Source organism: Pristis pectinata, chromosome 13 (genome assembly GCF_009764475.1).
Source record: "Pristis pectinata isolate sPriPec2 chromosome 13, sPriPec2.1.pri, whole genome shotgun sequence".
Classification (NCBI taxonomy): domain Eukaryota; kingdom Metazoa; phylum Chordata; class Chondrichthyes; order Rhinopristiformes; family Pristidae; genus Pristis; species Pristis pectinata.
This window is the reverse complement of record NC_067417.1, coordinates 21694024-21815919: the sequence shown is the minus strand read 5'-3', so window position 1 is coordinate 21815919 and position 121896 is coordinate 21694024. Positions and strand designations below refer to the sequence as shown.

The 121896-nt window shown below is 40.1% G+C and overlaps 3 protein-coding genes and 1 long non-coding RNA gene across 4 annotated transcripts; 2 read left to right on the top strand and 2 right to left on the bottom strand.

Annotated features, from left to right (window-relative positions):
• The first annotated feature begins 307 nt into the window (after positions 1-307).
• LOC127577387 (beta-1 adrenergic receptor-like) lies at positions 308-3099 on the top strand. The gene is made up of 2 exons (XM_052028559.1): positions 308-702; positions 1414-3099. Exon 2 carries the CDS (start codon positions 1481-1483, stop codon positions 2639-2641), a length of 1161 nt encoding a protein of 386 aa, XP_051884519.1. The 5' UTR covers positions 308-702; positions 1414-1480; the 3' UTR covers positions 2642-3099.
• Positions 3100-21005: 17906 nt separating this feature from the next.
• On the bottom strand, positions 21006-38344 carry dhodh (dihydroorotate dehydrogenase). Its single transcript, XM_052028756.1, has 9 exons — positions 38137-38344; positions 33491-33703; positions 31026-31225; positions 30313-30395; positions 28806-28993; positions 28446-28559; positions 27885-28038; positions 26591-26750; positions 21006-25062 (listed from the first exon to the last, which is right to left on the bottom strand). The coding sequence occupies exons 1-9, from the start codon at positions 38155-38157 to the stop codon at positions 24930-24932; spliced, it is 1266 nt and encodes a 421-aa protein (XP_051884716.1). The 5' UTR covers positions 38158-38344; the 3' UTR covers positions 21006-24929.
• On the top strand, positions 38254-99222 carry LOC127577468 (polycystic kidney disease protein 1-like 2). The gene is made up of 33 exons (XM_052028693.1): positions 38254-38358; positions 43098-43335; positions 45350-45511; positions 52781-52812; positions 53409-53613; positions 53816-53847; positions 54766-54897; positions 55536-55712; positions 57780-57907; positions 59953-60079; positions 60238-60369; positions 61108-61324; positions 63603-63781; positions 64719-64949; positions 66241-66342; positions 69433-69611; positions 71543-71689; positions 72779-72978; positions 74430-74635; positions 75787-75961; positions 77423-77571; positions 87129-87437; positions 87972-88056; positions 89951-90085; positions 90251-90436; positions 90621-90942; positions 91061-91194; positions 93476-93600; positions 93857-94017; positions 94259-94469; positions 96926-97027; positions 97736-97867; positions 99109-99222. Exons 2-33 carry the CDS (start codon positions 43152-43154, stop codon positions 99220-99222), a joined length of 5112 nt encoding a protein of 1703 aa, XP_051884653.1. The 5' UTR covers positions 38254-38358; positions 43098-43151.
• A 3570-nt stretch (positions 99223-102792) lies between these two features.
• Positions 102793-108959, bottom strand: LOC127577385 (uncharacterized). The gene is made up of 4 exons (XR_007957365.1): positions 108860-108959; positions 106620-106803; positions 106168-106220; positions 102793-104940 (listed from the first exon to the last, which is right to left on the bottom strand). It is a non-coding gene; the product is annotated as an uncharacterized LOC127577385 (long non-coding RNA).
• Positions 108960-121896: the final 12937 nt, after the last annotated feature.

Here is a 121896-nt window from a genome sequence, read left to right as displayed (position 1 = left end):
ATTAGGCTCTGCATAGAAGCAATGGTTTTGTCTTGGGGATCTACTGAAACTCAGTAAAATGTTTCAGGTTCCACGGGTTTCATTTAGTGTCACAGTAAATGCAATTGCAAATACTGAACTTCCTTAATCTTTGGCACCTCACACTTACTCAGTCTTGTTCGATATTTATTTTGTGCAGCTTCTAAAACATTATGGACTTTTTGAAACTGATGTTGTCTGCAAAAGCTGCTCGTGCCTGGAATTTGATTGGTTTAAGCGCATTTACTTCTCCGCCGTTGTGTCCATGAGTACTTCGAGAAGTTGCAGCGTTCATTGGAGGCAACCTAAGCAACGCAGAGAATGCTGCGGATTCACATCCTGGCCGCACCGCCTCATGCCTTATCAGATGTTCTATCATTGTTTCAACGAAGGTCCGTGGAAGCCTGCCTCAGATGGTAGTTTTCGGTGTCCTCTTGAAGCACAGGTATCCTCCTATCCCGTGGTCGGGACATCTGTGGAATGGGCAAAAGACTGCGCCCAATGATGCTGACTTGCGTCAGGAGGAATTTCACTGCTGCGAGCGCAAGGTTTGCTCGAAGAGCAGGATCGGTCATCATTTGAAGCCACCATCGAGTAGCGCCGACACAAAGGGTAGTGACGGTGTTACAACCGCACCAGGCTGTCGGCAACAAACGGACCTTCCATCGCACTAACTGGACAAGGGTAAGTGGGCTGTTATCCACAACATTAACCAGGCTTCGCAACAAATTCAATCTCCTTTTTGATTTGGCGACGGCAGAAAAATTCCACAATCTTAAAGAAAATGAAACCAAAATCTAGTTAAGGGAGGCTAATGGATATTGTTAGCAACGTTTTAGAATTACTGAACATTAAAGTGCGGGAGGAGACCATTCAGGCCATTGTTCTTTTATTGGCTCGTTCACAGAGTTAATCAATTACTTCCTTTCCCCCGCTCTCCCCCAAAACTCAGAATATTCTCCCTTTCCCGTAAATATCACCAAATTAAAAGTTTTGCTTGTATTACGGTAACAGGCTTCATCACTCCGTGCGTGTGCTGAGCGGGAATCATAAAACTGCAGCATTAGAACTTGTTTTTGTTTATTCATCGACTCGCTTTGTGTTATCTGGCAGCTACTCGCCGATGACAGTGTGAACTGTACACCCAATGTGTATGCATTAGGATATGGTTGCTCAACCATTGACCGTGTGAAACATGTTTACCTTTTGAGATGCTCAACACTAATAGCAAATGTATATTTTATTATTTTAATGCTCTCAATATCCCGACTCCAGAGCTGAAATATTACTATGTTGCGTGCATAATGTGTGTTTGTTTAGTCAACTTTAAAGTAATGAGAACCGTTGGCCGCTGCTGTTTTGCTCGTTAACCTGAACTCTCCCATTCTGTTGTAGGTGACTGTGTCTCAGCTCTGGGTCATTCGGCGGATGGGGTCACCCACCAGATTTCGCCGAGACCTCCATGAAAACCAATGCAATGTCGGACGACCTCAGTAACCTGAGCACGGAGGGGGCCTGGTGCCCCGGCCAGAGATGGTCTGCCCCAGAGACGAACGGTACCGGGCCCGGGCCCGTCTGCAGCTGGTGTTGCTGCGGTCCGCTCAACAGGATCCTGGTGATCGCCTTTATGACCATCCTGGCTTGTGCGGTGGTGGTGGGCAACACCATCACAGTGACCGTGTTCCTGGGGACAAGGCAGTTCCGGACCCCACAGGGGTACCTGAAAGTCTCGTTAGCCCTGGCTGACCTGATGGTCGGGGCACTGGTAGTCCCCTTCTCCGCCTACACCGAGATCGTCTGGATGCTGAGCGGGGGAGGGCCGCCCGCCTGGGCCCGGGGCTATTCGGCCAGGGGAGGCGGCGCGTCCTGGCAGCCCTGTCACCTGGTCGGGCTGGTGTTCGCCGGCTGCACCCTCGTGTCCATCAGTACCATCTTCCTGCTGACGGTGGAGCGGAGCGTGGCCATCCTGAGACCGCTGCACAAGGACACGGTGGTGACCCGCAGGAGGACCCTGGCTACCATCTGCTGCTCGTGGCTGGCGGCCTTCCTGCTGGCCACCGCGCCCCTGCTCTCCAGCGACCACTTCACCCTGGAGTACAACGAATGCAGCCGCATGTGTAACTACGCGTTCGTGCCCGAGGCTCCGAAGCGCTCCAGCTGGAGCATCCTGCTGCTCTTCCCCGCCTTCGACTTCACCCTCCTGGGCGGCACCATGGTGGTCAACGCGCTCTCCTTCAGCACCATCCGCCGCTGCTCCAAGCAGCGCAAGTTCTTGGTCGAAACCGACAGCTTCCCCGGCCCCCTGCGCCCGTCCTTCTCAGACATCAAAGCAGCAAAAACCATCGCCGTCCTGACCTTCGCCTTCACCGCGTCCTTCAGCCCCATCGCCGCCTTTGTCGTGGGCAATGTCAGCGGCTACCGCTGGTGCACCTTCTCCTTCTTTGCTTTCTGGATCCTGGCCTCCAACAGCTGCTGTAATTTTGTCATCTACAGTGTCAGAGACCAAAGGTTCCGCAAAGGGGTGCACCAGTTGTTCCGCAAAAACCTGCGGGCATTGCAGGACAAAAACTTGAACGTTCAGGGCTTTCGTTTCCCGGCAGAACTACAACGCTTTCCCGACTGATGACAGACCGCCCTTTTGATCCACTCAGTTCGAAAGTCACCCAACTTTTTTCAAATGCTCCCTTTTACATAATACGTTCTTGGGAACATCATGTTGAAGTTATAGTTCAAAGGCACGAAGACCAGCTACAGGAGTCAGCGCTCGCCTTTGAGTTAGCTGGTTGGTTGTTCACCTTCGCTCCAGAGACGGGGAATACGAGCAGTTAGGGTTCAACCAGCGCATTACTGATTGAGTGCTGCACTATCCGCAACGTCAAACTGAGATGTGAAGGATCATATGGCACTTAACAGGCACTGAAAAATTATCCCTGGTATCCTAACCAAAAAACTCCAGCGAACATGGCAAAAACAAAACAATGCGTTCTTATCATATTGGTGTTTGTGGGAGGTCACTGTGCCCAAACTGGCTGCTGCAACACCGATTAGACTTCAGAGGCACTTCATTGGTTTTATAGAGCTTTTAATGCCCTCCATTATTTTGATTCAATTAGGCAGAGGATATTTTATCTCCTTTTCATGTCCATATTGTGCCTCCCCACATCTTCCATTCACATTTTCAAGCTTGTTTTTAGCTCCTTTCAGTTTTGTTTTTAAATTAAACCTTTGGTTTGAAGGGATGTTTACCTACCTCCATTGAATACAACTGTTTTACTTCATGTTCATCATGCCGACTTTTTCACGTGGAGTAATAATGGAAATTAGTTAAATGCTATTATAAAGTGGTATTATAAAATGCTATTATAATTGCTATTAATTAGTCAGTTAAATGCTATTATAAAGAGGAACTGGTGAAGGATAATGGACCATTAAACATCTTCTTACTGTACTACCTATCATTTGTACACATTTTCCACTGCATCAGAGATGCCCAATGCTATCTTTAAAAACCAGGTTTTATTTATCAAAACTGCTAGCAGTGTTGATTTTCAAAATCAATTTGTATAACATAATTCAAGGAAAGTTGAATGCCACTGCACAAAAGATGTTGCTGTAGTCTGTGCTGGCAGGAGGTTAATTAAAGCAAATGTTCTTTCTAAGCTAGTTATAAACACTTAATTCTGTTAATCAACATAATATTTTAAAAAAAGAGAAGTAAGTTGCACCCACTTACCTTATCTTAGTTACAAGAACGCAGTCAGCCCATAAGGAGCTGGAATGTCCCCCAGGGAAGTATGGCTAAGAGTTCTATTCTCCTTCTTCTTATTTCTATGTTGCCTTGCAACTTATTCTCTCTTACACATGCCCATCAATTCCCCTTTGATTCTTTTTGCCATTAACTGACACCTAGGAGTATTTTTCAGTAGCAAATTAACCTACCAGCACGTCTTTGGGTAGCGTGAGGAAGCCAGAGCACCTGGAGTAAACCCATGACAGAACGTGCAAAGTCTGCACTTACAGCACTAGAGGTCAGGATGGAATCCTCCTGTTAGTGTGGGAAGGGCATTGCAGGAAAAATGATCTGATAATACCCTCATCATAATACTGATAATGATTGAACCAGTTGCATTTTATTACCAACAATCCCATGGAATGTTTAAAAAGCATGATTTCTAAATGTCTTAATGACTTGCACTTTGTAGAGAAATGTCAATGGTTTCTTGCTCAATTGACAGCAAACTTCAGCATTTGTACATGAACATGGAAGTCCCAGTCTTGTTACCAGCTGTTTACATTATTTTCCAGGGATATACTCAGACATACGCTCTGGAATCCAGTGGCAGGGTGCAAAGTTGTGGCAGTTCCTCAACATTTACTGTGAGGAATCTGCCCAGGCAACCTGGCACAAGAACAGCATCTCCATTCATCTGAACAGGAACAGCTACAAGGGACAACATTACATTTTAGTTGTATTTTTTAAATTATTTTGATTTATGTATGTTTTAAGAGTATTTAAGTACATTTATTAATTTCGAAATTGAACGGTTAAGTGGGTAAAACAAACAACAGAAACAGCAACTTATACTCACGTAGCATCTTTAATGTAGCAAATCACCCCAAGACACTGCCAGGCAAAATTGCTAACCTAAAGTTAGTATAGCACAGGGGTGATAGTTGAGGAGCACTTGGTATGAAGAGTTTTGGAGGATTTCAGATTTATGCAGAATAGAATGAGGGAGGCTGGCCAGTGGTGCATTTTAGTTTTCAAGTCCAGGAATACCATAAGCATGTATAAGGGTTTCAGTAGCTGATGAGCTGATGCAACAGTGTAGTTGGGTGATGCTGCTGAGATGGAAGCAGGCATTCTCAGAAATGATGCGAATATTTTATCAAACCTTCATCTCAGAGTCAAAAATGACATCATGGTTGTGAACAGGCTGCTTTAACAGTTGCTCGAAGAGTTGCTGTTAACCCTCATTAGGATTCAGAAATTCTACATACTTAAAGTAGTTTCATTTTGCTTGATTAACATTCTGACAGTCTTGGCAAATTAAGTGTAATTTAAGCTTTTATTTTATTAATGAGGCATTTTAGTGAGATCTATTTTGTAACATTTCATTATAAAAAATGTATGCACTTTATTTGTTCCTGCTTTCTGAATAAAGGAATGTGGAAAATATTTTACAGCATGGGAAAAAAAATTGTTAATGTTACGTCTTTGTTGGATTAATTTATTTTAAATGCTTTAATGTTGCTTAGGTGTAAATGGTAGAAAATGTTGAATACATAGTATAGCTAAATAACATGACCCCCATCACATCCAGGCACACATGACCACCAGCCTCAACATCAATGATTGAAAGGAGGTCCGAGGCCCATTTGGTCTGCACCTCTCAACTGGTATGTATACACATGCAAACTTGGGTCATTTCCAGTGTGTACCAATCTGGTTACAGTAATACTCCAATAATCCACCAACCGACTTTTCAGAAATCCTGATGGTTTGGTATCTGGGTCATCTAGTGCTGCGCTCCCTTTGACATACCAAAGCTTTGGTTCCCACCTTCCCTTCAAAACACCAGGGCCCCAGTTCCTGCGTTCCCTTTAGCTCTCCGAGACTACATTTCCAGTGGTTCCCACTCACCGGAGCCCTGGTTTCCCACGTTTTCTTTAAACTCAGCAGGGCTCTGGTTACTGCACTCTCTTTGAACTCATTGGGGCACCAGTTTCAATGCTCCCTTGAAACTCTGTTTTCTGTGCTCTCTTGAAACTCACCTGGCTCTGTTTCCCATGTTCACCAGAAACTTTCTGGGGCCCCTGTTCCCGCACTTCCTTTAAACTTACCTTGTTCACTGGACAACTTATTATTCTACCATGTAACATCCAAAGAAAAGTAAACTAAAAGTGTTTCGGAGTATCAATATGAATAACATCCAAAAGTCAGGAAAATCTGCTGGTCTGGCACTACCAGAGTCCTAGTATTACAGATTAATGGAGTTTTACTATATTTTTTAAAGATTCCTAGATTATTCCTTTATGATAGTACCATCTATAATCTTATTTAGATGTGTTGCCAGTAATAGCAGCCTTATCGTTTGCCTGCTATTGCCATGAATATTGCTACTGAAAGCATGGAGACATGTCAGCAGCCTTGGAAGCAACAGCAACAACTAGCTGCACAGAGCAGAAAAATCATTTTCCCAAGAGATCAGTTGTAAATTGTGAATTCCAAGCTATTGTCAGTGAAGTTCTTTCAGGAGAGGGAAACAATCTGGCTCAAAAGATTGACTCAAAACATTAAATTTGCTTTTCACTCCACCAATAGTGCCTGACCTGCTGACTACTACCAATATTTTCTGTGATTTTTTTTTCAGATTTTTAGCACTGCATATTTTTGACTTTTGAAGTTGTTTTTGTGCTGTATAATCACAGTCAGATTGATTCTGTTGTGCTGAGAGTCAAAGCTATTATCAAACTGCTTGCACCTGAACAATGCAGGACACAATAACGTGAACCCTCCAGCATTTTAATGACATAGCTAAGTCAAATCTGGATACCCAGCACAAGTGACTGCCAAATGCAAGCAACTGTAAGATTATGCCCAGTGTTAGATTTCTTACTTCAAAGTTCCAAATTTAATCTAACTCAAGGGATTTGTTTGTGACTGCAACAGGCTACTATTGGAACAGTATCTTTGTTATAAGTACAACAGAGGTATGAAGTAATTTACATCCAGTACAAAGAAGTCATGCTTAACAAAGACAACAGTCTCAGTTTTCTCCTTGAAACCTTGCAGGCTCATCTTCCAAGTGGCTGCACTGCAGCCTCTTTTCCTCTTGCTGTGTCTATTTGTCCCTCCTGATTGTACCTTCTCTCTTCCTCTCCCTCCCTCTCCCTCCCTCTCCCTCCCTCTCACTCTCTCTGTACTTTCATACTCTTTTCTCTTTGAGTGTACATGATAACTAACAGTCTCCTGAGCTATTTTATCTCTTTGCTCAACTGTACACTTTTGTTTTATTTGTTATCAACCTTGTTCCTTCCTTCTCAAGCTGTAAAACTGCAGAAAATGCTGGATATCTGAATTGAAAACAGAAAATGCTGGAAGTACTCAGGAAGTCAAACAGCATTGACCTGAAATGTTGATTCCATTTCCCCATCACTAAAGTTACCATAGAACCATAGTACAATACAGCACAATACAGGCCCTTTGGCCCACCATGTTGTGCCGACCTTTAAACCATGCCTAAGACTATCTAACCCCTGCCTCCCACATATCCCCCTATTTTAAATTCCTCCATATGCTTATCTAACAATCTGTTGAACTTGACCAATGTATCTGCCTCCACCACTACCCCGGGCAGCGCATTCCATGCACCGACCACTCTCTGGGTGAAAAACCTCCCGCTGATATCTCCCTTGAACTTCCCACCCTTTAAAGCCATGCTCCCTTGTATTGAGCATTGGTGCCCTGGGAAAGAGGTGCTGGCTGTCTATCTATTCCTCTTAATATTTTGTATACCTCTATCATGTCTCCCCTCATCCTCCTCCTCTCCAAAGAGTAAAGCCCGAGCTCCTGTAGTCTCTCCTCATAATCCATACTCTTCAAACCAGGCAGCATCCTGGTAAATCTCCTCTGCACCCTTTCCAACACTTCCACATCCTTGCTATAATGAGGTGACCAGAACTGGACACAGTACTCTAAGTGTGGTCTAACCAGAGTTTTGTAGAGCTGCATCATTACCTCGCGGCTCTTAAACGCGATCCCGCGACTTATGAAAGCCAACATCCCATAAGCTTTCTTAACTACCCTATCCACCTGCGAGGCAACTTTCAGTCCATGATTCTCTAAATGCTCATAGATCCTATCTCTTAGAATCCTTTCCAACGGCTTGCCCAACAACTTGAACTGCTTTTACTCAAAACTCAGTCCCATACTTATAATGACTATTCATCTGTAGCCTTTTGCTTTTCAGATAATATCTAGGAAATATTTGTGTTTACTTTTTGGAAATAATCTTTTATTCATGTCAGGTACAGGAGTGTGGTGGTTATGTCATTGGACTAATAATCCAGAGACCAGATATGAGTTCAAACGCCAGCCTAGCTCTCTGTGGATTTGAATTATTAAAAAAAAACACATCAACTAAACTTGGAATAAGCAGCTGGTGAATTGTGGAATATAAACACTGGCATTTCAGTGTTGTATACTCATGTAACTTGAAGCTCTGGCAACCAATAGTGGACCAGACACTGTGGAAAAATGCCTGTCCTTTTTCATTTAGTTCTAGTGGGATATTTTATGACTCAGAAGATGGAACCTTGGTTTACATATCAATTGAAGGATGACATCCTTGACATCAGCTTAACAGCATTAGATGGGAGAGTCAACCTACAAAGTGTGATTAAGTCCTAGGATGTACCTCCAGCAGCCTACTAACATAGTGGAGGAAGTACTTGCAAATGAGATGCATTGCTCAACTGTGCTGATAACAAACACTGCTTTCTCCATTGCATTACTGCCTCCATAACCACACTGCCCTTGCCACTCTGCCCATTCTGACCAAGAAGGTTGTCAGCTCAAGTTCCACTTTAATACTTAAGCAAATAGTGTGGTAAACCTATATTGCAGTAATCTGAAACAAGGTCCTATCAGCATGTGGTTGTTACAATGCTTACTGTCATACGTATAAGAGTGGGGTTGTCTCTGCTGCTCAGGCCAATTTCTCCTTCAACCATACAGATTAGAAAGGTAGGAAGTATAAATCCTATGTTGGCACAGACCAAACTCAGTTGTGGTATTATTCATTTTGGGAGGGAGAAGTAATATTCAGCCAGTTCCCATTTTAATTACTGTTCAGGGATTCCTGTTAGAAATGCACACATGGGTCTGTTAGATAAGCATAGGATCTGAGCTGATTAAAGAGTAGTCAAATGCAAAACTTACAAAGGAAGGCTGATAGACCTGTTGCTAAAGAAGGGGGTTATAGTCTCAAGATCACATGGTTCCCCAATAAATTAGGAAATAAACACAAGTCTTGAACAATGTTCAAACAATGCAAAATAGTATATGTTACATTTCTGTGCGAAACAGGGTCAAAGTTAGCAAAGTGCAGCTTATCTTAGTCATGCAAGGTTTATCCTTAAATTAGAAAACTTGAGCAACATTTAAGTGCAACACCAAGAGGTGCTCTCTGGCTGTTCAGGTGAATGTAAAAGATTCTGTAACAGTACCTGAAAGTATTGTTCTGGCCAGCATTCTTTTTTCAAGCATTATCTGTCAAAAGATATTAGCACATCCATTTCTGTTCATGGATTTTGTTGTTTGCAAATTTTCTGCCTTATTTAGCACCAAAGTGGAGCGTGAAAGGCTTAGTTGGTGTCCTTCTTTGTGGTGAAATTTTAATGACAACTGTGATTCATCTCAAAAACTGGAGGATTGTGATTGTCCTTATGTGTGCTGGGAGCATAACAAGTAGAAGTTCTTGTATTTTGTGAAAGAATATCAAATACTTGGATTTTTTTTGTAATAAAACTATTAGTACAAGCACTAATCAGCTTACTCAGTCTATATCAGATTTTAAAAAGATAATTAAAGAGCAAATTGGCTGACTTTCAACTGACCTTGAAGGATTATTTGTGGTTATCAATTTGTTTTACAAAAACAATGGTTAGAGCCCAGCTCGAGGTTAATTGTGGTCAAAGGAACAAGAACAGGAAAATCACTGACTCAATCCATTCCATAGATGGCTTAAGGTTAAGAGCTCAGCAAGTACAAGAGATGGACAGAGTCAATTATTTGTGGCTGTCAGCTCAATCTAATCTGCTTGTAAGGGGATTGTCTCAGAGCTTCCGAAGCAAAGCAGTGAGCTAATGAATGCCAAAGGTCTGGAAAATAGCCCAATCACGTATAAATCACAGAGCAAAACTCCCAGGTAAGCCGTAATATCTCCCAGATTCCATGGAGCTGAGATGAAAATTCATTCATAGACATCTCAAGAGAACTGAAACATAACTCAATTAATTTATTGTTATTTATGTGCACAATTTGTAGAAAAGATCAAAGAGAACTGAATGTGGAATAACACGTTCTGAAATGTAATAACTTGTGTCAAATTAGTTTTTGGTTGGATCCTAGTACACAGAAGCAATGAGCGGTGGAAATCTGAAATAAAAACAGACAGCTGGAAATACAAAGCTGGTCAGGCACCATTATGGAGAGAGAAATAAAATTTCAGGTTGGTGGCCTTTCATTAGAACAGAAAAAAAGTGAGAAATGTATTAGGTTTTAATCAAACACAGAGGCAGTGAGAGGGAGAAAGTTCATTATAGAGAGAAAATGAGAGATTGAATACCAAACAACATAGAGGGGGTCCGTGAAGGATCACAGGGGAAAATAAAGGGCTGAGTCCAGAGATGATCCCTGCTCCTGTTCTTCCAAGTAATACAGCTAATACTTACAGAACTTACATGAAAATGTTCAACTCATTTTTGAGTCCAGAAGGTGTAAAGTGCCAATTCCAGTGTGGCAACCAGAAGAAAGCTCTCCAGTGACTAAAGTTATGTATGGTAGAATGAAACCTGGTGGTAGTTATTGTGGTAGAGGCTGTGGTAGTGGTTCAAACATGTCACACTGAAAATATTTTTGTTGCAATTTCATAGGGCAGTGTCCCTGGCCCAACTTTTGCCAGATGCCTCATCAATGGCATTCCCTGAAGTCAAAGGTAAGACTGAGTATACATCATCTAATTTGAAGTTGCAAGTTACATTTCTACCACACAAGTGGACTGTAATAGATATCTCCAAGAAGAAATTGTGTAATCAGCTCTCCCTGACTTTAGTTGCATCACCAGTGCCTCACCATCAATACCCTGAAGGTTACCATTGACCAGAAACTCAAGTGGATGAGCCACATAAATGCAATTACTTCTGTAGTAGATTTTAAAAAAATGGGAATTGGAAGGACAAGACTCAGTCTATGGCTCCTCATGATCTTTTCATCATCTACTAGTCACAAGTCAAGGGTGCAAGGAGATATTCTCTTCCTACTTGAAATCTGGCAATATCCAGGAGAAGATAGGTAGCAAGACAAAGAACAGTTAAAATATCTATTCCTTTTACCATGTCTATACTGTGGCTTTAGTGTGTCCTGTCTACAACAATCACCAACCCACTGCCTACACCAGCCAGAGTGGCCATGTGAGAACACAGCTGCTTCCAAGTTATGCTGCAAGTCACACATTCTAACTTGGGCCTTTGTCACCATTATTGCTACTTCAAAGTCCTGAAACATTTAACATTAACCTGATTTCAGTGGTTCTAGGAGAAGCCTACCATCACCTCATGAAGGAATTGGAATTGGTTTATTATTGTCACTTGTACCAAGGTACAGTGAAAAACTTGTCTTGCAGACCATTCATACAGGTCAATTCATTGCACAGTGCTTTGAGGTAGTACAAGGAAAAATAATAGATTGCAGAGTAAAGTGTCACACTACAGAGGAAGTGCAGTGCAGGTAGACAATATGGTGCAAGGTCATAACAAGATAGATTGTGAGGTCAAGAGTCTATCTTATTGTACTAAGGAACCATTCAATAGTCTTATAACAGTGGGATAGAAGCTGTCCTTGAGCCTGGTGGTACATGCTTTCAGGTTTTTGTATCTTCTGCCCGATGGGAGAGGGGAAAAGAGAGAATGTCCTGGGTGGGTGGGGTCTTTGATTAAGTTGGCTGCTTTACCGAGGCAGCAAGAAATGTAGACGGAGTCCATGGAGGGGAGGCTGGTTTCCATGATGTGCTGGGCTGTGTCCACAAATCTCTGCAGTTTCTTATGGTCCCGGGCAGAGCAGTTGCCATACCAAGCCATGGTCTATCCAGATAGCATGCTTTCTATAGTGCATTGATAGAAGCTGGTGAGTGTCAAAGGGGACATGCCAAATTTCTTTAGCCTCCTGAAGATGTAGAGGTGCTGGTGAGCTTTCTTGGCCATGGCCTCTACGTGGTTGAACGAGGACAGGCTACTGGTGATGTTCCCTCCTAGGAACTTGAAGCTCTCAACCCTCTCGACCTCAGCATCATTGATGTGGACAGGTGCATGTGTACTGCACTGCCCCCTCCCTTCCTGAAGTCAATAACCAGCTCTTTTGTTTTGCTGACATTGAGGGAAAGGTTGTTGTCATGACACTATGTCACTAAACTTCTTCCTGTACTCTGACTCATCATTATTTGAGATACAGCCCATTACAGTGGTATAATCTGCAAACTTGGAGATGGAGTTAGAGCAGAATTTGGCCTTGCAGGCATGAGTGTATAGGGAGCAGAGTTAGGGGCTGAGGATGCAGCCTTGTGGGGCACCAGTGTTGAGAATAATTGTACCGGAGGTGTTGCTGCCTATCCTTATTGATTGTGGTGTGTTGGTCAGGAAGTCAAGGATCCAGTTACAGAGGGAGGTGTTGAGTCCCAGGTCTCAGAGTTTGGTGATGAGTTTGCTTGGAATGATAGTATTGAGGGAGAGCTGTAGTCAATAAACAATAGTTTAACATAGGTGTCTTTACTGTCCAGATGCTCCAGAGATGAGATTAGGGCCAGGGAGATGGCATCCACTGTAGACCTGTTTCGGCGGTAGGCGAATTGCAGTGAGTTGAGGTTTTCTGGGAGGCTGGAGTTAATGTGTGCCATGACCAGCCTCTCAAAGCACTGCATGATGGTGGATGTCAGAGCCACCGGGCAGTAATCATTAAGGCAGGAGACTTGTTTTTCTTAGGTACCGGGATGATAGTGGTCTTCTTAAAGCAGTCCATTAGGAAAAGATGATAAATGCTGAACTACTCAGCAAAATGGACAGCATCTAAGGAGAAAGAAACAGGGTTGACATATCAGGTCAATGACCTTTTATCATAACACTAAATGCTGGCCTTGATAGAAATGTCCATATTCTGCAAATGAATTTTTAAGTCTTTCTTTTCAGTTTCCTCATTAGTTGCTCCTAAGCTGTAATTAGATCATCCTTTGTGCACTTTCTCCTCATCTTTTCCTCATGGTGTTCAAATTCATTGCCCTGCCTCCTCTGCTACATTGTTCTTCCCTGAGGTTTAAATGTTATCCACCCCCTACCTTTCTCAGCTTTGCCTTCCTCCAAAAATCTCAGCTGTTAAAGATCAACCTAATGGACTTCTTAGTCTTTTGAGCCTGTACAGTGTCCTTCACTTCCGTTCTTCAGAAGGAACAATACTAAGAATAATCAGATAAGGATTTTCATTTAAAACACAATATTGATGTCCAACATAAAATTATGTTATACATGTTACACTCATGTTATAAATCTACTGTATTTAGGCACGTTTATTGTACCAACTGAGCTTGTTTACAGAACCACTTAGTTTCTGTTTATTCATTCAGCATTGTACATCCATGACTTTTTTAAGAAGGTAAATATTCTACTTAGTGACTGGACTCCTTCATCATAAAGAATTGATTGGGATGGTGGGTAAAACAGTGCTGATCTCTGCTTTCATTATGGGAAAGTCTGAAGACATTTTAAAACCAGTTAAGCAGCTTCAAACTGCACATGATAACAGTAAATGAATTGTAGAATTCATTGTAAACTGTCTTAAGGCAAAATACTTATCATATTTACAGCTGGTTCTCACATTTATATAGTACCATGGAGTCATACAGTGCAGAAACTAGCTCTTTGGCCCACTTTGTCTTTTGCAGCCTTCAAGTACTTAACAATACAAATTCCCTTTCCCAGCACTTGGCCTGGAACCTTCTATGTCATGATGTTTTAAGGGTTCATCTAAATACCTCTTCAATGTTGTGAGGGTAACCCATCATTTAGTTGAAAAAAAATTCTTCAAATCCCCTCTCAATTTCCTATCTTATACCTTAAACCTATGCCCCCTGGTTGTATACATCTCTGTTAAAGGGAAAAGTTTGTCACCATTGACCCTATCTAGTCCCTTCACAGTTTTGTATACCTCAATCAGGTCTTCCCTGAGCATCCTCCATTCCAAGGAAAACAAACCCAGGTTATTCTGTACTCATGACTATAAAACTCCATCTGAGGTGAATCCCCTCTGAACTTTCTCCAGAGCAATCACATCCTTCAGTGTGATACAAAAGAAAGATGCAGGCTAAATTTAATAATCCCTGAAAATGGTTGTGGGGATTCCCTCACACCCTCCTCTACCCCCCCCCCCCCCCCCCCCCCTCCAGTCCCTGGAACAGTTCAAACACACACTCAGAAGTCAATGTAAGCAAATAGCCATGTATGTAGGTCATTTCAAGAGTCAAGCTGCACTGACCTGGATACAGCGTCACAAAGTGTTCAACCTCACACGTGGTCAAGGTCAGCAAATGTGCTATCAAATGACAGATTGCAGCTACTGTGGTACTTGCCTTGGACACTTCTTGAGCTGCCACAGTCCCGTTATTCACCCATTGCCAATCTCTATCAATCCGAGGCTGACACACACGCAACATTCATATGCCCCACTGCACCCTGACTCACTTAATATTACTGCAAGCCAAACACCCACGTATCACAACTTGCAGAAAATGCCAACTATTCCACGGTGATAGCCACATCACCCAAGACGTTGCACAACATTGATGGATTTGCTTTAGCAGGATGTTAGGGCACAACTGGAGGCAGCAAACAGTAACTGGAGGGGGACAGACCAGCATGCTCGTGGAGGTCCCCATCAGGACAGATATTGCTGAGGTTGTGGCCAGTAAAGATTGTGCTCACACCTAATATTCTTCCTTATGTCCTGTCTTCATCGCTACCCATTATTTTCATAATGCAGATGGTGTAAGCATATGCCTCTTCCCTTTCCCATCCCCGCCCTGCACCAGAACCTCACCAGGGCGGTGTTCAAGGAGAGTCTGCTCAACTGGAACGCGTGCTCAGCTGAACCTCACAAGAGGACTCAACTGAACACTATCATCATCTGCAGTTTCGATTCCTCCTTCACCCACCCCCATCCTCCCCCATGTTACACATCATATTGATATGGAAATAGATCACTGTTTAGTCATCATTGCTGGAACTCCCTACCCAACAAAATTATGGTAGAAGCTTCACCACCAGGACTGCAGTGGTTCAAGAAGGTGGCTAACTACTGCCTTCTTACAGACAATTCTTTGAACAGAATTTGAAAGTGGTGGTCATCTCCATTTGCATGTTTGTGGATCCAGTCCATAATGCAGCTGATGTCTCTGTGTCCACTGCAGTACTGTAACAGACATGCATGTATCTGAGTGTTCTAATGAAAGCTTGGAATCTTATCATCCAAGGCCAGCTTGCTGCTATGCAAGGCAACATTGGAACTAGCCTGGTGGAGGTTTACAGTGTATGAGGGGCTTGCAAAATTCCAGAGTGTTTCAGCATTCTGTCCTCCATTAGAGTGCTATCTATTGTCAGGTCTGAGTCTCAGGGAGGGGGCATTGCTCCACACTGTACAGCCACTATTCTATCTCAGGGTAAGTTCATTCAAACTCCCAACACTGCCATTCCGCAGTAACTTTGCTCCTGCCTATCAACCAGTTGATCCAAACTGCTGCCGCTCAAGTTGAGACTCTTCTGTTAAAAACGTGAACTTCTAGACACAGAGATGCTAAATTCTGTTGTCTTCTCCACTTAAAGTGAATTGTCTTGCACCAGCACATTGAGTCACCGAGGTATCACCACATTGGAGAACAGGGACTAACAAAGGAACATGGAAGAAAAACACACAGAAAATGCTCGAGTGATCATTTGACTTTTGCATCAATGTATCATGATTTCTTTGGAATTTCATTTTGGAATGTTTATTTTGTGGTGAATTTTAGTTTTGCATTGTGGCCAAACAGATACTGTGATGTGCAGTGATAGAAAGGGGGTAGGTGCTGGGTTTCTGGTGTTAAATTGAATGCGTTCTTCCTGAAAAGTACTGCCTAAGTTTCCTTCTTCCTTCCACCCCTCTTCCTCCTTTTTCTTTTGGTAGCTTATCCCGTTCTACATGCCCTCTGTCCATTTCCCAGTCTTGCTGTACTCCAAGAGGAACACCTACTAATGTGTCCATCATTCTGGGAGCAACTGACTTGTGCAGAAGCCTTGGTGCCAGAATAAAATTCATCAGCAGCTGCAATTTCATTGCCTGTGGAATTTTGCAACTTAAAACAAATGAAGAAATCAGCAAATGTGGAGAATCTTACAAACAGCAGGGAGAAATCAATCAGCAACCAACCTGTAAGTGACTGTTGATCCCTTCAACTAGCACATGTACGGGGTCATTTTACTGTGCAAGATGAAGAAAGGCCATTAGCAGTGCACACTGCCTAGCATCACTGGGAGCCCGATTCTGATAGATATTCACTGTGTTTGACCTGGTATCCTAACTTGTAGTACCCCTGGGTTAATTGACCTCCAAATGAGCACGTATGCTGTGTGTATTTTGGAGTTCCAAGCAAAGTCATATCTGCCATAAAAGCTGCTGCACCAAAAACTTCGTGCACTACTGTTATTACATGAGTGAATTGAATCCTGCTGCAAATGCTAGCCTGATCCCAACTCACACAGATGTCAACAGAAGAATAGTAAAATTCTTGACAGCAGACGATATTGGTGAGGGAAAATGCAGAGAATGTTTTATACAACCATTAAAACAGTTACTGCCCATTTATAGTCAAACAGTAACATGAAAGATGCATTCAATGACCTCCACCAGATCAAACAGATAGCTGACTCGTTGATCTTCCCAAAGCCAACTAGTGTTAAGCCAAAACTAACATGGTATTTTCTCAGTCCTATATTTTCACTGACTTTCAGTTATTGATTTTGTTGTGCATTTCTTAAAAAGGGTTTTGTCCATTGTCCTTTATGAGTCCACATTAAAACAAGTTGGACCTGTCATTTTCGTATTGCAAGTGCCTGACATATTATCAATCAAATATGCTGTAGATAACCTTATTGTTTGTTGAACATTTTAAATATCTCTAACCTACACTCCAATCACCGCCAATCTGGTGCTTGATAGAGGTGTTTAAGATGATAAGAGGCATAGATCAAGTGGACAGTCAGAGACTTTTTCCCAGGGTGAAAATGGCTAACATGAGGGGACATAATTTTAAGGTGATTGGAAGGTATAGGGGATGATGTCAGAGATAAATTTTTTTACACAGAGAGTGGTGGGTGCATGGAACACACTGCCAGCAGAGGTGGTGGAGGCAGATACATAAGGGACATATAAGAGACTCTTAGATAGGCACATGAATGATAGAAAAATGGAGGGCTATGTGGAAGGGAAGGGTTAGATAGATCTTAGTGCAGGATAAAATGTCAGCACAATATCGTGAGCCGAAGGGCTTGTACTGTGCTGTTATGTTCTACGTTCAATCCCCATCACAAAACCATCTGAGAAACTCTGTTATAAATAGCTCCTGTTAAGCGTCCCACTGTCATCAGTTTACAATTCCTATTTAGCAACTTCAAGCTCAGGTAACTAGAGTCACAGTGTTGTACAGCACAGAAACAGACCCTTTAGCCCAACCAGATGTTGTTGCACTTGTGTTTTATTGGCATTGCATTAATCTGTGCAAGTGGAGTGAATTGCATCACTTTCCTGATGTGGAACAGTTTTGGGGAGTCAGGAAGTGAATTACTTGCTACTGAATGTCTAACCTCCAATCTGCAGAATTTTATATAGCTGGTCCAGTTAATTTTCTGGACAGCAGTGCCCTTTACAATGTTAACAGGGGGTAATTTAACAATAACAACACTATTGGTAGAGGGATACAATTGGACTCTCTTGCTGCAGTGGTCATTACCTGGCAATTACAAAAGCACAAGTGTCATTGTTGCATATCAGCTCTGGTGTGAATGTAGTCCAGATATTCTTGCATAAGGACACACACTGTTTCATCATCCAAGTAGTTATGAATGGAGTTGAACAGCATGCATTTGTCAGTAAACATGCTCACTTTTAACCTTATGGAAGCTTATTGATGAAACAGCTGAAGGTGATTTGGCCTTCTCAACTTAACTAGCACATCTGCTGACATGATTGGCTTCTGACCATTACAATTACCTAAGTTTCGTACAAAGTCATAATCAGTTCTGCAGTGAAACCTAAATGAGCATCAATTGTAAGTGCCTCTTGATAGCATTGTCAGTGAGCCTATCCATCACTTGGTCAGATTGATGGTACCACTTTTTGTAGATGGATTCTTGTGTGATTTTTCCAATCTGTTGGTTAAATTCCAGTGTTGTAGCAGTACTGGAACAAATTGACTAAATGCGGTGTTAGGTCTGAGCACAAGAGTTCAGCACTACCAATGCTTGGTGTCCTCCATATCCTTTACTGTATCCAGTAAGCTCAGCTGTTACTCAATATCACATGGAATGAATTGATTTGGCTGAAAATTGCCTAAGATGGAATACAGATTTAACACTTCTGGCTGAGGATGTTGCAAGTGTTTATCATTGGTCTTTGCACTGGCACACTGCCAAACTCAGGGATGGGTTACTTCCTGTCAGCTGTTTAATCACCCACCATCATTCACGACAAGGGGCAGTTACATAAAGATGCTGAGCTTTATTCACATGCATAAAAAGTACAAATGCTAACATTTATTAACAGCCTAGTTTCTGTTCAGAATTCTAGAAAACAAACTTATACTGGTTTCTTTACTTCAGAAGCAGGGAATTATGACTGGTGCTTTCAAGGGTTTGACAGCATAACTTACTTGAAACCATTTTACAGTCCTCATCAGATATGGAGACTTGGTAACAGTCTGGACTTTTGATCTATGCAGCTTTTCATCAGTGATTTTAAAATACTCATTGCTTTACAAATTTAACTGAATTTTAGTTATAAAAACAATTCAATTTTAACATTGGATGCCTTCTCAGGATTAATCTGATGTGTTTAACTGCTTTGAGAGACCACTTTGGAAATGTCAATTTGCAATGTTGCCAGGAGCGTTACTGTTTCAAGATTATCATGTGATCCAAATGCTTGATTTGCCGAGACTCCAAGAGGAGGGATGCTTGCACGCAGATGTACAGCCTAAAAGACAAGTGAATTTCATGCTTCTCAGTGATAGTTTTGGAAACCTTTGTGGATCAAGATGACCGTAGCAAATCAGCATAAGTGTTGATGCTACAAACCTAAATAATATCCTTGTTCTGATTAGTGGCATGTAATATGTGTTCCACACAAATGTCAGGCAACTTTCCTTCGATATCCATTGGCATTCCTAATATCATCTCATCAAATCCCCTGTGATTGCTGTTTCAACTGTTATTGATTGGCAGAAATTTAACTGGAACAGCCCATAAATATTATGGGATTTAAAGAGAAGATCAGGTACTGGGTGTTCTGGAGTGAGGAACTTGTCTTTTGATGCATCTGAGAATTTCCATCATCTACAAGGCATTTTAGAATTGTGGTAGACTATTCCCCACCAGTCTAGTGGAATGCAACTACAAGAAGACTCTAGGAATTTGACTTTATTTGGGATGAAGCAAGCTGCTTATTTGGTACCCCGTCCACAACCCTAAACATGCACAGCCTTCACCACCAATGAACTATGGCTGCAATTTACCACAATTTAAACTGATTACTTTCTTTTATACCACTATTTTCTTCTTTAAATCTCTTATGAATACAGCCAAGACAGTTGTGCTAAACTCTAACAAGCTTTAAATTCACCCACCAACTCCTTCCGACCTCTTTACAGCTTCCCATGCATATATGGAATGCCACAGAGTTAGAAGTGTCCCTTTGTCAATGGAGGGAAATCTCCACCTTCCCAGCTGGACAAATAGATCTCTCAGCTCTCCTCTGAAGGCACCAGGATGCTTCCAGGAAGTATCACTTCTGGTAGATTTAAAGCCCGTCAGAAAGAAAAGAATCACCAAATTATATCAGTCTTTCCACAAAGGTCAGATCATGCCTTTCCCCAGTTCAACAATAAACCTCACATCCTCCGGAATACTCATGGTGTTGTGTTCAGAATCCTTCAATAATTCAGACTATAGATTATGCCAGATCCCTGGACCTTTCCCTCTACTCTGCAACAATCACTTGACTTACTTCCATCTTCTGAACTATGTTCACCTCCAAGACTAAACTCCATGCATATTGTGGATTCTAGAGCTGATGCTATACTAGTCAACTTCTTCCTCAGTATGAAGACCTTGGTAAACTGAGATGTCCTACAGCTCTTCTGCCTTGAAAATTTTGGCTACTTGGAGCCTTTAAACCTACAAACTCCCGCACACTGATTATCCTCTCATATCAAGACTCTGCTGCTCCTGTGACAAAACTCAAGAAACCTTGAACTAGTTTCCAATATTTTCCTCAGCCTCATCCAATCCTATCTTTTAGGATCATTCTCCTCGCTCTGGATTATTGATAGTTCCCTTCAGTCCATCAGCTCTCACTCTCTGGAACTTTCTCCCCATTAATTTGCTCTTCTCTGCCCTCTAAACCCTGCAGACTATGGGAAAGAAATCTTTTATATTTGCAAACATGAAACACAAGTGAGAAATCTGCCGTGGGTTGTGCACACCTCCAGACATTTGATGAATTGCAGTGGTGAGTATGCTTGGCGCCCAATGCTACTTCTCATGTTTAGTGCTGCTGACTTAAGATGAATTTCTCTTAGTCCTTCCCTCATTACTTCATTCTGATCACAATCTGACTCTCTCACCTGTAAAACAAGACAATTCTTTTTTTTTGGGGTGGGGGGTGGGGTAAGCCACATAAACACAAGGCACCCAGAAAACAATTGTCCTTCAACCTACCTTACCTAAATTACACTTGAATAATTCTTCCATTCATGTTGTCAATATAACATATGCAGCATAATAAAAAGTAATGGAAATATATAAATTTAAAATCAAGGTAGATTTAATATAATCATTCTTGCATTATACGGATAAGGAAATCTTAATGTTCAGCAATGGAATATTCAAAGTTTTTGACACTTGGGAATTTTCGATTCAACCAGAGTACATGATATTGCAAAACACAGCTCCTGTTACACCATTTGTCAACTGTAACCTCAGTAAAGCTCTGTCTCTATGTCTGGTGATATTTTTAACTAACCTTTGCTATTGGGCATGGCTTCAGCATTAGCTGAATTTGAACATGGGTTCCAAAGGTACAGTAAGTTCTTTTATCTCCTGAGATACCCAACACCCAAAAGAAAAGGAAGGGATATTTCAGCATTTAAAAAGAATTTTATTCTGAATGCAATTTGCTTTTCAATTGCTCAATAGAAGAAAGTCAAGCTCTAGTGAGAGGGAAGCAGAAAAAATAAATCCTCCCCTTCCCCTTCTATCCCAACAATTTTTGTTACCTCTGCTCAATCTCCCAGTCTTGATGCACACTGAGGGGTGAGGGCACGCAGACCTAGTTTGTGCAGTAATCTGGTAGAATTGTAGTAATAGCCTGAAGAAACCAACCAGCAGCTAACCTGCATGTGCATGATAATTACTTTGACAGCACAGCTGGGATGCTTCTCTCACTGATGAACACATTCAACCACTTGAAGCTAATGGAGAACTTTCACTGGAGTATGGCCTCCAAATAGGCATTGCTGACACAGTCCTGCACCTGTGCAGAACTCATCAATTTTTTTATCTTCACTACTAACTTCCACCCTGCCCTCAAATTCACTTGGACCATTTCTGAGGACTCGATCCCCTTTCTGATCTCTCTGGCTCCATCTCTGGAGACAATCTATCCAGTGAAAAAATGCCTCCATTTTACTGGGTTATACACAATGAAATTATGATCTGCCTGCAAGAACAATGAATTATGGAATGAGAGGCCTTCGGGTTAAAAGACATAATAACTGCTGGAGGAACTCAGCAATATCAAGCAGCATGTGTCGGAGAAGGGGAGGAGGAGGAATTGTCGAGGTTTTGGGTCGAGATCCTGTATCAGGACTGAGTTTGGAGAGGGAAGATAGCCAGCACAAAATAGAGGGGGAGGGTTTGAGACAGGGACTGGTAGGTGACAGGTGGACTGAGGAGGGATGAAGGATGGGCAGATGAAGCCAGAGTGGGAGGGCTAGAGTTGGGAGACAGAGGCAGGTGGGTGATAGGTGGAAGCAGACAAGGAAAAGGGCAAATAGAGCCAGGTGGGGGGACGGAAGGGTGGAGGTGGAAACAGCCACTGGGGGGTGATGAGCAGGAACACAAAGGGCTACTAGTGCTGGAACCTAATAAGCAAGGAAGGTGATAGTGGAAACCACATGAGAGATGAGGACAGATGGAACTAGATGGGGAAGGGATCTGGTGGTTGAAATGCTTTCGGGTTAATCCCTGCCAGTGTATTGGTTAACAGGAAAGGCAAGACCATCTAAACAGAATAGGCAATGAAATATTGGACTCAAAAACCCTCATGATGCAATCTTCGCATAACCCCTGAAATGCATCTGCTGTAATTCTGTAACAATAACTCCACCAGATTTGCAGGAGTAGGAAGGTGTTGAATATTTATCAGGCAAATGACTACAGGTACTACTGCCATCACACTTTCAGCTGGACGAGCAGGCACGTGCTATGTGGTAAGAGGGCATCTTTGGACGTTGAGAAGGCCATTCAGGTACCCTATCACCAGTAATACTATCCCCCAAAACATGCAGCTTTTTACAGACCCTTCAAACCACCACATCCATGCTGTCAACCTCTCTCAACTTCACCAATCTCTGAAGTTATTCTCATAGTCATCGAGTTATACAGTCTTTTGGCCCAACTCGTCCATGCCAGCCAAGGCATTTTCCTGAGCTAGTCCCAGTTACCTGCATGAGGCCCATATCCCTCCAAAAACTTTCCTATCCATGTACCTGTCCAAATGTCTTTTAACATTGTAATTGCATCTACCTCTACCACTTCTTCTGGCAGCTCATTCCATATACTCACCGCTCTCAGTGTGAAAAGTTTGCCTTTCAGGTCCACTTTAAATCTTTCCCTTCTCACCTTAAACCTATGCCCTCTGGTTTAAGCCTCCCCTACCCTGGGAAAAAGACTGTGACCATCCATCTTATCTATGCCCCTCATGATTTTATAAAGCTTTACAAGGTCACCCCTCAGCCTCCTTCACTCCAGGGAAGTGAAGTCCCAGCCTATCCAGTCTCTCCTTATACGTCAAGCCCTTCAGTCCTGGCAACGTCTTTGTGAATCTTTTCTGCACCCTCCATCTCAATCACATCCTTCTGCACATGCTACTCCAGCTGAGGACTCAACATCTTATACAGTTGTAATGTGACGTCCCAACTCTTGTACTCATTGCCGTGTCTGAAGGCAAGTATACCACTTGCCATCTTCTTCACCTTGTCTATCTGTGTCATCTCTTTCAGGCAAATATGTACTTGTACCACTAGATCTCTCTGTTCTACAACACCCCCCAGGGGCTGTCGTTCACTGTGTTTGCCCTGCCCTGATTTAACTACCCAAACTGGAACACTTTGCACTTGGCCCACTTCCCCAGTTGATTTAGATCCCATTGTAACCTTAGACAACCTTATTTATTATCCACCACACCACCAATTTTGGTATCATCCACAAACTTACCAATTATCCCACCTATATTCTTATTAAATCATTAATATACATGACAAGTAATAGTGGACCCAACATTGATCCCTGTGGTACATCACTGGTCACATGCCTCCCACTGAAGAAAAACACTTCACCACCCTCTGACTCCTTCACTAAGCCAATTTTTATCCAATTGGCTAGCTCATCCTGGATCCTATGTGATCTAACCTTCCAGACCAGCCTATCATGCAGGACCATGTCAAAAACCTCGATAAAGTCCATGCAAAGTCTACTGCCCTGCCCTCCTCAATCCTTTTGATCACCTCTTCAAAAGACTCGATTAAGTTTGTGAAATACAGTTTCTCACACACAAAGCCATGTTGACTATCCCTAATCAGTTCTTGCCTTTCCAAATGCAGGTAGATCCTATCCCTCAGAATCCCCTCCAGTCACTTTCCCACCACCGTGTTAGGCTCACCAGCCTGTAGTTCCCTGGCTTGTTCTTGCAGCCCTTTTTAACTAAGGTGAAACATTAGCCACCCTCTGGTCTTCTGATACCTTACTAAGGATATAAAAATTTCTGCCAGGGCCCCAGCAATTTATTTCCTGGATTCTGACAACATCCTAGGATACACCTGGTCTGTGCCTGGAGATTTATCTACCTTGATGTGCCTCAATATCACCAGCACCTCCTCTTTTGTAATGTTGATATGTTTCAGGACATCACTGTTCTCTTTCCCAAATGCACTGGCTTATATCACCTTCTCCACAGTAAATACATATGGGAAATATTCATTTAAGACCTTACCCATCTCCCGTGGCTCCACACACAGGTGACCACACTTTTCCTTAAGGAGATCTATTCTCTCCGTAGTTACCCTTCTGCTCTTAATATACTTGGAGAATCTCTTAGGACACTCCTTATCTGCCAAGGATATCTCATGTCCCCTTTTTCCACTCCTGATTTCCTTAAGTGGACTCCTATATCCTTTATAGTCAAGTGTATTCTGATACACTTATGTATGTAACTGTAGTGTGATATATCTCAATTGATTTATTTATGCAATTATGGTACAAATAAAAGTACAAATGTCTTTACCACCTCTGTTCGATGAGAGAGGAATACAACATTATGTAGTCAATGTACTTTTGAAAGAGCCGATCTACTTGTACATTTATAAGTCCTTGCACTGATTGTTTTGTTCAGGCATTAATTGGTTCAAAGACTGTGTCCTCAGGGTTCACCAACAGCCCATCTTGATGCTGCTGAGAAGTCAATAGGTCTTCTCATTCCAACTGTCCATCAACTTGAGCACCAGTTGTAGAGGTGACTAATTGCTTTGACCACATTGTGACTGCTCTTCTGTCTGGTATTTCTATGCAGTGGCTGCCTCGATTGCAGCAACAGATGCTCCTTGAATGTTATCCATTGTGACTGCTGGCACCTGTGATCCTCCAGGCCTGTGATCTGCACCCACTGCTTCAGCAACACTGGAAAATCCTTGTTCCCTTCAAAAATAAATATAACTTATCTAGGGTGAAGAACTAATGCTTTACTTGTAACACTCGTCCTGAGGCTGCAAAGTCATAACACGTTAGCCTAGAAAAAAACTTATATCTTGGGACTTTGATACATGAAGCCAAAATACCTAACTGATCCAATTTATTCTTCAAATTTCAGTTAGTACAAGAAAAATAAAAGGAGGGGATGGGGGGGGGGGGCACTGAAAGTGGGGAGCATAGTAGCAGTGCAGCAGGCGAAGAGAAAAATGTAGAGGATAAATAAAGTCCAGTGCACAAAGCAGACAGAGGCAGGTTTGGGAGTATGGGAGGGGTGGCAGGCTCAGCTACATTTACTTTAATGCAAGGAGCCTCACAGGTAAGTCAGATGAGCTTAACCAGTATGGATCAGCACTTGGATCTATGATATTATTATGATCATGGAAACATGTTGAGGGAAGGGTAGCACTGGCAGCTTAACATTCTGGGGTATAGAAATGACAGGTGTGACAGAGGCAATACAAAAGAAGGGCAAGTCGCATGACTGATTAGGAAGAACATTTTGGCAATACTCAGGATATCCTGGAAGGATCTGTCAATGAGGCCAAATGGGTAGAACTTAGATATAAGAGACGGTTATATTATAGGCCTTCCAAAAGTCAGTGGGAATTAGAGGAACAGATATAAAAGCAAATCACAGAAAGGTGCAATAACTATGGGGTTATTGTGGGAGATTTTAACTTTCCCAATGTTGGCTGGGATTGCCTTAGTACAAGGGGCTTAGATGGGATGAAATTTGTTAAGTGCATCCAAGAAAGTTTTTTCCAGACAATATGTGGATAGTCCTGCAACAGGGCAGTACTCGACCTTAGCTTAGGAAATGAAACTGGACATGTGGTGGAAGTGTCGGTGGGGGAAATCTTTGGGAACAGTGACCATAATTCTGTAAGTTTCAAGGTAGTTATGGAAAAGGATAAGTTGAAGTCTTGAATTGGGGAAAGGCTAATTTCAGTAGTGTAAGAGAGGACCTGGAGACAGTAGATTGGGAGCACATGCTATGGGTACAACACCGGCAGACAAATGGGAGCCTTTGAAAAGAAAGTTTGTAAAATTATATTAATTTTGTAAATACACAATATGGGACATTCATTTGTCATTTGCTCTATGTAGCATTACACTTGCTTACAAGATTTACATTGTCAACATGGCATCTGTTTTTTCTTTCACATGCATTCCATGAATGATGAGTCTGAGATGGCTTTTACTCAGGTTCCAAACCCTCAAATGTGCAGTGATGGGAGGGTTCTAAAATTTGGCCTTTCCCCATCGAACCTTTACAGTGGGAGAAGCAAGCTTTAGTGTGTCCCTCAGCATGTCTCTCAACACATGGTTGTGGAACATTCCTTACAATGGAAGACCAGCAAGTTTTGTGCAGGCTATAATGATCCTTCACGAACTTGTTGATCTTCCACGCCCTAGCAACATTTCATTGCGTTAGTGAAAAATGAGTGACATTGGAACAGTGGGGAAAACTTACTTTAACAGTTGTTCTAATTCACGTTTGATTTTGGCTACCACAGGAGGCCCTTGATATGTAAAGGCCGTGTACAACTGGATCAAAGTTGCTCCTGCCCGTATCTTCTCAAGGACGTCAGCTCCGCTACTAATTCCGCCCACCCCAATAATAGGAACTCTTCCTAGAAAACAAAGCACGACAGCAATAAGGTCCATCAAATATATACATGTTACAGGATACTAACTTTATGTCATACATTGCAGTGACTATACACTGACAATTCTCTGCCATGGTAGTAAGCCCAGGGACTTTATTATATAAAGTCAAATAGACTGAGAGAAATAAAATGTTCCAAATACATCAACCATCGAAAGCATTATCTTGTACTCTTATACAAGTTAAAGAACCTTCAGAAATTCATCTATTCAGTAGCTAGACATAAGATTGGTAATCATGTGCACCACATTCAATCCTCTGTGTCATTTTAGCTGATCTTGTTTATGATAATACAGGGGGAGTTTGGGTCCGGGTCCATGTCCCAGGTTTGCAAAGGGATTGCACCACCTTCATTATTATACCACAGGTCTTGCTGAAAGCTTAAATGTGTGGATGGTGGGTCAAGACCAGTTCTGATGGCTCATAATCAAACCTGCTGATAATATTTTGTCAAAGATCACACTTGAACAAAATCTAGTTAAGTACTGGAAAATAACTAGTATTGTGGAAACTGCATGAAATTATCCTCAAAGGGAGTGGGGGGAAAAATGGACAAGCTAAAAGAAAATGGCATCAAATGTTCTATGTGCTATCAAATTTTTCAATCTCCACCCCTTCGGACCTCCTCAACGTATGGCTAGAGATAGCTGGATTAGTTTAAAGTGGCAAGAACTTTGAGTTAAGCTTTCCATTTCATTTCAAACCATTTTGTAGGTAATTTCCCGGATTTTTATTGGGGAAATTACAGAGTTGGAAGAGCAAATCTCTCTCTCTAGGGTGGATTTTACTTGGACTCTAGAAATGAAAGGATGGTTTAATATGAAGATTGTACACAACCCGAGAAAATTGTATGAGTACTCATCATCACTTTGTACCCAAGAAGAGGAGGAACAGGTTATAGCATAAGATACACTTATAGAGAATCTATATAGTGGAAACCATACCACCATTGGCCGCTGCCTATTGCTGAATTAACAATGAATTATTTAGACCCAGCACATTCTAAAGTAATTAAGTGGTTCTAAACTTTAAGTTCACCAAGACTGAATATCTAGTCACTGTATTAAATCATGCACAATGTAGTGTGGCTGAGAAATACCTTTGGTTAGGGAATACATCTCATTCACAGTTTTTGTAGACATTTCCTTGAGTGGTGCTCCACTTAAGCCACCACCCTGAGTCTGTAATGGGTCCTGAAGAGTCTGCGGTCTACTGACTGTCGTGTTCGTCACAATAAGACCATCAACCCCCAGCTAGAGAGTGAAACAAAGTACATTGATGGGAAGGTTATGCTCTGGAGCTGGATAATCAGGGTAACACATGACACAGTGGACCCAATCCACCAAATGCTCTCCCACATTTCACAAAACACAATGAAACAAGGAAGAAAAAAAAAATCTAGCTTCAACCCCTGAATGGTGAAATACAAAATTAACATCAACTACATCATAAGGACAATAGCTTATACTGGGACCTTCATACAACCATTACCCCAACAGAAAGCTAATTTTTCCAGTCCCAATTTAAAAATCAAAGGAAACCCAAAGTCCTTGAACAAATTGGTTCATTCCACAGGCTGTGAATCATGATCCAGCTGTGCATATGGAAAATAGTCCTGCGACATATCAGCTTCAGTCACCTCCCATCATGTTATCCTCACCTCTGTTACGACACGGGCAATATCTTTTTTATCTTCAGCTGTCAGGTCTGGAGCAATTTTCAGAAGTACAGCTGGTTTCCGATTGACTTTCAGGTGATCCCTTTCCTTCATTACCTAAAAAACAAGAAAAGAATAACTGGTACATAAATCACATCCAAGTCTGTGTTATTAAAATGGTGGACACCAAGTATATTAAGTGCACAAACAGATCACTGCTGTGGAGATCATCGACCACACATTGGCCAGGCATAGCAGTAAATACAAACCACCATTGGGTGGAGATGAATAACTATAAATTCTGATAAATAGAGGATTTAAATGCTTGATCAAACATAAAAAAGATGAGAAAATCTTGCTGACCTTTTCCAACAGGCTGCGGAGCTCCTCCTTGCCCTGAAGCGCTCTTAAACCTGGGGTGTTGGGACTGGACACATTCACAACCAGGTAGTCAGCTAATGGGCCCAGCTCTCGGACTCCTTCCACATAGTCAGATGCAGCATCCCTAGAGAGCTTGTTCTTTCCGAGATTTATACCCAAAGGTCTCCCCCCTTCAAAGCAAAAATAATTTCGACAAATTGTGTTTCCATTAGGAAATTGCTTTATAATAGTTGAGAGGAGTTTCAATTTTGAAAGTTAGACAGAAGGCTGATGCATTATTGCTACACAGTTGTCAATTATTTATGAAGAATTGGAATTCAACAGGCTACAAAGTCGTAGAAATTTGTCCATTAACATCTAGGGGGAGAAATTTGCTTTGTGGTCACAGACACCAAACAAATATCAGAGTATTGGCTGTTGGCTGTACTCGCTTCCTGCACGTGAAGCACTTGTAACCAAAGACAAATTTTTCCCTAGAAGTAATTTTATTTTTCTTCAACAATCCTCCAAAGTTATATGGTAAAAGAACCAATACCTGGTGTTGCAATTCCAGATAATGTCACTGAAACCAACTTTTTAATCCCTATGAAGCTCTTTATCTCTGTATATTTCATATTTGATGAAGTATTCAAGGGATGAAAGAGAGAGGGACTGCATAACTTTATTAATCTGAACCCCTAAAGAACTGATTTTGCAGAAGCACTAAATCCAGTCTAAGAGTAAAGAAAGAACCATCTTTTCCATTCTCCAGATATCAATCAAGATTTTTACAACACTAGGTTAAGTTGAAATTAATCCTTTAGTAATTTAAAATCATTTCACTTTACAGGAAAAGAAAACCATTGTATTAAGGAGCCAAAAACAAAATTCTTTGGTGATCTTGTTTGAGGAGTAAGCAGTGGTTAAAGGACCCCACAGCAAACCTCCTATCCTATCTGATCTGCAGGGTCTTTCCATCTAGTACCTAGGTATCCTACCTAACTAGCTGTCTCACTTGACAAGCCAAAAAGTCATGCAAGTTGTTTTGTTTATGTCAAATACCCAAAGTGTCAACATTGGGTTTTAGATATCAACAAACAGCTAAAATTACAGGTCAATAATCTTTTCATTCTGATAGAGCATCCGCACGTAAAACATACTTTCCACAAATGGGGATTAATCTCGTGAAGATTTCCCACCTATTTAGCTCCTTGCTTGAGACCTACAGCTTTCAGTTACTGTTTAACCAGTCAGTCTGTAAAATTAACAGAAATCTGCTGTCACCTTCTGGCTAGAAACTGAATTGCTCCCAGCCTGTGTAGCATATTTTCCACAGAACTATTGAAAAAACTTCACAGTCCACAGAGAGATTCTGCACAGACCAATGTGAAAAATAAAGCTAAACAGGGTTCAGAAACGATCCTGTGCCAATTAAATTAAACAAGGAGTAAAGTATATATGATAATTAAGTACAAATTAGCTCCCGTGATCAAACTTTTCTCATTCTTACCTTTCGTAAGCTGCGCCTGAATTTCTGACCGAGCCTGAAGCCTTCTCTGGACAACAGCAAGCCCATGACTATTAAAGCCATATCTGGTTTTGAAGATAATTAAAAAGACATCTAAAAAATAAGTTAATGAAGAAAAAAATGCAAAGCTTTAAAATTCCTCCCCTCCCCAGGAGATTTTCCTGATTCAATGCATCAGAAATGCTTGGAGACTGACCCAGGGTCATGTATTAGAGGAAATTTTCACCCACATACATGGGCATTTCTCACCCAAGCAGAGTCAGTGGGGGTATACACACCTGGACCGGATATTGATGGCCATCTGCAATCTATGATGAAATGTCCACATACAGTCATTGGGGAATTCATCCAGGAGTAGATACAGGAAGAGATTCCCAATCCCATGCATGATCAATTCATCTTGAGCTCCAATATTGCAAAGAAGGACCACATATCAAAATGTATTGTCAAATGTATTTTCTCTCATGCACATTTATCTCCCACACCCACACCCCCCATTCTGCTTCTCCTGCCACTCACCTACATGAGAGGCATTTTACAGTGGTCTTTTAATCTACCAGCATGTCTTTGGATTGTGGGAGGAAAGCAGAGCTCTCAGGGGAAATCCACACAGACACAGGGTCTTTCAAACCCCACCTTGCACAAACACACAACTTCTACAAACTACAACACAAGTATTTGTACTCATGCAGTACCTGTTGATGACAGCCTGATCTGTGTCCAGTCTGAAGACCCTGGGTCTGGGATTACCATCCTGGGGTTGTGGTGTGACAGTTCCCACCTCCACAAATCCAAACCCCATCTTGTAGAGGCCATCCACTGCCTCCGCATGTTTGTCAAACCCTGCAGCAATTCCAACTGGGTTCTTGAATTTTTGGCCAAATACATTTACCTCCTGAAACAAACTAACAGTCAGTGATCACTGGTGAATGGGACAAACTCAGCGGTGAGTCGCAAAAATTATTACACACAGCAGGGAAGCTAGTCCTCCAGGATCGTCCTGGAGTATCCAGGATTTATCTCCTGAAAACTGCTGGAGAGGCATTAAAATAAACTTTATTAAATAAAAGTGATGAAACCCTCAGTAAAGCATCCACACTTGGCAATTCTCCATATAATTTGTCATTATCCCAAGTGTTATTGCTAGGATGCCCTTACCAATAACCTGCATTAGTCATTGCTTCTGCTGTAGATATTTCCAAGGACACTATTTCTCATTTTTGCTTCCTTTCCTACAATCACTTACTGTCAGCTGCAGTGATGGACAATAATCGAGAATTTTCAAAAGACTGTGAGCTTGGCTCAGCAGTCAATTTTCCTCTAAAGTATTGAGAAAAGGTGCAAGTTGCTTTTCCAACATGTCCAGTTACTGAAGAATTTTATGTATTTGAATACAAGTTTAAGTTTCAATCACTATGAGCACATAGTTGGCACTTAAAGAAACTCTTAGATTGAATCAGTGTTTCAGAAGACAGAGTGAAAAAAAAGCTGAAGTTAGGTAGTCTTCTCCCAAGCCCAGATGGTAAAGGTTGGTGGACATTTTCTGACCAGCAGGAAGATGAATGTCAGATTCCAGTGGTTCTTTATCTGCTGCTTTAAACAATGTTGCACAGAGATAGTAACGTCATATTGAGCCATGCCATGAGCCAAGCTAATTTTCTCTCAATTAAAATTGAAACTGAAAATTTTCTCAATGTTCACAAATAATGCTAGCTCCAAAAGCATGGAGCAGACTGGTGACTTGCAAAAAAATATGTTTGATTACAATACATTCATTGCAATCTCTACCCTCTTCCATCAACAAAGTTAGTTATATTTTACTTCCTTTGCTAATTTTTGGGAAAAGGTGGCAAATTTACCCACTTTAAACATTCTGTTACTTTCTTGGCAGGAAAAGTGAAAAGAAGGATTTATACGCTGTACAAATGAAATAATTTAATTTACTAGGCAAGATCTTTTAGCAATGATAAAACAGCATAGTTATTTCAACAAAATATTCATAAAGAGACAAGCCTATGAGATTAATCAACATGTCAAGTTCTTTAATATAAATTCTCCTCAGATTACTCCCAAGTTTTAATAATGCAGCAGCAATGGTGGTTGTGGAATAGAGGGCTGGATAAAAAGCAGTGCAGTAACTTCCTATTTATATTTCTAACAAAAATATGGCAGATGGAATTCAACCCAGATAACTGTGAAGTGATACACTTCGGGAGATCGAATTTGACGGCAAAATACAAGGTTAATGGCAGGACTCTTAGCAGTGTGGAGGAACAGAGGGATCTTGGGGTCCACATCCATAGATCCCTCAAGGTTGTCGCACAGGTCGATAAGGTTGTTAGGAAGGCGTACAGTGTGTTGGCCTTCATTAGTCAGGGTATTGAGTTCAAGAGCCGCGAGGTGATGTTGCAGCTCTATAGAACTCTGGTCAGACCACGCTCGGAGTATTGTGACCAGAACTGAACACTTCATTATAGGAAGGATGTGGAAGCTTTAGAGAGGGTGCAGAGTTACCAGGATGTTGCCTGGATTGGAGAGCATGTCTTATGAGGATAGGTTGAGTGAGCTAGGGTTTTTCTCTTTGGAGAGGAGGATGAGAGGTGACTTGATAGAGGTGTACAAGATGACAAGAGGCATAGATCGAGTGGGCAGTCAGAGACTTTTTCCCAGGGCAAAAATGGCTAACACGAGGGGGCATAATTTTAAGGTGATCGGAAGAAGATACACGGGGGATGTCAGGGGTAAGTTTTTTTTTTACACAGAGAGTGGTGGGTGCGTGGAACACACTGCCAGCAAAGGTTGTGGGGGCAGATACATTAGGGACATTTAAGAGACTCTTAGATAGACACATGAATGATAGAGAAATGGGGGGCTATGTAGATAGATCTTAGAGCAGGATAAAATGTCAGCACAACATTGGTGTGCTGTAATGTTCTGTGTTCTAAAATAGGAGGAGGCCAATTGGCCCATCGAGTCAATGTTGGCTCTCAGAGCAATCCTGTTCTCCCACTTATTTCCTGACAATTTATTGGATCACAACGAGGTGGGTCATTGTAAGACCATATGCAGTAAACCCAAAATAATTTTTGAAAAGCCAGTGAATGTTCTGGGTTCACCACTTATTACAGGTTGTCATCTCATGGTTGCTTGGAGTGCTTACCAGGGCAGAAGAATCCTTGCATTTTGAATGAGGGATTAATCCCCAAGAAATAAAACGGACAGCAAAAGTATGTGCTGTTTCTGGATCCAGAAACCTCTGTAGTGTAGGCATCAGGTGGTTAGCGTAAAATTTTTCATCCCCAACTGCAGTGCAATAAGCAAAAAACAGACAAGTGCCACTGCCCAGCACCTGAACAGCCTCTTTCAAACGTCTCTGTAGGGTAGAGAAAATATAGAAATTAAAACAATAACTGGAGAGCACATCCCTCCTGCTAGTAACTAAGAATATGGCTTCCAGTGATATTTATTTCTGGACACACCCTACATTTAAACAGCATGTGGATTAATATTGTAGAGAACATCAGGAAGGAAAAGGAAAATTTAGGCATGGTTCAGCTCAGCATAAATACAACTCTTTTTTTTTACCATTCTTCCAGCATGAACATAGACAAACTGCTGGCAGGATTCTCAGTGGCAAGGCCTTCTGCATTGTAAAGGCCTGGCATTGCAAAGGAATATTATGTAGGGCACTCAAAACACTGGCCCAGATAAGGAAAATATATCGTCAGTCAGTTAAGTCACATCCCCTAACTTAGCCAGATCTGTCAATAACTTTTCCCCCAGGGTGACACTGGCTAACACAAGGGGACATAATTTTAAGGTGATTGGAGGAAGATATAAGGGGGATGTCAGGGGTAAGTTTTTTTTTTACACAGAGAGTGGTGGGTGCATAGAACGCACTGCCGGCAGTTTGTGGGGGCAGATACATTAAGGACATTTAAGACACTCTAACATAGACACATGAATGATAGAGAAATGGGGGGCTATGTGGAAGGGAAGGGTTAGATAGATCTTAGAGCAGGATAAAATATCAGCACAACATTGTGGGCCGAAGGGCCTGTACTGTGTTGTAATGTTCTATGTTTTAAAATCACACTGAAAGTTTCTAAGACATAAGTTTAAAAAAACTTCTTAAAAGTTTTAATGTTAATTTGCAAGTTAACTTAGAGTTAAAAAGTCTAAAAAGCATTTCAACATTATGTACAACTTTACGAAATCTAAACTGACAAGCAGGTAGAGATTTAAACAAAATGTGGAAAGATTTAAAGGGACATTTTAAGCTAATGACATATCTCAAAATCTTTTTAAATGACCAATTCTTATATGGGCCTCTCTCCCATTAAAATCAATAGGACCTGACAAAATTTTCAGGCATGCTCATTTCATAAATGTCAGGCAGTTGGCTCATTTCCTTTACCATGTCAAAACTCCAGGGTCAGAATGTTCATACATCGATGGACATCCAGAAGTTACCATCATTTATGGCAATGGAGATGAATACTGACAGTTTCACCATCATTTCTCTACAAAACCCAGGCCAATGAGATAGCGAGGTGCTGCTGGGGCTGGACAAGTGAGAATACACTGTCAAAATTAACTTGGACATTGATCTTTCAATCAACACACACAAAATGCTGGAGGAACTCAGCAGGTCAGGCAGCACCTATGGAGGGAAATAAACACTCCTGATGAAGGGTTTCGACCTGAAACATCGACTGTTTATTTCCCTCCATAGATGCTGCCTGACCTGCTGAGTTCCTCCAGCACTTTGTGCGAATTACTTCAGATTTCAGCATCTGCAGAATCCCTTGTGTCATTGATCTTTCAATGTTTATTTCACTTCTCTTGGCAAAATTAAAGGCCAATTAGGTAAAGTTAGCAAAAGAGGAATTGATTGTCTACTATCTACAAAGCAATTGGTGAAAACCTTACAGTAAAGTATAATTGCTTGATACAGTTAAAGACTTGCATTTTGCAGCACCTCTCCTGGCTCTTTCAAAATTGCCCTAAGTACTTTGCAGTCAGTGAAGTACTTTCAATGTAAGTCAATGAAGAATGAAGGGAACCAGACAGGTCAGGTGACAGAAGTATGTGTAGGTGAACATTTTGGGTCCAGTGACCATAATGTCATTAGCTTCAAGTCAATTATGGATAAGGATAGGTCTGGTCCTCGAGCTGAGGTTCTAAACTGGAGAAAGGCCAATTTTGTGGAAATGAGAAAGGACCTAGGAAGAGTGGATTGGGATAAGTTGTTTTCTGGCAAGGATGTGTTCAGTAAGTGGAAGGCCTTCAAAGGTGAAATTTTGAGAGTGCAGAGTTTGCCTGTTCTTGCCAGGATTAAAGGCAAAATTAACAGGCATAGGGAACCTTGGTTTTCAAGTGATATTGGCGATCTAATTAAGAAAAAGAGAGAGGTGTATAGCAGGTATAGGCAACTAGGAACAAATGAGGTACTTGAAGAGTATAGAAAATGTAAGAAAATACTAAAAAAAGGAAATCAGGAAGGCAAAAAGAAGACATGAGGTTGTTTTGGCAGATAATGTGAAGGTAAACCCAAAGGGTTTCTACAAGTATATTAAGAGTAAAAGGATAGTAAGGGACAAAATTGGTCCCCTAGAAGATCAGAGTGGTCGTCTACGTGTGGAGACTCAGGAGATGGGGGAGATCTTAAACAGTTTTTTTGCATCAGTATTTACTCAGGAAACTGGTATAGGGGATATGGAAGGAAGGGAAACAAGCAACAGTGTCATGAAACATATAGAGATTAAAGAGGAGGAGGTGCTTGCTGCCTTACAGCGAATGAAGGTAGATAAATCCCCCGGGCCTGATAAGATATTTCCTCGGACATTGAGAGAGACTAGTGTAGAAATTGCAGGGGCCCTGGCAGATATATTTAAAATGTCCTTAGCCACGGGTGTGGTGCCGAAGGACTGGAGGGTAGCTCATGTTGTTCCGTTGTTTAATAAAGGATCTAAAAGTAAACCAGGTAATTACAGGCCGGTGAGCCTGACATCAGTAGTAGGTAAATTATTGGAAGGTGTTCTGAGAGATTGGATATACAAGTAATTGGACAGCCAAGGGCTGATTAAGGATAGTCAGCATGGCTTTGTGCGTGGTAGATCATGTTTAACGAATCTTGTAGAGTTTTTCAAGGAGGTTACCAAGAAAGTAGATGAAGGAAAGACTGTGGATGCTGTCTGCATGGACTATAGTAAGGCCTTTGACAAGGTCCCACATGGGAGGTTAGTTCAGAAGGTTCAGACACTAGGTATCCATGGAAAGGTTGTAAACTGGATTCAAAATTGGCTGTGTGGGAGAAGACAGAGAGTGGTTGTGGATGGTTGTTTCTCAGACTGTCTGTGACTAGTGGTGTACCTCAGGGATCTGTGCTGGGGCCATTGTTGTTTGTTGTCTATATCAATGATCTAGATGATAATTTGGTAAATTGGATCAGCAAGTTTGCTGATGACACTAAGATTGGAGGTGTAGTGGACAGCGAGGAAGACTTTCAAAGCTTGCAGAGGGATCTGAACCAACTGGAAGAATGGGCCAGAAAATGGCATATGGAATTTAATGCAGACAAGTGTCAGGTGTTGCATTTTGGAAGGACAAATCAAGGTAGGACATACACAGTAAATGGTAGGGCACTGAGGAGTGCGGAGGAACAAAGGGATCTGGGAGTTCAGATACATAATTCCCTGAAAGTGGTGTCACAGGGTTGTAAAAAAGGCTTTTGGCATCCTGGCATTCATAAATCAAAGTATTGAGTATAGGAGTTGGGATATTATGGTGAGGTTGTATAAGACATTGGTGAGGCCAAATTTGGAGTATTGTGTGCAGTTCTGGTCACCTAACTATAGGAAGGATATCAGTAAGATTGAAAGAGTGCAGAGGAGATTTACTAGAATATTGCCAGGATTTCAGGAGTTGAGTTACAGGGAAAGATTGAACAGGTTAGGACTTTATTCCTTGGAGCGTAGAAGAATGAGGGGAGATTTGATAGAGGTTTACAAAATGATAAGGGGTATAGACAGAGTTAATGTGAGTAGGCTCTTTCCACCTGGATTAGGAGAAATAAGTACGAGAGGACATGGCTTTAGGGTGAAAGGTTTTGGGGGAACATTAGTGGGAACTTCTTCACTCAAAGAGTGGTGGGAGTATGGAATGGGCTGCCATCTGATGTAGTAAATACAGGCTCACTCTTGAGTTTTAAGAATAAATTGGATAGCTACGTGGACGGGAGAGGTCTGGAGGGTTATGAACTAGGTGCAGGTAAATGGGACTAGCAGAATAACGTTTCGGCACAGACTAGAAGGGCCGAATGACCTGTTTTTTGTACTGTAGGGTTCTATGGTTAAGATGTAGTTAGTGGTGTGAAGTCAGAATCATGGATGTTAATTTATGCACAGCAAACTTCTCCCTCTCCTTCCCAATTTGAAAATGGACCAGATAATCTGTAACGCCGTGTAATGAATAAACATGCCCAAAGACCCTACTGATAATTCTCATACAAGTCACGCTATGAAACCTTTAGCAGTACCCGTTGAACCTCTGCCGGTGGAACGCCAGGCCAGCACTGGAGTACGGGCTGCACTTTGTGTTCAAGTCCCCGGGGTGGACAGAACTTTTGTGAGTCAGGGCCACCGAGTTTGTGGGGTAACTAAGAGGCCACTAAGATTATGAAGTATAGGACTGAGAGTGAGACTCGGAAGTGGAAGTCTGCAGAGCCCGAAGACACGGACTGAACCCCCGGGAACGCAGCTACCCCTCTGCCGCTACTTTCTCGCAATGTGCCGGCCCTCCTACCTGCAACATGCTCCCAGCCATCCTATCGCCAGAAGCAACTCGCCCGTAGTCCCGGAACAGGCGGGCGGGGCGATCAGACGTACGGGAAGTGGCGCAGACGCCGGGTGCAGTGCGCTGTGGGGCCAGGTGCCGCAATCGTTCACCCGGGATGCAGGGCGGAGTCGGTGTGTGTGCAGGACGCTGCCTCTGTTGCTTCGTATCTCACCTCAAATCTTGTTTCCAGTAGGTTTCGTAATTCAAAACAGGATTCCTCGTTTATTTGATAACCCAATAGAATTTAATAATTTAGAAATGTTTTCTTTAAGTATAAAATTATCTTTAAATATCATTGAAGGGGTGATCCTCAGTGTGACTGGCTGAGGTGGTAGAAGTATATTGGTTTATTATTGTCACTTGTACCGAGGTACAGTGAAAAACTTGTCTTGCAAACCGATCGTACAGATTAATTCATTACACAGTGTTGATACATTGAGTTAGTGCAGAGTGCATTGATGTAGTACAGGGTAAAGTGTCGCAGCTACAGGGAGGTGCATTACAGGTAGACAATAAGGTGCAAGGTCACAACAAGGTAGATTGTGAGGTCAAGAGTCCATCTCAATTATCTGGGAACTATCACAGTGAGATAGAAGCTGTCCTTGAGCATGGTGGTATGTGCCCTCAGGCTCCTGTATATTCTGCCTGATGGGAGAGGAGAGAAGAGAGAATGACCTGGGTGAGTGAGGATATGGAGCAGGAAACCTAGACTGAACAATATCTCAGTGTGGAAAGGGGGAAAGCCCTGGAATCTAACAGGCTATGAAGTCATGAGAAACTGCAGATGCTGGAATCTGGAGCAAAAAGCAAATTGCTGGAGAAACTCTACGGGTTCAGCAGTATCTTTGGAGGCAATGGGACATTTTGGTCAACATTTAAGGTTGAGATTCTGCATCAGGGACACATGGAGTCTCTGGTGACTTTGTCACCTGAATAGGGCCTTTGTGAGGGTCATTTACTAGGATTCCTCCCAGTGACTGAGTGTAATTAGGTGCTGGGATATTGGCCTGGGAGAGGATGCTGATGTTAGTTCATTTATCTTGCTGAAGATTTGGAGGATTTGCAGAGAGATTGTTGGTGGTGTCTCTCCAATATCTTGAGGTGTCTGCTGTGGGTGGTCCAAATCTCAGACACATACAGTATAGGAGGGTAGGCATCACTGCTGCCCAGTAGGCCTTAAGTTTTGTGCTGTGTTTGAAGTCTTTATCTTAAAACAACCTTTTCCTAAGTACAGGCTCTAAGAAGGTACTGTAGATAGGGGGAGTGCCAAATGTCTTTCATGGTCTCATTATAACCTTTATTCTTGGAGACGGGTAGAAGATCTTTTTGTGGATGTCGAATGTAAAAAGCATCCTCTCAAATACTTAAGTGAAGGAGTTGGAGATTGGTCTCTGAGCACACATGCAAATGGAAGCATTGTGTGTGTATGGTAGTTGAGGCTGGGGTGACCTTAGTTTTGGAAGTGACATAAATGAGCAGTTTTCCATTAGTCCTGTGGAGTGGCTCCAGTCCAGCAGGAAGCTCAGTGAAGATCAAGAGCAGCACTGTGGTGAGAAAGATTGAAAAAGTGCTGTGGTAATGATGCTGGTCAGCACTGAGACTGGGAGCTGTTGTGGTCCATTGGTTGGGATTATGGCTAGCCTGCCATCATAAAGCAAATGTATGTTGGAGATGCATTCAGCAGATGGGCGGCCTTGAGGAGGATGTTTCACTGTCCCTCCTAGTTAACAGTGTCAAAGGCTTTAATGAGGTTGAAAAAGGTCATGTATAGTAGTTGATGCTACTCCCAGTGTTAGTTTTGGAGGTGTTGTGTGGTGAAGATCATGCCCAGATGGAAGGAATCCACATTCTGATTTGGAGAGCAGCTGTTTGCCCTCTGGGAGAAGGTGCTTGAAGTGGACCTCTGTTGATTGCTCTCCCTGTGGCAGACAACATAGAGACATGTCTGTCTGTTACTGTAGTCAGATTTGTCTCCTTTCTTGAAGAAAGTCATAACTATGACGTCTCTGAGGTCCTCTGGCACGTCCTCCTATTCCCGGATGTGAACAATAAGTGGATTTGTGACAAGCTTCTCAACACTGAGGTTCAGAAGGTTGCATGTGTCACTTTTGATTTCTTGTCAGTCAGGAGTGGTGGCTGTCAGAGCTCAGGAGATTGTGGGTACAAGCTGCCCTACAGTCATTCAGCATGTGACTGGAACTGGATCTGTGTTGGCAGGGGCTGTCTTGGCCATTTCAGAAGGGCTGTGTTCATCTTCAAAGTCAAAGTTGAGTTTATTGTCATAGGCCCAAGTACATGTATGCACAGGTGCAATGAAAAGCTTACTTGCAGTAGCATCACAGGCACATGGCATCATATAAACAGCTTTCACAAGAAAAACAAATTAAATATAAATTACACACAAGAAAACACAATTAGAACAAAAAAACAAAGTCCATTTTAGTGCAAGGTGATCAGAGTGGTCATAGTGTTGCTAAACTGTAGTGGTGACTTAGGTTTCTCCAGCTCTAGTCTCCAAATGGGGCACAAGGACATGACACGGAATGTGCAGCTGGAAGTCTCAGGCTGAGACTTGGAAAGGTTCCCATGTTTCTGTGGTTTTCCCAATAAGATGTTAAGCTAAGAAACTGTACTCTCAGCTGCTTGTAAACATGGTACCATTTCACTGAGAAGAGTTATGGTCAATGTCAGTTAATATTTCTAAGGGGAAACTAAGTAGACAACTTTGTCATTTTCTGCTTTAGGGAACTTGATTTGCACAGCTTGGCTATTAGATCTCTGATATTACCAGTGCCTCTGTATTCTCTATCTCTGGTTCTCTGAAATACTAAAAAATAGTTTGGTGATTCACATTAATGGAAGGGGTACCTTGTTAAGTAAAGAAAAGCTTCCAATGTCAGGGAGCATTCTTAATGTGGCATTTTTCCACAGAAGCAGTTTCTGGCAATTCCACACTTTTTGATTTGGCATGGATTGCAATATTTTACAAGCTTCATTGGCTATAAAGTCAATTGAAGCTACTAAACTGTTGTTGGATGTGATGTCATTGAGTTTTTAAGAGTGAACTATTTACCAAACCACCTCTGGGTTGATTGCTCTGTGAAGACAGCAACAGTTCAGTGTAATGAACCATAGATTCACTATCAGCAGGATACCTGCTTTCCATGTACATGTGCAGAGAGAGGCTGGAAACTCCTGTCAGTTTTGCATAGTAATGACAGTGAAAGCTGATAGTATTGCTGTCATTTGGATTGCAAATTCCAGACCTTAATGCCCTTGTGGTGAGCAGGATTGGTCTTTAAAATAAAAAAAGCAAAACACTCCAAATGTTGATACTGGGGGAGGGGTGGGGGAGAAGGGAGAAGATGCTGGAAACACAGCAGGTTAGTTATTGTTTACAAAGAGAACAGATATTTCTGACAGAACCTTTTGGAAGGATGAAGGATTTGTGGACTGAGAGAGCATACCCTAATGATCTGTAGCATCTACATCAAACTGAAATGTTCTAGAGTGCAGGAGTGTTGTCCGGCAAAAAAAAGGCACAGTCTAAAGAAAGAAACATTAGGACAGGCCAAAGCGCCAAGCCTAGAACAGTGACGAGACACAGGACTGTCGGAGTCAGTCTTCTGGATTCGGGAACAAACTATAACCCACTGGAAGAACTCTGCAGGTCAAGTAGCACCTGACTCGGTTCTGATGCAGGTTCTTGACCTGAAACTAGACCATCCCTTTGCTTCCACAGATGCTGCTTGACCTGCTGAATTCTTCCAGCAGTTTATTTATACTTTGAGCCTTAAACAGAGTGCAAAAGGAGGATAGCAAGGCAAAGGGATAATTTATTAGGAAAAGAATTCCAGAATTTAGGATCCAGGCAGCTGAAAGTACAACCCCAAGGACTAGGACAAAGGAAGAGAAGGATGAGCAAAATGCAGAGAAACAGTCCACTCCATTTGACTTACAAGGGTCAAATTGGCTTCTCATCCCATTTGTCAGCTCAACAGTGATTCATGAGAAAAAAAAAATCACTTTAATTTTCACAAGAAGTCTGTTAACGACATCCTTTCTCTTTTAGTTGCACCCAATTTGGAGCAAAAGGTTTTGAGATGATCCGACAGCTTTGGAGGGCTGCTGCTGCAGTTATTTTTGTTATCTTGTGTTTCGACAGAACTTACTTGTGATAAACCAGTGCTAAAATGCAGCTTTTAGTCTTTTTTCAACATCTGTTGAGCACTCTTTCAAAGAATTTCCTTCTTTTGCCTCATGTGAAAGTGAATCTCGATTAACACTTGTTATAGCCAATTATTTTGGGTTAAGGAGGATATTTCCAAGTGGGAATTCAAAATGTGGCTTCTATAGAACATTTCTGTCATTCCATCTATGGAATTTCCTGGATTTGGAAATTAATACATGGGACCTGGTATACAATAACAAAGTTTTTTTTTGGTTATGTCTTTCCTCAGCTTCCTTCCTTCTCGTTCCCTCCCACTCTCCCCCACCCCCACCCCCACCCCCCACTGCCAACCCCTAGCATTCCTGGTGTGCTATGCCACAGTAAAAAGGCAAGCCCACCATAAAGTTAACAGTCATTATAAAGATGAATGCTCAATGACTATAAACAACCCGCCTTTCCCGCTTAGTTACAATTTCAATGAAGCACTGGACTTCCCTAGTAATTATTCCTACAGAATCTATTATTCCTCATAAATCAATTAAGGCCTAATATAGTCTCGCAGTTAAATCTGTTATTGATGTAGAAACTTGATCTCTTGTTGACTGGTGAGCACATGTTATAAAAATCACCTCCTACTTTAAATCTTTCAGTGTTGGATGCAATAGATGTCAGATGAACCAAATCAGGTTTTGTTCTCCGATGCCTTAAAATGAACCTGCAATTGTTTCTAATTTTTTATTTTCTTTTTCATACTGAGGCAATACCCTGCCTGGAGCATCAGAAGAAATTCCAGGATTTGTGCTACGAGTTCATGGAGCAGCAGGCGAGCTTTGAGAATGCTCAGAAGCAGTGTGAGCGAGAAGGTGGGCATCTCGCCATTATCCAGAACGAGGAAATGTTCCATTTTCTGCAGAACCAGATGTCAGTCAATAAGAAGTGGTGGATTGGCTTAGTTTTGTCTGAAATAAAATCAAATCAGAGACGAGATGCCCCAGGTAAGAGAACAATATGGTAAGCAGTGGGAGGATGCTAGAGGAAGTGTTTGAAGAACAAGACCTAGTTAAGATCAGGTTATGTTCAGCTTGAGAGTGAACTACACAGCTATAGGGCAGTTAGTGGGGATGCTCTTTTTAAGAAACAGAGGGAATGTCACTTATGAGTAACTTTTTATTTTCTGTCTATTTTGTTCTCAAATGTTTGACTATTGCAACCCCAGGACAAATAAAAGAATGAAATGTGGTCCTCCTGGCTGTAAAATGACGATAGTTTGTAAATTACAAGTTCATGTAGTAAAATAAAATTAAAATTCTTATTCATTGCTTTCCGGGCCACAAAACTGCAAGTTGGCATTGTTTTTATGATCAATTGTATTTCCTTAAAATTTACTCCTGTGATTTAACCTTGTTTATGCTTTCAGAGATTAACATTTTTCAAATTTCACTGGTTAACAAATTTTGGCCAAGAACTTTCTTTGCACAGCTCCAAAGATTTCCCAGCAATTGAAAATCAACATGGAGTAGAGCAATATTGCACACCTTTCTGAGTGTCTTAGCCCCTGTTGGGAAATTTGACCACTGACTTTTGGGTGGGACAGAGTCAGAAATGTTGATCCAATGCTCCAGGCTGCACAACAGGACAGAATGCTACAGCACAGGAACAGGCCCTTTGGCCCACCAGGTCTGTATCAACCATGGTGCCAACCTAACTAATCCCATCTACCTGCACATGGTCTGTATCCCTGTATATCCCTGCCTGTTCGTGTGTCTATCTAAATGCTTCCTAAACCTTGCTATCATATCTGCTTGACAGTGTGTTCCAGGCACCTCCTATTTCCTGTGTGTAAAATAAAAACTTGTCTTGCAAATCTCCCTTAATCCTCCCCCTCATCCCTTAAACCTATGCCCTCTAATATTTGACATTTCCACCCTGAGGAAAGAGACTCTATCTACTCTATCTGTACCTTTAATAATTTTGGAAACTTCTATCAAGTCACCACCTCAGTCTGTGACACTTCAGAGAAAACAATCCAAGTTTGTCCAACCTCTCTTTGCAGCTAATACACACCAATTCGGGCAACATCCTAGTGAACCTCTTCTGCATTGTCTTCAAAGCCTTTCTATAGTTTGGTGACCAGAACCACACGCAGTACTCTAAATGTGGCTTAATTAAAGTTTTATACAGCTGCAGCATGATTCCCTGACTTTTATACTCAATTCCCTGACTTTTATACTCAATTCCCTGACCAATGAAGGCAAGCATACTGTACGCCTTCCTTACTACCTTATCCATTTGTGTTGCCACTTTCAGGAGCCATGGACTTGCACCCCAAGAGCCGTCTGTATGTCTGTGCTCCTGAGGGTCCTGCCATTTACTGTATACTTTCCTTTTGCATTTGACCATTTAAAATGCAATGCCTCACACTTATCCAGATTATCCATCTGTCATTTCTCCACCCAAATTTCCAACTGATCTATATCCTACTGTATTCTTTGACAACCTTCCTCACTATCCACAGCTCCAGCAATTTTTGTGTCGTCTGCAAACCTACTAATCAGATCACCTACATTTTCATCCAGATGATTTATATATATCGCAAACAACAGAGGTCCTCGCACTGATCCTAGCAGAACACCACTGGTCACAGACCTCTAGCCAGTGACTTGCAAGGTGCTATTTATATTGGCTGCCAGTGTCACACCTGTAGGTTAAGTGTCACCAACTACAAGAACTTGCAGCAGATGAAACAATTAACATATGTTGAATCTGCCACATTGCAGCATTGTACAGGAAAATCCATTGACACTGTTTAGGGAATCTCACAGAAGATTGCACTATGTGTGGAATTTTTAAAAATAATGATACGTGACACAGAAATGTAGCATTTAAGTGTAGTAAAGCAGTTTCTAGGTCATTGATTATTAGCTGAGGTTTGCATGGGTGAATGCAAGAACTGGATTATTATTATGTTGGAGTTGTACTCATTTTTACAATACCGTTATTCCTACTCAGTGGTATCCTGTCTGGATGGATTGGAACAAATACAGAGTGATGTGACTTCTGGACAGGAGCCAGATCTATCACCCAAGTGTGATTACATTTCATGGAAGAATGGGCATCAGCTGTGGGGTACCACCAGGTGCAGCAGGAAGTTTTCCTCTATCTGTGAATTTGGTAAGGAACACTTTCACTTCCAAAAATGATATATCTTAAGAAATGCATAATAGTAAATGTTTTTAAGGACACTTTTAATAAAAAAAAAGATTTATTAGGTCATACTGGTATTCAGGAACAAATATCATTGGTAACTTTCAAAATGCAACTCGGCCACTATAGAGTGCTTGCTTATTCCCTAATTTAGAAAGCATTGCTGGATCATGTAGTCTTTCTTTTTTATCTCAAGCTATCTTCTGCACAAACACAAAAATTAGTAAAATTTTTAGTGATCTGAGGTTGAAAATTTAAAGTAACTGGTTTATAACATTATTTTGTTCTCTTATGGTTCAATTGGTTATTGGTTTATTGTTGTCACATATACTGAGATACAGTGAAAAACTTTGCTTTGCATGCCATTCATACAAGTCATTCCAAAACACATCAAGGTAGTATAAAGGGAAAGGCAATAACAGAATACAGAATATGGTGTTACAGTTATCGTTAAAGAGAGACTGCACTGCAGAGTAGACAAATAAGGTGCAAGGGCTGCGAAGAGGTAGATTGAGAAATCAAGAGTGCATCTTTATCATATGAGGTCCATTCAATAGTCTTATGAAAGCTGTCCTTGAGTCTGGTGGTGCCTGTTTTCAAGCTTTTGTTTCTTCTGCCCAAAGAAAGGAGGGAGAAGAAAGAACGTCTGGGGTGGGAGGGGTCTTTTCATTATCTTGGCTGCTTCTCTGAGGCAACGGGAAGTGTAGGCAGTGTCAATGGAGGGGAGGCTGGTTTTCATGATGGACTGAGCTGTGTCCACAACTCTCTGCAATTTCTTGTGGTCTTGGGCAGGGCAGTTGGCATACTAAACTGTGATGCGTCCGGATAGGATGCTTTCTATGGTGCATTGTAAAAATTGGTGAGGGTCAATGGGACGCGCTGAATTTCCTTAGCTTTCTGACTAAGTAGAGGTGCTGGTGTGCTTTCTTGGCCATAGTGTCTACATGGTTGGACTAGGACAAGCTATGGCCAAGATATTTACATCTAGGAACTTGAGGCCCTCAAGTATCGCCACCTCAGCACCATTGATGCATACAGGGTGCGTACTCTGCCCCCTTCCTGAAGTCACTGACCAGCTCTTTTGCTGACAATGAGAGAAAGGTTGCTGTCTTGATACTATGCCACTAGGCTCTCTATCTCCTTCATTTCATTGTTGTTTGAGATATGGCCCACTGCAGTGGTGTCACCTGCAAACTTGTAGATGGAGTTAGAACTGAATCTGGCCACACAGTTGTGAATGTGTAGGGAGTTAAGTAAGGGGCTGAAGATGCAGCCTTGTGGGGCACCAATGTTGAGGATAGTCATGCTTGAAATCAAAGATCCAGTTACAAAGTGAGGTGCTGAATCCTAGGTCTAGGAGTTTGGAGATGAGTTTGTTTGGTATTATGGTATTGACGGTAGAGCTATAATAAATAGTGTCTTTGTTATGCAGGTGCTCCAGAGATGGATGTGGGGCCAGGGAGGTGGCACCTGCCATTTCGGCAGTAGGCGAATTGCTGTGGGTTGAGGTTGTCTGGGAGGCTGGAGTTAATGTGTGCCATGACTAGCCTCTTGAAGCGTTCATGATGGTGGACGTCAGAGCCACCAGGCGGTAGTCATTAAGGCACGTTACCTCATTTTTCTTTGGCACCAGGATGATAGTAGTAGTAAAGCAGGTGTGAACTTCAGATTAGAATAGGGAGAGGTTAAAAATGTCTGCAAATATTCCCTCCAGCTGATCCACGCAGGGTCTGAGGACAAGCCTGGGCCAGACGCTTTCTGCGAGTTAGAATCTCAGTAATCTCCTTTGACAGCTAATGTGAACAAGTAAAAACAGAAAGTGCTGGGTATACTCAGCAGATTAGGCAGGATCTGTGAAAAGAGAAATGAAGTTCAGGTCAGCGACTGTTCATCAGAACAGAGTCTTCTGACAGAGCATTTCACTGATCACGTTACCCTGGGTCACTCACGGAACAGTTACTTAATCAAAGGTTAGAGTGGGAGTAGGGTACTTATCCAGCTGCCAACAATAACTGCAACTATAATGACAACCTGTAACTAATTATACAACCGCTGTAATACAACAAAATTCCCAAATTGATGGATCATTATCAAACAAAATTTGCCATTGATACTTGGGTAGTTGACTAAATTCTGGAGAGGCAGGCCTGGAAGTTCTGGTTGATAGTACTGTTTTCTTCAGCAGTACACATCTGATTTTATTTTGTCCCTTGGAGTAGAAATTGGTTGCCATTACTTCTGGTACAAATCATGGCACTTCAGACGTTATTACTGAACATTTCTGGTTCTGGTGATGAGTGAATAGGAATTTGGAGTCATGGAGTAATACAGCACGGAAACGGGCCCTTTGGCCCAACTGGTCCATGCTGACCAAGATTCCCATCTAAGCTTGTCCCATTTGCCCACATTGGCCCATATCCCTCTAAACCTTTCCTATCCATGTACCTGTCCAAGTACCTTTTTAAATACTCACTTGCTTTGACAACTCAAGCAGGAGCATTGCAGTGAAGAGATTAGTATCAATATAGTCCAAGCTAATGAAAAAAACATCTGTATCATTTAGTTTCTTAGAAATTATTGCATAATATTGAGCAAATCGTTTAAATAATATTGCCATTCAAAAGTAAATTGAATAAATAACACAGGATAGAAAAAAACCACAAAGGCTCCACAGAACCTGATGAAGTACACATTTAATATTATACTTTATAAATAAACATTCATTTTATTGGGTCACTAGGATGTATTTAAATGATTCATTGTGAACAATGGCCAAAGAATGTTTCCTAAATTAAATGAAAATTGAATGACAATACAATTCAATGCCACTTACAAAAGAATAGAAGCATTAAACACATAATTTATAAATAGGGGATGGTAACTGGAGAATCCCCTGTTTGAAAGACTAATTAAGCATCCAAGCATATGATGTTCATAAACTTTCCTTCCTATTCATTTAAGGTAACTGCTTTAGTTTAAAAAAAGCACATTTTCAAATTGATAATACAAAAGGGGTTTATTAAGAACATCTGTTCTCCTGTACCATTGTTTACAGATGTGGGGGCCATTTGTCACAATTAAGCATTTAATCAGCCATTTTTCCTTGAGAGCTCCATCTGTTTCACTCTGTGTCAAAGTGATCTGAATGTGCAAAGTCCACAGGTAAACTGGAGGCCGCTGCAATAAGTTTCCTGAAAGTAGCAGTTGTTTGGCTCTATTCTGCAGAAAGCCTAGGTTATTTAAAGGTAAATAAATCATAGGAATAATTAGGATCTCGTTCTGTCTGAAGAGTAATTTCAAGTTTGATTATGTGTTCTTTGAAGTGTTGAAGCATGCTGGCTTTATTAAGCTATAATAAGTTCATAGCACGTAGACAGTTTGGCCTAAAGGGTCAGCACTGGTATTAATGGTTCACACAATCGTCCTTCGATCTCTCACCATCTAACCATATTCAAGCATCCTTCTATTACTTTCTCATTCTTAAATACAGGTTGAACTACATTGCCTCCTGTTTTGGCCACATCACAGACTTAGAGTTCTAATTTTTGTTTTTAAGTCTCTCCATGGCCTTTTCCTTCCTATCTCTGCAGCCTCCTCAATTCCTAGAGGACTTTACAAATTCTGTACTGTGCCTTTTCTGGCCTCCGATCCCAGACTTTAAATGGCTCCATGACTGGCATTTCTGATGTCAACTGTCCAGGCCCTAATCTCTGGAACTTCCTCCCTAAATATCTCTGCCTCCTTTAAAATGCTTCTTAAAATCTAAAATTGAAGCTCAAGTTATTTTGTCCATCACCATTTTGTGTTGACTAGTGTTAAATTCCATTTAAATTTGTTGCTGTGAATGGTCTTGGATCATTTGCAATATAAATGCAAATTGTTGTTTTAGTGCAATGTAGTCAAAGCAAAGACGTGGTAGTTCAGATAATTTTGAATTTCATCTGCCAGTTGTCCATTCTGTAAGTTTACTGATGTCTTTTTGTGCTTTGTTGCATTCTTCATTCTTCAGGTTTACTATGCCTCCAAATTGGTTCCATCCACATATTTTGAAATCATTCATCCAGTTCCCAATTCCAAATCATTAATGCATCATTGGGTAATATCACTTCCAGGTCAGCGAGGATCTCAAAAAAACATCCACTTCCATATGAAACCTTTTATTGGTTAAGGATAAGAGGACAGAGTTAACTGAATAAATTCAAGAAGAATATTGATAGAGGTTTGGACTACAAAGGAATCAAGGGGTGTGGGGAGAGCTTGAACGGTGGAGTAGGCTTGAGGGGCTGATTGACCTACTCCTGCTACTTATGTTCTCATGGTAAAGGATAAATTAATTGGACTCAAAATGAGTGGTGGTTATTTGGAGTAAAATGATTGTGGAGGCTGCAGAGACAAAGAGGGACAAGGCCATTGAAGATTTGAAAGCAAAGATCAGAATTTTAAATTTATTTCCTACTTAGTCATCACCCATGTTGTCTAATGTTCCCAGTAACTCCAAGTTTTTCGTGTTTTTTGGAATCTAGTTCCAAATTTCCTGGTTTATTCCCTGCATCTTTACTCTGTATCAGGGTCTCCTCCAAAGCTCTTCTTATTGGCCTTTTAAGCATTCTTGATCTATTTAATATTAAATGTGATTGGCCACAGTTAATTCTATAGAGTGCATCATTATTACAGTTAAAATGCCAGCACCACAGAACTGAATCCCAATGTGTGATTCCCCTTACTGGCTATTTGAAGAATTCAGTTGAATCTTGAAATATTAGTAAACAAAGTTTCTCAAGTGCCAATCTGTTCTATAAATAGGAAATATCAAACTCCACATGTCCACTGTGCAGCCAGGAATTATCTCAGTTGGCAGACTGTACTAGATCAGATACACATTAATTGATTATTCATGATTTGAATACCTTGGCATTGAAACTGGCATCCCAGAATATCACCATTCATTTACTGGAGCCACTTATCGGTTTAGAAGTTACTAATCTGATACAAGTTGATGATCTGCTGGTAAGTGCCATGATATTATCTTCTGGACTAAAGATACTGTGTATGCAAATATCAATGTGGCGTTGAGGCATTCAGATGTAGATAGAAGGCTGGCAGGACTCTTGTGAAAACATCATGAGGGAGAAATCTTCTTAGTGGTTCATGTCAGAGGTGTGATGGGATATTTGCCATTTACCTGGATGTGTCCAGGTAAAATAACACTCCAGAAGGCTTGATATCTTCAGATTACAGCAAGTTGACTTCCACCAACTGGAAGAACAAAGATAAAGAATGGGTGCATGGGATTAAGGGTAAATCTCAGCACCTTGACTTGGTCCATGTATCATTTATCCTTGCCGAATCCTATCTTATACCCTCCAAAAACTGAAGTTCATCTAAAACTCTGTGTGCCCATATCCTAACTTGCGCTAACTCCCATTTACCTATCACCCTATACTTGTGGGTCCACGTTTGCCCCCGGTTAAGCAATAGCTCAAATTTTAAAAACTTTGTGTTTGCTTTCAAATCAGTCCATGGCCTTGCTCTTCCTACATTCCTATGCTATCTCCTACATCCCTGCAACCCTCCAAGTCTGATTATTGGTGCATCTAAAATATGTGTGCACCGTATCTAAATTTGTAGTGCGGTCAGAATCAAGGAAAATCAACCAATTGCTATCATGCAGCACCTATTCAGTGTAAACTGATGCTCAGTTTATATTTCACCCCGGCCACTCAAGTCCAGATCTCATTTTGAATTGGTCCAAACCTAGACCAAGGAGAGCACACACTGAGCTGGTGAAATGGTGGCTGACGAATGCTTTTTCCTTGGTGCTGTTGAGCTTCTTGAGTGTTGTTGGAGCTGGACAGGCAAGATGCTGCAAATGCAGGAAATTAAATCTAAAAGTAGAAAATGCTAGAAATGCTCAACAGGGTGAGGAAGCATCAGAGGAGAGGGGAACATGGGTGCGATCAAGATAGCATTCAACTGAGTGTAGCATTAAGGAGACATTGTGTAAAAAAAAAATTAATTTGAAGAGCATCAGGGAAAACATCCACTGTTTGAAGTTGTGCCTCATACAAAGGGTGGTGACCAAGGTCCAAATAACTGTGGCATCAGTAGTATTTTTTCATCATATGTTCAGAAATGAAGATGTTCATTGATGATTACAGATGGTCATTTCCACTTGTAATTTATCAGAATATGAAGCTGTTCATGCCTACAGGCAGCAAGATGTATTTAGGCATAGGTTGATAGGTGGCAAGTGAAGTTCATGCCATGAAAATACCAGACAATAACTGGCTCCCACCAGAGTAAATCAGATTACCTACCCTAGAGATTCAGTGGCATTACCATTGCCAAGTCCCCATCATCAACCACTGGCCGGAAACTCACTTGGATTAGTCACAAGCAGAATGGATACTGCTTACCCTGTGCCAAATAACTCCCTCCCGATTCTCAAGCATTTCCACCATTTACACGGCACAAGGTGTGTGGTAGAATAAAGGCATATTATCCTACAAAATACTCAGGTCAAACAGATTCTGTAAAGAGGGGAAAAAAATTGAGGACCAAATGTTAATTATATTTCTCTCTCCATGGGTGCTGTCTGACCCACTGAGTATCTTCAGCATTTCCTGTTTTATTTCAGATTTCTATCATCTTTATTTCCATGGGATAGAAAGTGCCCCATGAGGGCAGCTGCATAGGTACGCAAGAGCTTGACATCCAGGATGAAGCAGCCTGTTTGGCACCCTGTCCACCAACCCAAACATTCACTCCTTCCACCACTAGCTCACCATGGGTATACTATATCCCATTCACAAAATGCACTGCAGTAACTTGCCTATACTTTTCTGACAGCACCTTCCAAACCTGCCAACTCTTATCACCAACAAGAACAAGGCAGCAGGCATATTGGAACATCACCACCTGTAGGTTCCCCTCCAGATTGTACCATGAGCTTGGAAGTATATTGCAATTCCTTCATTGTAGCCTGCCCTAAATCCTGGCAACCCTGCCCAATAACATTGTGAAATGACCTTCACCTGGACTGCAGCTGTTGAAGTAGGTGATTGACCACCAGCTTCACAAGATAGTTATGGATGGGCAATAAATGCTGACCTTGCCAGTGACATCCACATTCTTTAAATGAATAAGAAGAAGAACTAAGACAAGTTCTTTCTGTTATTTTTAAAGATAATATTTTGGCTCATTATTTATTTTTAATGTTTCTGTTAACTTCTACAGGTTCAATCATAAGGGAGCAAAGTCCAATTAAGGTAAGTTGTTTTAATTCATGGCCGTGCACTTACACAAAGCTGGAATTTCCTCCAGATGCAGTGTTAATGTCTGAATTGAATTGGGTCACTGAAACTTTGAAATGCGTTCCTTACCTGTAAGTCATGTAGTATAGCCTACTTCGACTGAGCACCCTTACTGACAGTGGGAAAAGGAAGGTTAAAGCCCCTCCAGGTTTTGTCCCTAGTCTGGAAGAAGTGGGTGGGAAGCCAGTTGTCCAAATTCCAGATGTTTCTCTATCAAAGATTTATTAAAATGAGTCAATAATAAAATAAATCTGAAAACAAACAATGTATTGATTAAAGGGCCTTCTGAGACCCTTCTATTATATAAGTGTCATAAGTTAAGTACTTGCTTAGTTACCTAACCCTCTCAAAACTCTGCTTTAGAAGATCAAATTTTAAATTACAAATTTGTTCATTTTAGCTGATCTATTCTTTGCTGTTGTGGGGTGCATAAATAAATGATAAACAGAAATCATAGATATCAAATGATATTCTGATCATGTGTGTTTAGCTTTTTGTGCATTTCTTCCCTTGTCAGCAAATAAATATTTCTGATTTTTCTTTTCTCACAGCAAAAGAGACATAAAGACAACGAGCAAGAAGAAAATATACGTCCATCATCTCAAACGGAGAGAAACTTCCCATCAGAATCTATCGCCAATACCATTTATCCATCACCTTCATTCAGTAAAAAATTTTACCCTGCAAGGCCATCGCCTGCAAGTAATTCCATTCAAACAGTTTCACACTTTTCCTCTTCAAGGCCATTTCCTACAGGTATTTCTATCCAAACAATTCTGCCTACCTTAAATGATTCCTCATGTGCAGATATTTCAATGACATTTGCTGCAACTAAAGGAAGTATTCCACAGGGGCAGCTTGTATACAGTGAATTCCTATCCATTGGATCTCTTCATCTTATTCACACTTAATATTTTGGTTCATTGTTTATTTTTTTAATGCTTGTTTACTTTTACAGGTTCAACCATAAGGGAGCAAAGTCCATATAAGGTAAGCTGTTTAAATTCATTGCTGTGCACTATTCAATTACTTGCACTGTGGTGGGCCAGACCAGAAATTCTGCTGACTATGCAACAGACTTAAGTCACAAAATCAGCCACTAACACCATCACTGAATTTGGCAGTGAAAACTGTAAAGTAGAAGAGGCAACAAACCCACTTTAGAGATCATATCTTTAGCATTTGTGGAGGCAATATTGTTTCAAAACAAACATCCTCCTAGCAGGAGGAAGCTGTACCTCGTGTGTTCTCAGCTGGCTCAGCCTCTCCTCCCTGACTGATTGGAATAGGTGGCAAACTGAAAATAATGTCCAAGGCTGAATTCATTGCAACTTGTGGGCTTGCACATTAATTGTAATGTTGCTTCTAAATTAGTGTCTCAATATAAATAAAGTAAACTGCATAACAAAAATCTCAACATGAGCTGTGTGGCTGTGATGAGGTTTGTCTCTCAATCAATGTTGAAATACTTGCACAGCCATGGACAAGGACACTTGCAGTTCACACACATGATGATGTGGGGCACAGAGAGAGCTGGCAGTAGAGAAACAAAGGACTGCAGATGCTGGAATCTAGATGAAAAACGCATTGATGCTGGAAGAACTCAGCAGGCCAGGCAGCATCCGTGGAGAAAAGCAGGCAGTCAGTGTTTCAGGTCAGGACCGTTCAGGACTGAAGAATGGTTCTGACCTGAAACGTTGACTGCCTGCTTTTCTCCACGGATGCTGCCTGGCCTGCTGAGTTCCTGCAGCATCATGGAGCTAGCAGTAGAATGTTATTTGCTCACTCCGCCTCCAAATAAATAGTAGCAATAACAAGGGAATTGGAGAAATGGTAGAAACCTAGGCAAGATGACGTGATTTCTCATGAATCTGTTGTTTCTCTTGCACTCACTTGGATCTTGACAAGCTGACAGAAAAGGCAATGCTGTATTTCTACTGCATATTGAGAAGTGTGGATGATTTGATAAAAGTGGAAGAGGTGTCGGCATTTCTAGATCGACTGATGAAAACCAGCAGTAATCTGACATTAACAGTTCAAGTAAGGATGCAGTGTATTTGTTGTAAATAACAGAATTTAAATAGGAATACATATTAAGTGAAATAGCCCACCTGAATTAAAGGTACACAGTTGCCTTGTGCCTCATGTAAATTATGCATTTTGTAAAAGCTTGGTCAAAGAAAAATGGATGTAACAGAAGATCCTGTACAAGCCCAGCTGCTGTGAATACCTTGAGGTAAAGCCTCTACCCTATCCTTAGTGAGCAGGCTGCAACACAAAATCACATTTAACAATAATTGGTTCTCAGGATCCAAAATATATTCCCTTTCCCACCCTGCCCCCCCCCCAAAAAAAAGATAATACCTGTTTTTTTCTGTGGAATCAATCAGCCTTTAACAATGTTACAGAATCAAATGACTTTGAAGTGTGCAGTGTTTGAGCAAGCAATTTCTTTAGTTTCAATAAAATATTAGGAACCCTCATGGCACACATACAGTGCTGATCAGTGCTCGGGTAATCAGGTAAAATACAAGTCCCTGGAGTGAAAACTGTGTAAATTTCCAAAATATCAGCCATTAGCTTGGAAAATAAAAGGAGAACATGATCAAAATATTTATTTGGCATGACTTTTTTCTTATTTCATTTTATTCATTTGGACTCTTCAACTTTCCCTGTAGGTAAAAGCCAGTGAAGTGCTTCTCTTCCTGAGTATGCAGTTGCTGCACCTACAAGATAAAGCTCATAACTCTTCCGAAAAAGTAAACTTGGTCGCCAGTTCTTTGTTTCATACAGTGGATCAAATGTTAGAAGCAATGCAGTCAGAACCTGCGGCAACCACCAACACAAGGGACATGGTAAAACTATCACTGTGTATAACTGAAGACACGGAATAAGATTCGATTGGGCAATGCATATAGCTAATAGATGTAACTTGTATTTTATAGTTCTTTTGTTTCACATTAAAATATCTCAGAATACGCTACAGAATGAACTATTTTTGAAAAGCAGAGACCAATATTTGTGAAAGTGCAATTGATAATACATATCTGCTTTGCTCTTTATGATGTCAGCGTGGATTATTCAAAAAGCATTACAAATTTTAAGTACCATAACTAAAAGGTAAAGTGTAATTTGCAGAGTAACTCATTAAGTGTTTTTTGTTCTAGAGATTGCACCATGCAATCCTTCCAAATACTATCTGTTCCACAAAAATCATTTATGTCACAACACCATTCCACTGTACACAGGAGCTATCTGGACTTTAATGGGAGAAAAGTGTTTGGGATTGTCTAGAGTGATATTGCTTGTGGGAAGCTCATGAATTAAATTTGGCAACCTTATGATAAAGTATATTTGCAGTTAAATCAGACCGAATTAAACCCTCCAATTCCCTGTTGAAAGTGACCATTGAATCGGCTTCCATCACCCTTATGGGCAGTGAATTTCAAATGAACTTACAGTGTGAAAAGTTTTTCTTCATTCACCCTTGGTTCTTGCCAGTCACTATAAATCTATGGCTTCTGGTTTTAGTCTCCTTTATCAATTGAGTCAGTTTCTCTTCATTGACCCAGTCCAGGCTTTTTATGATTTTGAACATTAACAAATCCCCTCTGAAGCTTTACTGATCCAAGGAGAGCAATCCAAGCTTTTTCAAGCAACTCACAGAACTGATCTCTGTGACCATTTTACAAAATCACTTCCGTACCCACTCTAGTCCTTCCTTTATCAAGGTGAGCAGAAGCATATGCAGTACTCTAGTATAGCTGAATTTGTATTTCATAACTTCATTTGTATCTTATGCCTCTGTTCATAAAGTACACATTCCCATATACTTTTATCGTTGCTTTCTCATCCTGTTCTGCCATCGTTAACAGCTTGTGCACATAAACCCCCAGATTGCTCCACCCTCACAACCCTTCAGAATTATATTGTTTATATGATAGCCTTTGTTCTTCCAATCAAATGCAGCACTTTGTATTTCTTTGTGTTAAATTTTATCAGCCTTGTTCGTTATCACTATCTTCCCCTATTTGTTATTCTTCCATGTTTTGTGTCATCAGCAGATTCTAAAGGGGTACCTTGTACGTCCTATATACACCGACTAATACATGCAAAGAAAACCAATAATCCCTGGGGAAATACCAGTGCATATCTTCCTCCAGCCCAAAGTGCAACCATAACCATGATACACTTGTTCTGTCCTTTGTTAATTTTGGATCCATGTTGTCAATGCCTCCTTATATTTCACAAGCTTCAATTTTCTATATAAGCTTATTTTGTGGCAGTTATCAAATGGCTTTTGAATGTTCATGTGCACATCATTGCTTGCCTTCATGAACCTTCTCAAATCCATTAGTTATGCATAAATTGCCATGAATTTATCTATGGCTTTTGCTTTATAATCTATACTTATTCAAATGACTAATAATGTCTCCCCTGCTTATCATCTATTGCAGCTTCCCCTTCAGTGAGATTGAACTGAAAATCAAAAAACTGTAGATGCTGGAAATTAGAAAGTACTGGAAACACTCAACAGGTCTGACAGCATCTGTGGAAAGATAAACTTAGTTAATACTTCACATTGAAGATGTAATGGGTTTATTTTTAAGTAATTTTTCAACCTAGGTGTAACATTTGCAATCCTCCAACACTTTAGCACATGAACAGGGAGGGAAAAGAAAGATATAAACTATGTGCAGGCAGATGGGATTAGTTTAATTTGGCATTATGGTCAGCACAGACATCCTGGGTAGAAGGACCTGTTCCTGTGCTGTATTGTTCTATGTTCTGCATTATCATTGTTGTAGGGAGGGAAATAATCTTCTCATGGACTCTTCCAAATTGAGAGAGATAACTTGAAATGAAGAAGAATAATGTCCTGAAAAAGCTAGAAGAAATGATGCTTACTGTCCTTTCATTAGATGATGAAAATGACAAGCAATCTGATGCAGTCGCTGGAGAAAATACAAGATGTATTATTAGCCACAATAAAGGAAGGAGATAAACCGGTTACGATGCAAGGACTGAAACTTAGCATGTACTTGAGCAGGTAATGCATTAATATTGCTACTGAAGACTAAAGTCTTAAAACAAAACTAACATTTTGGGGGCAATTTTTGATGACTCTTAAATTTGGAAGCTTTGTTGTTCTTTTGTAGGAAAGGCTACTGACAAAGATTTAAAGCTGATATCTTTTAGTTTTAATTTTAATTGAGGTATTAAACTATTTAAAACAGAAAGGATAATGTCAATTAAACTGGTGGATAGAACATTCTAAAAAAAAATGCCAAAGTAAATTGAAATTATGTTTTTGTATGGATTCTTCCTGCTTTCTAGGATGCTGGTACTTTCCCAGTCATTGAAAATGGTTCCTTTCTACATAAGTACTATACATATTTGATTTTAATTACACTTAATCTCAATGTAATTGTGTGACAATACAGTGAGTAGGATGTCTTAAGTTTTGTCACATTCCCTTTCTCCACTGAACATGGAACCTGATTCTATTTGTACTATTTTAAGTAGAAAACAAACATTTTTATATTTGTCATAACTCCCAAATACATTAAGGTTTTGAAGTGTAACCATTAAGGTATTCTGGTAATCAAACAGCAAGTTCCCAAAAATAACATTGAGAAAGGGGACTGATTCATCTGCTTTTGGTGATGTTGGCTAAGGAATACATGCTGGTTTGGATATCAAGCGAATCTGTCCTTTTCCACCCTTTTCCAAGTTGGGGTTCCAGCTATGTCTCAGATAGAAACACTCTCATCTCTGAGTTAGGCAGGTGGAACCTTGCTCGCGACTCCACTTAAAGGCAGTGGTCAACAATTGCCTTAAAGTGGAGTTGCTTTAACAGTGTGAAGTAACCTCTTTAACAGCGTGAAGTAACATCATTGTCCAGTGTGCCAGCAACCATTTCATAAAGTTCTGTGTTTGGGACTGAAGGCAGGTCAGGGGAGAGAGAGGGATGGGGCCATGATGCTGGGGAGTGTTTCACTAGAGGCCCAGACTGGGCATAAGGCTCTAGATTGGAGGACCATGGTTGGGACAAAGTTGTGGGGGGATTCCCACTGGGGTGGATATCAGCACCATGTTTGGAAACCAGGGCAATTGTTTTGGGGATGAAGAGGAATTTCAGGGAATTTGATGCGTCAATGATTTGAAGATGAAGGAGCTCAGAGATGTGGGGTGAGGCTGGGGTGATTGGAGTGAGGGAGCAAGGGGCTGTGATCACTGGGTTGGGGGGGAGTTACTACCATGGGCAAGGTCTGAATAATAATGGGATTAAGCTTGGAAAGATTCCAATCCAGCATTGCAATATGAAAACTTATTGCACTGAAAGTGATCTTGGAATAACATGAAGTTAGTCTTCTGCTGAAATTCATGTGGATCTGCCAGCAGTTAAGACAGTAACTGGGCTGTTCCTGATTAGAGGCTGCAGGGCTGCCTGCTGCTCAATTGGGTGCAAGCCTTGGGAACCTCTTCAGTGCTAGTGGACAACTTGAGGAGTCTATAAGGACAGTGATAACTTACACTGAACCTGTTCCGGCTTAACCTGGCACTAGTACAATAGACCCAATGAACTGAGTGGGAGAAAAGTAGGTGAAAATTTTTATTTGATTTAATTAAGCTAGTTTAGTTGGTCTTGAGTGTGTGTGTTTTGGTCGTTTACCTATGTTTTTTCCTAATTTTAATTTTTTAAATGATATTTTTATTTCTTAATAAGTCCTGAGTGATTTTGAATGTTTGTGAAGCTAGACTTTCACAAATGTTCAATTTGAATGGTAGGTTTGACGGGCAGCGCACCTGGGACAGGTACTTCTCTGACCTTCAAAGCTGTTCCCTCTCTGTGCCCTTACGCCAAGAGAGGTGCTGAGCTGCCCCAGGCCTTGGTGCTGTGTTGGGAACAGGCTTCCCAGTGCAAGGCTGCATCAGGACGATGGATGAAACCATGTGGTCCAGGGTGCAGGCAACTGGGGATCTCAGGGCAAATGAAGATCTGCCCCAATATGTAATTTCTCTGTCAACATGCAGAGTATTAATGTATAACTCGCATATTAGCACTGGAAGGTAATGCATGTTTCATTACAGGAACAGATCAGTTGACCTACCGAGTAACACAGTTTCTACCCCAGAACCCGGCCGTGTAAGCTTCACCTTTCCCTCTCAAAATGCTATAAAGCACATCATTGATGCAGATTCTTCAATTCAAATCAAGGTGAGTAATTGCTTTTTCTTCTGAGCATAACGTCCTGCAGATTCATTACATATAGGATTAAATGGGATAGATGGCACAGAAACTGTCCTTTCAGCTGGTTAATGAGTTAACATAAAATGAACTATATTTACAGATGTGCGAATCTCTCTGTTTTTCAGCTGGTTGGTTTTGAATTCAATCCCTTTTTATCGATTGGAGGTAAACAACTCACCGGGAATGTGGGTAGTTTAAGTCTGCTGAACTCTAATAACTCTGAAGTAGCAGTCTACAATTTATCAGAGAACTTTGAGGTAATTTAGGCTTTTTACCAATAATTACTTTGGTGTTGCTGCAAAAAATTGATTTTCAAAGTTAAGTTGAATTTACTGTAAACCAAGTCAGTATCCTTACGAATCTGACTAAACCTATGGCCTGGCCACAGAGCACACTGGAAATTCCTTACGACCCTACCTTTTTATTGTATTAGAGCATTATGTACCGGCTAAAGTTAATATTTGAATATAAATGAAAGTACCCAATGAATTAATATTTGTGTCCTTCTCAGATGTTACTGCCATAAAAAACAGGAGTTGCAGATGTGACAGTTTAACCTGCATTCATCTGTGACAAATCAAGGCCTTTACTGTTTGTCATTTGAGACTTTCCTTGGATTGGTTATTGTCAGCATCTAAAATTGAATCTTGTCAAATTCTGAGTATTTATCAATGTTTTCAAATAATGCACAATCTGGTTTTTGTTAGAACAAAGCTGGTTCAGCCTTAGCGTTAATGGGGGCTTATTTAAGTAGTCCCTGAAAGTTGGGCATGCTTCTGATGCAGCAATACACCTTTGAACTGCCTGCTAAATTTACTTGATTAGTGCACACAGCTGCTTCTGACCATGTTGCTGAGTGAGTGTATGCCACAGCAGGGGCCAATATTGTGATTGATCAGCATCACTTACCACTTTATTTTTTTTGAAGTAGTCAGACCTTTAAAAAAATCTTCCAACTATGATAAATGTTTTTGATTGTCACATTTTCTTTTTAGATTAATCTTTCCAGGAATAATGTAACCAAAGTGTTCAAATCATTTAAAAATCCCATGAGTGTGGAGCTCAATGTCACTTCAGATGAAGATACAGTGGTAATCAACATAAAACCACAAGAACATTACCCACTGCAGCTGTTCCTTGGCTTTCAGTATAGACCGACTGAGACAAAGTTTCAGCTTCAGACAGTGCTGCCCATTCTAGATGACAATGGAGGTAAATTGATATCTTTATTATTCTCAATATTATACAAATAAGAAATTTTAATTTCTAGGACTTTTACTTCTCAAAAATAACAGCTACAGATTTTTAATGGTACCTCATCACTTATTAAATGATCATTTCATTATTATTTCCAATTTGGATTTGCATTGAGCCACTGGGAGGTTTAAAACAGCAGTAATCCAAATGAAAAAGTAAGAATTGCTAGAAATACAGAGCAAATTGCTCACTAAATGTGCAGGGCAGTCATGATCCAGGATTTTGACCCAATACGTCAACAATCCTTTTCCTCCCACAGTTGCAGCTCGACCTGCTGAGTTCCTCCAGCAGATTATTTGTTGCTCTAGATTACAGCATTGGCATTCTCTTGTGTCTCTGTCTTCTGAAGCTGATGCATTATGTTCCAAGCATTGATCTCATAGGTTCATGAAGTTCCATTAACAATAAATCCACATTCATGAAAAATGCCACAGTTTAGTACATTAATCAGCAGCAAGGGGAAAAAATGTGAGAAGGAGATAGGTGAGAGGTGATACATTTACAGCTTATACAGTTCAGTGCAGTGAACCATGACTGATTAAAGGGAATAACTTAATGAATATTTATTTAATTTTTATTAGAATCTTGGAAATTTCAGTCCAAAATACATACATTAAAGGTGTTTGTATGGAAATTATCACTTCGTCATACCTTGTCTCTCCCTGCTTTCCATAATATTTTTCACCTTGTTTTAATTAATTGCCCTTTAAATATGTATTGACTCAGTTTGAAAAGCCACTTAGAGTAAAACATTCCATATTCTAGTGGCTTAGCATGAAACAGATTTCTTCCAACTTCCTCATTTATATGGGTTTACGTTGATCCTAAATATAAATCCCTTGTTGCTACTTCATCAGTCAAATGATCTTTCACTATTGAAATTCTGCAGATAGCAAATAACTTTATTGCTGCTATACTTGCACTTAATTCTATTGTTCTTAATACTAGGACTAGTATTTCCTTATACATTAATGTTTCAAGAAACTTAACAGTTTTTCTTTCAATTAGTTTCTTGTAGGGGTGTGAACATTATCCTCCCTCGTCTCTTTTTCCAGTACATTAATGACTGTATTGGTGCTGCTTCATACTTTCACATAGAATTTAGAAATTTCATTAGTCTGCTACCAATTTACTCCATTCTCACTTTTGCATGATCCATCTCTGATTCTTCTCTTCCTCCTTGCTGACATATATCTTCATTTTGGGGGATAGGTAAACAACCAACATGCATTACAAGCCAACAGACTCCCACAACTATCTTGACTACACTTCTGCCATTCTCTGGCTCCATCATCTTTTGATGATGACATTTTCCACACCAGTACTTCTGAAGCATCTTTCTCTTTCCTCAACTGTGGCTCCCCCCATCGCAGATATTCCATTTATTCTTTCTGTCCCTTCTCTGCAACCTAAAATGTTTGATTTTTAATCTTTCCTAGTTCTGATAAGTGATCATTGATTTGAAATGCTAACTTATTTTTCACCAAATGCTGCCAGATGAATTAACTATTTCTAGCATTTTCTGATTTTATTTCAGATTTTCAGCATCTGTGACTTATTGCTTTTTTTAAAACATTGTTTTTTTATTTCTCCTCCCATTTATTTCCTGAGGATGGGCAGCATGAACATCGTCAGCTCTTCACCACTCCCTGAGAATCTTTTACCCATGACTGCCATTTGCATGGTTGTGTTGCCAATGGCATAGATGTATTATGTTCAAATGGATGCTTGAAATTTGGCATGGATTCAATGGGCTGAAAGGCTTCTGGGCAAAAGGATCTGTTTTTGTGCTGTATGACTCAATAACTCTACTATACCATAATTGCAGATGTGGGTTCTTTCCCTATGACTTCTCTCTTCTATATTTTGTGGCCTAAGGTCATATTCTTACAATGACTGGAAAAAGTTGCAAAAGAGCTTTAATTTTTAATTTGATTAGTGGCAACCATCGGCTTCTTTTAATTAAATCCCTTCCAGTCACAAATGAATATCACTTGACTATACTGTTCCCATCATGTTTGCAATAAAGTATTTGCCTTTACCACTATTACAGAAAGGAATCAGTATTGGCTTACAAGAGACAGAAAGTAAAATCTGCTGGGATGTGAATGGGAACATTCTGGGAATTCAGAGATAAAAGAAATATTTGGTCATGTTGAACTTTGGGGTCTTGTTTACAACATTGGGACTTAGCTCTCTACTGAATATCTAATGTTGATTTGTGTTTCAAAAGATCCCATGTATACCTGGATTCTGACTCCTGGAATGCTAACACATGGAGTAGGAGTTTACTATGTGATGATCACATCTCCTACAACCTCCCAGGCAGAGGTCATAAACTACACCGTCAATGTCTTTACAACACAGTGTTTGTTCTGGGGAGGACAAAATTGGTCAACTGATCAATGCCAGGCAAGTTGTTCAGAGAGATAAAAGGTTCCTAATAAAAAGCTTTCTGTAAATTGTGTACAGTAGCAGATTGTAAACAATAGTGTATGGGAATTTTTGCAGGAAGTTTGATGAACTGTGAATATGGTTTGTTCAATCCTCTGTCACAGAGGTATTGATGTGCAGAGTGGGGATTTTTGAGTAAGTTTAAATCATTATTGTTTGCAGTGTAATACAATTATTGTATTGCTGCCTTGAACTGACTTACTAGTTTCTAAAGTATATGTATTTTTATGGAAATGGGAGTTTGGAAAGGTTATGGTTGGCAGCAAAATGCAAAACATTTTTGATTTTTTGTGTACATCGTGAAGTCACTAACAGAACTGGATACTCTTACCCCTTTAATGGAAGATATCTGATGCTCTTCTGGACTAGTTGATAGTAAATATTCCTAAATTTGGGTTGGAGTGCTGTAAAAATCTGGATGGTTATTTACTGGATTTTCTTTGGAACTACTCATTATTGAGTCTTGTTTTCAGCATTGTACTTCCTGGAGATGGGAGAGAGGTTAATTAAGGCGTATTTCTACTGTTGGAACATTTTATGGCTATTTTTATAGTTGAAAGGATAAAACATTATAGAAACCATTGACTTATTGAATTTTCTTCCCTGCTGAATAATTATGAACTTGATCTGGATTAGCACATCAAGTGCTGATGGACTAAGATCAGGTTTATCTATCTGACTTGTACTCTATGAAATCAAATATATTTCCATTTTTTTCATGATGTATTTAATGAAGTAACATGTAGCATTTCACTAAATCAGAAAGCAGACAGTGTCTTATAATGTGGCACGGAAGGTAGGTATGGACAACAATTTGTGCATTATTAAATACAATTTGAAATTTATGTAAGTAGTTCACCTGAGTGTAACCCTGTGTACCTTTATTTTATTGTAGGTTGGACTAAAGACAACTCCTGACCACAGCCATTGTCTTTGTAACCACCTAACTTTCTTTGGCACCACTTTCTTTGTTATGCCTAATGCACTGGATTTGACCCAGATACCAGAACTGTTCACTCAAACCAGTCAAAACCCTGTGGTGGTGTCACTGGTGGCCAGCATCTTTGGTGTTTACATTATTGTTGTTGTTTGGGCTCGAATAAAAGATCGAAGTGACTTAAGGAAGGTGAGGGCATCTTTCAATGATCAATGTAGGATTAGTGAACATGAGTGATTGATGTAAACACAGTGGGTGGAAGAGCCTTTTTCTGTGCTGTATCTCCATATGGCTCGATGACACTTTTAATATTTTTCTATAAAAAGTTATTTCCATTATTACAGTGTATTTTCCAATGTGGTTTCCAATTTGGTTTTAACAGTTTTTAAATTAGACTTCTCTTTATGTTGAAGGATTTATAGAAGCATAGTTAAGAAAAACTTTTGCAAAAGGGAGAAGACAAGCAGGAAGCAGCAAGCTGTGTGGATGTTCGTGGATGAGATATAATTTTATGAGGCTATGATATATCTTTATGGGAAGCTGAGCTGAACCAGAGAAGGGTCCAATTCCTTAGTTCCAATGAGAATTAGATTCTTAACATCTTTTCCTATACCTGGCTATTGCCTCAAGTCCTTCAAAAAAAATATCCTTGACTTCTATTTCCTTAAGTCCTTGTGTACAGGGCTCAGGGTGAAGATGATGGGAGTGAAAATAGCTAGGAAGGTTTAATTTTACATGTTCCACTTTTGACCTCCTCTTTAGTTCTGTAGTCAAACTGCTTGTTAGAATCCAAACTCAGAATAATTTCCTCCAATTAAATATTAATGTTTCTGTCGTGGGATATATAAATCGTTTGCCTACTGGTGATTGTTGTCCTATTCAACCAAAGCTGCTTCCTCACAAAGGCGTCTTACTTCCTAGACCACAATGCTGACAGCCTCTGCTCTGCCTCAAACAGCTTGCTGCTAAAACTCACAACTGTGACTATATCTGAACTATTAGGCTCAACTGTTCCATTAGTTTCGTCACTGGCCATCATTTTCCAGCCTCCTGTGTAAACTTTAATTGATCCTTTCATTTCTAGCCTTCCACATCTGCTCTGTGTAAAACGTCAGTGTAGGTAAGTCTTATGAACATTAGGGACAATAGGAACATCCAAAGAACTTAATAAAATGACACCATTGACAATAAAATGAAGATGTAAATAAAAGTACAGAAAGAGATGGGCTATACTTAGAAGTTGCTGCACATATTCCCAAATTAAATATGGGAATTAGCCACATATTAGATTAAAACTGGGAAGCTCATGTTAGTTATAGAGTCCAGTTACGGCCATTGTCAAGTGCAAACTGTTCGTATTAGATCTTAACTGGGAATTGGTTACCAAGGCGTTTCTATAATCTTGATGTTCTCATTTACATTTCCTCTTTATTTTGTTGCTTTTCCTTTACTGATACTGTATTCACTTATTCTCTTTCAGGTAAAGGTAACAGTCCTACAGGATAATGACCTACTTGCGCAATACTGTTACCTGATCAGAGTTCACACCGGCTTTCGCAGAGGGGCAGCTACCACAGCTAAGGTTTGATGAGGTCTTAGATACTGAATTGTAGAACAAAGAGCTTTTTCATTTCCTTCCTTCAATTTATTTAATTTGAATTTAAATCATGTTGAATGGGTAATGAATGTAGTTCAACTTTATCCAGCCGGTTGTTCAATTAACTATTTTCCAGTATTTAGTAATAAAGAATAAAGATTTGTGAAGAAGATGCTTGCCTTTATTAGTTGAGGCATTGAGTTCAAGAGTCAGGATGTTATATTGCAGTTTTATAAAACTCCAGTTAGGCCATATCTGGAGTATTGCATTCAATTCTGGTCGCCCTATTATAGGAAGAATTTGGAGACTTTGGAGAGAGTGCAGAAGGGGTTTACCAGGATGCTGCCTGGATTAGAGGGTATGAGCCATGTTGGATGAACTTGGGTTGTTTTCTCTCGAGTGGTGGAGGCTGAGGGGAGATCTGATATAGGTTTACAAGGTTGAGAGGCATAGATAGAGTAGACAGCCAGTATCTTTTTCCCAGAGTCGAAATGCCTAATACTAGAGGGCATACATTTAAGGTGAGATTGAAGTTCGAAGGAGATTTGCAAGGCAAGTTTTTTTTTTACACAGAGTGGTGGGTGCCTGGAATGCGCTGCCAGGGTGGTGGTGGAGGCAAATGTGATAGAGGCGTTCAAGAGGCTCTTAATAGGAACATGAATGTGCAGAGAGTGGGGGGATATTGATATTGTGCAGGCAGAAGGGATTAGTTTAGTTTGGCATTTAATTACTAGTTTAATTAGTTCAGCACAACATCATGGGCGGAAGGACCTGTTCCTGCACTACTGTTCTGTGCCCCAGCTATCCATTTATAATTTTCACTTGGCTCTCATCGTATCTCCTTCTCCAAACTGTCAAATAGGTTTACAGATGAAAATGAAGTAACATCTTCTCCATCTGTATTCAGTTTTAGTCACTTAGTTGGAATCTAATTGAATGTCTACAGGCATTATAGGTGTTATCATTATCAAAAGTTTCAATAAGAACATCAAAAAGGGAGCTGGAGTAGACCATAGAGCCCTTTGAGCCTACTCTGCCATTCAACAAGATCATAGCTGATCTTCTAACTCGGATACCATTTTCCCAAACTAATCCCATATTTCTTGATTTCATTATTATCCAGAAACCTATTGATCTCTGTTTTGTTCCCTACCAATGACTGAGCCTCCATTCCAGGGTTGGCAGTACTAAAAATTCACCACTTTCAGTGAACAAATTTCCCCTCATTTCAGTCCTAAATGGCCCACCCCTTATTTTGGGACTGTGTGTCCTAGTTCTAGACTCCTTAGCCAAGGGAAGCCTCCCCCCTGCATCTACTTTATTAAGGCCTTGAGAATTTGTTTGTTTCTATGAGGTCACCTCTCATTCTTGTAAACTTTAGAGAATACACAACTAATCCTGCTCAAATCTCTCTCCATGACTTCCCACCATTCGGAAACCAGTCTAATGAATCTTCAGTGTATTCCCTCTCTCCTGCAACTATTTCCTTTTTTTAGGTAAAGAGACCATAATGGTCTTACAAGGCCTTATGCTGTATAATTGTAGTAAGATCTTTCTAACTGTCCACTGCACCTACAGCTTTCAGTGACTTGTGTAGAAGAATATCCAGCTCCCCTTGAACATCAACTTTCCCCATCTCTCACCATTTATATGCTTTTTTTAAAAAAACAAAATAGATAACCTCCCATTTTTCCACATTGTACTCCATTTGCCATATTGCTTCTCACTCACTTAGCTTGTCTATTTGTCCTTGAAGTCTGCTTCCTTCCTCCTCATACTCACATTCATGTCATCAGCAAACATTTCATCCTGTCAGCCCAATCGTCGATATAGACCCTAGTCAATATCGGCCCAAGCACTAATCCCTATGGTGCCAGCCTGTAAAGGACACATTTTTTTTCTTGTTCTTTGTTTTTTGTCTCTCAATCCACACTGTTATATTATCCCCATGTGTTTTAACCTTGTTTACCAGCATGGTTTATGCAACCTTGTTGAAAGCCTTCCAAAAAGCTAAATACACCAGATCCAATGGTTCCTCCTCATCTACTCTACTAGGAACATCCTCAAAGTACCCCAGCAGGTTAAATTAAACATGATATTCCTTTTATGAATCCACATTGACATTACTCAATCATGTTATTATTTTTAAGCAACTTGATATGACATCCTTTATTATAGAGTACAGCATTTTCCTTACTACTAATGTCAGGACAATAAGTTTGTTATTCCCTGTTTTCCCTCCCACTCCTTTCCTTAGTAGTGGAGTCACATCTGTCATACCCTTGTGTCCACACTGTACTACACTATTTCTCACTCGCTCTTCCTTCTTCCTTATGTGCAGTCCAGCCACTTGTACAGTTTTGGCTGTACTCCCTTTTGAAGCCATTGCCCTCACTAGTATCGAAAAGGGGAAATCTGTTAAGATATCTTTCTTTATTAGTCACATGTACATCGAAACACACAGTGAAATGCATATTTGCGTAGGATGAATGAGATGAACTCTGGAGAGGCCAGAACTACCTGCCTGCTCCCCTAATCTGCCTGGCAGTCACCTATTCCCTTGATGTCCGCACACCCTTAAACTGTCATTAAGCTAAAATTTACAACTGAATTTTGTCAATGGCAATCACATATTAGGCAGAAAACAAATAGGAAGTCAAAACAAAAAGCAGCAGATGCTGGAAATTTGAAATAAAAGTAGAAAATGCTGAAAACACTCAGCAGGTTGGGCAGCCTTTGTGGAAAAAGAAATAGAGTTAACAGTGCAGGTTGAAGACCCTTCTCAGGACTGGGAAATAGAGGAAAACAACTTTTTTTCTGTTGGCATATTGGCTATCATTTCTCTATTAAATAATAACACTGGAGCATTATCTGGTGATTTATCTCAGTGTGGGATTTTGCAGTGCATAATTTGGTTACTATTGCACCATACTATTGCAGTGAATACCCTTCAAAGGTAATTCAAAGCATTTTGGGGTGGCTAGGATGTAAAATATCCAATATAAATTCGAGACCTTTTTAGTTATTTTATGTTTTAATACCTAGAGATGATTTCACTTTGCTGTTGTAAAACAGGTGGTAATTCTGCTCATGGGCTCAGAGGGACAGAGCGATCCTCATCTCCTGACTGATCCTGAGAAGCCTGTCCTTGAGAGAGGTGGAGTTGATGAATTCCTTCTGACTACTTTCTTTTCACTGGGAAATCTTCAGTCCATAAGGTTGTGGCATGACAATTCAGGATCCAGTCCTTCCTGGTATGTGCCATCTACATAATGTTTTTATTCTGAAACTGGAGTAATTTATCTTTCAATAGACTTTTTACAGCCCAGCTTCAATAAATTTGACAGATAGGTATATTAGACATGCAAAGAAATGGAGAAGTAGAACTAAAATAACTAGTAGTACTGATGCTCATCAGAAATAGAAAACATACTTCAGTAAAGCAGGAAAGAATGATGTCAAAATAGAACAAATGACATATAAATTACTAAAATAACATTCTAGATATTAAAGTTTGATATCAGGTCTTCGTGATTCAGAGTAAACTTGAGCAATATGACATTGCTGGAACATTAAATGGAATGAATTCTCCCTAAATGGGTAAGGAATTGGTTAGTAGTCCATGAAACTAATTGTGTCAAAAATGGCACATTTCAAATATATGCTGGAATGATTTTTAAAGAGAATTAGTTTGTATTTTTGTTTTAGGAAACAAACTAGTTTATAATTCATTTTTTCTGTTACTGACGATTAAGGTTCTATAACTGTTTCCTATTTCTGACTGATAACATTGTGTTCTTTAACCTGGAATTGATGCATAATCACTATGCATTATTATCATCCAGAGACCTGGAATAACAAGTCATAGACCTGAGTTTAAATCCTACCAGGGCAGCTGTGGAATTTAAATTCAGTTACTCTGGAATTTAGGGGGAAGAAGACACCAACAAGACATAGTAATGATTGTCATAAAAAAAAATATCAGGTTCACTAATGTCCATCAAGGGAGTACCATCCCTATTCGGTCTGGCCCATATGTGACTTCCCATGTGGTTGACTTTTAAGTGCCCTCTAACGTGGCCCAGTCAGTTATACCACCACATTTAAACAGGCAAGAAATCAAACTGGACAGCCCACCTGTTATCAACCTAGGCACTGAATTTGGATGCAGTTAAGTTGCTCCTAGCCCACTTGATCTTGTAAAATCCTACTCAAAGAATTGTGGACCAGTGTCTAAGTTAGAAGAGTTGTTCCACTGGCGAGTCAAGCAATGGCCTGGCATAGTTATATTCACAGAATTGGGTCTTCCAGGCAATGTGCCAGACTCTACCATCACAACCCCTGAGTACATCTTGTTCATCTGGCAGGAGGTGCAGCGTCGTGGTAGCACTTTGAGTCCTTAACATCATTGCCAGACCCCATGAAGCCTCATGGCATCAGGTCAAACATTACCACGTCCTCCCTCAGCAGATGAATCAGTGCCTCTCCATGTTGAACAATGTAAGAAGCATTGACAATAGTAAGGGTGCAAAATGTACTATGGGTAGGGAACTTCAATGTCCATCACAGACCGTGTCCTGAAGGAAATCGATGCCAGGCTGGATGTGATGTCACCTCATCTGTTCATGATAGCATTGGTAGATGTGACAACTCGCAGTCCTTTTGGAGACAAAGTCCCATCTACACACCAAAAACACTCTCCATAGCGTTATGTGACACTACAAAACACTCCAGTGGCTGGAATCTTGCCTCACACAAGGAAAGGTGGTTATGGTTGATGGACGTCAACCATCCCAGTCCTAGGATGGGATGGTTGACATCCATCACAGCAGACATTCCTAATGGCAGTGTATTAAATGGGGATGGAGACAGAACGGATCTGGCAGCTCAAAACTGGGCACCCGAAAGGCACTGTGGAAATATATACTACCACTATTTGTAACCTCCTGGTCAACATATTCCTCGCTCTGCTCTTACTATCAAGCCAGGAAATTAACCTTGATTCAATGGGAGTGCAGAGGGCTTGCCGGGAGGAGCACCAGGAACACCCAGAAATGATGAGGTACCAGCCTAGTGTAGCTACAATACAGGACTACTTGCATGCTAAATGGAAAAAAGAAGCAACATGTAATAGACAAAGGTCTTATTCTCCAGTTTATGACTCTCAGCTTTACTTACCCTGCAGGTATGTGAATCATGTGACTGTCGTGGATATTAAAGCAGGCCAGCAATGGCACTTCATCTGCAATTCATGGCTGGCAATCGACATTGGTGAAAACATCTTGGACAAAGTATTCCATGTGGCTTCTGATGTGGAACTGAAGCGCTTCCAGTAATCAATGAAATATATTGGATTAGTGACTCTTCCTAATTAGCTCTGCTTATTTCTTCTTTCATGTTTCTCTGTATGGCTGAATATTCCTTTCAAACTGTTTGACTGGTAAAAGTCATTAACAAGCAGAAGGAAATTTGGGAGTTTGTTCTGAGAATGCAAAAACATACCTATCAAAATGATAGACTATATCTAGAGCATTAGTTGTGGACTTTAGCTGTGAATTAAGCTTACAATCATGCTTTTATGTAAACTGGTTCTTCTGAACTATCATTGGGAAAATGTCCCAGATCTGTTCATCTGCTGTCGATATGCATAAAACAAGTGAGTGATGGTGCCATTTTTGCAAGTGACAACATTTTTTCCACTGTCCTTGTTAAAGGAAGAAATTAACAAACCAAACATGGATTTTTTTCAGGGTTCAATAATGGCAGAATCTTGTTGAGGATATCCATGTGACCAACCTACCCCCTTCATTATAATGAACCCTTTATATTGCAGTATTCATCTAGTTTCTTGTGGCTATGTGATGGCACGGCTGTTTTTTATTATGATACAGAAAGACACCATTCGCTCCATTGGATTTATGCTGGGTCCCAGCAGAGTAATCCCATCAGTCTCATTCCCTGTACCTAGCCTCTCCTATTTGGCAACCAACTCCTCTTTTAATGCTTTTTTGCCAATTATCTGCACTAAGGAATAAGTTGTACGGTGGCCAATTAACCTACCAGTGTGTCTTTGGAATGTGGAAGGAAACCTATATGGTCACTGCAAGTACATGCAAACTCCACACAGACAGCACACAAAATCAAAATCAAAATCAAATCTGGATCCCTGGAGCTGTGAGGCAGCAGAACCAGCAATTTCAGCGTTTAAGTGCACTGATAATAATTTAGTGTACAAGTATTATGCTTTTTTTTGAAATGCTGATGTATATCATCGTTGAAACATTTGGGTTCTTAAAATCAAAACTGATCAAGGAAAATTTCACCTATTTAAACTATAAACTTGTACATGGCAGAAATATTACATTATCCTCTGAGGGCAATAAGTAATCCCCTTGTTAATGTCTTTGTTTATCTACTCCAGAAATTTGTTCTTCATGAAGATAGCTGAAAGCCTGACTGATCAACATATCTGGTTTTCAGTCATTGAGCGTCCAGCAAGAAGTCCCTTCACCCGGGTTCAACGAGTTTCCTGCTGCTTTTCACTCCTCCTTGGTTCAATGCTGACCAACATTATGTTCTGGGGCACTTCACCCAATGAGTCATTGCAGTACACAACTCTGGGTAACAGTGATACTTATAATATTTGTATTTATACCAGTTAAGAATTATTGGGTTTCTGAATTTAAAAAAAATGAAATAAGGGAGACTAAGCTTTAAAATATAACTAATTTTTGTAAAATTTCCTGTTTCTCATAGAAACAAAATGCCATAATTTGAAGGAAATATTACATTTTTCAAAGAAAACATAGATTAAAATGAAGTCTGAGACTCTAAAAGCAAGCCTGGATTTCAACAGAATTTTTTAAAATAATCAAGACAAAGGGAATGTGACGACACTGCCAGTCCATGGCTAAAAAATTTTTTTTCAGCCACTCATCCAGTTTTTTAGTTCTGTACTTTTTTTCCCCTTTTTTTTAATGCCAGGGTTTTGCACTATTTATATATTTCAAAATTTGCTTTTTGAAAACATTCATTGAGGATTTAAAAGTTGTTATATACACATTTGGCTTAAAAACGTTGACAGTGATGCATCTGGAGGAAGAGCTTTCAGATAAATAACGCAACACTACCAGTTTGCAGTGGTAGGCCCTTTCAATATACAAATTGCTGTCTCATAAGAAAGTTGTAATTTTGAGGAGCAAACGAATAGTAAATAAATCCTAAATTTGTGTTTTTTTTTTATTTCTGTTGGACCAGCCCCACAGGGTTATACATTACAAGAATACCTTGAATTGGTGTTACCCACCTTGTCTTACCACGGCACCCAATCACACCCAATCCCATCTTTTTCTTTGTTTATCATTGATAAAGAATCCAAGCTATGCTGTCGTAATCCACTGGTCAACTGGTGACCTCCATGAGACCATGTTTAGGGAGTGCACCTGGCTTTGGCTGTAATAATGAGGATCAAATCACAATACAGCTTATTTTATTGATTTGCTTTGTTCATTACCTAATGTGAGTTTTACTAGGCTGTTTATTTTGATGCTTTATGAAATGGAGGAATATTATACAAGTCCACAAGATATGATGAGGATTTTCTGTTACTCCCTATACATGAGATGATACAAAGATAGGTTATGATGAGTCAGGACTTAACTATCAGAGTGGACTGAGACACTGAACTTCAGAGAAATATTTGGAGTAATTCTATATATTTAGTAGAATCATCCAATGGAATTATTACCAAAGAATAAATTTTCCAAGCTAATACAGGAAAGAATGGTAATCAGATGGTGTATAGTGCAGACAACTGTAGCAAAAGAAAATGTCAGATGATTTATTTGCTAGAGACAAGACTGCAATCTATTTCCCTGTGGAAAGGAGTCACTGATGATGCTTTGTTGTTGGGCAGACTCTTTGGGAGTGTTAAAGACATCTGAAAACTGGGGCCAGCTTGTAGAAAGAATGTTATCATTTTTCATTTGAGTAAGTGTTCCTTTTGGTAAAACAGGTTTCAGCAGTTGTAATTTATTCTTGCCTACTGATAATTATCCTTTCATTCTTTACAGGTGAATTCAGTCTTTTCATGAGAGAGTTAATGATTGGGGTTGAGAGTGCCTTCATCATGTTTCCCATCAATCTGGGAATTGTACAGATTTTCAGATCCCTCCATCCCAGTCCAAGTGAGACAAATGCATTAAAATACAAAAGCACACAGAGTTCCTTGTCCACCAGTTCCAATGCAGGTTCGCTTACTCCTGAGTCTCTGTTGCAGGTCAGCATTTCTACTGCTACTTTGGAGAGAGAAAAAGTTACCATTTACAAAAATAACAAAAAACTCTAAAACTTGTGTTTTATTTGGATAATACTGCCAATTAATGTTGAATAATTACAACCTTTGAATAAAAATTAAACCAAAAATTATTGATGTGCAATTAAAGGTCATTCACAGAGTTACCACTGTATCCTTTGCTATGGAGTAGAATTTAGATTTTCAAGATGGAGGTCATCACCATTGTAAGTATACTTCTTATTACTGACACAAAAGATAAAAGTAAGGAAATAATTTTTCAAGAATTTAGAGATGTTTATTGATGTAAGGTTTTGAGAAGAAAGCCAACAAATATATTGTTTCAAATATTCTATATAATACCCAATATGTATTTTCATTTGGTTTTATGTAGAAGAATGTGGCCCAGAAGTTCCATGGTGTAGTGCATGTTTATTATGCACCATGGGGTTGAATTATTACTTCATATTGATGCATTTGGGACATGATAGTGCACAATTGCTATGTTTAAGAGGCATTTCGATACTTTAAATAGGCAAGGCATAGAAGGATATGGTCCTAATATGCCCAAATGGTCTTAGTGAAGATGGACAAAAAGATCAGCATGGACATCGTGTGCTGAAGGCTCCATTTTTGTGCTGTGCAACTCTATGACTCTATCAACTAGAAAACCTATTATTCTTAAGCAAGCTGATTGCCAGCAAATCATTATGGTCAATGCCATGTGTTCAGATGCTGGATAGCTTGTTCATTCTTCCCATCATTAAACACTACCTAGCATAGGTTGCAGTTTTGTCTAAGGCAGTTAAGGTGTCTAAGAGTTAAAGGCAGTCAACAAATCATAAGGAGTTGTAACACATTCTTTCTTGGTGCAACCAAGCCTTAAAGAAGTCTCTCAGTAGTAAAGATGTGGAAGGAAAGGCTGTATATTGTAAGGAGAATGTCTTCTTAATTGTCTTCAGATGCGGAGGATTGGTTGAAGAGAGCATGTGGCAGACAGTGAACATTGAGTCTGAAAGCTGCAACATTTTTCTCCACTCGCTTCATCCAGGCAATTGTCCCTTTTTGTAAGATAGACACCTCTGTTTATATGCTACTTGTGCTTCCTCATGTTAGATTTCTTACTGTTCCACTAGGATATTAGACAGATCATCAACCTTATCTCCAGGACCCTGGAGGATGGTGTACCAGCCCTGGAAGAGGAAGTCAATAATGCTGGTGATATCAATCAGCTTTTAGTGCTATTAGCCAATGTTCTTCAGATGAGTGTGGAACAGCAGAAAATGGACGAGAATGAAAATACTACAGAGGGTAAAGGGAAGCACTTCAATTTAACTGCTCTTTTATTGTTTAAATACACAGACTGTCTTATATTCCACACGGGTACATTAAGACATTAATTAAGAATAATGATTAGACGAACTCATCTAAAGACTTGATATACATAGGAGGATATGAGAGGTATAGGAATTATTCTAACCACAGAACTAATTTTCTCTGAACTAGACTGACTTAGTGGAATTAAATAAGGCAGCACTTTGATGCAGACTTTCACTTTGATCTTCTGAATGCATTTTTCACGGCTCTGGAAGAACTTTATTAAGATAGTCATTGATTTTCTATTGTTGTCGATTGTGTGGCATAATGTAGTGTGCTAAATGAACTTTACCCCCAAGTAAATCATATGTACATATGTGCTGGTTTCTGTAGGATGACAGGCTGCTCCTGGGACCTCATGTTCATGATATGCTCATGCATAGAGATAACCAGATAAGTGCAGTGGGATCTCATGGCCTGTAGAAGCACATTTGGAAGTGTCTTTTAAAATTCTTTTTGGGTTTTAGGCTTTTTGGCATGATCCACTCATGTTTTAATAAGGCGTGAGAAGATATTGTTCCCCAAAATTATACTCTACGCATAAGAATACACAGTTATACAATGCAAGACATTGCATGGCCTTTACTCACTGTACCAAGGATATCATTACACTTGCTTACAATATTTATGATTTGACAACATGGCAACTTTGTTACTTTCTCATTCCCAAGCATTCTTTCAGAGATAAGTTTGTGAGGTTGAGAGTTCCAGCCCCTCGGTGTCCAGTAGCAGGAAGACCCTAAGATGTGGCCTTTCTCAATTAACCCTTTGCAGAGGCTGCACTAAGCTTCTGTGCATCCCTCAGCATATACCCTGTACCAGTCTGAAGCACTTGGTTGCAGACACCTCATTCCACTTGAAGATCATCAAGGTTCAGACAAACCAAAATGCTTCTTTCAACAAATGAATGATATTTAAGCTGCCGTTGATTGTCTCAGCGTGTATCTTTTGAGGCAGTTCTGATGAAAACTTAAATATACTCTGTCAGCCTCTGACCAACCTTGTGTGGATTTCCATGATTTACTGTTTTAACTTCAGGTGTTATATATTCACAGTTTTCTTCTGTTACAAATCAGCAATCCACCAGAAGATAACTACATTCACACTCGTGAAATAACTTGTCACTTAAATGAGCAGTTCTTTTGCTACAGCATGTTAAGCAATTAATGTGTTGCAGGAAATTACACAAAAACAAGTTGTAATCCTGGCATTTTCACTAAGGATGGTAAGGTCCAGCAGAAATTATTTTCTGGAGTTAATAATAATTTTTATTCACATAATAAGCCACCTGGTTCAATGACATCTAAATGAACAATATTTGGTCTCTGACATCAATAGCTGTGCAAGGTCAAAATAATTAATTGAAGAGTATAGATTTCACTTTTATCCTTTCAGGAAATCCCACAACTGGTTTGAAGAAGCAGAGCCCCAAACTGCAATTGCACTGTCTGTGCACATTGTTGGAACAAGTGAAAAAGAATTTAAATCAGATGGGTATGAATAAGTTCAAGAATCCTTACAGTCAAATACATGCAGTTGATCAGGTGCAGAAAATTGCCCATTTCCTGAGAAGCTCCCCTCAGTACGTGGATTCAGTTTGTGAAAGGTACATGGTTGATTTTTCATTTGTAAAATGTTCACTTAAAGCTTGACTGTACTCACAATCAAAAGAGAGTCCCTAAAGTAATCTGTTTCACACCTTTATAATTTGGGACAATGGGAGTATAAGTGCTTGAGAAACACAGAAAATTCATATTGGTCAAGTGGAGAATTATTTGATTAATGGATATTATAAGTAAGGCAATAATTAGATAATTTGAAATGTAATAATGACTGATGATGCATTTTGACTGATGGGTGCTTCCTCAGGGAGTAGCATGTTTATAGCAATCCACGCAGGCATTAGAAGTTCATGTCATCTTATCCTTTAAATTTAGTGGACAGAAAATCGCTGATGATTTTTGATCTCTGTCTTGAACCAAGGGGTAGCAAGGCAGACATTTTACTAGGTAGACCTGCTGTGTAATTTTTTAAAAAATGAATAATTATTATTAGTTGCTCTCCGGTGATATGGATAGTCTGAACTCTGAAGTATAGTCATGCTATTTTGCTGCTGAAACAGAGCAATGGGTAACTTGGCCTGCTTGTTAAAGATGACTGTTCTGGGGTCAGAGCAATTAACTACTGTATAAGACTCAGGGAAACATATTCTCCCATTCTCAAGGGGGAGGGCAAACAGCCAGAGGTCGTTGTGCACATTGGTACAAGTGACAAAGGTAATATAAGGAATGAGGTCCTCCAGAATGAATATGGAGAGTTAGGTAAGAAGTTAAGAAGCAGGACCTCAAGGGTAGTGATCTCCGGATTACTCCTGGGGCCACATGCTAGCGAGGTCAGAAATAGAAAGATAGGTCAGATGAATGCATGGCTGAGGAACTGGTACAAGGGGCAAGGATTCAGGTTCTTGGATCAGTGGGATCTCTTCTGAGATAGGGGCGACCTGTACAAGAGGGACAGGTTGCAATTGAACCAGAGAGGAACCAATATCCTTGCAGGGAAATTTGCTAGTGTTACATGGGAGGGTTTAAACTAGATTGGCAGGGGGATGGGACTTTGAGCAGAAGCAAGTCAAGGGATTGTCACGAACCAGCAACAAAAGAAACACACTGAGCATGATTCAGTGTTAAAAACTATTTTATTAATTACTACTTATGATAATACGTAAAATAAAAGTAAAAATGTTAGTATGTTAGAATTCAAAAATGTTAAACCTCGAACGTTAACCCCAAAACTAAACTCTTCGTGTGTGTGTGTGACAAAGTCCAAAACTCCCAGTTCAGGAATGGTTCTTAAAGTTCAGTTCCGCAAGCCATAAGGTGAAACGTGAGCAAGGGCTTCTTCAACAACCACCGTTGTCAGAAGATAAGACGTAGATGTAGAGAACATAGGGAGAGTAAATACGAAATCCAAATGTTCCACGATGGAACCCAAACGACACTCCAGTGTTTACTCGGTAGTGACTTCCTCACCCCGAAAAGCATCCGAATCGTGGTTGTCCACACACAAGTACCTGTTTCCTCCTACAGGTCAGCAATAAAGTGAACTCCACCGGATTACTTCCAACTTCCATACATGGATTTCAGTGGCAGACACAGTTATTGTTTCTCATCCATCAATAGAGAAAACTAGCAGGCTGGTGTCTCTCTCCCTTCTCTCTCTCTCTCTCTCTTCTTCTAACTTCTACCACGTCATTACGTCCTTTATCTTCTATTGACGTAAGCACGCCCCACACACACATACACACACACTCTCTATCTTAAAGGGACTTTCACTGAGTCTGTAACACCTCCCACCTAAAAAAAATTTTCCCAAGAAAAATTTAACCGCGCATACAGTTAGTAATGTTAATAATTATCATTCTACACAACTACAGACTATCAGATTAGTACAGATACATGTTTCCCATTTAACATCGGGAAAGACAATCAGCAATCACATTATCTTTGCCTTTAATGTGAGTTATCATGAGATCAAACTCTTGCAAAGTTAAACTCCAGTTTAACAGCCTTCTGTTCTTGTTTTTGACTCGGCTCAGAAACACTGAAATGTTGCAAGACTAAAACAAGCGACAGTAATTCTTTCTGTATGGTGGAATAATTCTTTTGATGCTCATTAAATTTCTTTGAAAAGTAAGCTACAGGATGGTCAATATCATCAAGGTCACCCTTCTGCAACAACACAGCTCCTGCAGCTTCTTCACTGGCATCTACTGCTAATGAAAATGGCTTTTCAAAGTCAGGTGTTTTGAGCACAGGATGGTAGCATAAAATGGCTTTCAGCTTCTCAAATGCTTCTTGACAAGAATCTGTCCAAACAAACTTTACTCCCTTCTTCAGAAGATTAGTTAGGGGAAGAGCAATATCAGCAAAATTTTTACTAAATTTTCGATAATATCCAACCATTCCCAAAAATCTTCTAACAGTCCTCGTACCTGTGGGAATAGGGAACTCAGATATTGCTTGAACTTTTACCTGAACAGGAGCTTGCTTGCCTTGACCTACAACATAACCAAGATACGTCACAGCGGCATGGCCAAATTCACTTTTAGCCAAGTTAACTGTAAGGTTAGCCTTGGAAAGTCTTTCAAACAACCTTTCTAACGCAGAGATGTGATCTTCCCAAGTATCATTCCCAGTCACTAAGTCGTCAATGTAGGCATCTGTATGTTTTAACCCACGAATCACTGAATTAATCATTCTTTGAAATGTTGCCGGAGCATTTTTCATTCCAAATGGCAAAACATTGTATTCATACAGTCCAGAAGGGGTTACAAAGGCTGAAATCTCCCTTCCTCTATCTGTTAATGGGACACACCAGTACCCTTTTAATAGGTCAATCTTTGTAAGAAATTTTGCCTTTCCCACTCTATCTATGCAATCATCCACCCTAGGAATAGGGTAAGCATCTGACTTTGTTACAGCATTCACTTTCCTGTAATCTGTGCAAAATCTAACAGTTCCATCAGGTTTAGGTACAATAACACAGGGCGAACTCCAATTTGAAGTAGAATGTCTAATAATATCATTTTCCAACATGTATTTCATTTCCTGATCAACAAGTTTACTTTTTTCCACATTCATTCGATATGGGTGTTGTTTGATTGGTTTTGCATCCCCAACATCAACATCATGGGTAATTATCGATGTTCTGTTTGGAACATCTGGGAACTGATTTTTAAATTTTAAAATTAATTCTCTCATCTGTTGTTTTTGTGAAACTTGTAAATGGTCCAACTTCGTTTCAAGGTTCTCCAGGATATTTTGGTTTTTTAGTTTCGATGGAACAATATTTGGTCTAAATTGGCCTTCCTCAACATCAACATCAGGCATTCTAGAAACAACCTTTACATCATCCACCAAGGCCACCACTGAATCCCTCTCATAATAAGGTTTTAGCATGTTTACATGACAGAGTTGTGTTTTCTTGCGTCTATCTGGTGTTTTGATTATATATGTTAAATCAGTCACTCGAGATTCAATAACATAGGGTCCAGAAAAACGAGATTGCAAGGGATTATTTTGGCTAGGGAAAAATACCAACACCTTTTGCTCCACTGCGAATGTCCTAGGCCGAGCACGTCTATCAAAATATGTCTTCATTCTTATCTGGCTGGTTTTCAAATTCTCTCTCGCTAGCTGGCAGACTCTCTCCAACCGAGTTTTAAATTTTTGGACATGGGGAGGTCTCCATTTCCTCCTTAACACTCCATTTTTGACATAATATCCAATTGGCACTTTTTCAATCTCCTCACATGAGAGTGCTTTTTCTTTCAATTCTATCAACTCAGGGTCCTTTGTCTGTTCCACCATAAAATCCTTCCTCGACAAAGACAAATCTTTAAATTCAGGCTCACTATAAGGATGTTGATCCTCCAGTGAAGACAGAAAAGTCTCAGATAAGGCATCATAATTTTCTTCCTGTTTAGGACTGTCACAAGGAACCACATCAAACTGCACAGGACTGTCTGTTTTGGCTAATTCTTTAGCTCTAACTCGAGTCACCGCACATGATGGGTAAACATCTGGATCATTCTCAGACTCATCAATCCTTGGTTTGGTCGTTAACCGTACCACAGGAACAATTTCTCCATCTGCAAGGTCATTTCCCAATAACAAAGAAACTCCTTCCACTGGCAACCTAGGTCTTATCCCTACCTCGACTGGTCCTTCTACGAACTTTGACTTTAAAATCACCCCGTGTAAAGGGACAGACATGGTGTCATCTGTAACGCCTTGTATTAGATTTACCTCACCAGTGTCACTTTCTTCACCAAAATTTAAAACACTGTCCAGCAAGAGAGATTGACAAGCCCCAGTATCTCTAAGAATTTTCACTGGCACCTGGGGTGACCCATCATTCAGTGAAACAAAACCCTCTGATACATAAGAACGGAATTCCTTTCTCACCTCCTCCAACTTTTCCGCTTTTATCTCTTGCAAGGACTGATCTTTAACAGCATCTCCTAAACCTTTTTGATTTTTAATTGCCTGAAAGCAAGCATTAGGCACAGTTTCCTTCCTTTTCTTCAAAAGGGCACAATTAGATATCACATGGCCAGGTTTCTTACAGTAATAACAAGTACGCTCAACAGGTTTCTCCAGCCCTGGCTTCTTTTCATCTTTTCCTTTTTGATTACCTCCCAATTTAATCTCCGGTTTACCTGGATTGTCCTTGTAACTCTTTTGAAAGGTTTTAGGTTGTCCCCATTTGGATTTATGGGTTAAAGCATAATCATCTGCCAACCTAGCAGTTTCTTGTAAAGTTTCCACTCCCTTTTCATTTAAATATGTTGTTAATTCAGCTGGGACACATCTTTTAAAGTCTTCCACTAATATCAATTCTTTCAATTTATCAAAATCCCCATCTACATTTTTAGCCATGTACCATCGTTCAAAACATATTCTCTTTCCATTGGCAAATTCCATATAAGTCTGATCTGCAGATTTCCTCAAGTCTCTGAATTTTTGTCTATAAGCTTCAGGTACCAATTCATAGGCCTTCAATATAGCTTGTTTTACCTTGGTATAATCAGCTGCATCCTCAGCAGACAAAGCAGAATAAGCTTTTTGAGCTTTACCTTTAATCACACTCTGTACCATAAGAGCCCATCCTTTCTTTGGCCAGTTTGAACTCACAGCAACCTTTTCAAAATGTTGGAAATACTGATCAACCTGATCTTCCTCAAAAGGAGGGACTAATCGAACCTCCCTGCTGGCTGAAAAACCATCATCAGAATCAGATTCCAAATTCTTTCGCTTCACTTGTAAATCATGCTGCCTCTGTTTTTCCTTCTCCTCACTATCCAGCTCCATCCTCTTCAATTCCATCTGCTTCATTGCTAGATCAGCCTCTGTCTTCATCTGAGTTATCTTTTGTTCGGCCTCTAATTTCTTTTGTTCGGCCTCTAAGTTCTTTTGTTCGGCCTCTATCTTTAACTGGGTTTGCTCTCGTTCAGCCTCTATCTTTGCCAGCTGCACCTGTGCCTCAGAAATTGCTATTTCACTGCCAGGAAACTGTTTTAACACTTACTTCTCAAACATCTTCTTTTCTACATAATGGCCAGCTATCAGTCTCTGAATATCTGCCTTTCTCATAGACTGCTTTACTTCTGTAGGGTTTAACCTTGTAGCAATCTTTATCAGATCATCCTTTATCGCCACCTCCAATCCTTTTTGGGTTGGTGACTCCAAAAATGCCTTAATATCCATTGCTGCTGGTTTCCACACACACAAGCCAATTAAAAAGAATTTATCAGACCTCCCTCAAAAATCTTTGGATTGAATCCCGAACGGATCTCGTCAATCTGGGGAACGATCCCAGACGACACTCGTTAATCTTTGGATTGGATCCCGGACGAGCCCCCAATTTTGTCACGAACCAGCAACAAAAGAAACACACTGAGCATGATTCAGTGTTAAAAACTATTTTATTAATTACTACTTATGATAATACATAAAATAAAAGTAAAAATGTTAGTATGTTAGAATTCAAAAATGTTAAACCTCGAACGTTAACCCCAAAACTAAACTCTTCGTGTGTGTGTGTGTGACAAAGTCCAAAACTCCCAGTTCAGGAATGGTTCTTAAAGTTCAGTTCCGCAAGCCATAAGGTGAAACGTGAGCAAGGGCTTCTTCAACAACCACCGTTGTCAGAAGATAAGACGTAGATGTAGAGAACATAGGGAGAGTAAATACGAAATCCAAATGTTCCACGATGGAACCCAAACGACACTCCAGTGTTTACTCGGTAGTGACTTCCTCACCCCGAAAAGCATCCGAATCGTGGTCGTCCACACACAAATACCTGTTTCCTTCTACAGGTCAGCAATAAAGTGAACTCCACCGGATTACTTCCAACTTCCATACATGGATTTCAGTGGCAGACACAGTTATTGTTTCTCATCCATCGATAGAGAAAACTAGCAGGCTGGTGTCTCTCTCCCTTCTCTCTCTCTCTCTTCTTCTTCTTCTAACTTCTACCACGTCATTACGTCCTTTATCTTCTATTGACGTAAGCACGCCCCACACACACATACACACACACTCCCTATCTTAAAGGGACTTTCACTGAGTCCGTAACAGGATAAAGTAGTAGCCAGTGAGAGCAAGTTTAGTAATCAGGATAGCCAGGGGCACAGTAGAGGAAAGGAGAAGAATGCTCAGTTAAACTGCATTTATTTCAATGCATGAGGCTTAACGGGTAAAGCAGATGAATTCAGAGTGTGGATTGGCTCTGGGACTGGGATGTTATAGCCACAACAGAAACATGGCTGAGAGAAAGGCAGGACTCGCAGCTCAATGTTCCAGGATATAGATGGTACAGATAAGCAAGGAGGGGGTGTTGCCTTTTTGAAAAGGGAGGATATAATAACAGTGCTTGGAGACGACATTCTTGGGGGATCGTCCAGTGAGGCCAAATGGGTAGAACTTGGAAACAAGAAGGGCAGGGTCACTCTAGTGGGGCTGTATTGTAGATCCCCCAATAGTCAAGGGAACTTGAGGAGTAGATGTGTAGAGAAACTGCTCATAGTTGTAAGAATAATAGAGTTGTATTAGTGGGGGATTTTAATCTTCCCGGTATTGACTAGGCCACCCAGAGTGTTAAAGGCCTGGATGCAGCGGAATTTGTGAAACATGTCCAGGAAAGTTTCCTGAGACAATATATAGAGGGCCCTACTCAGGAGGGTGCAGTGCTGGACCTCCTCTTAGGAAATGAAGCAGGGCAAGTAACTGAAGTGGCAGTCAGGGAGCACTTTGGCTCTAGTGACTATAATTCTATTAGTTTTAAGATCATGATGGAAAAGGATAGGACAGGTCCGCAGGTTGGGGTCCTAAACTGGAGCAGGGATAATTTTGGGGGAATTGGGCAGAGGTCGATTGAGTGAATTTGTTTGAAGGGAAAGGAACGAATGGCAAGTGGGAGGCTTTTAAGAGTGTGACATCAAGAGTCCAGGGCAGCATGTTCCTGTTAGGGTGAAGGGTAACCTGGCAAATTAGGGAACCTTGACTGAAGAGATATATTAAAGCTCTGGCCAAGAAAGGGAAGGAAGCATACATTGGGTTTAGGAGGTCAGGGACAAGTGAATCCCTTGACTATAAAAAGATTAAGAATACACAAGAGGGAAATCAGGAGGGCAAAGAGAGGGTATGGGATGGACCTGGCAGGAAAGGTTAAGGAAAATACCAAGAGGTTCTAGAGCTATATAAAGAGTAAAAGAGTGGCTAGGGAGAGTGTAGGTCCTTTTAGAGATCAGCATGGCCACCTATGTCTCGAACCACAGGAGATGGGTAGGAATTTTAACGAACATTTCTCCTTGGTGTTTACTGAGGAGAAACTCATGGTTGCTCATGAGATAAGAAAAACAAGTGGAGACGTTTTAGAGAACACTCGTATTACCAGGGAGGAGGTATTTGAAGCCTTAAGGTGGATAAGTCCCCAGGTCCTGACCGAGTGCAACTTCGGACTTTGTGCAAGGCTAGTGAAGAAATTGTGGAGACCCTTGCGGAGATGGTGCTTCATCATTAGCTGCTGGTGAAGTTCCCAAAGACTGGAAGGTGGCTAATACTGTCCGGTTGTTTAAGAAGGGTAGCAAGGACAAGCCAGGGAACTACAGGCCAGTCAGCCTGACATCAGTGGTGGGGAAGTTACTGGAGGGAAATCTGAGGAACAGGATCTACCAGCATTTGGATAGACTAATTCTGATTAGGAGGAGTCAGCATGGCTTTGTGCATGGAAAGTTGTATTTGGCGAATCTTTGAGAGTTTTTCTGAAGAGGTAACCAAAAGGCTAGATGAGGGTAGGGTTGTGGATGTTGTCTATTTGGACTTCAGCAAGGCCTTTGACAAGGTCCAGCATGGTAGGCTGGTCTGGAAGGTTCGGTCCCACGGAATCCAGGTAAAGCCAGTTTGGTGGATTCAAAAGTGGCTCGGAGGTAGGAAGCAGAGGTGGTGGTTGAAGGTTGTTTCTTGGAATGGAGGCCGGTGACTAGTGGTGTGGCGCAGGGGTTGGTGTTGGGACCCTTGTTATTTGTTATTTATATAAATGATTTGGATGCGAACACACAAGGCTTGATCAGTAAATTTGCAGATGGCACGAAATTAGGAGGTGGTGTTGATAGTGAAGAAGGTTATCGTAGATTACAGGGGGATCTTGATCAGTCAGGGAAGTGGGCCGAGGAGTGGCAAATGGATTTCAATACAGTCAAGTGTGATACATTTTGGAAAGTCAACCAGCATAGGACTTGTACTATGACTGGTAGGGCACTAGGGAATGTAATGGAACAGAGGGATCTGGGAGTACAAATGCATAGTTCGTTGAAAGTGGAGTCACAGTAGACGGTGGTGAAAAGGGCATTTAGCACGCTGGCCTTCATCAGTCAGGGCACTGAGTGTAGGAGATGGGATGTTATGTTGCAGTTGTATAAGTCATTGGTGAGGCCACACTTGGAGTACTGTGCACAGTTTTATTCACCCTGTTATAGGAAAGACTTGGTTAAACTGGAAAGAGTACAGAAAAGATTTACGAGGATGTTGCCAGGACTAGAGGGCCTGAGTTATAGGGAGAGATTGGCCAGGCTAGGTCTTTATGCCTTGAAATGTAGGAGGATGAGGGGCAACTTGTAGAAGTGTTTATGAGAGGCATAGATAAAGTGGATGTTAAAAGTCTTTTCCCCAGGGTAAAGGGGTCCAAAACTACAGGGCATAGGTTTAGGGTGAGAGGGGAAAGATTTAAAAGGGACCTGAGGGGCAACTTTTCCACGCAGAGGGTGGTGAGTATATGGAATGAGCTGCCAGAGGAACTGGTTGAGGCAGGTACAACAGTATCATTTAAGAAACACTTGGATAGGTACATGGAGGGACGGGGCTTAGAAAGATATGGGCTGAAAACAGGAAATTGGGACTAGCTGGGTGGGCACTATGGTCAACATGGACTGGTTCATAAAGAAGTTTACCTCAAAATCAGAAGATCTCATGAAATACAATCAAAAAAACATGCAGCACCATGTGACATTTTTGTTTTTGCAATATTTTTATTACTGCAGGAAGTGGAAATTAAATCTCATTGTATTAAACTCTTTTGTGACAGAAGTACTACAGCAGCCTCTGAGGGATTGAACTGGCCATCAGCTCACCCTGACCGTCAGGAAGACAGGATTAGACAAAGGCGATTTAATGGGCTGCCCTGGTGGTTTGTGTATATTGCTTGGTTCTTGGTGGTTGTAACAAGTGCTACATCTGCCTTCTTCACCATGTTATATGGACTAACGTATGGTAAAGTTCAGTCAATCAAGTGGTTAATCTCCATGGCAACATCACTGTTTCAAAGTGTGTTTATTCTGCAGCCAGTAAAGGTAATGTAAGTGGCCTGAAGAGATGGATTGATAATATGAGATGCTTTTAACTATCATTAATATGGAATTTAAACTGCATGTGACATGTGAATAATGCACTGTGAAAAGTAATTAATTGTAAGGCTTTGGTGCAAATCAGTTTGATCTAAGCCAAGAGTTAGATCCAGGCTGTTCAAAGTAAGTTTCACACTTTGCAAGTCTCTAATAAGCCAGTTTTCAGATGTGAGAGCATCCTTTCAAATCCCACTGGAACCTTTTTAAGAAACCAGCCAATGGTCGTAATATTGCAATAGCCGTATGAAATATTTGGAGATGCCAGATGCTTTTGATAGAGTAAAATGTATGTTCCAGGTAAAATTTTATTTTCTCTTTCTGTTGTTGTTAAAGTAGGAAGGAAAATTGCTTTTACATTGAGAAAAGTACAACTATATCGAAAAATAAACTTATGAATTATTTAAATAATTGCACATATTTCGTTTCTGTTTAATATGAAATTTGTTTTTCATTCCTTCTGTGATATCTTTTGTCCTGAAGGCTCTTTGTACTGCTGCATTTATCGCTTTGTTTGTGAGAAAAGTAGATCATCATGGTGATGAACAGACATTCCACCTGACAACAAGTACGTGTGCAGTTTTTAGAATCATCTTATTATCAACAGTGAAATCATACAGACACCCTTCTTGGTGCAGGAAGGAAGTTGATCCACCTTGGTAGATGTTAGAAGCTAGATGAGGGGGATTATAACATGGGTTTGCAGGAAAAATTGGCAAGGATTTAATAGATGACCTGTACTTTAGAGTTGATAGTTGGAAACAAAGTAGGACTTTGCGTAGGTAAACAGGATGATGATTTTTTTTGAGGAAGGCAATGTAAAGGCAGGTTTGGTTGGAAGGGAGAGAGTATCTGAGAAGAAGGATGCATTTGCAATGTCAGCAGGCATGATACTCAAGAATGAAAGCTTATTAGTTAATTTGGTTGAAAGATGGTCATGCCAGGAGGTGGATCTCAGAACTAGTTGAACTTAGTGGTGTCATGAGACTAAACGGGAGAGGAACTGGAGATTTTGGCCAGCTTCACATGGGGCTCACTTAGGCACATTGTAGGCTTGTGTTGATAGTCAAGAAAAAGTGAAGTGTGGGGAGCAAAGGGATTTGAATAGTTTCAATCTCAGTGACAAAGATATCCATAAGAACCCTTTACACTTGTTGGAAGTGTTTGTAGGAGGGCTAGATGAGAGGGGTTTAAGAAAATGACAGGTGGTGGACAAAAGAAGACAGGTTACCATTAGTTTTTAAAATGATCTTGGGCAGTGGGTTCTTTTGGCAGAGAAGAGTGAGGCTGAAAGCACTTGATATGGTTCAGCCAGATCTGCTGTTGGATGCTAAATTAGCATCAGATGTTCTCAGATTTTCACACTACTATTGATTTAACAAACTGCCTGGCTGGGTTGAGCCCCAGCCCTTCTTACCGATGTGTAAAAAGTAATGTTTTAAGTTTGTATCGAAAATCCTTAATAAATTAATTAAGATCTGCACATTGCTGGTACTTCAAACTCACTGGAAACAAGAGGTAATGAAATAATATATTAAAGTATCTGGAGATCGACTCACCCCTGGGTAGCAGTGCTAATCCTGTATGGCTCACTTAGAATGAATGAATAAAGAAACTTTGTCCTTGTTGAGTTGCAGAGGGCGAGGTGTCAGAAAGTCAGATAGACTTGAAGGGAAGAGGAAGTGGTTGGGGGTGGCAGCTGAATTCTCCCAAGTGAATCACTGGCTGGGAGGAATGTTGGATGTTATTCCATGACCTGACAAGATATGTCAAGGAGAGTGATCTTCCAGTTGGAACTTCTGTTGAAACACTCACTCATAGACACAAACTCACAAGCACACAAATACACACACAACCACTCACACACACACACACACACACACACTCCTCTCTCTACAACCACACAAATCATGCAGACACTCTGTGGCTGTCACTTTGCACTCCACATTCCTTTGCTCCTTTGACAATGCATAGTCAGCAGTCAGTCATTAGAGCTTTTTGGAGCAGTCTGCATATGCAAGTAAGTGTGCAGCTGCCATGTATGAAAACATCCTTCCATGTGAGTGGCCACAAATTGCCTAAAATAGGAATGCATCAGCCAGTTCCTTCTCGCAACGCTCTAGTGGAGTTTTGAACAACAAATCACATCACCTCATCCACACACTGCCCATCAAATGTGTGGTGTGCAAATTGTGTTTGGAAATGCCTGCTTCAATTTCCTGAACTCTTCAATTCTTGGAGGATATCCAGTTTCTGGGCAATGGTATTTTTAGTTGTCCAGTTTCTCTACAATGTCACTCTGTTGATTAGCACTGATACTATCTCAAAACCAGAGTGGTCAGGATATAAACTAATAATATATAAATTTGATGGACCAAATACCTATATTCTAATTTGTTCTCGCCTTGAATGGTCACCTCTAATCCTTTTGCATCCTTAAAAGGAAATTATTTTATTCACAGGGATAGATACGAATGTTTTATCATCAGAACGAAACAGTAAAATCTACCATCCACTACCAGTTCAATCTGTAGAACACATGAAAGAGATGAAAAGGAAAGAGAAGAAAATGTATGCTCGGATCCAGGAGATTCTGGGTACTTTAACAACTTTTCCATTGCTTACAAACATATATACGTCGATGTGGGCCGATCAGCTTGCATTCTCTCTGCTTAAAGATCACTTCAGTGTTTCCATAACAAACAGTTACTAACTGAAAGCTTTGATATCTTCATATTCTGACGTGCGTTTTTATCTTTCAGTTCATTTGGTGTTTATCTCCTTGTTGCTGACTATTGCTTATGGAGAGCAAAATCTCAATTCATTCCACCTCAACAGAATTATTAACCAAACATTCAGTCCTTCCTTCAACAATATCCAAAGCATGGATGACTTTTACATCTGGGCCAACAATCTGTTACTGCCCAAACTATATGGAAGCTATAAAGGTAAACGTCCTATGTATATTCTTGCTGTAAAAGATAGCTGGAAAAATTGCAGTTTAATCCTTTCTTCTTGAATGATTTGTGAATTAGGTATGGATTCACTTTTTTAAGTGATGCTTAGTTTTACAATATTCCTTCCAGAACTCAAAAGCATCCAAGAAATAAGATGTATGATTTTTGTTGTTAGGATTTATAACTGATGGCTACTCAAAACTCCTTGGAAGTCCTCGCATTCAGCAGCTGAGAGTAAAAAAGCATGATTGTCCTGCATTGAAAATGTTAAAAAGTATTGTTAAAAAATGTGAAGTACCCTACTCTTTTGATGAGGAGGATATGTCAAACTATGGTGAGCAATGGACAAGTAACATCACAGCACAGGCCTCAAATCTCAGTTATGTCTGGCAATACCAATCAAAATTACAGGAGTATCCATTCTGGAGAAATCTTGCGTTATACAGAGGAAGTGGTTATGTAGCTGACCTGACTACAGAAATAGAGAATGCTTCCAGGTAAGTCAGATCCTCTGTAGGTATGCTTTCCTTGACTGTGTCCATTTTGTGTTGGTTTTTGAAAAGAAGTGAAAGAGCATTGGTTTTACACCACATTTTATTCTGATTTATCCTGCAGGATTGTTAAATACTTAGCTGAAAACAATTGGATAGACAGTTACACAAGGGCCATCTTCATTGAGTTCACAGTATACAATGCAAATGTAAATCTGTTCTGTGTCGTCATATTAACACTGGAGACGAATGGCATAGGTAAAGCCTCATATGTGATTAGTTGCTTACTTTACAGTCAATACCAGAACAATTGGCTGTCCAGGAAAGACTAATTGGACTTTCCTTACTTTTATGTTGTATATAAATTTACAGCTTTGCCTATAGTGAATCATGCTAGGAACAGCTGAGAGGTATATTTAGATGTTTTCTTTCTTTTTAAATTTCTTTTTGTAACATACTTTCACAATCATTCAGGTCATCTTTCAATACAAGAATACATGTTATAATGCATGTTACATGGTAATTTAATCCCATGTATATTTATATTTTAAATGTATTAAATTTGGAAATGGTTGGGAATGGAGTGGAGTTGTTCATTCATTCCTGGTCATGAAGCTGAAGTTTCCTTTCAAATGCTGTCAAATTAAGCTTGTACTTCGTGCCACTTTTTCATCAAATCCAAAAGTCAGCATGACTGAATAGGCTTCTGAAAGTTTGCAAATGGGGTTGCATTTTAACTATTTACAGTTCAACATTTATGCAAGTGTATCATTGTCATGAAATTCCTTACAGTTAAATGAAAAGTCACAAAGATCCCTGAAAAGTTAAAACCTAGTGTATATTTAAAAAGTTGCAGAACTCCACAGCCACCCTGCCAAAATCCCTCTGGATCTTATTTCCTTCAACCAAGTCACCTTCATTCTTCTAAATTCCAGTGGATACAAACCCATCCTGTGTAACCTTATAAGGCAATTTGCCCAGTCCAGGTATCAGTGTAGTAAATCTCCAAATTGCTACCAATGCAACCAATACTGTACCCCTTGCTCTAGATGTGATTTCACCATTGCCCTACAAGATTAAAGTATAACCTATCTACATCTGTCTTCAATTCCACTTGCAATAAATGATAATATTCTGTTCACATTCCTAATTACTTGCTGTATCTGCATACTAGCTTTTAGTGAGTCTTTCACGAAGACTCCCAGATCTCTCTGCCTCTGAGCTCTGCACCTCTCAGCATTTAGATAATATGCTTTTTATTTATCCTGCTAAATTGCACAAATTCATATTTTCCTACCTTATACAACCTTTGCAGATTTTTGTTCACTCACTTAACCTATTTCCCCAATTTAGTCCTCTTCATAACTAACTATCCTACCTATTTTTGTGTCAGCAAATTTAGCAACCAACCTTTGCTGCCTTCATCTAAGACATTTATATAAATTGTATAAAGTTGAGTCTTCAGCTCTGATCCCTATGGCACACCACTCCTTACATCTTGCCAACCAGGAAAGAACCCATCTGTGCTCACTGTTTCTTGTTAACTAGCCAATATTCCATCTACATCAATCTGTTACCTCCTACACCAAGAGCTTTTATTTTCCATGATAACCTGTGATGTGACTTCTATCAAGGTCTTTCTGGAAATCTAAATATAGTACATCAATGGATCCCCTTTATCCACAGCATTCGTTACTTCAAAGAACATCTATAAAAATTGGTCTGACATGATTTCCATTTCACAAAACTATGTTGACTTTGCCTTATTACTTTAAATTTATGTGAAATGCTCCATTTAATGTGTTTAATAATAACTTCTAACATTTTCCCAATGATGGACGTTCAGGTAACTGGCCTGTGGTTTCAGACTTTGTTTCCCTCACTTTTTGAATAAAGGACTTACATTTGGTATTTTCTAATCTAATGGAACTTTCCCCAAATCAAGGGAATTTCAGAAAATTAAAACCAATGCATCTATTATCTCACTAGGCATTTATTTTAAGACCCATGGATGAAGTCCATCAGGATGTGGGGATTTATCAGCCTGCTGCTCAAACAAATGCTCAGAACCACTTCTCGTGTCCTTCACTGCCATCTCATAATTGCTTACTTAAAAGAATTTACCACTCAGGCAACAACAACTTAAACTGGCAGTACTCCACCACCTTCTCAAGAAACCAACCTCAGCACAAGTGGGTGCATCGTGGGAAAGAATATAAAGACATTGTGACTACATAAATTTGTCTTTGATCACTAGCACTAAACCTATGTGCAAGTATCAGCCTTTGGTTATGCTCACCATCTGCACATTAGTTTCTGTTTAAGTCAATGAGTTTCTTCCCCATTATATTTGGGGGTATTCAAAACATAGTTATCTTTTCACTTGCAGCTGATCATACAACACTAGAGCAGATAATAGTCAAGTTATAGATAAAAACAAACACCCAGAATTAAACATTTTTATTGTAAATGCTGACATCACTAATTATCTATCCATTAGTAGGTTTATATATCTATTTGCTTTAATTTATTTCTGCAGGTGCCTTTATAACTTCTATCTATCTGGAAAGCATACAACTGGTCCACAATAGGGAGATTACCATTCTGTTTTCTGCAGTAAAGATTGCATTCATGCTGTTCGTCATTTATTACATGGTAGTACAGGTAACTAGAAATGTTTATAGAACTAATCTACAGAAAGACTGTACCAAAAACTGGTGACTTCAGTTTGACATATCAGCCTTTGAGAAAATATATGTGAAGGAGATGTGTTGAAAGTGCTAAGACAGAGTAAATAGCAATGGCCAAATTTTCATTTCCAAATTGTTTCACAATAATCGAAAATATAAAAACTACCCAAGTTTCATCTTACACATATTTTCAATTGCACAGAAATATTAATTGTGCCTTTTTTTCCTAGGGAAAACTTCTCAAAAAGCAGAACTGGAAGTATTTCATGGAGAAAGCTAATCTGATGGAAATGTCCATTATCCTGTGCAGCTGGAGTGGATTTGCACTGTTTCTGAAACGATTATTACTTGAAAGTGCAACTCTAAGTAATTATCTCAAAAATCCTCAAAGGTACTTATACAATAAATGTTTAATTCCTCTAATATATTTGCATCCCTAACACTTTGGTTTGGGAACGACATATTTGTTTCCTAGTTTTCTCAATTACTGATTTTGTTTTTACATTTAAGTCTTTTTACATTTCATTGAATTCATGCTTGAACATTTGGACGCCTTTCTAATAGTTGCCTAAATTCTATTGCCGGATTTTCCAACATCAGTTATCAACCTTTCATATCTATTATTTCTGCAGTTACGTTAGTTTCCATGGGTTGGCTATCATTAACACTGCATTTAATTACATCGTGTCTGTATTGGTGGTACTGAACAGTCTGAAGCTCTGGTGTATGCTGCATCTGAACCCAAAACTGTATCTACTCACATCTGCAATGCAGAGAGCCTGGAAAGAACTCAAAGGTTTATTTCTTATTATGGGACTACTACTTGTGGCCTATTCCAGTGTGGTAAGAACCTTTCTACTACAGATTATTTAGTTTACTAACATGGTGATTATGAATTGGAAATATTAACTTCTGTCAGTATCCAAAACTATAAATTTACAACCTCTTTAGTTTTAGTAATTGCAAATAACTAATTATATTTTGTTCTAAGCTTATTGAAAATCATCTAAAATTATAACACCAAAGTTATGATTAACTTTGTATCACACTTGTAATGCTTATGGTATTAGAAATGTATCTGGGTGCAACAGGTGAACCTGGATTGTTTGCAAATGACTCTACCCAAAATTAGCAGGTGTGCAAATCTCACTTTGTTTCCTCTGAGGCCCACATTATCAACAATGTCACTATCCAGTCAATATTGTTCTTTCCACTTGACATTAAGAAATAGTTGAACAATGAACACAGCATATGCCTCCATTAGAATTTTGTTTCACATTTTTACCTGTTCTTTTGCAACCATAATTCCACCGCCATAGCTTAGCAAGGCCAAGAAGTATTTCATCCACCTTCAGCCCTGAAACAGATATTGCTCTCGTGTATCTTTAAGTGACTCTCTCTCTTTCATTTGGAATGGTATGTAAATGCTTTCCTATTCTCCAGGAGGCTTACACTTGGTGCAGGTGGAATCCATGCTGGAAGATCACACTAATTATGGAAATAACCTATAATGTTGCAGTTGCCAATTATGAGCTTAGATCTACTTTGTTTGAAAAATAAGCTTGAAGTTCTGCCACATGTAGTTCATTCTTGAAGGTTCATAGGGTGTTGTATGACACTTTCTGATACTTAGAAGAAAAACATTCTTGCTAAAGTTAGCCAGTACAACTTAAAATAAAAATGTGAACATTAGATTTAATTGTAGAAAATGCAGAAAGAATATAGCTGGTTCATCAAAAGTAAAAAGGGAAAAGAGAATAAAAGTTTTCCAAGTCTAGGACAATGGTCAGGATGATTCACCCACCTCACTGGTAAAAGGAAAATTGGAGCACTGAATGGGGTATCTTGCAGAGGCCCAAATTCAAAAGTTGTAGGTTAATAGGTCCCTCATGGGAGGCTCATCCAGTAGATCAAGATGCATGGGATCCAAGGTAAATTGGCCATTTGGATTTAGAACTGGCTTGGCAATAGAAGATAGAGGGTAGTGGTCGATGGGACTTATTCTGGCTGGAGGTCTGTGACTAGTGGCATTTCTCATGGATCCGTACTGGGAGCTCTGCTGTTTGTGATGTATATAAATGACTTGGATGCAAATGTACATGGGTGGGTTAGTAAATTTGCAGATGATACGAACATTGGTGGTGCTGTGGATAGCGTAGAAGACTGGCAAAGGATACAGTAGGATATAGATCAGTTGCAGATAGGGGTGGAGAAATGGCAGATGGAGTTCAGCCCGACCAAATGTGAAGTGTTGCACCTTGGGAGATCAAATGTAAAGAGACAGTACACTGTTAATGGCAAGACACTTAACAGTGTTGCTGAGGAGAGGGATCTTGGGGTCCAAGTTCATAGCTCCCTAAAAGTGGCTACACAAGTTGATAGGGTGGTAAAGAAGGCATATGGCATGCTTGCCTTCATTAGCCAAGGCATTGAGTTCAAGAGTCAGGAAGTAATGCTGCAGCTTTATAAGACTTTAGTTAAGCTGCATCTGGAGCATTGCATTCAGTTCTGCTCACCCAGTTATAGGAAGAATGTGGAGGCTTTGGTGCAGAAGAAGTTTACCAAGATGCTGCCTGGATTAGAAGGCATGTGCTATGAAGATAGGTTGGACAAACTTGGGTTGTTTTCTCTGGAGCGACGGAGGCCGAGGGGAGATCTGATAGAAGTTTATAAGATTATGAGAGGCATAGATAGACAGCCAATATCTTTTCCCCAGGGCTTAAATGTTTAATACCAGAGGGTGTGCATTTAAGGTGAGAGGGGAAAGTTCAAAGGAGATGTGCGGGGCAAGTTTTTTTTTACACAGAGTGGTGGGTGCCTGGAATGCACTGCCTGGGGTAGTGGTGGAGGCAAATACGATAGAGGCGTTCAAAAAGCTCTTAGATGGGAACATGAATGTGAGGAAAATGGTAGGATATGAACATGGTGTAGGCAGAAGGGATTAGTTTAGTTGGGCATTTTATTACTAATTTAATTGGTTCGGCACAACATTGTGGGCCAAAGGGCCTGTTCCTCTGCTGTACTGTTCTGTGTTCTATGTTCTAATCTCAGATAGAGGCCATCTATTTAGCTTAATGGTGAAAGATCAAATGAAGGCATGCATATAAATTTCAGCTGATAATTCTAGCTGATCGAGGTCTTGGTGTTCTGTATATGGGACTTTAGCTTACTTCATTGCACAGGAATGCAAACTTTGCCAAAACTGTTATTGATGTAACGTGCTCAAGTAAGCAGCAGAGAAAGTTATACCATTATAGGAAAACATTACTTAAATAATCTGTGATTTTTGTATGCTGCAGTCCTATGTGATGCTAGGTCCATACTTACCATTGTATGCTACATTCTTCAAGGCTGTTTTAGCAATGCTCAGTCTCCAGCTGGGATACTTCAATTATGATGAGGTAAGGGAACGTTTTATGTGATACAAAGCATTTTGAATGAATGAGGTTTAATGAGCATTTCTCATCAGAAGTTCTGCCTAGGACAAATAAATGTAATATCTCGGGCCTGAAGTAGGAAGAGGATTCTGCAATTCATTTCTGATGGCTTGCAGGATCCCACCCAGGGACTGTTAGCAACCTGTGAACATTAATCTTGCAAAACATCCGCTTCTCCCATGCCCAAAAAGCTGATATTTTCAGAACATTAGAGCAATGCCTTTCGAATTGCCCCTTTTGGTAATTATAAATACTGCCTGGTAGAGCATTGGGCTAAATAGGTAGTGGGAACTCCTAAGTCCAAACAGTTTATGGCTGCTTAGTTGTGGTTGGTGTTTCTTCATTATAATTTCACAAACTCTCCCTTATCTCTCTGTTTTCAACTATTTTTCATCCTCTCTAATATCAGAAACTGCAGAAGGGAATGACTTTTTCTCTGACTACCACTGTTCCTGAAGTGGATGCTAGTTATCAACCATCAATAAATGAAAACTTCAGCTATTTTCTTCCAATTTAAAATGTAGTTTTCAGGCAAGGTAACGTTTACCACTAGTTAAGTGAAATCAGAATGTTACCTGTTAGTTACCCTGATCATAAAATACTAGATCACATTGACAGATAGAATGCAATTCCTGTTTTTCTAAATGTCTGTCATGTTGTTTTCACATCCAGGTGATGGAACTTTATCCCATCGCAGGTGTAATTATCGTGACTACCTCCACCATCTGTATGACCTTCTTGGTTTTAAACCTCATTCTAACTTTGCTTCTGGTGACCTTCACAGTGGAGCGGCATTCTCCAACAGTAGGTAGACGTTTTCTTGAGAGAAAGCAAACCTTTTGCAACCAGACATAAATATGTTGGTAGATTAGTAGGATTTAAATATTTCTTGATGGTTTGTTAATGAAGAGAAGGATGTGGGTGTGTTTTGGGTTTACTCCAGCAAAAAGCTGAGACACAAACAATGGCCCTTTGTACCATGAATGTCAGTGTTTCTATGGGAGATGTTGAGGTGCTCAGGAAGGTTCTGGCTAAAATCCATGGTCCATACTGAATTAATTGACTTCTTGAGGTGGTTGAGGTGAGGCTGGGATTGGTTGAAATTACAGATTACTTAAAATCCTTTGAAAACTCTCTGACCATCGTTCTTGATAAAACTACTAGGATCCACCTGCTTGTGATCTCTGCTGCTAACTCCTCTGGCTCAATGTCACATGATTAACATTAATTAGGAGGATACTCGTCAGTTCAGACAGATTTTGGACACGCATTAGAGGGGGAAGCCACAAAATTTGATTAAAGGTGGAGGCTATCATGGGTGCTGATGGGAACCCTTTAAAAAGGGACATTAAATTATAAAATACATTTTTCACTGAGTGGGGCACAAACCAGGCATGGATTCTCAGTGTCCCACTTGCACAATTCATCACAACTTTATTAGTGAAAAAAACTTCAAGGTAGTGATGACAGTATGTTTGTTATTTCATGCTGGGTATGGCAGCATTTTGGTTATATTACTAGAAATCCTGAGATCCGGATATCATCCAGAGACATGAGCTCACATCCTATCAAGACAGAGGGCTGATTGAAATTCAGTTAATGCAATAAATAAGGAATAAAAAGCTGCTGTCGGTAATGGTCACAAAAAGCCATCTGGTTCACTGATGTATTTTGGGAAAGGAAATCTGCCTTCCTTACCCAATCTGCAAAAAGGTCATTCAGTTGTATCAAATCTCTGCAACAATAAAAATAAAGCAGTGGGCCTATCCAGTATTGGAAAATTGCCAGAGCTATCCCACAGACTGGTCAAGCAGTTGCCTGACCTAGATTTCCTCGATGGATCATTGCCAGACTCCCAGACTTCTCTATCATCATCCCTGGTATGTCCTGTTCCACCAGCACAGAATTGCTAGTGGCAGTGCAGTGGTATTCAATAACATGGAGTGCTTGGAGGATGCAATAACATGTATTATTAGTATTCTATATGGTTGTATATTTTGAGATCTAATTGCCATTATTTAACTTGTATTTATTTTGCTGTCCAGCCATCTGAAGATCAGGAAGTAATAGACCTACTGTTGGAGAAACTCTATGGCCTCTTTGGAACTCGCAGCAATGGGAAATCCTCTCATCGGGAAAAGCAGACATCAGAGTTCTAGACCCAGAAAAGAACATTTGGACTACCAAGCCCATCCATTTTGTAGCTTGTGCCCAATCGCACCTATCATGGTTCTATTCAATCTTTAAACCTCTTGAGAGAGTTTCTAGGTAAATGCTCCCTTGCTCCCCAAAGGTGTCAAAGAAAAACTACAGAATATTCATCCATCCTCCATGTTAAGCCCTGCTGGATCACCATTGTTGTTCCCACCAGCAGCAGGGAACTCTACGCTTTTGAGAATCTATAGCATTATCATGGTAGAAGATTTTAATGTTCTGATGATCTATTGGTCGACCTGCAATTCTGCTCTAGGTATTGGCACCCCTTCAGGAAATAGAAATCAGATCAGTAAAAGAAAGAAAAAAATTTGTTTTTTCAGCTTATTAACAAAAAGCGTTTACATTATAATGGAACTACTGCGTAGCCAAGTCAAAAAATTTGTACTCATACCTTTCCATTGGTGTTTGTTTAGCTTGGATTCCAGGAAAACCAGTTGCTGTGAACAGTGATAGACTAACTCCCCAGAAGTTTGTGGAATACCCCAAGATTCTCATTGTTAAAGGTATACTAATGATTCAGAGCTAATACTTTGCCATTCACAGGGGTACTCAGCATATCTCCTTATTTCCCTTAAAGATTCTCTGCTACCCTTCTTTTCAGCTGCCAGATTGAGCCCCCTTCATCTAGCTGCAGGAATGGGAACCTGGTTTTCACTGGTCTTTACTTACTATTCTATTTCCAGGCTGGAGAATTATTGAAATGTGGGTGATTTCTCCTGACACTTGTAAGTTTAGTAAATGGGAAAACTTTGAACGATCACCAGAGATGTGAAAAAAGTAAGTGGTTCTGAGAGATTTCCTGTCTTGTGTCGTGTATAAGGCCACCTCATAAAATGTAACTCCTTTTGAAATGAGTAGCAACTAACTATTAATTTTGTATTTGATACTTACAAATGGTGCACATTGACTGAGCAGTTCGATAACTATGACTCCTTCATCACTGGGGCTTCTATGTCTTAGCCTGTGATTCTTTCGTACCCTTTGGTTTTTTTGTCTCAAGTTGTATCAGCTTTGCGTTAACTTGAAGGAACATGGTAATGTCTTGTATTTAGGGTCATGTGAAGCATTAAGATTGTTATTGAGAGCCAGTGCTTTATTGTCACTTTGTCAGCTGTGAATTTTGGTGTAGAATGAATACCTCTTAATGTTGCAATAGAAAGGTGTATTCAGCCTCTGCTTCCAGTTGTCCAATGTAAATGCATTGAAGCACCTTAAACATTACTGCTAATAAATTAATTTCAAACAATATCTATAGACTGTGGTTGCAGCTCATACTTTTTGCCTTGAGTTGGGTAAATGTAGTGTGGGCCTCCTTTATTAAAATCTAAATGAATGAAGTTTGTTGGGTTTCATTAAACTGTGACAACAAGAGCACCATTTTATTATTTACTCAACTCTAGGATTACAGAGGTGAAGAATGGACACCTCAATCCAGGTAAGAAATGAAAGCTAATCTAAAAGTGTTTTATTTTGACCATTGATGTCCAATGTATCGTTGACTAGATGTAACTGAATACCTGACAATTCCAGTCTTTAGTCTACAAATTCGTATACATGGTCATAATCCCTCTGATTATTATGAGTTGTAGGTTACCACTGATTTACACAAAGGTTTTGCAAACTGCAGTGTAAATACAGCTTGTAAACTTTTCCTGTGATATTAATTAGGGCATTAATTTTGACTTAAGTATGATACATAAGTTAATAATTGCACCAAACAATGGTAAGAGGATCAAGTGTCTGTTATTCAATTGAACTATGTCCTGTACAAATCAGTCATGATGACAGAATTTGTGCTCTGAGCAGGGAATTAAGCTGTTAATAGAATCAGTCACCATTCTAATAATGTCCATCATGAGGAAGAAAATTTGACCAATCGTAAACTGGTCCAGAAGGTCAGATTACATGGGATCCAGGGTGAGTTAGCCAATTGGATACCAAAACTGGTTTGGTGGTAGGAATCAAAGGGTGGTAGTGGAGGGTTGCTCTTCAGATTACAGGCCTGTGACCAGTGGTGTGCCACAGGGATCAGTGCTGGGTCCTTTGTTGTTTGTCACGTGTGCATGTGTGAGACTGCACTGGCGGAGTATTGCAGTTCTGGTCACCATGCTATAGGAAGTATGTGATTAAGCTAGAGAGGGTGCGGAAAAGATTTCAATTATGTTGCTAGGACTGGAGGCTTTTAAGGAGAGACTAGATAGGCTGGGACCATTTTCCCTGGAGTGAAGGAGGCTGAGGGGTGTACTTTATAGAGGTTTATAAAATCATGTGTGGCATAGATAAGGTGGATGGTCAATCTTTTTCCCAGGGTAGGGAAGTCTAAAACCAGGGGGCATAGATTTAAGATGAAAGGAGAAAGATTTAAAGGGGAACTGAGGGGCAAGTTTTCCCACACAGAGGGTGGTGGGTATATGGAATGAGCTGCTAGGGGACGTGGTAGAGGCAGGTATAATTATAATGTTTAAAAGATATTTGGACAGGTAAATGAACAGGAAAAGTTTAGAGGGTTACGGGCCAAATGCAAGCAAATGGGACTAACTTGGGTAGGAACCTTGGTCAGCATGGATGAGTAGGGCCAAAGGGCCTAAGGGCCTGTTTCCATGCAGTATAACTCTGGACTGTTATCTCTGTGCTATTGCTCTGGTGGACTAATCCAAAACTAATCCATTGCCCCACATCCTCTCTCTATGACTATCTTTCTCTGAGTTGACCCAACTTTCCTTCAAAAGATGCTCCACTATGGAATTATCTATTTGATTTATTCATGGTTTTGCAACTCACTACTCTCCATTTTCCGATGGAGGAAATTTAATGGATCTTCAGGAGAAGCAGATGTTACAGTGAACTACTACTGAACAACACTAACAATATTGTGCAGAATGGGGCCTTACTCATAGCTTCATCTGTATGTGTTATGTGGATACTAAACTTCCATGAATGTTTGTCATTCTGCAGCAGAGTGCTTATAAATTGCATCAGTCTGACCGTAGTTTTGTTTGCTTATATTGCTACTATCTGTCATGATTTAAAGACAAGTAGGAAAATCTTCATCCAGATCACTGCTAACTGCATTCTTTTTCCTCAGTAAAATTGTCATCAAGTTGAATATTATCTCCAGTTTGTATTTAACATGTTGAATCCCAGGAATTTTAAATCAAAACAGAATCTCACTCTCAAGAGGTTGCCTGATCTGTTGCATATTTCTAATATTTTCGGTTTTTCTTTCAGATGTCCAGCGTTTGCTATATTTAGCTTTTTAAATTCTTAATCCAATCCTGAGGAAAATCCTATTTCAATTTACTATTTGTTAGAATTATACTGGCTGAGCTGAAGTCATTGCTGGAAACTAGAGATAAGCATGTTCTTTAGATAATATTTTTCATTCATGTTCAACATAATGCTGTGGACATTGTAACAGGATCCCAGCATCTAACCATTGAAAATCATATTTGCAAGGCAGATCACAAGGACTGTCTTCATATTCACAGAAAAAACATTTGCAATGGCAGAAAGATTGTTAATCATGAGTTTATTTAAGATTAAATTGATTGTTTTTAGATTAAGTACAGTGCAAGTGACAAAAGTTGCTGTAGTTTTGCGACAGATGGAACTGATTACATCAATTGATTTGGCATTGTATTATTTTGTATCTTTTTAATGAGATTTGTGACTGAAATTAATCGTGACTAAGTGAAATATTTTCCACTCATTGATATTTCTAACATAACCGAGCAAGTTTCCTTAAAACCTTGGATTAGTTTACAGTCCGAAAAAGGCACTAAATAACATTCATGGAAACAACTACATCATGTTATTAAGTGACTCACATTTTATATGGGTCTTCAACTCCAAGTATTAATTTTGTCCTTATGCAATTTTTGGCATTGTTTCATTTTTGTGAAACTAGGTACATTGTAATATGTGCAAATTCTGAGCAATACATTTTGGGAAGGATGTATCGACTTACGAGGGAGTGCAGTATAGTTCTACCAGAATGAAAGCAAAACCCCAAGGGTTAAATTATAGAGTCCTAGAAAATGAGGAGAGATCGAAAGAGATTGTTAGGATCTACTTTTGCTGGTTGAACCTTGAACCAGAAGAGTGGGGTGGGCAATCAGAACCAGGTCATTCAAGATTAAAGTTTGGAAGTGGTTCCAACTTTCTATGATGCTTTGCAAGTAGAAATATTTTCTGCAAATGGTAACTGATGTTCTATCAATTGTTAACTTTAAATCTAAGATTGATAGATTTTTATTACCAAAGATGTAAAGGAATACGGGACAAAGTTGGTACATGTGGTTAACATCATAAAACAGCAACACAGGAATAGAAGTTGAATGGCCTTTCAGGTTATTGCAAAGTCTTAATTTATCTTTCTAATCTTAAATTTGTATTGAGCTTTCCATGGCAGGATAGTAACATTATGATTGACAATGAGTTAGATCTGGAGCAAAACTAAATGCAAAATCTACTTTTCAGATAGGATTAAAAATATTAAAATTGAAATATATTTTAATGGCGAGAAATTAGAAACCATGGAGGAGAAAATGCTTGAAGTGTCCAGCAAGCTAAAAACACCTCACAGGCATGTAAAGTTTGGTCTTTGCCCCAGGAAGTTAGAGTACCAGAAGTTATAAGTGGTACTTCAGTTGTCAAAGTTTAATGGGAGTGTTTGTAGAAATCATCTTCCTACTGTCTTAAATCTAGAACAAGACCATAGGAGGGCGACATTGCAGTTTGATCAGAATGAATGGCTTTCATACTTTTGTTTGAAGGTAGATCTAATCTTTGAAATAATGAAAGGATGCAATGAGATATATACAGAATCACTATTTCCACTGTTGAATAAATCCAGAGCAAAGATATTATCGTCAAATTAGAGCAATTTAAGAATGAAATCATGAAGCACTTTTCAGAGAAAGAAAGGGAGCAGAAAACTGGCCCTCTGTCCCATAAGACTGTGAAAGCTGTTTTAACTGAAATGTTCATGTCAATAGATTATTTTTGTTTTAGAAGTAAAGGCTTCAAGGACTGCAGACTAAAGATTGTAAACTGGAAATGAAGTAAAATTTAGTCACTACCCCAGAGTGGCAGAATAATCTCAAAAGGTTAAATGACAGCAAAAGAAACTGCAGATGCTGGAACCTGGAACAAAATCAGAACGCTGGAAGAACTCGGCAGATCAGGCAGTCTTGACCCATAAAGTCGACATACACCTTTTACCTCCACTGATGCAGCGTGACCTGCTGGGTTATTCCAACATTCTGTTTTTGGTTTTAAAAGGCTAAATGAGTTTCTTCCTGTTTCCATGTTCCTAAATGCCAAAATAGAGTTTTATAGCAATTTATCAACTTTACATAAATTCTGAGATGCTTAATTGTAAAAATTACCCAAAAGGCTAATGAAGACATTATTCAAAAATGCACTCTCTTTTGGTTACAAAATATTCTGCACTCCTCAATTTTTGAATCTCATTGTATCTTCCCTCTGCAGCATCCAACAAGCAATCAACAAATTTTCTCCATTGTTGATTCCTATTGATGATTTGCCTTTTCTCCTTCGAGCAAAGATTCCATTACCTGAACTTTCTTCCTCTGAACTCCAATGATGCCACATAATTTTGTCAGTAGTAAGTCAACTATTTCTTCATCCTCCAAAGGCTGTAAAGTAGACCAGATAACAGAAAAGTTCAACAATTCAAGCCTTAACACCACTCATCTACCTTTAAATTTCTCAGTAAAGGTTACAGAATTGGTAAAGATAACTGTTGTACATTACACTTTTCATCACTGACCTGTAACTAATTGTAATTCTCTATATACACAATCTTTACAATGTTTTCAACTAACAGTATAATAGAAATACAATTCATCGATATGCAACACACATCCCCTAGAGGTAGATCTACTGAAAGAGAATTAGAAGTTTTCTATTTCCCCACAATAAAGCTTAAGCAGACTAAATGAGATAAAATCAATTCCAGTACAAGAAATGAAAGAGGCTAACATTTCAATAGTGCAGAAATTCCTGAATCACCAATCCTAGCCTGTAGCTATCAGAGTCCTATAGTGCTGATCCCACTGTAATGCCCAAGGTCAAATGATGCATTAAAAAAAATCAGAACAGAAATATACTATTTTCTTCTTTGAGTCTGCTTTGCTGTACAATAAGATCCTATACATTTTCCACATTCTCACCTGATCCCCATCTTCCTCAATTCCTTCAGTTTCCAAAAATCTCAGCCTGAGTAACCACAGTCTCAGGTGGAGAACTCCTCACCTTAATCTGTACATTGCCAAATCTTAGTCTGGGAGCATGGTTTCAGACAGAGGGAACATCAACTGTTCTTTCAAGCCCTCCAAAGCATACATACATATATGTATATATATTTTGATGAAATCATCTTTCATTATTCCAAACTCCAGGAGTGCAGGATCATTCTATTCAATCACTTCACTTAGAACAGACCTAGCATTCTATGAATCAGTCATCAGCAGGAGGCTGGAAACTACAATTTGCTCTGAAGTTGAGACAGTGGGAAGGTGGTTTCTACAGCCTACACAGTCCACAATTTTTTTTTTTTTACAGCTCCCTCCTCTCTCCTCTCCTCAGCCAAAGTAAAAAAAATTACAAAGCACATTAACAAAGAATAAAGCCACAAAACCACCACCTCGATAAACTGCGAGCTTTCCCCAAATGGGATATCCCTTCAGCTGTGATTCACTCTGATATTGCCAGGAGGAACCAAGGCTTGAGGAGTCAGTATGTGCACTAAGGTTTCCAAAGTCCAACATATATTCATCGCTGTAGGAGTAAGGAGCACGGCATTCCTTAATACTATCCAGCAACCTAGTTGGCACAGGACAAGGAGCTGGTTTCACTCTCACCTGTCGAATGCAAGGGCTACCAATCAGCTTTGAATTCCCATCTGTTATAAATCCTGGATAAAAAGAGCACAGTGATTTTCAGATCAGTCATCACATTTATTTCCACTTGTCACTCAGTAATCAGTGACTGTACAATTAGTGAATATAAAATGTTGCATGGCACAAAGCATTACATTTTTCAGATGTTTAAGCTGTCAATTTGGGATCTGCAGGGTACATATTAAAGTAATATGTTAACTGTAATATAGAAATATAAGAGGACATATTGAAAGTTTCTAGAACCAATACACACCCAACAAACATTTACAAGTTAATCATTAAGAAATAACTAAAGTCCTTGTAGCAGGCAATCTAGGATCTCAAATTTAAAAACATTTCTTTGGGAACCAAATGACCAAGGTAAATATTTTTTTATCACTTATTTAATATTATTTCAACAATTTTGTCATTACCTTCATAAGCGCTGTACAGGTTGGGTAATAGGATTTCTTCAGACCAATTGTAAAAGTCATCGACAGTTACAGAACCATTGAACTTCTTGGTAAAACTATCATTGAGGGCTTTGTTTAAATAAAAAGAATGGGGATTTCATTCTCCATAAGCAATAATCGACAATGACACCAGAAATAGCACGTGCTAAAATAAAGAAGAAATGTATAAGAAATAGTCTATTTTTGCCACATTGTCCATAATAATATAAAAGCCAGATCACTACTTTTGTATCAGTAGCTGACTTTTATATTATATCAATGCATACTTCTTAATGATTTGCATTACAGAAAATTGCAATCCTGCCCGCTTTCTGGTAACACAACCCCAACAACACAGGGATCGCCTGTATTGCTTTATTCAGGTATTGGCCAGATTCCAGTACATTAACTTACAAAATCTGTTTTATTCATCAGATCTTCATAACGAAAAATGAAACAATAGCACAAAGGTGCTCAAAGTAGCAAAAATTTGGCCACAACATAGAGTTCAACATTCAACCACCTAATGCCATGTTTGAAGAGTGATGTGTGAAGCATTTCTGCCAAAGGATTGACCACTTTAGTACTTCAATGGGAATTATATTCACAGGATTTACACAGTTCTAATTTATAAGAATGATACTCTGCAAAAATTTATGAAAGAAAATAATACATCATACTTTTACCCTCTTCTGTTTTTTTCTCTCTAATTGGTCTGCAGGACTAATTTGTTCAAAAAAAAATTGTAATGTAGCAGCTACTGAGTTTCAGGAGCAGAGTACTGCAAGCTGCTGCTACCACAGTTCAAATTTGGCCCTGGAGGTCAAGGCTGAATCTCTCTCTCTCTCTCTCTCTCTGTCATCTGTCTGTTGTCTTTTCTCTCCTGAGCTGTTTTTCACAACGTTGAAGATGCCTTTTTCCAACATTCTATCCTTCATCACCTACCTTTCAATATTCATCCTCCCACATATATTTCCTTACTTCTCTCATACACTCCAGCTTGACCAGGAGATAGCATAATTAAGCAGCTGTCACACATAATTTTATTTTAAACCGTTCATTATGTTTGTGGATACATCCAATGGTGACAACTTCAGTTCAGCAATAAGGGAAATCAAGATTTTAGAAGGTTCTGTCTTTCTGATGAATCTTAAACTAATGTCTTTTCTACCCACGCAGATGGATGTAAAGGATCACAGAATATTAAGAACAAAAAAAAATCAAGATTATCCACTGTCCAGAACAACATTCTTTCTGGAACCACCAAGTAAATTACTTGTCATTCATTTGGTTTTTGCAAATTGGAATGTTTTCTGAAATATGAAATTGCTTTAAGATTTTATTTATTGCTTTAAGATTTGATTGGCTGTCCAGGCCAATGTTTATATTTCAACCAACAAAATAATGATTTGGTTATTGTACAAACTGATGCCATATTTTTTGTTTTACAACATCAACTATACTTTAATCGGTTTAATCCATGGTAAATGGATTTGGGACACCTCATGTCACCAAATGTGCAATATGAGATGAAAACCTTTCATATTATTGAGTACTAATTTATTAACAAGACACCACTAGTGAATAACAAGTTCCAACTTACATCTTTGCATTGAATATGTTGATGTAATTTAACTTTCCAATGAACTCCTCTTTGATCTTTCTACAAATTATTTAATCCATGTCCCCTGGTTATGGATTTCACCGGTAAGTCTAAGCTTCTCATAGTTTTACACACCTCAATTAAATCTGCTTTCTGTCTCCTTTCCTCCAGAGAAAACAATGCCAGATGAATCAATCTCTCCTAATAACAAAAATCTCCAACAAAAATTTACAACATTCTTGTAAATATCCTCTGCAGTCTATTGTGCAATTACATCCTTCCTGTAAACTGCTGCCCTGAAATGTACACCCTACTTCTGTTTTATGCTGTTCTAAAATAAGCACCTTTCTCTTATATTCTATGCCTATAACAGTAAAAACAAATTTCTCCTAACGCCTTCTTCAGAACTTGCCACCTTCCGAGACCCATGGACATGTTAATAATATATTTTGCAATGTAGGATAGATTTAAATAGGTCAATGATCAGGAGTAAAAATAAATTCCTTACCAGTACTGGCCTGTACCAATTTACTTTCACCCCTGCCAATGATTAGAGCAGCATTTGCATATAACACCAGTCTGTTTTTATACAGCCATATATAAAAATAAATATACATACCAATTATAACTTTAACTAAGCCATACATTTTCTTTTCTTTGATGTGAAGTGCTTTCAATTCCTCCACATTTTTCAGAGACAGCGGTTGGTAAATAGTACTATCAGTTCTTTTGGTATAATTGGGAGTCAACATGTCACGTGCTTCATCTAGTAAGATATTTTGCATATAAGTAGGCTTAAGAGTTGATAATGATACATGTTTTAAAGAGTGACATAGATATAGGCACTGACATAATATGAAATTCATATCAGTTTGTTCTCATATCTTTAACATGCTTGGAATGTGTACCTGGCATATATAGTTTCCAACTCTCGTAACATTAATTTCCATAAGACTGTTCTAGTTTTTGTGAATTGATATTTTTAAAACAATTTCCAAAGCACAAGATCATTAATGGAACCAAAGATTTTTGACTTGGAAAGCATGTTAGAACCATATTTTCCAGTTTGTGAATAAAAATGTAATTGGCTTTCCTTTGTAGCATTTAAGTAAAGCCATCAAAATAGCTGGTGCTTATGATTTTGGTCATAACCTCTTCATTGAGACAGAGCTTCATCATACACTGTTTCACAGCAAGATTCCTGCAGCTTTTTCAGTCTGGACTGGGTTTTCTGTAAATGGTGCAGTATTCCAACCTCTCCACCCCGGATCACACTTACTGTTAGGCAGTGTCTATATACTGATCATTAATACCATACATGCACCATTAATTCTTAACAGGTAGTGACATAAGCAGATTAAAGCTAGTAAATCCATACATAAATAAAAGATGCCAATGCAATCAGGTCAGGAGGTTAAAAATCATTCAATTGCCCATTGAAAGTCTCTGTTATACGACACTGTGATTCCTGTTCTTGCTTCTGCATGTACAATACAGACAATGAATTGTATAATTCATGTTCAATTTTAAACAAAGATAAAAATTATTTAAATGATACCAGCTAATCAAATGATCACAATAAAATATACCCTGAAGAATTCAGTAGAACAGCTTTAAAATGATTAAGTTATAAAGCTCTAGGTAAAAGTCTCTTTCTGTTTGTTGGTATTTCAAAGAAATTAAGGCATCAAAGGATTCAATTTTATCAACTTTTAAGATAATCCACCGGAACTGCACTGTAGTTTTCAGCTCTCGGCTATTCCAAATGTATTTTCTTCACATTCACGCTTTGATATTTTTTGATATTGATGCAGGAGTCACTTGGCCATGTACTCAGAAATGCTATGTGATTGAAATACACTGCTTAATGCTACCTCACAGAGTACTCCTTGTTACAGGGCTCTTAATAGTCACAAATAGATACCTTCCACTCAGGCTGCATACTGCTGTACCAGGAACTTGATATGAAACCTTGGCCTCCACTGGCATTCCCCCAGCAATGAATCACCCAACAGCTCGGTGCGGAGAAGCTGCCTATGGAGGCTGGTGTTGAGTTGGCTGGGATGAATGCGTGGCCATTCAGCATCTGAATGTGGGGCTCAGGGCTGCACCCCAGTTGGCACCAGCGTGGATTATTGCTGGGGATTGGCAGCACCTGCTCTATGTGTTAACAGATCACCTGGATTCGACAGTCTCCCTCATCACCTCCTGTGGGATGTGTTGGAAGCTTCCATCTCCCCTATTTTTACTTGGTTGCATGGTTGTCCTTAGCCCAGAGATTGTCCTATGGTAACATGCTCAACTGCAATCACTAATCTTCCTCTGAACAAAGGCCAGTTGGATTCAGCTTCCACCCTCTGTGATTCAGTTTTTGCACCCGGGTTCTTACTCTTCACAGAGTTCTCTGATTGGGATGTTTACAACTTCCGGAAGCAGCCTACTAAAGGGAAGATTTCAGCTGGTGCTGCTGTGGAGGATTCCATTCAACAGCTGAACAAAAAGCTCTAAAGATCATGAACATGTGAATGTAACGTTAGTAAAGGGGAAACATTTAGGAGCTTTCAAATGGAACAAAATTAATTGGAGAAACATGGGCTAATAAATAAGAATCGGCTTGGCATTTTTAAAGATAAAGGCATTTGACTACCGAGATTTTGTTGAAGTAATATAAAGGGATAATGGAGTTCAAGTGAACATATGGATTTTCATAAGCAGCTCAATTAAGTTCCATAAAATAAATGGTGGAAAAAAAATGAAGCCTAAAGGACTAAAAGGAGGGAGCTTTGTGCATGTTGTTGATTTCTGATTAGCTGATGGGTAGAAAGCAGAGATCAATGGTGAACAGTTATCTTTTGCACAGTAGAACATATGCATTGGTGTTCCATCTCCCAGGGTCCATTTTGAGACCACTGACCTTTTTGATATATTACTAATCTTGAGCACATAGGGCATAATTTTTAATTGTCATTTAATACAAAACTTGGAAATGAAGCAAGCAGTTCTCAGCTTTTCCAAATGTATTCTCTTCATCTCCATGGTGTGCTGTTTCTCAATACTGATGCAGGAAACACTCGGCAACGTAAACAGTGGAGAGGACATTAATAGATGGCAAGAGGTAGGTGAAGTAGGCAGAGACTTGCCAGATGAAGCCTGTGATTTTGAACAGATACATTTTGCTGTGAAGAATGAGCAAAGGCAACATAAACAAAATAGTACAAGAGTTGGGATGTCATGTTACAGCTGTATAAACATATTGGTTAGACCACATTTGGAGTATTGCTGCAGTTCTGGTCACCACACTTATAGGAAGGACGTGATTAAGCTGGAGACAATGCAGAAAAGATTCACAAGGATGTTGCTGGTACCGGAGGGCTTGAGTTATGAGGAAAGACTAGATAGGCTGGGACTGTTTTCCCAGAACAAAGGAAGCTGAGAGGTGACCTTATAGAGGTTTCTAAAATCATGAGTGGCTTGAAGGGTAGTTAGTCACAGGTTTTTCCTCAGGGTGGGCGAGTCAAAAACTATAGGGCATAAGGAGTGAGTTGCCAGAGGAAGCTGTAGAGGTGAGTACAATTACAATGTTTAAAGACATTTGGATAAATAGATCAATAGGAAAAGTTTAGAAGGATATACGCCAAATGCAAGCAAATGAGTCTAGCTCATGTAGGCACCTTAGCTGGCATGGACGAGTTGGGCCAAAGGGCATGTGTCCTTGCTGCATAATTCTATGACTCAATGGTACAATATCAAGGAGTGTCCAGGAACATATTTTTTTTATATATGCAATCTTCAAAGATGCAGAGCAAACTGAAAGAAAGTTATTGAAGATGCATGGGGAATCCTTTCTTACATAAATAGGGGCACTGAGTACAAGAAAGTTGTCCCAGCTGGCTAGGTTCCATCCTGTGTATTCTGGCTAATGCTAGGTGCATTAGAATGGTACAAGGGATGAAAGACCTCTGTTACACAGAGAAACTAGAGAGGCTGGATTGGTGTTTCCACAGTACAGAGCTTAAGAGGAGATTTGATTGAGGTGTTCAAAATGATGAGGAAACAAGGAGAAACCATTTCCACTGGCAGAAGGATCCACAAGAAACGCACAGATTCAAGATAATTAGCAGAAGAACCAAGGACCACATAAGGAAAACAAACATTAGTCAAGTTGTTTTGATTTGGAATGTATTGCTTGATGGAGTAGTGAAAGTAGGTTCCACATTAACCCTCAGAAGGAAATGGGATAAAGATGAAGGGGAAAAATTTGCAGGACCAAGGACCAAGAAAGTAGGAGTAACTGGATAGTTCTTTCAAAGAGTCAACACAGACACATTATACTGAATGTCCTCGCTTGTGCTAAATCATTCAATGGTTGTGTAAAAGGCATAATCAGGACTCCATCATTGTCTCAAGTACTGGTATCCATCTCCTGCCATTTGTGTTTTCAGCAGCAGAATGCAGGAAATTAGCAGAACTGCACACTCCTGCATTCCTATCTACACGGACTTCAGGCCAGGAGAAAAAAAATATCCAGTTTAGGATAAGAGAATGAAGGTATGCTGCTGACCCAATTGTCCATGGCACATTACAGAAGTGGAACCTTCAGCTCCCAGACTGGCTATAGTGTATACAAACAACCAAGGTGATTGTTTATGCTAAATATAGAAGCAGTTTTACTGTACTAATCATATTATTATTCAATACAAATAAATACCAGAATAAATACCAGAATCATCAATTTGTTTCATATAAGTAGCCATAACATTCTTCATAGTACTAAGACTTACATTCAGAAGTAAGAAAATCCTCAATGAAATTTTCCTCTGTGTTATTTCTTTCAATTTTTTTGATAATAAGAGCAACAAAAGCAGCAACAAGTAAAACCTTAAAGAAGAGACAATTAAAATTGATTAGTCACAACTGGGCTCAATTTGCTCATCCCTGAAAACAGGCACAGATTATAAAGCACAATTAATCAGCACCTGTTCACTGAAGCACAACCCTGCATTCCAATTGCATACCATCTGCTCATTATGATTATCAAAGGATTCAACCAGTGCTGATGACACTGCTCATCATCAATGTCATCTCTGGCTGGTCTGCACTGCTTGAAGATGGAACAAATACAGAGAGGTCTTCTATAGTGAAACTGACTGGGGAAACAATCTCTATTAATCAGTACTTGTGTTTGAAATCAGCAAAAAGCTCTTCAGTAACATCCACACCATTCCCTGTAGACCTCTGCAACAACTATAGAAAGGATAATCAGTTATAGAATCATAGCATTAGCCAGAAGAACTGATCTTATTAAAGGCAGAGCTGGCTCAAGGGGCTTAATGGCCCACTTCTGTTTCTAATACGGATGTTTATTTGAATGAATCATACCACAAAAATGCTTGTACACTGTGGATATCACTGTAGTGATCAAAAGGCACACATACCCTCAGAGCAAAGAAAAAAGCCCAATGCTTGACAAAACATGGCAATCCTTTTATAAGCACTCTTCAATTCTAACTGCCAGTGCCCTCTGGCAATTATATTGCATTTTACTGCTTCTAAATCCCTTTACATTTCCAGTATAACAGGGTACAGGCAAGGAAAAGTTTCCAGGGTGAATTATCTTTTGGCTTTCACCATCAATAACTACAACTCTGCTCATCCTCCCACAGCCACCATCTAATCGGGCTTAGCAGAATTTTGGCAAACAAAAATTCTGACCAGCTTTAACGGCAGAAACAATGCTTTAAAGCCTGCAGCTCATAGATAGACAGCCTCCAATCATTCATAAGGCTCTATACATCTGCAAAAAAATACAGAGGGAACTTATTCTAATCCCATTCACCAGCAAACCTCACTGAATTGGGTAATATTTGTGAGCTGTTCAAATAGCTCCAAAAGCACTGTGATTCTGCCTATTTTCAACATTCAGTACATTAACTGGTTTAGTTTCCTTCATTTGTGAATTCTGCCATTACCTTCACTGGCTGTATGATGAAAATACTTTCGAGGAAGCTGATGATCATGGACACAAGCCACCGAATGGATTGTTCTCTGCCAAAGTCAAAACTATAGAGCACGGTAAAAAATGCAGAGACACCACTTGTGATAAACACCAGGAACCAGCCAATGTAAACAAACCACCAAGGGAGTCCTTCCAAATGAAAGGTTTTCTTTTCACCTCCAGGCACATCTTCCCTGTTCAACAGTTAACAAACTACTTGTAAATGGAATGAACAAACAAGGGAATTAATATAAATTGCAATTACAGTTTACAAAAGTAGATTTTTGACTCAAGGGTTATGGAAATCAGATTTACTTTAAATCTCAAATGCTGACATACAAGTCCTACAATTTACATTACTAACAAACCAATTATTCAGAATCACTAAACATTCATCATTACTTTTGAAAATTGCTTTGAACTACAAGCGTAGTTCATTAAGTACTTGAAAAGGTAAACTCTACCCTTTAGTACTATTGTCGTCATCAGCATCATCATCGTGGTCAACCTGAACTGCAGCTTTGATAAACTGTATCATCTTCTGCACTTGATCTGTAGCATGAATCTGAGTGTAGGGGTTCTGAAATTTTTTCAAATCCATCTCTTGCAGTTCAGTTTCCACAAATTGAAGCAAAAGATTCACGTAGTGAAAGAAGTGTTGCATGATTTGGTCCTTTCGTTTGGCAGAATTGTTTTCATTTTCTTCAGGACTGCTGGCTGTTGAATCATTATCCTCATTTTCTTCAGGACTAGAGCTGGCAGAAGAATCATTTTCTGAAAACACAACCATTTCCATTATTCAGGGGATATGTGTCTTACATGCTCCTTCAATGACTCTTGCTTTCACTTACAATGAAAATATTTCTATATGTTTTCAAAAATTCTGAGGTATGTGGGTTAACTCATGCTATCATTCTGGTGTTCATTGGACATGGTATTTCATTGAAATTATTTTTAAAATGATCATTTATAAAACTTCCTTTCCATTGGTGATGTATGGTTCATGTTGCTTAGTAGCTCAAAACTGCACACCAAATATGCATCAATTTATGTCAGGAGTCTAGATCTTAAGGAGAATCTCTCTACTAAGGCATGTCACTGCTGGAAGTACATTTATCACTGTTCTCTAATAAAATAGATGCAAGAGATCTGTGCTGGGGAAGGGACATGTCCACCATATTAAAGACAAGGAATTGCACATTATTATTGTGAATATGTAGCTCACAAATGTAGCCTTGAAATAGATACTTATATTCCCTCAAGTCAAACAAGATGGACACACCCCACAAATACAGACATCAATCCCGCTATGGAACTTAGCAGTCTTGTGGGTCTCAGCATCTTCAATTTCATTATAGTGCTGAATAATATCTGCTATTAATGCCAACAATTTATTCATGTCATCCGGATTTCTAATATCTTCTTCCAGAGATGGCATGGCACCTTTCCATTTTCCTGGTTATGGTACCCAGCTCTACAGTTGCCCTCTTACAAACAAACAAGCATATGAATTAACAGAAGGAATAAGCCATTCAGCCCCTCAAATCTAATAAAGAACCCAGATGAGCTCATTTTAATCTCAAGTCCATATATCCTTCTACTCTGGTAATTTTTTACCCCTTGCTTCTGCTGTAAAAACATTGCTTCCACCACCCTTTGGGGAGGAAAGTTCCACTTACTTTCTCAACAGCTCAAAGCAAACATCACAAACTCAATCACATCAACTTAATGATGAGAATCATGTCCTATATTTCTTCAGTATCAACTTTCCTCTCAACAGGCATCTGTCCCAACAAACTGAATGGGGGCCTTTCCAGTTCCAAAGGGTCCAGGCAGGACGAAGCCACTGCTTGTGGGCACTGGGATGACACAGGTCATTATCACTTCTGTCGCTGAAGGTGTCACAGATATGTAAGGTGTGCAGTACCAACAGAACTGTTAACATGTCTCCTCCCATTTTAACAATGAATGTTCTGCATATCTGGATATGTGCTGAGGAATTCCCTTCAAACCGTCACCATGCTCTTTATTATTGCAAGTGTTAGCAGATTTTGACCACCCAGCCTCTGCGCTGTGCTGGAGGAGGAGGGGGGGAAGCAACATACAGCTGATACCACCAAGAACCATCTCAGATATTGGCACCATGTGTTTGAAGAGGCGAGGTTCCAGGGACCTATTTCGCATGGAAAAACACCTAGCACGATTAAGGTCATGGGATAGGGAAGGTGTGTGCCAGGTCTGCAGGGAAGAAGTTGTACATCAGTTCTACTCCATTGTACTCTGGTGAGGATTACAATAAAGGGAAATACACAGGAAAACGCCTTCACGAGCATATGGTAGATAGGGTAGTTAAGAAAGCTTATGGGATGTTAGCTTTCATAAGTCGTGGGATCGAATTTAAGAGCCGCGAAATAATGATGCAGCTTTACAAAACTCTGGTTAGGCCACAATTAGAGTACTGTGTCCAATTCTGGTCGCCTCTTTATAGGAAGGATGTGGAGGCATTGGAAAGGGTGCAGAGGAGATTTACCAGGATGCTGCCTGGATTAGAGAGTATGGATTATGAGGAGAGACTAAAGGAGCTAGGGCTTTACTCATTGGAGAGGAGGAGGATGAGGGGAGACATGATAGAGGTATACAAGGTATTCAGAGGAATAGATAGAGTGGACAGCCAGCGCCTCTTTCCCAGGGCACTAATGCTCAAAACAAGAGGACATGGCTTTAAGGTAATGGGTGGGAAGTTCAAGGGAGATGTCAAAGGGAGGTTTTTCACCCAGAGAGTGGTTGGTGCATGGAATGCGCTGCCTGGGGTGGTGGTGGAGGCTGATACGTTGGTCAAGTTCAAGAGATTGTTAGATAAGCATATGGAGGAATTTAAGACAGAGGGATATGTGGGAGGAAGGGGTTAGATAGTCTTAGGTGTGGTTTGAAGGTTGGCACAACATGGTGGGCCGAAAGGCCTGTATTGTGCTGTATTGTTCTATGGTTCTATGGAAATGCTTCATAAGTTGTTCAAACTGGCTGACAAACTGTAAGAAATATCAAGAAACATAGGAGAGTCCACCTCCAGTCCTCACGGGGTGTTATGTGGAGATTTGAATCCATCCTTTTCAGTCTAGAAGTGGAGAAACTGCAGAGCCAGGTGGTGCCGACAGTCCCACAGTATAGCAGCTGATGGAGAAGGTTTCCGCTTTCATTGAGCCATAGGTGGAGGACATCCGAAGTCTTTGTGCCTCAATGTGGTCTCAAAGCTCTGCTTATGCTTCCCAGAAACAAATTGCTGTTTTTCAAGCACAGAGAGATGCCACCTGGCACCAGGCTGCTTTCATAGAGGCACACAGAATGGAAACGCACCCTTTGACCCAACTGGTCCATGCCCACCAAAGTACCAATCCAAGCTAGTCCCATCTGCCTGCATTTGGCCCACATCCCTCTGAACCTTTCCTATCCACATACCTGTCCAAGTGTCTTTTAAATGTTATTAGTGTACCTGCAATCCTGCAAACTAACATACCTATCATGTGGGAGATGATCATCTGTGTTGACCCAGTTGACCTAGCTCAGGAGGACTTGATGCCAGCTGTATAGTCTGGGCTATAGCAAATACACAATTACATCTGTTTGATGCCCTGTCTATGATGAGTCCCAGTGGCAATGCTGTCCCTTCTCAGGATGCCAGCATCTCTTTTCCCAGGACTAGTTCTCTGGCTATAGCCTCACATCTGCCCACACCCATCGACTCCAGACTGTAGCCCCTCAGCCCAGCTACCTGCCTACAGGTCCACAGCTGCTTGTAGTCTTCCATTAGGGTCATCTAGGTCATTACAATGAAAGGACGCAGCCTTTCATCAACCTCTAGGTGGAGCTGGGCACTGCATAGAAGGCGGCCAGCTCTTGGGCAATGGAGTTGATGGACATGAGCCCTTCTTTACCCTTCTCCTCTGTAGTGGGCTGGCATATCTACTCTGCCTCCAATGCCTATACCATAAGCTCCAGCTTTGCAGCACAGCAAGTAGGATCACCACAGCAGCCCCTGTGGTAAAGTGTTCATAAATGGGCAAATAGCAGTGAATTTCACTCAAAACAAGTTGACAAACTGTCAAAGTCTCCCAGTCCACTGAGAGTCCTCAAGTGCAGTACAGCCATTATGCAAGTTCAGTCAGCTGAATGTGCATATAAATAGCACAGCTGCAATGAACGGAAAGTAGTGAAAATGTGGCCGTCTGTGAAAACCAACCAGATCACAAAAGCAGGAAGTGTGACCCAATTTCAGCTGCAAATGTTCCAGACATGCAATGCACCACAGATGATATCACTCCATGCCAAATGTCTGATGCATGGCATCTTGTACTGAGAGCAAAAGTGTCAGCTCCAATTCAGGATAGCCGTGCTTTCATAATTCATGCCAGTTCTGATAAAAACTCATCAACATGAAATGTTAACCCTGCACTCCCCTGCACAGATGTTACCTGATCAGCTGAGTATTTCCAGGTGTTAAGATAATGGTGTAGGGGAGGGGAGTGTGGATTTAGGTGGGGTTCCACCTTCTGTTTTTGGTTAGGTTTCCTTCCACCTGCAACAATGGCCAACTCCCAGGTCTCATTAACACAGAATCAATGCTTTTCCTGCCTGAAACAGATGGCATGTATTTAAACAGATGCTGACCTTCAAATCTGGAAGGTGTTGCTGAGTTTCTCACTGGCACATGTGCATTTGAGGAAGGCTATTACTTAGTTAGATGCACAAGAAGACCATTCAGCCCATAAGATCTATGCCAGATTCCAAGAGAATTACTCAATCAGTTTCATCCCACTTCTCTTTATTTTCCTTGCAGCCTTGCAATTTATTCCCTCTCATAGGCTTCTTTTGTCACTTATCTATGCAGCTTACAGTGGCCAATAAATCTACCAGCATTTCTTTAGAACGTGGGAGGAAACGGGAGCGAACAGCAGAAACCTATGTAATCACAGGAAGAAGGTGCAAACCACACAGACAACACTGATAGTGAGGATCAAACCTGGGTCCCTGGAGCTGTGAGGCAGCAGCAGAAACTGCTGCACCACCATGCAGCCCATGAGACTTAAACATTTCTTAAGGGGCCAAAAGAAGAATTCCTTGTTCCTACTAACCCAACAAAGGGAAGCAGAAGTTGCACCTGGAACATCAGAATGGGAGTAGGATTTTAAATCCCTCCAGACTGTCGGCCACAGTCAATTAAATCATGGTTAAATAGATCTCGTCTCCCAACCTGCCTTGGATCTACATCTTTAATACTTGCACCTTACAAGCAGCAGTTTTGTTGTCTTTGCCTTAATAACATTTTTGGCCATGGGTGTTCCACATCTTCATCACCCTTTGTGTGATTAAGTGCTTCATTATTGCTGTTTTAAATGGCCTACTTGTGTTTGCAAAAGATAAACATATATACTGACCTCTATCTGGAACAGCAGTCCCTTTAGTCTCAGAGTCTTCAATTTCATTATAGTGCTGAACAATGTCTGCTATTAGTGCCAACAATTTATTCATATCATCTGTATTTCTAATATCTTCTTCCAATGACGGCATGGAATCTTTCAATTTTCTTGGCAAACATCTAGCAATCCTTTTGATGTCCTAAGTATTAAAAAAAGATGAGTTAAACCCATGGGGATGTAACTCGCAGATTAATTTTTATGGCTTTTTTAGTATAAATGTTCTTTCCTTGGTGGGGAATATCATTGTTTGGAAGAGAACAATATTTCACATTTGAAATCTTGTGCCAATATTGAACACCACAGATTGGATGTAACATTTGAACACAGAACAGTAGAGCACAGTACAGACCCTTCGGCCCACAATGTTGTGCCAACCTATATAAACCTACTCTATGATCAACCTAACTCTTTCCTCCTACACAGCCCATAACCCTCCATTTTTCTTACGTCTATATGCCTATCTAAGAGTCTTTTAAATGCCACTATTGTATCAGCCTCTACACCACCCCTGGCAGTGCGTTTTAGGCACCCACCACTCTCTGTGTAAAAAACCTATCTCTGACATCTCCCCTGAACTTTCCTCCTCTGACCTCAAACTGATGTCCTCTGGTACTGGCCACTGCTGCCCTGGAGAAAAGGTGCTAGCTGTCCACTCTATCTATGCTCCTCATAATCTTGTACACCTCTATCAAGTCCTCTCTCATCCTGCGTCACTCCAAGAGAAAAGCCCTAGCTAACTCAACCTATCCTCATAAGACAAGCTCCCCAATCCAGGCAGCATCCTGGCAAATCTCCTCTGCATCCTCTCTAAAGCTTCCACATCCTTCCTATAATGAGGTGACCAGAATTGAACACAATACTCCAAGTGTGGTCTAACCAGAGTCTTATAGAGCTGCAACATTACCTCGCAGCTCTTAAACTCAATCCCCCGACTAATGAAGGCCAGCACACCATACGTCTTCTTAACCACAGTATCAACTTGTGTTGGAACTTTGAGGAATCTATGGACTTCGACCCCAAGATCTCTCTGTTCCTCCACACTGCTAAGAATCCTGCCATTAACCTCATATTCTGCCTTCAAGTTCATCTTCCAAAATGCACCTCTTCACACTTTTCCAAATTGAACTCCATCTGCCACTTCTCTGCCCAACTCTGCATCATGTCTATACCCCGTTGTAACCTACGTCAACCTTCTACACAATTTTCAACATCTACAAGCTTCATGTCATCTGAAAACTTACTAACCCATCGCTCCATTCCTCATCCAAGTCATTTATAAAAATCACAAAGAGCAGGGGTCCCAGAACCGAATCCTGTGGAACACACTAGTCACCAACCTCCAGGCAGAATACTCTCCATCTACTGCCACCCTCTGCCTTCTGTGAGCAAGCCAATTCCAAATCCACACAACCAAGTCTCCATGGATCCCATGCCTCATTCTGGATGACCCTACCATGGGGAACCTTGTCAAACGCCTTACTGAAGTCCATATACACCACATCCACCACTCTACCTTCATCTATTTGTTTTGTCACCTCCTCAAAAAACTCAATTAGGCTCATGAGGCACAACCTGCCCCTCACAAAGCCATGCTGACTATCAATAATAAGAATATGCTTCTCCAAATGCTCATAAATCCTGTCCCTAAGAATCCTCTCCAACAGTGTGCCAACCACTGACATAAGACTCACTGGTCTATAACTTCCAGGATTATCCCTATTACCTTTCTTGAACAACGGAACAACATTTTCCATCCTCCAATCCTCTGGTACCACTCCCTGCGGCTAGGGAGGACATAAATATCATTGTCGATGCCCCAGCAATCTCTTCCCTCACTTCCCGTAGTAACCTGGGGAATGTCCTGTCTGGCCCCAGGGACTTATCTGTCCTAATGTCTTTCAGAAGCTTCAACACCGCCTCTTTCTTAACCTCAACATGCTCCAACACATTAACCTGTTCTACACTGACCTCCCATTTGCCAAAGTCCCTCTCCCTGGTGAACAATGAAGCAAAGTATTCATTAAGGACCTCCCCTACCTCCTCCAGGCACGTTTCCACCTTTATCCCTGAGCAGTCCTACCCTCACCCTAGTTGTCCTCCTGTTCTTCACATATGTGTAGAACACCTTGGGGTTTTCCTTAATCCTACTCGCCAAGGCCTTTTCATGTCCCCTTCTAAGCTCCTTCC

Bases quoted from the DNA above. Each gene is read 5' to 3' on its own strand.
- LOC127577387 (XM_052028559.1), top strand. From the start codon at position 1,481: ATGAAAACCAATGCAATGTCGGACGACCTCAGTAACCTGAGCACGGAG.
- dhodh (XM_052028756.1), bottom strand. From the start codon at position 38,157: ATGGCTGGGAGCATGTTGCAG. The intron at 31,226-33,490 runs GTAAGCACTCCA...AGTTTGTTTCAG, and splicing joins GCAAGGATTCTTCTGCCCTG to GAGGTAAATGTATTTGGCCA. The intron at 25,063-26,590 runs GTAAGTTTTCCC...TTATTTTTGAAG, and splicing joins GAATTAGAACAACTGTTAAA to GGAACAAGGATTTTCCAGTG.
- LOC127577468 (XM_052028693.1), top strand. From the start codon at position 43,152: ATGGAGCAGCAGGCGAGCTTTGAGAATGCTCAGAAGCAGTGTGAGCGA. The intron at 55,713-57,779 runs GTAAAACTATCA...TCCTTTCATTAG, and splicing joins CCACCAACACAAGGGACATG to ATGATGAAAATGACAAGCAA. The intron at 63,782-64,718 runs GCAAGTTGTTCA...ATTTTATTGTAG, and splicing joins GGTCAACTGATCAATGCCAG to GTTGGACTAAAGACAACTCC.